The sequence below is a fragment of the Cricetulus griseus genome, chromosome 3, assembly GCF_003668045.3.
Source record: "Cricetulus griseus strain 17A/GY chromosome 3, alternate assembly CriGri-PICRH-1.0, whole genome shotgun sequence".
Classification (NCBI taxonomy): Eukaryota; Metazoa; Chordata; class Mammalia; order Rodentia; family Cricetidae; genus Cricetulus; species Cricetulus griseus.
Window position 1 is genome coordinate 55,271,698 of NC_048596.1, and position 121,896 is coordinate 55,393,593.

General features: G+C 48.3%; 5 protein-coding genes across 15 annotated transcripts; 3 read left to right on the forward strand and 2 right to left on the reverse strand.

Moving 5' to 3' along the window:
- Positions 1–14,581: 14,581 nt before the first annotated feature.
- Unc93b1 (unc-93 homolog B1, TLR signaling regulator) lies at positions 14,582–30,166 on the reverse strand. 4 transcript variants are annotated; one of them, XM_027408752.2, is made up of 11 exons: positions 29,993–30,166; positions 29,472–29,613; positions 28,953–29,106; positions 25,410–25,571; positions 25,074–25,206; positions 24,677–24,770; positions 24,294–24,418; positions 23,367–23,549; positions 22,711–22,984; positions 20,519–20,637; positions 14,582–14,690 (listed from the first exon to the last, which is right to left on the reverse strand). In XM_027408752.2, exons 1-11 carry the CDS (start codon positions 30,086–30,088, stop codon positions 14,643–14,645), a joined length of 1,530 nt encoding a protein of 509 aa, XP_027264553.1. In that variant the 5' UTR covers positions 30,089–30,166; the 3' UTR covers positions 14,582–14,642. The 4 variants fall into 4 exon arrangements, with proteins under 4 accessions (XP_027264553.1, XP_027264551.1, XP_027264552.1 ...); XM_027408750.2 differs by lacking the exon at positions 14,582–14,690 and adding an exon at positions 18,441–19,124 and having other exon boundaries at positions 29,993–30,164; XM_027408751.2 differs by lacking the exons at positions 14,582–14,690; positions 29,472–29,613 and adding an exon at positions 18,441–19,124 and having other exon boundaries at positions 29,993–30,142.
- Positions 30,167–37,229: 7,063 nt separating this feature from the next.
- Positions 37,230–54,599, forward strand: LOC100755596 (aldehyde dehydrogenase family 3 member B1). The gene is made up of 10 exons (XM_027408754.2): positions 37,230–37,420; positions 42,776–42,938; positions 45,107–45,217; positions 45,317–45,437; positions 45,649–45,734; positions 46,674–46,755; positions 48,828–49,214; positions 49,594–49,760; positions 52,685–52,784; positions 54,009–54,599. Exons 2-10 carry the CDS (start codon positions 42,777–42,779, stop codon positions 54,197–54,199), a joined length of 1,407 nt encoding a protein of 468 aa, XP_027264555.1. The 5' UTR covers positions 37,230–37,420; position 42,776; the 3' UTR covers positions 54,200–54,599.
- Positions 54,600–55,463: 864 nt separating this feature from the next.
- Positions 55,464–59,117, forward strand: Ndufs8 (NADH:ubiquinone oxidoreductase core subunit S8). Of its 6 annotated transcripts, none has more exons than XM_035442073.1 (8): positions 55,601–55,816; positions 56,135–56,341; positions 56,472–56,529; positions 56,617–56,667; positions 57,060–57,149; positions 57,239–57,411; positions 58,717–58,845; positions 58,925–59,117. In XM_035442073.1, exons 3-8 carry the CDS (start codon positions 56,472–56,474, stop codon positions 59,054–59,056), a joined length of 633 nt encoding a protein of 210 aa, XP_035297964.1. In that variant the 5' UTR covers positions 55,601–55,816; positions 56,135–56,341; the 3' UTR covers positions 59,057–59,117. The 6 variants fall into 6 exon arrangements, with proteins under 6 accessions (XP_027264556.1, XP_035297964.1, XP_027264557.1 ...); XM_035442074.1 differs by lacking the exon at positions 55,601–55,816 and adding an exon at positions 56,016–56,033; XM_027408755.2 differs by lacking the exons at positions 55,601–55,816; positions 56,135–56,341 and adding an exon at positions 55,464–55,567.
- Positions 59,118–61,046: 1,929 nt separating this feature from the next.
- Tcirg1 (T cell immune regulator 1, ATPase H+ transporting V0 subunit a3) lies at positions 61,047–70,559 on the forward strand. Its single transcript, XM_027408759.2, has 20 exons — positions 61,047–61,142; positions 63,461–63,581; positions 63,847–63,925; positions 64,707–64,927; positions 65,017–65,105; positions 65,244–65,370; positions 65,451–65,533; positions 65,715–65,808; positions 65,879–66,091; positions 66,645–66,789; positions 67,324–67,463; positions 67,546–67,703; positions 67,779–67,869; positions 68,534–68,652; positions 68,731–68,944; positions 69,441–69,569; positions 69,691–69,804; positions 69,886–70,003; positions 70,168–70,345; positions 70,424–70,559. Exons 2-20 carry the CDS (start codon positions 63,465–63,467, stop codon positions 70,500–70,502), a joined length of 2,508 nt encoding a protein of 835 aa, XP_027264560.1. The 5' UTR covers positions 61,047–61,142; positions 63,461–63,464; the 3' UTR covers positions 70,503–70,559.
- Positions 70,560–72,045: 1,486 nt separating this feature from the next.
- Chka (choline kinase alpha) lies at positions 72,046–119,585 on the reverse strand. 3 transcript variants are annotated; one of them, XM_027408760.2, is made up of 13 exons: positions 118,969–119,585; positions 106,369–106,480; positions 95,732–95,761; positions 94,739–94,792; positions 85,504–85,617; positions 81,376–81,509; positions 80,884–80,988; positions 79,611–79,669; positions 77,802–77,889; positions 77,067–77,175; positions 74,406–74,512; positions 73,840–73,921; positions 72,046–73,009 (listed from the first exon to the last, which is right to left on the reverse strand). In XM_027408760.2, exons 1-13 carry the CDS (start codon positions 119,304–119,306, stop codon positions 72,950–72,952), a joined length of 1,392 nt encoding a protein of 463 aa, XP_027264561.1. In that variant the 5' UTR covers positions 119,307–119,585; the 3' UTR covers positions 72,046–72,949. The 3 variants fall into 3 exon arrangements, with proteins under 3 accessions (XP_027264561.1, XP_027264562.1, XP_027264563.1); XM_027408761.2 differs by lacking the exon at positions 95,732–95,761 and having other exon boundaries at positions 118,969–119,584; XM_027408762.2 differs by lacking the exons at positions 94,739–94,792; positions 95,732–95,761.
- Between the last annotated feature and the right edge of the window lie 2,311 nt (positions 119,586–121,896).

A 121,896-nucleotide genomic window follows, 5' to 3' on the forward strand; every position in this document is an offset into this window, starting at 1 on the left:
TTACCCTCCCTAAGCCTAGTGTCATAATTTAATATATATATATATATATATATAATATATATATATTATATATATATGTATATAATTTTCTGTGTATGGATGTTTTGCCTGCATGTATATATGTGCACTATGTTGCATTCCTGGTGCTTGCAGAGGACAGAAGAGGACATCAGATTCCCTGGAACTAGAGTTACAGATGGTGTGAGATGCCATCTAAGTGCTAGGAACTAGACCCAGGTCCTTGGGAAGAACAGCCAGTGCTGATAACCACTGAGCCATCTCTCCAGCCCCTTATTATCATGATTTTTGAGAGACTCTCCTGGAAGTGAGAAGACACAATCACAGCTTCTGACACAGGGCAGTTTGTCTGGGGCTGCCATGTTGGCAGCTCCCAGTGTTCCTGTGCACACTCACCGAGGACATCCTAGGGTCTGAGAAGCAGGAGACTGAGCTCAGGCCCTGCCACTGTCTCTCACTGCTGGCCAGACCCTGTCCCCACCCCTCCCTGGCCTAGACATCCATACAGCCCCAGTCCAGGGTTGCAGAGAGGGTATCTCTGGGCCAGCAGGTGTCTGCCATCACCTTTCCTTGTGGTTGGAGCTGGGCCATGTGGAGCCACAGCACACTACAAACCCTGGCCCCCGAATCTTTGCTGGTTTCAGAGCTAAATGTCCTAAGTGGGCCCAGGAAGGGAGCACAGTGTGAGCCAAGGGGACACAGGATGGTGTCTCAGGGGTGGCCTTGTCTAAGAGCAACAGATGGGTCCCAGAAATGATTTCTCACACCCAGTTGTGAAGCTACACAGTGTGTCAGCTACCCGTCCATATGAATCCTAACTCAGTAGAGCTGCACTAAACCAGAGAGGAACCCACACCGTCTGTGAATAAAATATTCCAGATCCCAACAGCAAGGGGCAGAGTGTGAAATCAAGTCATTAGGGAACTTCCTGTATCCTGCCCTGGAGCTGCTGTGACACATGACCCAAAGTGGTCGAGACAGCAGAGCTGTGTTCTCTCACAACACTGAGGACAGAAATCCACAGTTGAGCCAAGTATGGTGGCTCACACCTGTAGTTTCAGTCCTTGTGCAGCTGAGGCAGGAGGATAGCCATGAATCCCAGGACAGTCAGGACTACATACTGAGACCCTATCTCAGAAAAGAAAATATAAATAAAAATGGGCTGAGGCCCTGATCCCTAAAAGCCTGTGGCGTTGGGTCCTCTTGCCTCTTCCAGCTTCAGGTGACTGCCAAGAATACCTGGTTTGTAGCCACACCACTCCAGTCTCCTCCTATCTTTACATAACCTTTGTCTCAGGACACATCTAATCCTTTGTCCCTGTCTTGTCTCAGGACACATCACCCCCACACATGTTTTTCTTTCAGCACTCCTGGCCTCCTACATGCTTGGCAAATACTCTACCATCCAGTTACCTCCAACCCTTTTATAAGGACCTGAGACTAAAGTTAGCACAGTGTGGATGACCCTCTTGCCAGGATCCTTAACTCCATCAGAAGTTTCAGTAGAATGAACCCTCTAACCATGAGCTACGACAGAATCTTTCTTTTGTTTATTTGTTTTTTCGAGACAGGGTTTCTCTGTGTAGCTTTGGAGTGTGTCCTGGAACTAGATCTTGTAGACCAGGCTGGTCTCAAACTCACAGAAATCTGCCTGCTTCTGCCTCCCGAGTGTTGGGATTAAAAGTGTGTGCCACCACTACCCAGCATGTGACAGAATCTTTCCCCCTTGAATTTTCCTATTTCAGATCATCTGATCAAAGCAACAGAAAGGTAACCAGTGAACACTTCAGGCAGATTCTACCAATTAATCTGATTAGGGTTCAAGATCATGTCACTTCAGATGGGACAAAGCCACCCTCAGATGTGGATGGAGCTGTGAGCCACTGCTCTGTCTTTTGGGACCCTGTCTATGATCTGACAAAGAAAGTCCTCCTCAGTCACCAGAACTGCCCAACCTTGGAGAGGCAGACCGTCAGGAGGCTGCCGAGGGGGCTGTGCTCTGGGAAGGGACTAGACCAGCCACCTGGAGGTCCTGCCTGGCTGCAGGTCTAGTCAGAAAAAGTTCCAGAAGTGGGGTGTTCACAGGCTTTGGGGGTACCACTGGGGATATGGGGGCAGCTGAAAATCTTGGGTAGGTCAGGGTCTGGGCAGCAGGAGGGAGTCAGGGCGGTGCTCATAGGAGAGTGCAGCTCTGGGAGCCCATGGCCCACCTCAGCAGCTTCTGGTTACATGGACTGTAAGGTGGATAACGGACATCATTAAGCTTTTCCATCCCGGGGTTACTCAGCAGACAGGCACGCTGGTTGGAAAAGGTGTCAAAGGAGAACTTGCCATGGTACCTGCCCATCCCACTCGATCCTGTGGACAACATGGAACAAAGGGTCAAGCCTTCAGTGGCCAGCTGAGGAGACATGACACAGCCCTGGCTCTGACAGGGTGTTATCTGAGCCTCTGTTTCCCCATTGATCCAGTGGGCTACAAAGCACTGTGAGTGAAAGGCTGAGCCCTGAGCCTGCCTGGCATCAGCTTCCCAGGCACTGGTGCAGGATAGGCACACAGTGGCCAATGAATTATATCCCCAGGCCAGGTTGCCAGGGTGGAGGTGGATCCCAGCTTTGTCCTGAATAGCTATGCCACCTTGAGGTAAGTGACTTTGTCTCAGTCTCCTCTTCTGGGGCAGTGACACCCTCCTCCTAGGGTGAAGAAATTAAGTGAATCTTCACACCCATAGAGTTCCCAGTGTTTAGGAAGGAGCAGGGACCCAGGGAATGGCCTGTGTGAAATAGAGGTCAAGGAAGCTGGGATTTCTGGAGTGAATGAGGCCAGAGGGTTGTAGAGTCTACCAGATAAATAGTGGGTGAGCCAAAAGGACTCAAGCCTGGGAACAGCTCAGAGAGCCTTAGAGGTGGGTGACATGTTAGGCCCAAGCTGAGTGGCTGCCAGAGCAGACAGAGAAGGGAGTGGGTCCTCTAGACAGACCAGCAGGGGCCAGAGCCATTTGTCACGCATTTCACTCCTGAGACTCACCAGGTGAAGGGACCAGAATACCCTTTCAATAATGAAGTGGTCTCAGAGGCAAAGTGGCTACCAAGGTCATATATGCCTGTGGGGCATGCATCTCCACATCTCAGGCCTCCTGGAAGCTGAGGTGCTCAGGGCCCGGTTCACAGGGACAAGGGAAGGCTGAAGGAGCAAACGCATAGCCTCATAGTTGAGAGAAAACACCCACGGCTATGTGGGGGATGGGTGGCTGAGGACAAGTGTTCATCAAATGTTTCTTGATGAATGTCAAGGAGCTTAATGGCTGGCAGCCTCAGGTTCCTCACTCACACATGTAAGCAGATCTGGAAGGTTCCACCACAGACTGTAGGGGGGCAGGAGGCAGGACAGATGGACACAGTTGTGTCTGCTGCCCTGAAAGTGGGCTGCGTGTTCTGTAGTTAGTGCGCTCCAGCAGCAGGGTGGGGATGCAGCCATGGATCAGCCCAGGAGGGCAGAGCTCTGCTGCCACCTACCCACTCCTCCAAAAGGAAGGCTGGACAGGGTCATGTGCATGAAGCCATCGTTCCCGCAGAAGCTCCCGCTGCTGGTCCGGGCCAGGACCTGTTTAATCACCTGGGAGAGAAACAGGAACCTGTAAAACACCTGGTTATAATTTGTTTCAGCAAGGGTCTGAGGTCCAAGGTGGGTCTGGACAGACTCACAGAGTTCTATGCTGTGGACATGTTCCCCATGTGTCTGCCTGTATGTGGCCCTGACAGGGTGTTGAGACATAATCCCAAGAAGACAGCATGAGGCTAGAGGCAGGCAGAGTGGGGACATAGTGGTCATGGAGGTGTCCCAGTGGAGAGCCATGAGGTGGCTGCAGAGTCTTATGGTGACAGTTATTCAGGAGAGAAGTGAGGGGTTTGTGTGGGGTGAGTTTGGGCCACAAAGGTCAGGTTTGGGCTTATCAGCCTGAGATTGGTCCCTGGAGTTCAAGATTATTCTCAATGACACAGGCAACACAACACCAACCTACAGACACACACACACACACACACACACACACACACACACACACACACACGGCTAAAGAGACAATACCTTCTCCTGGGATGGAGAATATGTCTGCAGTAGCCTAGTGTCAGTCTTCTTTGAAGCTCTGCAGCACCACGCGCCTCCCCATAGGCCAGCTTAGAGGCTTTGCCCCACGTTCTCAGGAAGAGGTATGACAGCTCCCAGCAGAGTCACTCAAGACAGAGCCTTGCCCAAATGACTGCTAATCTCCCCAGCCATGAACAGCCCTTGGGCACTCAGGCAACCTTTGCCGCTATGGCAATCTCTCTGGAAACCCCACAGCTTTGATTGAGTCATGAGGAAACCCAGAAACTGGTGACATTGCAGCAACCTGGCCATACAGGCTGAGACCTCGCTCACAGAGCACTAGATCAGGAACACAGATGACAGGGATGAAGGGACAGGTATGGTGATGCCCCCAGCGCCCCTGGTTCTGCCCTGTGTCAGAGCCCTTCAAGGGGCAATTGGGTGTGGGGTACATGGGAAGTCTCCTGCCTCTGTGACTTTCCCATAAATGTATTCTCAAATCAAAGTGGATTTATAAAACCACTGTTGAGGGCTGGAGGATGGAGCTCAGTTGGCAGTGCTTGCTTAATATGTGTGAAGCCTTCAGTTTGATCCCTAATGCCGCCTAAAACCAGATATAGCGTGGACTCCTGTTATCCCAGCATTATTGATGTACAGGCAGGAGAATCAGGAGTTTGAAGCCATCTCAGATAAATTGTAAGTGTGAGGACAGAGTTACATGAGACCTGTGGAAAAAAAAAACAAAAACAAAAAACTGTTGGTTCAGTCAGATGTGGTGGTGCCAGCAGAATGCTCCTAATATGTGTGTAATCTGGATAGGATGTGGGATGGGACCTCGTTGCCTTCTGGGAAGGAGGGGAGGGACAAAGCCTAAGAAGCCACCATCCCTGAAATTCTGTTACTATCCAGAGAGCCTGTGTGCTCTCTGCTGCCACCTCTCCCAGAGCCCACTTCTGGACACTGCACCCACCTGGCAGCTGTTGGAATAGGCATACAATGCCAGTGGCTTCTCCTGCTTAGTGATGAAGTCAACGGCATCATCCAAGCTCCTCACAGTCACCAGGGGCAGGATGGGTCCAAAGATCTCCTCCTGCATCACAGGCTCTGTCTCCTGCACGTCCACTAACACTGTGGGTGCTGCAGACACAGGGAATAGAGCCTCTCCATAAGTAGGACACTGAGGAACAGAAGCTCTGACAGGGAGAGAGCCTGGTCTCCAGGATGGGGAGTCTCAGGGTCTGACCTCTGAGAATGCCAGGCTGTGTCTGGGACTCTGTCCTTATGGGATTTGGAACAATAGAGGGTAGGACAGGAATTTAAGCGACATTCTGGAAACCTAGAAAGGGGTTGTAGCTCACGGTGGCTGAGCTGTGGGACAGTAGTTTAGCACTGAAGAGTCACAGGCCAAGAACCATAGTGTTGGGGATTCCTAGCAACAGAAATTAGAATTCAGTCTCGGGCTCAGACTTGAGGTCCAGGGTGGGCCCCTCCAGTATGGAAGGGTCTCAGTGCAGGTGGGCTGGGAACCAGTGATGGGTACAAGAGACTCACCAATGTAGCGCTCTGCCTCATTGCTCTGGCCTCCAATGGCCACACGGCCACAGCCCAGCAGTCCCTGGAGCCGCTTGAAATGTTTCTGGTTGATGATTCTGCCCAGGTTAGGGGAGGTCTGTGGGTTGTCTCCATAGAAACGTGTGATGGCATTCTGCAGGGCAGGCACCAGCTGCTCCTGCATCTCCTGGCTACACAGGATGTAATCGGGGGCCACACAGGTCTGGCCAGCATTGAAGTAGCGGAACCAGGCCACACGGTTGGCTACAGTCTGGGGGTCACAGTTGTCATCCACATAGCAGGGGTTCTTTCCCCCTAGCTCCAGGGTGATGGGTGTCAGGTGTTTGGTAGCAGCAGCCATCACGATCTTGCCAACCCGAGGGCTCCCTGAGGACATGGTCAAGAGACACTATCTTCACCTGGCCAACTGGTCTAGGCATGAACTTTGGCCTCCCCTCTCCACAGATATGTTTGTCAGCCCAACTTCTGGGCTGTTCCACCTATCCTGACCACCCAGGAACCAATCTCCAAGATTCTCAGAGGGCGTGGACTGCTACCCTCAGGGACACCTCCATATCTTGATTTGTTCCCTATCCTGGCCTAGGGCCTTGTCCCTCAATGACTTCACACTGTGTTCTATGCTGTCCCCCATCCCAGGATCCTGGCCAGGGCCATCCTCACCTGTGAAGAAGATATAGTCAAATTTGTGTGTCAGCAGCTGCCCGGTCTCCTCGGGCCCACCCAGCACCACAGCAAAACAGCTCTGCAAGGCAGGATGACAGCTCAGAGGGCAGCCTCGAGGACAGCAGGGACTTCCCTACTGGCCTGGACATGGGTGTGGGGATGCTGGGTGCTGACAGACAGAGCCATACACACCTGGTCCAGATACTGGGGCAGCAGCTCAGCCAGCACCTTCTCTGTGTTCTTGCTTATCTCTGATGGCTTTAGAACCACGCAGTTCCCTGCAGGAGTCGGTGGGGAGGTAGGGGGAGAGGCTGGTGTCTGCAGGCTCCAGGGAACTCTGGATGCCCTCTTTGGGAAGGACCAAAACTCCCCCTCACCTGCAGCGATGGCCCCCACTAGGGGCAGGATCATCAAGTTCAAAGGATAATTCCAGGGTGCAATGATGAGCACCAGGCCAAAGGGCTCCTTCCGGATGAAGGCTGAGCTCAGCTTCGTGAGCTAGGATGCAGGATGACAGTCAGGTGCCAAGTGTGTAACAGCCTCCCACACACATGTCCTCACCTCCCTGGGTGATGGGGTCCCCAGTGAGAAGTGGCAAGAAAGGGTCTGGGTCAGGCCCTGCTACCCCACTGCCACCCAGACAACAGGGCTCACCAAGTTGGTGGACACAGGCTCATCCTTCATCCAGGTCTGCAGGTTCTTGAGGGCCAGGTCTACCTCATTCTGGCACAGGATGATCTCACTCATGTCTGACTCAAAGGCTGACTGTGGGGTGGGAAGGGCAGGTTCAAGGCTGAGCTGGGGTCTATCATTTGGAAAGGGTGTAAGGAGGTTTCCTTGAGCATATAAACAGTGTATGCTCCATGGGGACTAATTCTGGACTACCACTGCCTGGCTTTGAGACTTTTGGCAAGTGACTTAACTAGAGTGCCTCAGTTTCCCTATCTGTGACCTGAGAGCAGCCATCCAGATGACCTCTTAGGTGGCCTCTGTGTGTTCCTGAGTTAACATTGTATTCTGCATACAAGGCATAAATATTCAGGATATAGTTTGGGCACACAGCCAATCACATTGCAAGGTAGGACTCTCCTTAGGGACACAAGATCTCAGAAAGGATGTGGCCCAGCCTGGGAAGGACACATCAGCACCTCTGTGTGCCCACCCAATGCCCCAACAGCACCTTGCCCAGGTCTCCAGCCAGAGCGTCATGCAGCTGCTTCTTGTTGTCCTGTAGGAAGCGGCCCAGGCTCCGTAGCTGTTCAGCCCTGAACTTGGCCTGCTTTGTCTTCCCCGTGTTGAAGGCCTCCCTCAGCCTCTGCAGCTTTTCCTCAAAGGGATCCATCCTGCAATATGGGGCCGTTACTGGGTGGTTAACGGGACCGTCTTCATCTTTAAGACACATTCCAATTACCCATGATTTGTGCCATGCCCAGAAGCTTAGGGTCTTCCATGGGTGTCTCAACCCTACAGGCTGGCACTGCGGTGGAGCTAGCACTTCTGAGTCCTGGTGCACTGAGATTGTTTTGTTTTTGTTTTTGTTGCTCTTCATTTGTTGGTTGGTTTTTTTGAGACAAGGTCTCATGTAGTTCCTGATGGCTTCTGAAGTATTATAGAGCTAGAAGTGACCTGTGAATTCCTGATACTCCTGCTTCTTACTTCCCACAGAGCTGAAATTACAGGCATGAGCCAACTCACAAGGCTTATTGTCATTTTATATCTGTTGCTCTGTATCCATGTGCAAATGAGAGCCTGCGTCCATGTGTCTGAACAAACGTCTGTATTCTGAATCTGTGGATAAGTAAGTGTGTGTGTGTGTGTGTGTGTGTGTGTGTGTGTGTGCGCGCGCGCGCGCTCTTGTTTGTTTTTTGTGATGACCTGAATGAATACAGGTGTGTGCTTTGCATCTGCGTGGACAGAAGCTGCCCGTGCTGGGACCGGCTCATAGTCCTTGGAAGATCACCTAATTTCCAACACACCGTTTCAAACAGAGCTCTTGCAACAGCACTCCCTGCAAACAGAGTTCATGCCATAATAGTGCCCCACAGTGGACAGCCCTCAAAACTGCACTCAGGGGCAGACCTCCTATAGGGACAGCATAGGCACTCTTGCCTCTCCAATCATATGTCCTCTCAGAATAACACCCCAGTGGACACAGCTCTCAGGACAGCGCCCCTCCTCAGTGGACACAGCTCTCAGGACAGTGACCCCTTGGATAGAGCTCTTAGGACAAAGGTCCTAGAGCATTTCAGGTCTCTTCTTGACAGCTCCTTCTGGGGTGCCAATGGCACCAGCCCTCACTAGTGCTCCCTTCCTGGCTCTGTGAGCTCCTGGTCACATTGGCCTTGTTCTAACATTGTTCATGGCTTCCTACTGCTTTCATGGGACTGAACCTGGGTTGTCTGAGGCCCCAGGGCTCCTTAATGTGGGACAGCCTACTTCAGTCAGCTCGGTTATAATCTGTAGGATTACTGCTGTACATTCTGACTGTCACTGACTGGCCTGGCAGTAATGTGGCACGAGACTGTAATTATACAGGATCAGCACACACAGTCACTTCCAGAGCGAGGCCAGAGAGTCATCAGTCCAGCTCTAACTGCAGTGAAGACACAAGGACATTGAGCATTGTGGATGTGGGGCAGCAGGTGCAAGGGCCTGTGGGGCAGATTTTGAGCAATGAGATGCAGTGGGCAGTTGTGTTGATGGGACCTGCTGCCCAGGGAGCTGCCATGGAGTCTGTGGACAGCAAATACAACACGGAACAGAGCTGGAAGGAAGAGTAATGTTTAAGCCTGGCGGATACTTGTTACCCCATTGTAAGGATGAGAAAGCTGAGGCTCCAAGAGGCCAGCTGATTTGTCTTCCTCACAGTGGCCACTAAAAATGGGTCTTTTTGAACCCCACAGACCTCTGCTCTCACCAACATTACGATCATGTGCACAAACAGTGTGTGTATGTGTTCAAATATATGTGGGCTCATGTGTAAATCCAGGTGCATGCACAGATGTATGTGTGGAGACTACAGGCTGACAATGGGTGCCGTTTCCTATGGTTCTCCTCATTGTTTGCTATGGACGGGTCTCTCACTGCCCCAGAGCTCAGCTCACTAATTTGGGTGGTCTAGTTAGTTGGCCTGGCTCAGGGGTCCCCTTTCTCTGACTTCTGAGCTCTGGGTTAACACGTGGGCTGCTACACCTATTCAGCTTTTTCTTTCTTTTTTTCTTTTTCTTTTTCTTTTTCTTTTTTTTTGTTTTTTGTTTTTTGTTTTTCTGAGACAGGGTTTCTCTGTACTGTTTTGGAGGTTGTTCTAGAACTCTCTCTGTAGACCAGGCTAGCCTCAAACTCAGAGATCTGCCTGCCTCTGCCTCTCGAGTTCTGGAATTACAGGCATGCACCACCAATGCCCTATTCTATTTAGCTTCTTCTTAAGGCAGGGGATCTGAACTCTGACTTTTATATTTGTGTGGCAAGCTCTTTACCCACTGAGTGATCTCTCCAGCTGTGTGTGTGTGTGTGTGTGTGTGTGTGTGTGTGTGTGTGTGTGTGTTTAGAGACAGGTATCACTATGCAGCCTTAGCTGCCTGGTTCTCTCTATGTAGCCTCAAACTTGTAGCCATCCTCCTGACTCTGCTCTAAGTGTCAGGAGCATATCTTTTATCATCAACACCTTTCTGTAGCTTAAGATTTTTTACAATAAGACTGTAATTCTTCAGATTGGTGAGATGTCTAAGAAAGTAGACATTCACCACCAAGCTTGGTGATCTGGAACCCACATAGTAAAAGGAGAGAATAACTCATGCTAAATATGTTCTTATCTCCACCCTCCACAGTCCTGCGCATTTGCGCATTCTCACTGGTGCATGCACATATGCAGGCTAAATAAATGTAAAAACATTGTAAGATTATAGCAGTTCTAGAAACACAGGAACGCCCTCCACCCCCGGCTCTTCTTTTGAGACAGAATCTTATGTTCCTGGGCTGGCTTCAAGCTTGCTATGCAGCCAAGGATGACCTTGAAACCCACCCACCCCCATCCTCCTGCCTCTGCCCCCTCCCAAGTGCTAGGTTGACTGGCATGTGTCACCAGGATCAGTTTACAAGTGCTAGGGGCTGAAACCGAGGACTTCTTGCACACTAGGAAAGCACTCTGTCTGACTCCTGGCATGCCCGTGCAGAGGAGGCTGACAGTCACACAGAGGAGAGGGGCAGAGAAATCCAGAAGGAAGAAGAGCTGCTTCAAGCCATTAGTAAAACAGAAGAGGGTCAGGCAGGAGGCAGGGGATGGCCAGCAGTGTCTTGTCTGCTTGGTAGAGGGTTAGGATCGGACACAGACCACAATCAGTAGAGACTTCAAACAGGGTCACTATGGGAATTTCAGTGACCTTGGATGGGCTGGTCCTGGGGAACCACAGCCTCCCTCCTTTTCTCCTCTCCTCTCTCTCTCTCTCTCTCTCTCTCTCTCTCTCTCTCTCTCTCTCTCTCATTTAGAATCCTCCTGCCTCAGTCTCTAGAGTGCTGGGATTACAGGCTTGTGCCACTGTGCACTGTGTCCCTCTGGAAATGTGGCTTTTTAAACACAGAACCAGAAACTCAGCTCTGGACTCATTTCCCACAAGCCCCTTCCTTCTTTCCTTCTTTCCTTCCTTCCTTCCTTCCTTCCTTCCTTCCTTCTTTCTTTCTTTCTTCTTTTTGCTTTTTGCTTTTGTTTTTGAAACAGGGTTTTTATGTTTAGCTTTGGAGCCTGTCCTGGACCAGGCTGGCCTTGAACTCACACAGATCCACCTGCCTTTGCCTCCTGAATGCTGGGATTAAAGACATGTGGCACCGTCACCTGGTTTAGCCCCCTCCTTTCTCACAACCTGGTCCCAGCTCTAGTGTCCCCCATCGACTCACACAGCTGCCTTTTGTAGCCTGGAACTCCTCCAGGAAAGATGGATAAACTGTCTATCGTGGGGATATGAGGCTCAGGGACAAGGAAGAACAAGGCCACACATCTGCCATGAGACCCCTGGGTCACCTATCACTCTGCAGTCTTAGGCTCCTTGATTGTGTCAACCCCTGGACTCCCAGTCCTTTCCCTCTTCTGAGACCCTGGCAGCCCGTTTCCATCAGTCACTGGCCCCAGTCTTGGCCCTAGAGTCCTCTGCCAGCGGGTTCACCTACCCCTGCTCCGGCTCCTGGTATTTGCCTTTGGTGGACATCGGGCTCCAGACGAGCAGCTCCTCTCCTATCCTGCTGGCTCCTGCCTCTGCCTCTGCCAATCCCACCAGGTGCCCCTGGACCACACTCCTGCCCCCACACCTGACAGTGCAGTGATTGTATTCTGGTTGGGCAGCTGCCTGTAAACCCCACGCCCTTCCTCTCCCAATTCTTCCCTGGCTCCACTGAGGGGAACTGGAATGACAGGATGTGCAAGCTGTATGGGCTACCAAGTTGTGGAGGGGCAGATGAGAAGCTACCTCAAGGGAGAAAACGCCCCCGGGGGATCCCAGGACCTTTCACCAGAGCTTTACAGGCAAGGCTACCTCTTCCAGGAAGCCCTCACGGATTAATCATCTCCACCCTCACACAAATGCACAACCATAGTGTCCCTGGATAACTGAGGCACCTTCATTTCTACTTTCCTGTGAACAAATGGCACACATGGGACAGAGGAAGGGGCCCTGCCAGCTGTAGAGGAGACTCTGAAGGGGAGGGGAGGGAGCACACCAAGGTGGATGTCACTCGCATCTTTATTTCCCAGTTTCTGTGTGATAGCAGCATGGGTTAGTTAACCGCCCTGAGTATGGTTGTGATTGTTTTGAGAGACTCTCCTGGGAGTGAGAAGACACGATCACAGCTTCTGACACAAGGCAGTGTGTCTGGGGCTGCCATGCTGGCAGCTCCCAGTGTTCCTGTGCACACTCACCGAGGACATCCTAGGGTCTGAGAAGCAGGAGACTGAGCTCAGGCCCTGCCACTGTCTCTCACTGCTGGCCAGACCCTGTCCCCACCCCTCCCTGGCCTAGACATCCATACAGCCCCAGTCCAGGGTTGCAGAGAGGGTATCTCTGGGCCAGCAGGTGTCTGCCATCACCTTTCCTTGTGGTTGGAGCTGGGCCATGTGGAGCCACAGCACACTACAAACCCTGGCCCCCGAATCTTTGCTGGTTTCAGAGCCAAATGTCCTAAGTGGGCCCAGGAAGGGAGCACAGTGTGAGCCAAGGGGACACAGGATGGTGTCTCAGGGGTGGCCTTGTCTAAGAGCAACAGATGGGTCCCAGAAATGACTTCTCACACCCAGTTGTGAAGCTACACAGTGTGTCAGCTACCGTCCATGTGAATCCTAACTCAGTAGAGCTGCATTAAACCAGAGAGGAACCCACACCGTCTGTGAATAAAATATTCCAGATCCCAACAGCAAGGGGCAGAGTGTGAAATCAAGTCATTAGGGAGCTTCCTGTATGCTGCTGTGTATCCTGTATCCTGCCCTGGAGCTGCTGTGACACATGACCCAACGTGGTCGAGACAGCAGAGCTGTGTTCTCTCACAACACTGAGGACAGAAATCCACAGTTGAGCCAAGTATGGTGGCTCACACCTGTAGTTTCAGTCCTTGTGCAGCTGAGGCAGGAGGATAGCCATGGGTTGAGGCCAGCCTGGTTTACACAGAGTTCTAGTTTAGCCAGAGCTACAGAGCAAAACCTTGTCTTAAAATTAAAAAAAAGAAAGAAAGAAGGAAAAGAAAGGAAGAAGAGAAGGGCTGCTAACAGTTGAAATTAGACAGGTGCCAGTTCCCATGGGGGGCTTCTGGAGATCCTCCTCTATCTCTTCTAGCTTCGGGGAACTGTCAGCATCCCTTGTGGTTCATCGTCTCATCACTTCGATCTCTGCTTCTGTCTTTACATGACCTTTGCCTCACCCATCAAAGTGCTGGGAATGGAACCCAGGGCCTCCTGCATGCTCAGCACATGCTCTACCTCTGAGCTACATCCCCAGCCGGCCCGCCTCTCTCTTATGAGGACACCTGTGACTCAAGTTATCACCTGCCAAGATCCGAAACTTCATCAGACCTGGAAAGAGCGTTTTCTCTGCAGCATCACCTTCACAGGTGCCAGGAATTAAGAGGTACTGTTTTCAGGAACTATTATTCACCTAACACAGGGAGCAAATGCCACTGCTTTGTCACCCCTGGGGAATATTGGATCACACCTCTCAGAAAACATACTCAAATGCCCACAGAGTTGATAAGCACCTGCAGAGCCACCTTACCCCTGCCTTGACATGCCCATGCAGAGGAGAGGCTAACAGTCAAACAGGGGAGAGGGGCAGAGAACCCAGAAGAACTGCTCCAGGCAGAGGGTCAGGCTGGAGGCAGGGGACAGCCAGCAATGCCTTGTCTGCTAAGTAGGGGGTTAGAGAAAGGGCAGCCAGGGACTCCGCAAGACAAGTGTGGTTGAGATGGACAGATCTGGACACATCCAAGTCAAAGAGGGCAAATAAACCAGAGATGGAGGTTGCTACTTGGAGCAGGGCAGGGGGACACATGGCTAGTGTAGCCCTGGTGGCAGTCATGCTCTGACCCAGCAGGTTCATGCAGTTGGAAAGCTATGGTTTCAGCAGACTGCAGGGTGTGACCCCTGCTCTGTCATCTGCATGTGCAGGGGTGACAGCTGCATACATAATATCCTCTAGCTATGAAACCAAGACTATATCCACCCATTGCAAGATGTCCCTGGAGGTTACCTCACACCCCGTGGGAACCTCAACCTCCGTGGTTCCTCCCCAGACTTCTGTGGCTAAAGGGATGACAAAAGTGGCTGGTGCCATGCAGGGTGAGGTGGGGTGTCCCTGTCCCCAGGCACTAATGAGACAAACTCAGGAAGACAGTTGTGCAGGGGTGAGCATGAGGATGAAGTGGGCCAAACTTGGAGGGTGGGGAGGTGGGGCAGGTTTGCTCTTCTTTGGGGACTTCTCAATGATGTGACCAACCACCGAGTAGCCTGTTAATACAGATGAACAATCAGTCATGACATTCCAGTGAGCTCTGTCATGTGGCTATGAGCTAAATGGTGTCCCCATTACATATTAAAGCCCTGTGCCCCAGTGTGACAGGATTTGGGGGTGGCCCTTTGTGGAAATGGTTAGATTTGATCACGACAATAGGGCAGGATCTGCTGGATGCATTTATGAGAAGAGGAAGACAGATTCACTGATAAAGTGCCTGACTTGTAAGCTGTCTTGAAAAACCAAACAAACAAAATGGCCATTGTTCTAACCAGGTTTCCTTTCTGCAGATTCAGTGACAGATCTCAGGCTCCTTCTCAGCTACTGATTCAACTCTTCCCAGAAAGCCGGTTGCCTCGATCTCTCCATCTGTATTGGTTAAATATAAAATATCCTCTATAGGTTCATGCTGAGACCAGTCTACACTATCAATTCATACTGTGTAGACTTGCTCATCAGCCATGCTGTGCCTATGTTCTACAAACACTTCCTTACTCCATTTCAAGGGTGGAGGGTGATTGCTCACTAAGGTGGACCCCCAAATACCACCAGCTGTCCAGCACCACCTACACATCACCTAGACTGGAAGTAGGAAGGTATTGCCCCATACATTTATCAGTGTGAATTTAGACTGTGGCGGCACATGGCATGTTAAAATTATATTAATCAAATCAAACACAAGAGCTTACTAGACCAAGGAAAGGGTGGAACTCCCTTGCCTGGACCCCATAAAGTGATAAGACAACACAACAGCATCAATGGGTCTGCCCCGCCAAGCTGTGATCTGACACAGCTCCAGGGCATGGAGCAAGGACAGACCACAGAGAACTACCAACAGGGCTTCTGTTTGGCCCTGTCCTCAGTTGACAAGGCCTACCCAATGGCTGTATGCTGTCCACCTGATCGACCTTTGGAGCTGGGCCTGCCAATGCTGCTCCAGAGCCTTTGTCTCTGCAGCTGGCTATGTCTTCACTCTCAGCTCTGACTCTCTAGTGGTCTGAGTTCACAGCAATAGCTTCTCTCCTCATTATTTTTTAAGGCAGGGTCTCAGTGTATAGCCTTGCCTGGCCAGGAACTCTATGCTAGAGTTATTTGAAAGGAGGGAACCTCAACTAAGAAAAATACCTCCATAAGAGCAGGCTGTAGGAAATCCCGTAAAACATCTCTCTCTCTCTCTCTCTCTCTCTCTCTCTCTCTCTCTCTCTCTCTCTCTCTTTCTTGTCTCTTGTTTTTTTTTTTTTTTGTTTTTTTTTTAAGACAGGGTTTCTCTGTGTAGCTTTGTAGACCAGGCTAACCGTGAACTCACAGAGATCCACCTGCCTCTGCCTCTGCCTCCCGAGTGCTAGGATTAAAGTCATGCACCACCACTGCCTGGCTAAAACATTTTCTTAGTGATTAATGGGGAAGGGCCCAGACCATTGTGGGTGGTACCATCCCTGGGCTGGTGGTCTTGGGTATTATGAGAAAGTAGGTTGAGCAAGCCATGAGGATCAAGCCAGTAAGCAGCTCCCCTCCATGGCTTCTCCATCAGCTCCTGCCTCCAAGTTCCTCCCTGTATGAGTTCCTGTTCTGACTTCCTTCAATGATGAACAATGATATGGAGGTGTAAGCTAAACAAACTCTTCCATTCTAGCAATTGCAACCCTAACTAAGACACTAGGCAAACCAGGCTGTCCTCAAATTCACAGAGATCTCCTGCCTCTGCCTTCTGAGTGCTGGGATCAGAGGTGTGTGTCACTACAGACAGCCTTCTCTCATTTTATCAATACATTAGTTTGCGCTCATTTCAGCCAGCTTTTAAATGCTGCCGTGGCCTCTGTAACTTTTATTAATTCATAAACTCATGTGTATACACATAGTTATGGTGTGCTGTGTGATATGAGTTAATATTAGAAACTAAGACTGGAATAAAAGAACCTGTATTCACCTCAGCCAGGCTACCGAGGTAAGCAGAATTATCTGGCAAGCTGTCAGCATCAAAACCGCCGAACTTTGTGAATTTATTGTTATCCAATCATTTTCCTTTATGCCTTATGCAATATTTAGGTGCTTAAAATATAAAGAATGGAGCTGGGGGTAGAAAAGATGGCTGCATGGTTAAGAGCATTTCCTGTTCTTTTAGAGGACCTGAGTTCAGTTCCCAGCACCCGCACTGGATGATAGCTCACAATTACCTCTTAACTCCAGTTATGCGAAGGTCAAAGGGCCTCAACAGGCATTACACTCAACATGCACAAAACCCCACACAGATTCACTCACACACACACACACATAGTGGCGCACGCCTTTAACCCCAGCATTTGGGAATCAAAGGCAGGTGGAGCTCTGAGTTCGAGGCCAGCCTGGTCTACAGAGAGAGAGTTCTAGGACAGCCAGGGCTACACAGAGAAACCTTGTCTCAAAAAGGAAAAAAAAAAAAAAGAAAGAAAGAAAGAAAAAGAAAAAAAAACATTGTAAAAAATAAGTAAATAGCTGGGCGTTGGTGGCTCACGCCTTTAATATCAGCACTCCGGAGGCAGAGGCAGGCAGGCAGATCTCTGTGAGTTTGAGACCAGCCTGGTCTACAAGAGCTAGTTCCAGGACAGCCTCCAAAGCCACAGAGAAACCCTGTCTCAAAAAACCAAAATAAATAAATAAATATTAAAGATAACTGTGCCCTCCAGCTCTGTCAGGTAGTGACACTAGCCTGAACTAACCTGATCTGAATAGATCTTCTTTTCCTCCCTCCCTCTTTGTTTCTTACATTTTTTAGATAAGTAGCCCAGGCTGACCTCAAAATTACATTCAAAATTACATTCTGCCTCAGCCTCCCAAATACTGTGATTACTGGTGAGTGCAGCCATCATAGCCCCGAGAGTACGACTTGGGTGAGTCTGTATATGTGTGCTCATTACCTAGCTCTAAGTCTGTGAAGTCTGAGTGTTTGCTGTGTGTTCATATGTATGTCTTGAGACAGTGTAGTGGTGTAGCCAAGGTCAGAATCACACTTGTTACATAGATCAGTAGATGAGGCTTTCAGCTTGCTATGTAACTTAGACCGGCTTCAAACTCTCAGCCAAGTGCTGGGAGATGCACACCTGAACTGAATATACAGGCAGACAGAGCTCAGGCTTGTTGCCAAGCTTGCCTGCCTCTCAGTGTGACTGTGTCTGGTCTGCTTGTCACTGAGTGTGTCCAGGGGAGACTGCTTTCTCCCAAACCTTAGAAAGCTTAACAATCTCCTGCTGTGCCTGAGAGATCCCTCTAGGACCTGGACAGTGGAGCATCTGAGGGTCTAATACTTCTCTTGTGCAGACACATTCCACAGAGAAGCAACCTAGGGCTCAGATGGTTGACCCTTTCCAAGACTACAGAGTCTGGTTCAGGCACAGCTGGAGGCTAGAGGAGATGGAGTGGAGGACACATGGGGGCCTGGGGCATGGTAGGCAGACCCATGAGAGCTTGGTGTGGAGCTGTGAGATAGGGACAGGGGTCTGGCCTTCAGCCAGGGGTCAGGGGTCTATAGGAAAAGGAAAGGGCATGGCCCTCCCTAGCAGAGACCGTGCCAGAACACAGCTGGGGCCCCCATAACTCTCTCATGGCTCCTTTGTCTTAACTCGGCCCTCAGGGCTCTTCACAACGGGTCTCAGTGTCCTCTGATGGAGTGAGTGAGTGAGTGAAGAAAGGGTCACGGGCAGGGCCACAGGGGTCTGGGCATCCTGACTGAGGCTGTCAAAGAAACTGACTGTGATCAAGTTTATCCAGGTTCCATAATAAGGCAGCCCCTGAGCACCATGGGTAGACACTGATGGAGGGAAAAGGCCAGGCTTGTGGGCTGGAGTGGGTGGGTGATGGGTGGACTGGAGGGAGAGTGGCCTCTAGCTCCTGTCTGGCTATCTAGGCTCAGGCCCTGCTTCTCTGCTGAGGTCCCTGCAAACTATTTCTGTGACCCCTCGACCCTGGGTGGGTGGGGTGTAGCCTACAGGTGTACTTCTGACAGAAGAGATGGGTCTTGGAGGGGCTTAGAGGGGACACCTCCTCTGTGGGGTGACTGAGCCCTCCCCACAACCAACCAAGAATTCTGTTCTGTGGGGTGAAACCCTGATGGGGTTAACAGGGACTCAACCCAGACCCTTTCCAGAAAATACAAAACTCTTTATTGATCATTTTCTATTAAAAAAAAAAATAGTCCCCCTGTTCTGAGGTGGGGGAACCTGTAGGCAAGAAATGCAAAGCTCCAGTCAAAGGCTGTCAAACCCTGAGGTGTGGCAAGCAGGAAGGGGCTCTTGATCTAGGCTGAAGCCTTCCCTTTAAACGGGGGTGGGGGGGTGGGGGGGGGTGTTCTGAAGGAAGGTCCAGGTGGCCCAGGCTCTGGGAGGGGAAAGAGGGACCTTCTGGCAGATAGAGCAGGGTTCAGGGGGACTCTCAACCTGAGAAACTGTAAACTGAGGCTAGGAAACAGGAAAGCTGAGGCTGAAGCCCAGGGCAGGCCCCCTGGGTCTCTTACTGCTCCTCAGGCCCATCACCACCCAGAGCCTGTTCATAGGGACAGGGCCTGCGGCAGGGACCAGCTAGCTCTGCACCTAGGGCCCCTGCTTGTGGTGCTTCTTCCTCCGCACAGTCCCCCTGGCCCTGCTCGCCGCCCCCATCCACATCACTTTCATCTGAGTTGTCCTCCTCCAGGTAGCGGTAGCCACGCACTTTGTGCTGTGGCTTTGGAATTCGCGGCTGTCTGGGGACCAGGCCTTGCTGCAACTTCTGTTCCATCCATAGGTATGAGGTTGCTGCCACTACCAGGGTCACCAGCAACACTGCCAGCTTGGCCTGGGAGCAAGGGGAAGGAAAGGTGACACCATCCCTTCCTCTGGTGTCTTCCTCCTCCAGCAGGAGCCTCCTGGCTCCCTCCCTCCCCAGATCCCTCACCCAGGATTTCCAAGGCAGCCTTTGAGGACAAGGCTCAAATCCCCACACTGACTTTAAAGTCACCATATGCCAACAAGACTCAGTTTTACAACCAAAACCGGGATCATCTCTTTGCCTCAAAGAAAACATGAAGGTCTGAGAAAGTCTAAAAGCAGGTCTGGCTTCCTTGGACCACAGTTAAATTATTTCCTGGGGCCCTAGACACAGTAGGACATTGGTGTACATAGAGACACAAGCTTATAATATCATCACTTAGGAAGTTGGGGGGTAGTGGGTTCTAAGAGTTCAAGGTCAGTTAGGGCTATGTTCTGAGACTGTCTCAGAAAAAAGAATATATATATATATATGTATATATATGTTATATATAATAAATATGCATAATTATACAATATATATAAAAAATCCACCACAGAAGTGCTTTGCAGCATTTTTTCTTTTTGTCTTCAGTGCTGGGGATGAGCCGTGTATGTTTGTATATGCCAGGAAAGCACTCAACCCTGAGCACACCTACTCTTCCTTTCAGACAGTTTGACTGTAACCCACAGCCAGAAACAAACACACAAATATATTCGTTCCCTGATATTTAAATTCATTTCACTTTCTAAAAAACATTGCACAAAGCTGGGTATATAATCTCAGCTCACCGGAAGCCGAGGCACCATGAGTTCAAGGTCATTCTGGGCTACCTTTGAGACCCTGACTCAAATACACAAGCAAACCGAACAAAAACATGTGCTAAGACCTGCTGAAATGACCTGCTGGGGTTGGGAACAGACTAGGAACTTAAGAATACAGTTGATGGATAACAAGAATGGACCCTGGGTCCCTTCTCTATCACAACCAGAAACAAAGCAAAAGCTGGGCATGGTGGGACCTTTAATCCCAGCACTGGGGAGGTAGAGGCAGGCAGATCTCTGTGAATCTGAGGCCAGCCGAGTCTACAGAGACAGTTCCAGGACAGTCAGAAAGCTATATAGACTCAAAACAAAACAAAAACCAAATCAAAAGAACATAATATAGTGGACATTCCTACAGAATCTGAAATGAGAGACTATGGGAGTCCAGGAGTAAAGAAGCTGATGAGCAGGTCATCTAACCACCCACAGTTCAGCTGGGCATGCCTACAGAGACTGATGCTAGCAGGTGAAGCAGTAAGTAGGGTGCTGGCTTGGGGGATCATGGATTAAGGGGTCCTTGGAGCAGCATCTTTGCAAAGTAGTGCCTTTGAAGAGGCTGTGAAATCAGGGTCTATTTCCCGGTGAGGCATGGACACTCAAACTCCTTCCCATCCTCACCTTCATGGGCAAGCTGGAGCCCAGGTACACAACGAAGATGGCCACAGCCTGCCACCAGTGATAGATGGTGAAGATGAAGTCCTGCCTCTCTTTGTCTTCATATAGGATGCCCAGGAGTGCTGTAGGCAGGAGAGACAAGACAGGTAAGGAACCCTGTACCAGTTCAATCTCATGGCTGGTGTAAGCCAACAAGGGCTGTGCGCTGATCCTTGCCTCCCCCTAGTGGAGACTTTGGTTTACTACACTGTCAAGATGAGGCATGTCTCGCCTTTGACCCCAGCAGGAAGAGTGCCAAGTGCTCAGTTGCTGTTTCTCTCCCTCACCAGGGGCTTGGAGAGAGACCTTTCAGCAATTGGCTTTCCACAAGTCAAATCTGGAACGGAGTGGACTAGTTTCCTGAGGGATCGTCTCGAGGTGGTAGAGAAACAGCACTGGACAGGCAGGCAGTCAAGGAGCTGAGACTCCGGTGCTCAGGAAACGGTAGATGATCAAAAAGCTGACATTACAGCTGACTTAAGGAAAGCTGCTTAAATCTCCAAAGCTGACCTTTCCCAACTGTGACATGAGCGTACACCGGTTGTCTGTTGGGCTAGAAGCTCTGAAGGGAGAAAGTGGCGCAGCCCTGGCTGACTGTGGCTGCTACTTGCTAAGCTCCAGCAGCCTCAGGACATGAACACTGCCATTATTAACAGTGAGGACGACCTACATGATGACTTACATGGCCAGCTGCCTGTCACTGACACGTACCCATCTAAGACCAGATAGCCCCACACAGCTGAACTCTGGCCTACCATAGCTGCTTTTCCCAGGGCCTCATTCCAGCGGCCCAGATTTGAGCATGGATTCTAAGTCTGGACAGGTTGGGTTTGGGCTGTGCTGGGATATCCTCTCTACAGGAAAAAAAAAAAAAAAAAAAAAAAAAAAAAAAAAAAAAAAAAAAAACCCTGCGGGGTGCAGTAAAACACATTCTTAGTCCCAGAGCTAGAGAAATTGAAGCAGGATGAGCTCTATAAGTTGGAAGCCAGCCTGGTCCACGTAGCAAGTTCAAGGCTATACAGCAAGACTATGGAAGAAGAAGGAGAAAGAAGAAGGAAAAGAAAAGCTCTATAGAGATGGGTATAAGGCACCTGCCCTGTTCAATTCCCAGGACTTGTGGTAGAAGGAAGGAACCAACTTCCACAGGTTGTCCTTGGAACTCCACACTCATGGCATGGCACCTGCACTCCCACACATATACACACATGTATTCAAAATAAATATCATACCATAACATAAGTAGATATTTTTAACTATTGGGAGGTAGAGCCAAGTGGCTCTGAGTTCAAGGTCAACCTGGTCTTGTTCCAGGACTGCCAGGGTTAAAGAGAAACCCTGTCTCAGAAAAAAAAAAAAAAAAAAAGTTAAAGAAAAAAGACAGGGAGCCGACAGTAGCTCAGGCTATAATTCCAGTACTCAGGGATCTAAAATAGTACCAAACTGCTACAAGTTTGAAGTCTGACTGAGCTACATAGTGAGCTCTAGGCTAGCCTGGGCTACAGCGTAAGACCTTGTCCCAAAAAACACAATTGAAGAAGGAGGAAAAGGCTGATCTTGGTGGTGCATGCCTTTAAAGCTAGCACTAGGGAGACAGAACCGTGGATCTGTGTGGATTCAAGGCCAGTAGGATCTATATGGTGAATCCCAGGCCAGCCAAAGCTCCATAGTGAGGCCCTGAGAAAAAGACACAGAAAAGCAAGAACCCAGTTCTGTATCTACATCTGGAGTATGGGCACTCTTGCCCTTCCTGGAGCCTGGACTCTAGTATCTACTTCCTGTGCCTTGGAAATTATGCCAACATAATTCTTGACTGCCTGTGTGTTTTTATATACTCTCCCCAGGCCTCTTCATGGAGCTTTCACCCACCCTGTGTACCCACAGTATTTCACATGTATTCCCTCAGTGTGATGTTCACCTGCTCAGCACGGAACTTCTATGTCTTCCCAGAGTGTCCAAGGACTTCCCGATCCATCTCTACAATGTCCACAGAATTCTTTCTACCCCAGACTACACCCAAGCAATCCCTACCCACTTCTAGTATGCCCACAGAGCCCCAGGGCAGATCCCTATGTCCATTGCAACCCATGGAATGTTAATGGTCCCAAACCACAGCCTTCCCCACCCCAGACATGCCAGTCCCTAAAGGTTGTACTCACTGCTAAGTCCGGTTTTGTTGAGGGCACTGCCCACACCCCAGAGGGCAGCCACAAAGTAAAGGATCCAGCTGTGATGGAGGACCCGAGGCAATGGGGCCCAGAAAAAGAGGCTGAGGGTGAGCAGCAGGTGCAGCCCCGCCCCAGCCACTAGGGGCACTGAGCGTGGCAGCCACAGCCCCAGAAGCCCCAGGACCGAGGCTGCTGAGGCACCCAGACTGTAAGCTATGAGCAGGTAGGCCAGCCGCTCTAGTCCCACAGAGCACACACCATAACCCTGAGGAGGAAAACAAGAGGAGGCTAGTTGGTCCTGGCCCTCCCCACGACAGCTGCTGCTTTAGGCCACACCTTGTCTTATCTGGATCTGCTGGTGCTAACTCCCCCTTACGCTGGTAGAAAGGGTGGAAGCAGCACCATTCTAACTACATAAGTAGAAAATTATTTGTTCGGGGTAAAAGGCAATGGAGGCGAGAGAGGGAAGAGAAACTGAGGGAAGAGATCTCCTCTGGCCTTGGAGATCCCAACTCCAGCCTTGGTCTACAGGCATATGTCCTGCAACCAGAACTCAGTTGTGACTAGGAGGGGAATAATCCAGGATATACACCCATGTGCTGTGCATCTGAAATTCAAGTTTAGCCAGATGTCTTGTCTGTACTTACCAGGGCGAAACCAGTGCAGGCAAAGAGGACCTCAAAGCCGCTGTAGATAAAGAAGGGCACCAGGTGGCGTAATCGGAAGTCACGCACGTGTTTGAAGGGCAGCTGGAAGATGTTGCCCCAGCCCACGCTGCGTAGGTCGATCTCTTCCGTGGGCCGGTAAGCGGCTCCACACAGGCCCAGCACCTACAGACAGGAGCTGTGAAGAGACCATCTGCCAGGTCTCAGCCTGACGCTCTGCCCCAGACACGTCCAGGGGTCTGCAAAGGACTGCCACCCTATACCAGGTGTAGTGGCACACTTCTTTAATCCCGACACTTGGGAGGCAGGAGCAGAAGGATCTCAGTGAGTTTGAAGCCAGCCTGGTCTACATAGAAAGTTTCAGGACAGCCAGGACTACAAAGGGCGATCCTATTTCAAAACATCAAAATGAAAGAAGAAAAAGAAAAGGGCTGCAGTCCTAAGGCCCCGCCCCAAAATACACCTATAAGCCTCAGGCAAAGTTGTGGCATACCGGAAAGGCTTCAGCCGAAGGATGAGTCTGGGAACACATCCTTGCTTTTTGCACGCCCCACCTCTGGAGCTAAAGCCATACCTCCCTGCTCGGGTCCCTCAGAGCTTTAGTTCTGCTTTCCAGGAAGGCCCTCGTTCCAGAGCCACACTTGCCAGCCCACGATCCTGGGTGGTGATCCTAGTCCCCTCAAAGGTCACAACAGGCCCTAAGGGACCTGTCCCCTCTTTGTCATTTTTCATCTGGCCTTGAGAATCCCAACTCCAGCCTTGGTCTACAGGCATCTGTCCTGCAACCAGAACCCAGTCCTGATTCTTAGGCTCCTAGCCTGCAACTCCGACCTGACCACAAACAATCGCTAGCAGGGAGAGAGCCCCTTGCTCCCACCACCTCCTCCTCCCCACCAGTCCGAGCCTCACCAGCAGCATGGCCAAGAAGGCTACTGCCATGAGCACACTCTCTACAACAATGAGGTTTCTGCTGCGAGGCAACGTCCGCAGAACCGTCTTGTTGAAGCCGGTCAGGATGCCGTGGCTCTTAGTGCCTGGGAAGGGCGGGTGGAGACACTATTAGGTTATACTGCAACCAGACCACAGTGGAGGTGGGGTGTGGGCGAAGGTAAGGATTCTTCCAGCAAGCTCCTTAAGGCGGGGAGTGGCAGTTTGTGAAAGGGACACCATCCACCTCCCACCTTCATGCACACAGCCCTGAAAGCTGAAAGGGAAGGCCTCATGTCTTCTGAGTGACTGAATGCCAGAAGGAAGTAGGGCTTTGGAGGCCCCGCCTCTACCCCAGGACTGACCGCAGCTCTTCACGTTGAACAGTGTGTGGTTCAAGTCATACAGGTAGTAGTTGAGGAAGTAAATCATGGGCAGCTGGGCACATGCGAAGCTCAACTGTGGGCAGGAGGGCAGTTGGGTCAGAGCCCAGAACAGAACTAGACAGGAGGTGAGATCTAGGAGGAGTCCAGACATGACCCCTGGTGGGGGAGCAGAAGTTCTCCCAACCCCAGGGACAGCCCAGCAGTGGTGATGGCGTGCCCATGGCAGGAAAACTTCCTCCTAGTCACTGTGGACAGGGAGGAGGTCTCCATCACTAGAGGTAAGGTTTGGCTCAGGAGGGCTGAGAAAACTGTAGAATAGGCTGTAGTGTGTGGAATCTAGAATAACCCACCCCTTAGGGTTTCTTGTAGCACTCACATGGAAGAAGCTATAGAAGATGGCCTGGAAAACCAAGAGATAGGGTGCGTGGGAGCCGCGTGGTGGGCGCTGCTGAGGTCCCTGCTCATCCTGCTCTTTATAGTGGGAGTACTCATAGTACTTCTGGGACATCCTGGAACACAGAGAAAGGGCTTTCCCAGCCTGCCATCTGCCATGCTTCTTCCTACAACTACAGCTATAGGCTAGTCAGCTTCAGTGGGGAAACTGAGGCCCAGCAGAGTCACAGGCTTGCCTAGGGTCCCCTAGCTAAAGTCAGCAAAGAAATAAATATTCAACCAGTTCTCCAGCCTCTGCCCCACTGCCCATCAGGCTTACCTGGTGATATAGTTGCCCATGGAGGCCCAGAGAGGCACAATGGCCATGCCCAGAGCCACAGCAGAGGGTACCAGCGTGTAGTAGCGTTCCCAGTAGTTGGTAGAGACAAAGAGGGCGTAGATGCCCACAGCTAAAAACATCATCCACTTGGTACCAAAAAACCTGTACAAAGGGAGGGACATTAGTACCACAGCCTAGAAACTGCTGTAGCCCTAGCCATCAGGGCCTCAGGTCCCAGTTTCCAAGGCTGTGGGAAGTCACAGGAAGCTTTGGTCTGAGAGTCAAACACTCAGAGACACAGTCTCGGGGACACAGACTGGCAGAGTGGCCTGTGCTCACAGCTGTGACTGCAGCACAGGCCATGCCACAGTCATTGCAAAGATATGAAATGAGAGGATGTCATCAACTCAGTAAAGTGCTTGCTGAACAAGCCAGGTGCAGTGATATATATGCACCTATAGCCCCCGTATTGGGAAAGTGATGAAAGGCAGATCCCTGGGGCTCACTGGCCAGCCAGCCTAGTCTGAGTGACAAGCCTTGGGTCCCAGTGAGAGACTCTATATCAAAAAAAAAAAAAAAAAAGATAGACCTCTGGCCTCCACATATGCATGTACACACACACAAAATAGTAATTTAAAAAATAAGGTAGGGGTTGGAGAGATGGCTCCGTGATTAAAAACACTAGAATACTGGCTGTTCTGCCAAAGGGCCCAATTCTGATTTCCAGCACCCACATACTGGCTCACAACTGGCTGTAACTATAGTGTCAAGGGATCAAACACCTCTCCTGGCCTCCAGGGGCACCAAGCATACACTTGGTATGGGCAGGCAAAACACTCTACACATAAAAATAAAATAAGATTAAAAAATGAATCTTGCCGGGTGGTGGTGGTACATGCCTTTAATCCCAGCACACAGGAGGCAGAGGCAGGTGGATCTCTACAAGTTTGAGGCCAGCCTGGTCTACAAAGTGAGTCCCAGGACAGCCAGGGCTATACAGAGAAACCCTGTCTCAATACATAAAAACAAAAGCAAAACTAAAAACAATAACAAACAAACAAAAATCTTCACCAAAATAATGTTAGAAGATCAAGAAAGAGACTCGGTGTTGACCTCTGATCTCCATATAGCTATACACACAAAAAATGCTGTTAATTTTTTTTTTTTTTTTTACTTTTAAGGCAGGGAATCATTATGTAGCCTTGGCTGGTCTGGAGCTTGGTATGTAGAGCAGGCTGGACTCCTAGAGATCTACCTGGCTCATCCTCCATTATTGGGATAAAAACATTTTATCCCAGTGTGTGTGCCACCAGAACCAGCTGAATATTTTTTAATTCTTAAGAAAAGACACACAGGCCTGGGGCTATAACTAGTGGGTAGAATGCTTGAACAGCACACACAAGGCCCTGGATTTGATCTCCAGTATCACATGAATTTTGGCATGGTGTTACATGCTTGCATCCCCAGCACTGGGGAAGTAGAGTCAAGGGAACCAAAAGTTCAAAGTTTCATATATCCCAGGCTGGCCATGTGTATGCTTGGTGCCCCTGGAGGTCAGAAGTGGTGTTGGATCCCTTGAAACTGTAGTTACAACCGGTTGAGAACCATTATGTGGGTGCTGTAGATTGAAATTAGGTTCTTCAAGACCAGCCTGGGATACATAAGACCCTGTCTGTAAGTGAACAGAGTCAATATATAACATACATTAGGACTCGTGTTGCAGCAGAGTGATAAAGTACTTCCCTAGAATGCATAGTGTCCTGGGTCCAGTTACCAACACTTAAAAATGGGGTAGGGGGTGCACATCTGAGGGGGGGGGCATGTGCAGGCTACATGGCCCTTGGGAAAAGTGGCCTGGCAATTTGATAAGAGGAAAGAACGTGGGGTTTCAGCCATACTGCCAGGGCTTAAAATTGCCAGCTACCCACTTCCCCTCTGTGTAGAGACTGCAGGATTGCTTCATGTCTAAAGAAGAGCAGCTACCCTGGCTATGTCATAACACATGCCAGTAGTCCCAGCACCCAGGGGCTGAATCAGTAGAATTCTGAGAGTCAGCTGGGGCTACCAGGTGAGACCCTGTGTGCAGGCTAGTAGTATGTCAACTTGACACAAAAAACAGATCAGCCTATAAGAAAACCTATGGTGCATTTTCTACACTGCTTATCAATGTGCTAGGACCCAAGTCACTGTGGGCAATGCCATCCTGCTGTGGAATCATCCTTCTGTACACTGTGTGAATGAATGTCACTATGATTGGTTTAATAAACCAATAGCTGAACAATAGCTGAACAGGATACAGTGAGGTGGCAAAGCCACACTGAGAATGATAGGACGAGAAAGGGTAGAGTCAGAGGAGTCACCAGCCAGAGAATGAGTCGGACAACAAAGTGGAATAGAAGTAAAAGCCACGAGCCTTGGGGCAGCACAAAGATGAATAGAAATGGGTTAAGTTGTAAGAGCTAGTTTGTAATAAGCCTGAGTTATTGGCCAAGCATTTATAATTTATGTTAAGCCTCTGAGTGATTATTTGAGAGCAGGCTGTGGTTGTTGTAATTTTTTAAAAGTGGCTTGAGAATGACACAATGCAACAGAGTTCAAGCAGAGGATTCTTTGTTTTGTTTCTGTTTTTTGAGACAGGGTTTCTCTGTGTAGTTTTGTAGACCAGACTGGCCTCCAACTCAGAGATCTGCCTGCCTCTGCCTCCCTAGAGCTTGGGATTAAAGGCGTGTGCCACCCTGCCCAGTGAGGAAACAGCTTTTATTTAATTTCAAAAAGAAGGCAGGAAAGCCTGGATGGTGTACACATCTGTAATCTCTGCTCTTGGGAGGCAGAGGCAGAGGCAGAGGCAGAGGCAGAGGCAGAGGCAGAGGAGGCAGAGGCAGAGGCAGAGGCAGAGGCAGAGGCAGAGGCAGAGGCAGAGGCAGAGAGAAGGATACCACAAGCTTGTTACTAGCCTATCTACTAAGTAAGTTCTAGGTCAGCCCCGTTACATAGTAAGACTGTCAAAAAAAAAAAAAAAAAAAAAAAAGCCCATGGTGGCAATTGCTTTTAACCTCAGCACTTGGGTGGCAGAACCCACTCATCCTATCTCTCTATTTGGGAATTTCATCAGGCTATGGGGGGAATTTCTACAGTGTCCAGTAGGTTGGACCATATATGCCTCAGAGCTCAGGAAGACTTCCAACCTGAGCCCCTGCCTAGCTAAGGCCCTTTCTGTGAGAACTGCCTTTCACACAGTCATAGCTCACTGGACCTGGGCTATGCTGGGGACTTCACAGCTTCAGCCCAGGAAGTCACCGTGTGTCTGGTAAAAGAATGCCACCAAGCCAGAGCCTTGAATCTCTTGCACGAAACCAAATGTGCAAGGGGGCGGGGAGGTGGGGACAAGTTCTTGGTTCCTCTTCTAGTAGGGATCTCCCCCTTTCTTTCCCAGACAAGCAAGGCCTCTTTGCAGTTCCCTCCCTCCAAAACACCAGGGCAGCTGGAGGTCTCTTGGTCCAGCAGCCTCTGCACCCGGGAAGTCGGAGGACAGCAGCTTGGCACCTGATAAGCACAGGTGTGTAGAGCAGGGCAGCGATGGGCGTCACGTTGATACCCATCAGCATCTTGCTATCGATGTCCGGCAGCCCCATGTTGCCATACTTCACCTCCCTGTAGGTCTCATCATAGTGCAGGATCAGTTGCATCTGCAGGAGGCCTGGGGACAGGGGGGCAGCGTGAGGGACTCTAAGCAGTATGGCTCAGAGCAACCAAACAGAAACCCATAGCAAGCCTGGCAGAGCGCCCAGTCACCTTAAGAGACCCATGTCTGTCGCTCATCAGGACCCGGACAGGGAGGGCAAGAGCTCATTCCCACCCATCTGCATCCATTCCCGGGCCGGGGTGTGGGCAAACTAGCCTGTAGCACCCCCTCACTGTCCCGTGCGCATGCCGTGGCAACATTAGCTCTGACCCGGGAAGTGAAAGGGGAAGGAGGCCAGCTGGCCGCAAGGTTTCTCTTTCCCAGCTCGGGAGTGGAGGCGGGGTGGCGGAGGGACAGCGGCCCTCGTGCGGCCGCCCTACCCAGGTAGACGCCATAGGTGAGCGTGCCACCCGCGCTGGCCGCCAGCACGTTCTTGACCACGCCGAGGCGCTTGCGGCGGTAGTAGCGGCGCTCCTCCTCCTCCTCGTTGTAGTTGGGGTACGCGCCCACCAGCTCGTCCAGCTGCGAGTGGGATCGCTAATCACACGCTGACTCTCGGGTCCTTGCGCCCGCCTTCCCAGAGTCTGGGTTCCCCATCTAGGGTCCTAGTCCCCATCCTAGGATCCTTGCACCACACTCGGGGTGTCAGTCCACCATTCTGGGGGCCCAGTCCCCCTGAACCAGAGTCCTGGTCCCCTTTCTTAAAATCCGTGCTCCCCATGCTGGGTTCCAGGACCCTACCCAGAGACCCATCCTGGGGCGTGCATTCCCACTCGGAGACTCCGGTCGCCCGTGTGGAGTCCTGCACCCCATCCTAGAGTGCTCAGGTTCCCTTCCCAGGGTCCCGCCCCTTCCCGGGTGCCCCGCCGAGGCAGTTGGCCGGGCTTCCAACCCTGCTCACCGGAGCCTCTGGCCCATCAGGAACTCCGAGCCGGTCCTCATCCCCTTGAGGGCCGGCGGCCCCAGCCACAGGGTAGAGCGGCGGGTCTGCCTCCATGCCCAGACCCAGACCTAGGGTTTGCAGCGCTGCTCGGGTCACCAGCAGCGGGTTGGGACTTCCTTTATCAGAGACCGCCCTGTCCAGTCCGCCCCACCCCAAGACTGCCTCCTCCCAGAAGCGCTGTGCGTGGTGTGTGTGTGTGTGTGTGTGTGTGTGTGTGTGTGTGGTGTGTAGTGTGTATGATATGTAATGTTGTGGTATGTAGTATGTGGTGTATGTGTGGTGTGTGTGTGTGTGTTGCAATCAGTGTGTATCTTGAAACCCAGCCTCAGAGAAATGCTAGTTCCAGTCTCAGTTCAGCCACTGCGTGACTTTGATTTAAGAGACAAATTCCAGGCCCCACGGTGCTGGCGCACGCCTTTAATCCCAGCACTTGGGAGGCAGAGGCAGACAGATCTCTGTGAGTTGGAGACCAGCCTCATCTACAAGAGCTAGTTACAGGACAGCCTCCAAAACCACAGAGAAACCCTGTCTCAAAAAAAACAAACAAAAACAAACAATTACACTGAGCGGTGGTGGGATGCTTTTAATCTCAGCACTTGAGAGGCAGAGGCAGGCAGATCTCTGTAGTTTGAGGCCAGGTTGGTCTACAGAGTGAGTTCCAGTACAGCCAGTGCTACACACAGAGAAACCCTGTCTCAGAAAAACAAAACAACAAAAACCTGATAGCCTGTGGGTCATATATTCATAGACCATACTGTAGAAAAATGGGGACTGGAGAGATGGCTCAGCAGAGCACTGGCTGCTCTTCCAGAGGTTCTGAGTTCAATTCTCAGCAACCATATGATGGCTCACATCTATGGGTAATGAGATCTGGTGCCCTCTTCTGGCCTGCAGGCATGCATGCAGGAGGAACACTATACATAATAAATAAATCTAAAAAAAAAAAAAAAAAAAAAAAATTCCACCTCACTATCTCCCAGTTTACTCATGCATAAAGTAGAGACATTTAACAGGACTCCCTGGGGTTGTGGCAGAAATATAGAGTGGGTGGAGTATTTTCTTGTAGCCCTCACTTTTTAGAAGAAACCATCTGGTAGAGGGTTGTGAATCATCTCGTTTCCCATGGTTTTATTGTTTTCAAAGCTGAGTGCTTGCCACGATGGTATCAATAAGTATACAAATGTAAAAATAACCAGATGAGTGGATGAAAGGAAAGGAGAAAAATACTCCCCCAGAAGGGCCACTGCAGAGTCTAGGGGCTGAGGTATGGGGACAGGTAGAATCTGCAGAGGCTTCAGGCTTTCGGTTGGCAGGACCATCTCCAGGTGGCAGAGGGTGCTGCTGTGGATGAAGCAGACATGGCGGCTCTTGCAGCTTGGTCCCTAGAGGCTCTAAAAAGGAGCAAGAGTCAGGGCAGGGTGGAGCTCAGTTGGTCAGGTGCTTGTCCAGCATGAGCAGAGTCCTGGTTGATCTCCCAGCACTGTGTAACTGACTAAGTCTAACACACGAGTGGAAGAAAGAGGATCCGGGGTTCAAAGTCAGGCTTGGCCACATCTTGAGTTTGAAATCAGAATTTGCTACACAGTGTAGACTTTGTCTTTAAAAAACAAAACAAACAGGCTGAGAGATGGCTCAGAGGTTAAGAGCACTGACTGCTCTTCCAGAGGTCCTAAGTTCCATTCCCAGCAACCACAAGGTGGCGCACAACCATCTGTTATGAGATCTGGTGCCCTCTTCTGGTGTGCTGATATACATGGAAGCAGAATGTTGTATACATAATAAATAAATAAAATCTTTAAAAAAAAACAAAAACAAAAAACAAAACAAACAAAAACAGTAGTGCCAGAGGTCTGGGGGCATGGAGACACAGGACAGTAGGAATATGGTAGGCATTAGGAAACCCGGAAGCCATGTGGCTGCAGTCAGAGTGGACACCAGTATTCACTGTCTCAAGTGATGACAAAGTCCATGTCATGTGGTGGCCGTGGTGAGCCCGAGGGTGAATGATTATAGGGCTGGGAAAGGCAGTGGACTTTTGCACCCCAAGAGAATGCAATCCTATAGAATTGAGGGCAGGTCTGAAGCATGGAGAGATGGCTCAGTGGTTAAGAGCACTGGCTGATCTTCCAGAGGACCAGGCACCCACATGGCAGCTCACAACTGTCTGTAACTCCAGTTCCGGGTATCTGATACCTTCACACCAATGCACATAAAATAAAGTTAAATAAATTATTTTTTTAAAGGTGGTAGCCGCTAGGTGGGTGGTGGTGACATACGCCTCTAATCAGAGGCAGAGGTAGGTTTGAGGCCAGCTTGGTTTACAGAGTATGTTCCAGGACAGCCAGAACTGTACAAAGAAACCCTGTCTTGAAAACACAAAGGAAAAAAAAGAAAGAAAGCAGCTGAGGTGGATGTTCAGGGAGTGGACTCAATGTGTGGTGAGTAGAAAAGGCAGTGGTGTGTGTGTGTGTGTGTGTGTGTGTGTGTGTGTGTGTGTGTGTGTTCACATGCGTGTGTTTATGCATGGTATGTACTGTATGGTTTCTGTGTGTGATATGTGTGGCTTGTGCTATGTGGATGCTCTGAAGAAGGGTGTTAGGGAGCATCCCCAAAAGAAGCCCTATCCCAAATGGTTTCCTTCCAGATGACGATTGAGAAGCTAATTTAAAAAAAAAAAATAATGGTGCCAGGTACCACAAGAGTAACAGAACTGTGCTGTTTTTCTGGGATTTTGTTTTTTTACTTTTTTTCTTTTCTTTTTTTTTTAAATGGAGAGTGCTGGATGTCTCTACAATTTTGTTCAAATGACTGCAGAACCTGGAAAAGCTGTTGCTGCTATTGATGCATAACATACTGCCATTATAGGTATTTTTATATAAATATAAATATATATATATATATATATACATATAAAATTTGAATTTTTGGAAACTTTAGCTGTGCTGTCAACTTTGGAAAAAAAGTATCCCAGTTTACCATGTTGAGTTGGCATTGTACAAAAATTAACAGCCATATTAGTCTAGAAATGTTGAACTTAATTTTTCCCCATTTGTACAGAGGTAACACACTGTATTAAATATGTAAGGTCTTAAAAAAGAAAAAGGGATTTTGAGAGCCCATCCCTTGTGAAGGGATGCTCTCTTGGCCTGGACACATGGGGAAGGGCCTAGGCCTGGCCCAGGATGATGTGGTAGACTTTGGGGAGCCCCTTTTGAGGACCTTACCCTGCCTGGGGAGTGGAGGGGGGATGGCTAGGGGCAGGTGGGATGTTGGGGGGAGGGGAGGAAGAGAGGGAAGGGATTGACATGTGAAGCAAGCTTGTTCCTAATTTGAACTAATAAAATAAAATAAAAAAGAAGCCCTATCCCTTCTAGTAGTGCACCCCTTAAATCATACCAGCAGAGGCCAGTATCATGTTCCTAAAGCCTGTGGCCTCCTCTCAGGCAGCCACTGATTTAAGGACAGAAACAAAGGCCCAAGACATGCCTCAGCCAGGGAAGGTGCTTCCTACCAAATGATAACCAGAGCTCAATCCTGGAGCACCAAATAGTGGAAGAAGAGGACGACGGCTGTGGGCTGTCCTCTGACCTCCATGGGCACGATGTGGCATGAGTACACACACACACACACACACACACACACACACACACACACACACACACACAGAGAGAGAGAGAGAGAGAGAGAGAGAGAGAGAGAGAGAGAGAGAGGGAGGGAGGAGAGGGAGGGAGGGAGGGAGGGAGGGAGGGAGGGAGAGAGAGAGAGAGAGAGAGAGAGAGAGAGAGAGAGAGAGATTGTGAAACACTGTCAGAGAGCTTTAGGCTAATAGATGTCACCTAGGCAGACACCCAGTTCAATCTGCAGAATAAAAAACTTGGCAAGGCTTCTGTCCCTGCCACCTCTAGTTAGACCATGACAGTTTGAGGTGGCAGCCCAGTACTGAGCAGCTAGCTATAACCCAAATGTTTTCCAGAACCTCCTCTACAATAACATTCCATGTTTTTAAACTACCCTTATGACAGTAATCGATGTCCGTCCCAGGAAGAAAAGGAGGAAGTGGATTGTAGTGGCTCACAACTGTAAGTCTAGGCTCAGCAGGCTAAGTCAGAGGAATCTGCTCCAAATGTGAGTCCAACCTGGGATACAAAATAAGACCTTATATCAAAGACCCCAAAATCAAAACCAGTGGTGCAGATCTTAGCAGCTGAAAGGGTCTCAAGCCTGCATGACCCAAGGACCCTGCCCAGTTCCTGGTGAGAAAACATGGCTGCTGCCTTCTGAGACATATGGTCCTGGAAAGAGGACCTCACTGAGGGATGACGACTCCAAGCATTCATAAAATGCTGTGGGTGGGGATAACCCTAGCTAGCGTCACTGTCCATGTGACCTCTCTGTGCAGCCATGGCTGAGTGACCACCCCTCTCTCAACCCACAGTCTCTGATGGATGCCTGGGAACGACTGTGTGGCCCAAAGGCACAACAGGTGCTCCACAAGCTTTGCTGACAGCATGAAGAAATGGGTGACTAGCAACCCCTGTGCACACTAAGTGCAAGAGCACTTCTTTGCAATTCTTTCTTTTTACTTGGTGTTGAGGACAAAGCTCAAGGCACCATTTCCTCAGGAGGACAGGGAAAGAGGCCAGATGCTCATATTGATCTCCTGCTCTGTCCAGGTGTCTTCTCCCCACCCCACCCTTGGTTTCTTGAGACAGGGTTTCTCTGTGTAGCCCTGGATGTCCTGGAACTCACTCTGAGATATGACTGCCTCTACTTCCTGAGCGCTGAGATTAAAGGCATGCACTACCACTGCTGGGATTGTTCCAGTTTGTTTGTTTTGTTTTCTGGGACAGGGTTTCTCTGTAGCTTTGGAGGCTGTCCTAGAACTTGCTCAGTAGACCAGGCTGGCCTCAAACTCACAGAGACCCACCTGCCTCTGCCTCCTAACTGCTAGGATTAAAGGTGTGCACCACCACTGCCCAGCGGCTGTTCCAGGTATATTATCAGGCATTTTCCCTATGGTTTTTTGCACTATCCTTACTGAGCCCTGTAACACAAGTAGAGTCAACGCCATTTTACAGGTAAGAACAGAGACTCCATGAGGGTTATGCGGGTGGGTCAGGTCTTGTTTGCAGGTGAGGGGCAAGCACGTTCAGGCTCAGACTACAGTTTGCACCCCATCTATACCTGTCCCCCAAGGGGACTGAGGTAAAAACAATGAGGGCTTTTGATTTGGTCCCAAGCTTTGGGATTCCCCACAGTACACATGGCCCTTATATCACTACTTACTCTTGGATCCCCTTGGCAAGGCCATGAATGCCAGGCCCCACTCCCAGGAGCCTCAAGGAAGAGGAGAAAGGGGAAAGGACAGTGGAGTACACTGTCCCAGATTCCCATCCTGGGTCGGGGTTGTTCTATTTTCTTTTCTGTTGTCATCAAAAAGCTTAGAGGAGGTCAGGGGTCCTTCAGTTTATAATCCAGATCCAGTCCATCACTGAGGGAAGTCAGGGCAGGATCAGGACTTGAAGGCAGTGCTTCTCATTACATCGCATGGGCATCACCTCTGATCAAGGGACACACTTCACAACCAAAGTAGTACAGTTGGAACCACGCAGAATGCTTCCTGGCTCACTTAACCACAGGCTCATGGTCAGCTAACTTCCTTAGATAGCCTAGGCCCACCTGCCCAGAGAACAAATGCATCCCACTATGGGCAAGGTATCCTATACCAATTAACAAGAAAATCCTCCACAGACATGGCCACAGGCGAGTCTGATCTAGACGTTTCTTAGTTGAGGCCCTCCTCTCAAGTGATTCTAGGCTATATTATGCTGACAGTGATTTAGCTGTGTCCCACGCCCCTGGACAGGGACTACCACCTCAGGTACCTTGTCCTAGAAATTTGGACTTCTGTGGGCCTCATCTGAGGGTGTTCTTAAATTGAGACAAATTTAACCCCTAAACTCACAGGGGAGTTCCTGACTGCCTTCTGGCTGAGAAGGAGGCTTTCAGAATCCAACAACCCTCCTGCTTACTAGGATCTTTCCCAGATGAGCCCCTCATTTGCTGTGTGGCCTCAGACCAGTGACTGACCCTCTCTGGGCCTAGTTACCAACTGAGAGCTACGGGCTCAGTCTCAGCTCAACCCTACATGACACCCGCTCTGCCTGTGCGTCTGTCTGGCTCAGTTCCAGACAGTAGCACAGCAGGGCTGTCACATGCTGATCCACGTGACAAGCAGCGGCTGGGGGCTCCATCCCATGCAGAAGACAGGGCACTCAGTGGTCCCTCGGCCCTACACCTATCCCAGCTAGCCGAATCCTGCCGGGCTGGCAGAGGGGCGTGGGCCTGCAGGCCTCTCTTGCCCTCCCAGGTAGGTTGGGGAGCTGGGTGAGGCGGTGAGGAGCATCTCCTAGGTGCAAGGTCGGCACAGAGGCCCTGGCCAGCAGCCTCCAGGCTGGCCCAGGGCACCTGCGGGAAAGACTGCATGGTGACCCGGGGTAGAGGGACAAAGGATGTCTCTTTCTCACACACACAGGTACATGTAACCCAATCGCCAAACTGTCTGCCCCCAGCAGCTGCTCAGGATCATCCCCCGTTGTGCCGGCTCCCACAGGTGTCCCTGGGGTGGAGCCAGGCACAGCTCTGCACCTGCACAGGAGCAGGACCCCAGAGGCCACCTCAGTAATACATAGTGTCATGATGGTTGTCCTGAGGGTGGCAGTCGGAGGAGATGTCTTTGGGGAGAGACACATCTCCAGCTCTACAGTTGTAGCTCTGCCATACACATCCTATGTGACCAAGTCCCGTCCCCTTACAGGGCCCCATTTTCTCATTGTTTGTGAGTGGGCTGCAGCTGGAGCTGAGGGTCATGGGTAGGCAGAAGCCTGAGACACAGCTGGCAGAGGGCTAGTCCTGAGACTGTATTTCTGGACTCTGGGTTTGACCTCTTCTTTTAGCAGATGGGGAAACAGACTCAGAGTAGACAAGGCTGGGTTCAGCCTCTCTTAATATTCCAGGTCACTGGGTCCCCCTTCACACTGCATTTCCCAGGCTCTTCTCCTAGGGCTTAGAACACGCCCACCTCAGCCTTCCTTCCCACCAACCACTCCCTACCCACTATCCCACTCAACGCTCAGAAATGCTGTGTGAGCCTGAATTAAAGCCACCCTTCTCTGGGCCCTGCCTCCTTGTCTGTGATCTGAGAGAGTTTCTTGGCCTCTATGAGATAGATGTCAACCAGCAGCTTTTACCAGGCCTGCAGCCAAGGTCAGGCACTAGGCCAGGATGGCCCCGCCCCAGGGGCAGGCATTGTTGGACCTTGCATAAAGGCGGGGTGCCAGGCAGGGCTGGACAGCCAGGAAGAAAGGCAGCTTGGCGAGGCCTCAGGTACTGTATCCCGGGGAGATGGGAGTGGAACTGTTATTTATCTGTCCTGGCTGGGATCTAGCCCAGCTATTCTGGGGTGCCGGGCTCCCTATCTTGTCTGGCAACTGGCAGCTTCACACACAGGCAGCCTGTGTCTTCCAGGCCTCACTGCTTGCAGCCTGGGGAAAAAAGGGAAGGAAGAGACTGGGGGTGGGGGAGAACTGAGGTGCTCCAAGTACAGGGCCCCAGAGTCTGCACTGCGCTCCCCAGCCCTTCTCCTCTTGGGGGACCTGACAGCCTGTGGGGGGAGGTGAGGGACAGGGCTGCTATAGGAGAGAACACCGTCTCCAACCCCTGAAGGTCCATTCAGGTACCCTTTCCAAGGCACTAACTACCATGCAGGTCCAGCTTGTTGGAGACACTCCAAGCCAGCTTGTTGGAGACACTCCAAGGATCTTAGGAAAGACTCCCCAGCAATACTTTATCAGAGCTTAGAGAAAGAGGCAGGCACCTGCTGTGCCTGGGAAGGGATCTTGTGGTTCCCAGACTTCATCTTATCTATTGGAGGGCAGGCTTAGTCTCCAGGCCCAGGAGTATCTTGGTCCCAGCTTCCCAGGGACCATGGACAGAAGCTGCTGCCCAGAGCTCTGGGCAGTCTTCCTAGTACCCAGGGCAAAAGCCACACATAGGCTACAGAGGCCAAACATAGGAGATTAGAGCAAGAGGCCCTCTGGTTTTAGGACCTGGGGGTCTTTGAGCCTGACATAGCACTTCGGCTGCTGGCAGTCCTGATGGAGGTCTCTGAGCCCTGAGGCCATACCTTCATTCACTGTCACTAAGATCCACAGCCTTCCTGAATACCACACTGGGCCCTTATCCTAGAGTCCTCCTCTCCCAGTCCCTCTGGTGCCATCTACCTCTTATTGGAGCCATCATGGCTAAGTGCTTCTGGGGGACAGGCCTGGACCAAGCCTTTCTCAACCTCTGCCTTTGAGTTTCCCCAGCAACAAGCATAGAGGTGACACCAAGAACTGGCTCATTTTACTAATGAAAAAAAGTGAGCCAAAGAGCCCAAAGGCCAGGCCCTCTAGCCAGTAGACAAGCTGCTAGGATTTGTGCCCAGGTCTTTGAGCCCCTTGACCATGAAGGCCTATGGAGTAGTTGAGGAAACTGAGGCAGGAAGGATGAGGGATTGTACTGAGCTTTTATGCACAGGAGCCCAGAGGGGTAGTAGAGCAGGCATGTGCCAGAGGGCAGGTCCATCAGTTGGATCCTTCCAAGGGCACAGGGCCTTTGCATGGCAGCTCATCCCCTAGGCTACGGAGTGCAGGCCTAAGTGCTCACTCCTTCCCCGTTTTCTCTAGTTTATAGGCTCACTCTGCAGCCCGGGACATCCACAGCAAGTGACCATGCTGGCCCTGCCTACCATAGTCAGCACCAGTTTGTTTGTGGGGACAGAGTCTCAAGTAGCCTAGGCTGGTCTCAAGCTTACTGTGTAGCCAAGAATGACCCTGAACTCTTTGACCTTTAGTCCCTCTTGCATGCTAGACAAGCATGCTACCAACAGAGCTACATCTCCACCTCCTATTTAGTGGTTTTTGTTTGTTTTAGAGAGAGGGTTTCACTGAATAGCTTTGGCTGTCTTGGAATTCACTCTGTCGGCCAGGCCAGCCTCGAATTCAGAGATCCACCTACCTCTGCCTCTCCAGTGCTGGAATTAAAGGTTGTCCAGCTAGCATAGAAAGCTCCTTTACCCTCTAAGCCATCTTGCCAGCCCATAACTTGGGGAGTTTTTCTGATACAAGGTTTCGTATAGCTGTGGTTCACATGGAATTTGCTAAAACTCATAGTAATCCTCTTGCCTCTGCCTTTCTATTGCTGGGACTAGAGGCATGGCCCACCATACCAGGCTGATCATTGCTTTAGAGGAAGCCCCAGGCCCATGTCCTACTCAGGCCCCAGGAAATGCACATGACAAAGACACTCCCACTCCACCCTCAGGGAGACCACCCCCCTCAGGCTCACCAGCTGTGGATCTAAGCAGCTGAGGTCTGGGCTTGGACAGACAGCCTTGGGGGGGGGCGGTCAGTAAGAATGATGGGATTGAGGGATAGAGACCCCAACAGATTGGATTTTCATGCGTAAGGGGCTCTTCTCTTTCTGTGGTGGACAAGTTTTTGTTGTCCTTCTGGTCCTGAATCTGCAGCTCACAAGGGTTGCTTCCTCCCAAGAACTGCCTGTTCCTCTCCCCATACTCAGGCCACTCGGTTCTCGTGTACCAGGAATGGGGAGACTGAAGCAGGCACCCTCTGTGCCTTTGGGCTAAAGGTTTCCAGTGTGAAGGAGCTGGGTGTCCTCAGCTCTGTGGCCTGGTCTTCGTCTCCTGTCTCCTTCAGTGGTGTGAAGGACAGTCCCCTTGCGGCTGTAGTGTTTACATGGGTCAGTGCAGACATCCTTACAAACTTAATCCAGGATGGGGTATACCTGGGGAGGGAGGATGGGGTACAGCCCCATGAAGTTACACAGGAATCTCCTGGTGTGTGTCCACTGTGGCTTCCCAGTTCCCTTGCGATGTCTGAATCTAAGACTCCTGATCCCAGGTGGCAGATGGCCTTGGCTCCTCTGCTTATTCAGGGCCAGCCTGGCCTCCTAGGCCCTGGTGGGCACACTCTCAGGTTTCAATTCCCGGTGACCAACCCTGAGAGGGCATTGTGGGCCAGGTGGGCAGTCCTGCAGGAGAGGTGTGTGTCCTGTTGCCATAGTGAGTTGGCATCAGCGTTGCTAGGAACGCTTCTAGAATGTTCTGTACAGAACCCACCCACAGAGTTCCCTTGCCCATGGGCCAGTGTTTGGTAGCAGCATGCTTTACATTTTTGTGGGCTCTGAAGAGACTCCAGTGAGCAAGGCAGTGGGGAGAGAGAGACTTTCAGTGGTGTCATTTTTTTCTTTTCTCATGGGCATGTGTGTTCACATGTGTGTGTTCACGTGTGTGTGTGTTCACTGTGTGGGGATTGAACATGCATTTGTATGCATGTATAAGGAGACCTGAGGTTGATGTTTGGAACCTTTCCCCATAGCTCCCCACTTTTATTCTCTTGGAGACAGGGTCTCTCAGTCAAACCCAGAGCTTGCCAATATGAGTCTCATTAGCCAGCTTGCTCCGGGGAGTCCTGTCTCTGCTTTCTGAAGCTGGGATTGTGGGGAGCTCACATGCCCACTAGCATTTACTTGGGCCTGGGAATCTGAACTCTGGTCCTCTTGCTTACATAGCAAGAGCTTAAACACAGAATGTCTCCAGCTCTGCTGGTGACTCATGGACTGCTGGCCTCCCTGTGCCTTCTGGGAACAATGACAAACGCTTTGTGCAGTAGTCTGCTCCAATCTTCCAGCAAACCGGGGCTTCATCTTCTGCAATGGCAAGGAAACTGAGGCAGGGCAGACGAGACTTTGCCCAAGCCCTGAGAGCACTGATTACACTCTGGGGGTGAGGGCGGGGACAATGCTGTCTCCCGAAAGTTTCCAGCTTGTCTTGTTGGAGCAGGAGGCCTGGAGGGTCAACACTGAACCCTTGGCACAGCCTCTGGGGTGGCTTATTGCTCCAGATGGCTGCTCTCCACACACCAGTCCCAAAGGCCTCCAGCACTCGTGCTCACCTGGGCTCGGAAGCAGACAGCAAGTTTTCATCTTCGCAAAACCTGTCAGCTAAGCCAGACATGGTGTTATGTGTCTATAATCCCAGCACTGAGAAGATATAAACAGGAAGACCCAAAATTCAAGGCTATCACAGCTACATATGTGTTTAAGGCAGCCTGTCTCACAACCAAGAAAAAAACCAAAACACCCGGGTCTGGAGAGATGACTCAGCTCATGAAGCCCTTGTCACTCGAGCATGGGTACCAGTGTTCAGATTCCAGCACCTACACAGTGCTGGCGGGTGTGACAGCTGTCTGGAATTCCATAGCCCAAAGGTGGAGAGAGCAGATCCCCAGAGCGAACTGTCTGGCTACACTAGTTTCCCTTTAGCACCTTTTATTTTATTATGTGTGTGTGAGTGAGGTTGCTGGCAGAGGCCAGAGGTGTCAGATTCTCTGGAGCTAAAGTCACAGGCGGTTATGGGCCACCTGATGTGGGTGCTGGGATTTGAACTAAGGTCCCCTCTTAACTGCTGCATTCTCATCTCCAACCCTAGATTGGTCTTATCTGTGAACTTGGGGTTCAGTTGAGAGACTCTGACTTAACAATAATGAGGAGAATATTTGAGGACCCATCATTAGCCTTGGGCCTGTGTGGACATGGGAACACATAGACAGACAGACATGTACATCACACACAGAGGCACATGCAAAATTTTTTTTTCTGAAACACAAACCAACAACAAACCCCTACAACTCCAACAATTATCTTTTTTTTGCCACTGGGAAGTTTGGGATACTGAGCCCCAAGAAATGAGTTAAATAGGCAAAGTGAACTGACCTCCTGGTCCCGTGGAAGGGGACAATAAGTAAGAGGGGGTAAGCAGAGGGTTACTAGGCATCCTGTGATGTCACTCAGTACAGAGCCGGGCAGAGGGGACACCGTGAGAGTAAATGGAGAAGCACTGGAGTGGGCTTCGGTTATACTGAGACCTGAAGCCAGAGAGGGAATGAGGACAGGGTCCCCAACCGGTCCTTGGTACCAGGCCAAGGAGTAAATGCGTCACAGGGCTCCTCTGATGAGCCTCGTGTAAACAGGAATGGGCCCAAGGGAATATCAGGCCCCTTCCCTGTCTGCCAGTCCCTGCTGGTGGTTTCCCATCATCCCACCCGACTCTCCTCCCCAGCTGTCACCTTCTCTTGTGGTCCAGCTGGTTATAGCTGTGGTGGACAGGAGGGCCTCTGAGAAGCCCAAGCCATTCTTCCCTTTGTGCTAAGTGGGCTGAGGGTCTGCCCAAGGTCACCCCAGGTCTCTGAGCTGCTACCGGCCAGCCTGGCTCCTCTTGTGTAGGAGCCCTGAGCTGTGGTGGCTGCAGTGGTGGCACTATATCCCATTCCTGTCTACTCTACTCAGGCCGGGCAGGGTGAAGTGTAGCCCCTGGCAGAGCTCTAAAGCAGGAGGGCCTTGGGTCAGAGATAACTTCACTGAAGCAGCAGAGCCCTGGCTCGCCTGCCCAGCCTTGCCATGTCCATACCCTGCCCCGTGGCCTCCTATTGTCCACCTGGCAGAAGGAGGCATGCCTTTTGTGTCGGGCTGTGTCCCATAAGGACAGAGTCTCAAAGGCCTCTCTTGTCACCAATGGAGTTATCCAAGGGAGGCCCTGGGAAGAGTCAGCGGACTACCGGTGATGGGCAGGGGCCAGGAAGTATCACAAAGGTGGATTCAAACGGCACTGTCCTGCAGGATGGACTCATTTGAGGACACACTGCGGCAGCTGCGGGAGGCCTTCAACACCGGGCGGACACGGCCAGCTGAGTTCCGGGCTGCACAGCTGCAAGGCCTGGGCCGATTCCTTCGAGACAACAAACAGCAGCTGCAGGAGGCACTGGCCCAAGACCTACACAAGGTAGCATGGACAGTGGGGCAAGGGTGTGTGTACCCCTGGGTCAGCAAGGGTGGTACACCTGGGACAAGGAACACAGCTCAGCCACATCTTCAAGGAAGAGGTGTTGAAAGCCCATGGGACCCCTTTCATGAGCCACAGCTGACTGCTGGCCCCCATCCATTCCCTGCCACAACTACTGTGCAGCTATTTATGGAAAACTTGGTATGTGCTTGGTACTGGTACCAGGATAGGCTCTGGGGACACAAGGAGAGCAAAGCAAAGTCTCTGGTCTACAGAGCTGACCTCTGCTCTGCATGGGAAGACCTGGTAACAATATGACAGTAAATCCAAGCTGTGCATGTGGCCTGGTAGCATGTGAGGTGCAGACATTCCAGTGTTAAGTCAGGGGCCAGACAGTGATGCTGGTTTGTATGTGGTGGGTTCAACAAAGGTTATTCCCGAAAAGGGGGGCTCGGAATAGAGACAGGAAGTTGGGGGATGGGGGAAGAGCTGCATGGAAATTAGAGTAAGTGGCCCAGCAGCATATGGAAAGGTCCTGATGCAGGAGAGCTTGGTGTGTCTGTAATTGAGGAACTGCAGAGGCCAGAGGAGCTGGAGAGACTGAGAGACAGAGATATAGGAGAAAGGCCTGAGGAAGTGGACCACACCCAGGAGGAATTGGGTCTCACTTGGCACTGTGGACATCATAGCCTCTGTACCCTGGAGGGTTCTGGATTTCCCTCTCAGTTCCAGCAGCAGTTATACAGGGTCCCCCAGTCCTGTCCCAGGGAGTTCCTCTTCTCTTTATCCCCTGCTGATCTCTAGAGAGAATCCCCCAGGCTGATGGACTGTCCCAGGACTGACTCCTGCAGCTTCTCACCAGCCTTGCCCAGCACCCAGGAGACCTGACCTTTCCCCCTTCAGCTCAGGTTCCACCTCTGTGTTCTCATCGGACTCCAGAAACCTGGACCTTACAAAGGAGGCAGCGGCCCAGAAAATTCAACCTGGTGCCTCCCCCTGATCCAGTCAGACTACTCACTGTCTCCAGTCGATCTCTCATCTGACCCCTAGCACTCCTCCTGCTAGAGTTATCCCAGATAACTCCAGAGTAAGGCTCAGAGAAGGCAATTTCTTGCCCAGAGACACACAGCCAGGAAAAGCAAGGCCTGAGGGAGAACCTCATTCAAAGTGCCCTGCTCTCCTGAGGTCACCGTGCCCACTGTGTGCAGACTGATTTCTAGCCGCCGCCACCACCACCACCACCACCACCCCCACCACCCCCCAAAAAAACTCAATAGGGTCCTTAGGAGCTGCCAGGCTTCCTGTGAGCTTTGTGTGACTGAAAGTTACCTGAATCAGGCTCAGTTACTCGGAAGCACAGTGGGTTTGGGTGGCACAGAACACTTACCTGGCTTTGCATGGCGTATCCCCTTGTGTGGTCTTCCTGGCACTCTAAACCACCTCTGCAGGCCTCCATCTTCTGCTGTTACCCAAGGGAGCCTGCATTTCAATGGCCACAATTCAGCCTGGCTCTGGCATCCCTGACCCTGAAGCCTGGGTCCCTCCTAGAATTCCGGGCAGAGCACATAGCTTGCAGAATTCAGTATGGTCCTGTTTTTTTTTTTTTGTTTGTTTGTTTTGTTTTGTTTGAGACAGAATCTCAAGCTTCTTATGAAGCTAAGAATGACCTTGAACTCTTGATCTTCCTGCTTTTGCCTCCTCGGTGCTAGATATATGCCATCGTGCCCAGGTGATACATTCTGGGTATGGGACCCAGGGTTTTGTGTATGCTAGGCACATCCCCAGTCCCAGGTCCTACTGTTGCTTGTCTTCTTACCTTTCCCCTGGGCACATGGTACTTTCCCCATGGGCTGTGGGAAATGAGACCATTGACTGAGGAGACTTGTGCCTTGTGCCCTTCTCTCTGTGCTCCCTGCTAAGCAGAAGCAGAGCAAGCCCCAGCCAACCACAGGGCCTTTGCATCTGCTAGGATCTCTTCCAACCATATTCTGCCTCCAGTTGCCCAGGGCTCCCTGGAGTGGGTGAATGAATGAATGAATGAATGAGTGAGTGAAAGGATAAAGAGATGCAGGACCTTTGGGGAGGAAGCTGTACCTTCCCCACACTCCAGCTGTTTGCTGTTTCAGAGTTCCCTGGGGCTTAGCCTTGACCCTCATTCCCTCCTGTAGTCAACCTTTGAGTCAGAAGTATCTGAGATTGCCATAAGCCAGGCAGAGGTGGACCTGGCCCTCAGGAACCTGCGGTCTTGGATGAAGGATGAGAAAGTGTCCAAGAATCTGGTAAGTTGGAGGAGGGGGTCAGCGTGGCAGTTGGGCTTTGGGAACTGTTTGCTCCCACAGTGTGACTCTACAGAGCCTCACTGCTCACCCCTGACCCAGGCCACACAGCTGGACTCAGCCTTCATCCGGAAGGAGCCCTTTGGCCTGGTGCTCATCATTGTGCCCTGGAATTATCCCTTGAACCTGACGCTCGTGCCACTGGTGGGGGCCATTGCTGCAGGTGAGACCTCCACCTTCCCACAGCCCTACTCACTGGAGAACACAGGGCTACCTAGGGAACCAGGAAAGGAAGACAGGGGACCTGGCACTCTGCTCCCAGGCAGCCCCCTGGCCAGGGTCTGTCCATCACTTCTGATTCTTCATTTGAGAGTTAGTGTGGCCAGCACATACACGGATACCCTCTCCTAGCATTTCTTCTGTGCTGACTGCAGGGAACTGTGTGGTACTCAAGCCCTCAGAGACCAGCAAGGCCATTGAGAAGATCCTGGCTGAGGTCCTCCCCCGCTATCTGGACCAGGTAATTGGAGATAATCCAGTCCTAGGACTGAGTAGCTCCTCATGGGTGTAAGGCAGGGGACACAGCCCAATCTCAGGAGGGCCTTCAGTGTATGGGAGTCTATTTGAGGGAGTGTGTGCTTGTTTGTCTGTATGTGTGTTCATGTGTGTTTATGTGTAAGTGGAGGCCAGAGCTCAACCTCTGTTTCTTGGAAATGTTCACCCTGTGTTTTTGTTGTTATTGTTTTTTCCTTTGGTTTTTTGAGACAGGTTTTCTCTGTAGCTTTGAAGCCTGTCTTGGAACTATCTCTGTAGACCAGGCTGGCCTCAAACTCACAGAGATCTACCTGCCTCTGCCTCCTGAGTGTTGGGATTAAATGTGTGTGTGGCAGGGCAGTTCACCCTGTGTTTTGAGACAGGATCTCTCACTGGTTTCTGGGACTGGAGAATTTGGCTAGACTAGCTGACCAGTGAGTCTCTGGGATCTATCTTTCTGTACTGGCCCAGAGCCGGAATTACAGGTGCCTGCCATCACACAAGCTTTCCAGTGGGCATTCAGGATCACACTGAGCCATCTCTCCAGTCTTTGTTTCTTCTATTTTTTGACAGGGCCTCACTCTGTAGCCAAGGCTAGCCTCAAACTCATAGTGATCCTCCTGCCTCAGCTTCCTGAGAGCTGAATTACAGGAACGAGTTTCTAGTTGGCTAGGGGTATCTATTCTGGGTTGTACAGTCTTGGCTACATCACTATTCCTCACCCTCAGTTTCCCTTCTAGGACTTAGCCAGGGCAGTCTGGGGTACAACAGCTGGCACTAGCTTCATTCCTGCTCTAGGTCTACAGTGTTCAACCCCCAGGATGTTCTCAGGAAGGATCATCCAGGCCTGGGTGAAGCAAGGTGGGCAGGCTGGACCACCCTGGACTCAGAAGCTGAGTCTGAGAACCTTTGTCTTTTCCCACAGAGCTGCTTTGCTGTGGTGCTGGGTGGGCCTCAGGAGACCGGGCAGCTGCTGGAACACAGGTTTGACTACATCTTCTACACAGGTAAGGTTCGGGGGGTGGCGCCTCCAGACCTTTAGGGAAGACAGACTCCCATGTCCACAATTACTAACCACCTCCCCAACCTCAACCCTGAGTCAAAAGTCGGCCCATGCCAAGCTCCTACTGTACCAGACCCTGACAGCAGCCCTGTGACCTCCTTTCAGCCCTGACAGGTGAGAGGCTGTTTCAGGGTGCTGAAAGGCAGCAGCAGTACCTGACCCAGGGTTACCTAGCTGGCCAGGATAGGATTTGCACCCAAGCTCTTAGGGAGGCTACCTCCCAGAGGTCACCTGCCATTATGCTAGCATGTCCCAGGTCCTGGACATCTGCTTCAGAGGCCCAGGATGAAATTTCTGGAAGATAAAAAGGTGGAGGAAGCAGTGGGCTGTGCTTCCTAAGACAGCTGGTCTCTGACTTATAGGTGGTTACAGCAGGGGAGAAGTGGGATTTGGACCTTCCTCTAGACCTTGCCTCAAGCCTAGGAACAGCCCAGCTAGGAGCCGGACCTTGGTGGTGCATGCCTTTAATCCCAGCACTCAGGAGGCAGAGACAGGCAGATCTCTGTGAGTTCAAGGCCAGCCTGATTTACAGAGCCAGTTCCAGGATAGGCTCCAAAGCAATACAGAGAAACCCTGTCTCAAAAAAACAAAACAAGCCCAGCTGGGTTATTGAAGGCTGCTGAAGCAAAGGTAGATTGGTCTCCATTAGTACAGTCTCATAGTAGGCAAGGCAGGAGGCAGGGGAGTGTTGTCAAAATCATCTCTACACCCTCAGCCCTGGTGGCCCTTATGTTAGGTTCTCAGGGCCAGATGCAGAGGCAAAGCAAAGCCCAAGGCCAGCTTTCAAGCCAGGTTCCAACAGACTAACCCAGCCCATTGTTATCTGTAAAGCTGGGGCAATCCAAAGCACAGGTCCACACAGAGGACAAAGGCCACTATCACAGCATGCAATCTATAGGAAGTGCTATTCAGCCTCTCCTCCCAAAACCAGCGCATCTTGGTTGAGAACACAGACTGTATGTCAGAGGCTATATGTTCTGGATTATTAATTAATTCATTGGTTTATTTAATTTAATTTTTGTTTCTTTTGAATCAGGGTTTCTCTGTGTAACCCCAGATACCCTAGTATTCTCTCTATAGACCAGCCTGGTCTCAGACTTACAGACACCTGCCTGCCTCTGCCTCCTGATTGCTGGGATTCTGGTCTTTTATCTGTGTTTGAGGTGCCAGGCAAGTGCTCTACCACTGAGCCGTACTCTCAACCCTTGGGCTGTTGCTCTTGCGTGGGTTCTCTCTCTCTCTCTCTCTCTCTCTCTCTCTCTCTCTCTCTCTCTCTCTTTTCTCAAACGAGATGTCATGTAACCCAGGCTGGCCTCAGACTCACTATGTAGCTGAGGGTGACCTTCAACTCCTGACACTTTTGCCTCTAGCTCCTGAGTGCAAGGATTACATGAGTGCACCACCCTGGCTGAATCAGCCACTGTTTGAGATAGGATCTCACAGTGTAGCCCGGACTGGCATTGAACTTGAGGTAATCTGCCTCAGCTTTCTTAGCACTGAGACCACAGGCAAGTGTCCCTGTTGTCAAAGTGCTGAGGTGTTTGAACTGAGGAGAGCAGAGAGCAAACAAGGATTGGAAGGATTATGGTGTGGCAGGCAAGAGCTGGGACAGCTTGGAGAATGTGCGGATGGGGGCAGAAGGAGAGGGGCACTTTGGGAAGAGCCTGTAGACCAGGAACTCCGGGAAGGAAGATGTGAGACAGAGAAGTGGGACTGAGCATCTGTCAGGCTGAACTGGACTATGGCCTTGGAGGACAAGGCAGAGGACATCAGAGGTTTTAGGAGATGGAGAGGTGGCTAGTGCTATGGCGGGTTGGAGAATAAGCTGCAAGATGGGCCAGGGACAGAAGTGGATACAGGTAGGAGCTGAGGGGCTCCACATGGGAGGGGGTCATGGAGTCTGACTCACTGCTGGGAATGCAGGATAAATTCTTTCTCTGGAGCCTCCATGCAGGTGAGGCCACCCTCTTAGCCAACTGACTGATGAGTCACTCTAGGCCCTTTCCATGTACCCAGGGAATGCTTATGTAGGAAAGATCGTGATGGCCGCTGCTGCCAAACACCTGACACCCATCACCCTGGAGCTGGGGGGTAAGAACCCCTGCTATGTGGATGACAACTGCAACGCCCAGATTGTGGCCAACCGTGTGGCCTGGTTCCGCTACTTCAATGCTGGCCAGACCTGTGTGGCCCCCGATTACATCCTGTGTAGCCAGGAGATGCAGGAGCAGCTGGTGCCTGCCCTGCAGAATGCCATCACACGTTTCTATGGAGACAACCCACAGACCTCCCCTAACCTGGGCAGAATCATCAACCAGAAACATTTCAAGCGGCTCCAGGGACTGCTGGGCTGTGGCCGTGTGGCCATTGGCGGCCAGAGCGATGAGAGCGACCTCTACATTGGTGAGTCTCCCTCTTCCCAACCTGGGCTGAGACCTTTCCACGCTGGACTGCAAGTCTCAGCCTATGTCTGAATTCTCTGCCCTACCTCTGGAGGCTGCCTGAGTACACAGGTTCCACGGCACCCCATCACTGTGACTCTGAGCCCGTGACTCCTCAAACTCAGGAACCACTGAGCTATGACTCTAGAGGTTCAGAGTATGGCTTAAATGTCTGTTCTAGCTTTTGTTGTCCTGTGAGACTCCAGACCCCAAGCCTGAGGTCCTAGAAAGTCCCACCCTGGGAATGCCCTGTGTGGAGCACAGACTCTGTCCTTATTGGAGGCCCTCACTCGGGACAGGTCTTGCCTCTGGGTGAGGCTGAGTTGCCCATTGTGTTGCAGCACCCACAGTGTTAGTGGACGTGCAGGAGACAGAGCCTGTGATGCAGGAGGAGATCTTTGGACCCATCTTGCCTGTGGTGACTGTGAAGAACTTGGATGAGGCCATTGATTTCATTAACCGTCGGGAGAAGCCACTCTCGCTGTATGCCTTCTCTAAGAGAAGTCAGGTGTGATGGGGTTACCAGTAGTGTGTGTGGGAGGGGTGGCAACAGAGGGAGCACACACAGCCCCTCTGGGTAGTGACAGGACTTCAGATATGGTGGCCTCTTGGCTTAGCCCCTTCCTATCCTCCCAGAAGTCAAACTCTACCTGAACCAAACTCTCCTGGATGACATCACACCTGATCAAACAATTTTTTTTGAGATGAAGGTCTTGTGTAGCCTAGGCTAGTCTCAAACTATGTCCAGGATTGACCCTGATCCTTCTGACTCCACCTCCTGAGTGTTAGGATTGTAAATGTGTGCATTTGCACCTGGTTATAGTTGACCTTGGGGAATCAAACCCAAAGCTTCCAGTACACTAGACAAAACCTACCAAATTAGGTTGGAGAGATGGTTCAGTGGTTAAGAGCACTTGCAGGAGACTCAGGTTTGGTTCCCAGCACCAACTTCTGGTTCACAAGGATGCATAACTCCAATTCCAGGGGATCTAATGCCCTCTTCTGATTTCCTCAAGCACCAAGCACTTACACGGTACATACACATACATGCATGCAGGCAAAACAAACACATAAAATAAATAAATCTTTTTTTTTGAGACAGGGTCTCTCTGTGTAGCTTTGGAGCTTATCCTGGCACTTGCTCTGTAGACCAGGCTGGCCTCGAACTCACAGAGATCTGCCTGTCTCTGCCTTCCTATTAAAGGCGTGTGCCACCAACGCCCGGCAAAATAAATACATCTTACAGGGTGGTGGTGGCACACACCTTAAATCCCAGCACTTAGGAGGCAGAGGTAAGAGGGTCTCTGTGAGTTCAAGACCAGCCTGGTCTACAGCGCTAGTTCCAGGACAGCCAGAGCTGTTACGCAGAGAAAGCCTGTCTTGTAAAAAAAAAAAAAAATACCTTTAAAGATTCAAACAAACAAACAACAATTTGACCAAATAAGGGAACTGGTGAGAGAGCTCAGTCAGTAAAGATGTATGACCTCTAAGAATCTTGTGCTAGAAGAACAGACTCCCACAAGTTTTTCTCTCATAAAATTTTCACACGAGCTGAGACTAGTACACATAAATACACAATAATCAAAATGTAATAGTTAAAACCCTACCAAATAAGTTACATACCCAGCTATCACATTTTTTAATTAAAACACACTTTTTATTCTAGAACAACTTTAAATACACAAAAAGCCACAAAGGCAGTAGACTTCCTGTGCACACCACAAGCAGCTCCCCGTGAAGGACACTGACCATGCCAGAACCAGGAAAGTACAGCAGGCATCTCCGTGACTACCCTCCATCCATGCTGTCTGTGCGCCCCATCTCACCATGCATGCCTTGGTCTCAGCTCGGAGTCCAGCCAGGTCTCTGCAATGTCTCCCATTTTCTTGGTTCTTCACTACTCCATAACAGGGAATGGGATTTCTAGAGAGAATGTCTCTGGGTGCCTCAGAGCCCTTGTATCCAGGAAGTTAAAGGTCATTTTGGCAAAACTGTGTCTGTTAGAAGGCTCTGCTGAGAGCTGTTCTGTCCTGTCTTGAGTATCTGAGCAAACCTCCGTGCTGGCCCCAAAGGGAGGCAATGTACTAGAGCCCTCTCTATGGAGGAGTGGCTACCATGTAACGGCAGAGATGTTCTAGATCCAGGGGAAAGATTTATCTCCTGAGCCATTTATTCAGTTAGAACAACTCTTATGGATAATTTTGACTTAACAATTTTTATTACATTCTTATGTATCTGTGTATATACGTAGAGGTCTGAGGACACCTTGCAGGAGTCACTTCTCTCCTCCACCTCCACTGGTGTAGTCACAGGCAACACTACCATACCTGACACTGTTTCAACTACCCAAGTCACCATTCTGTCCTGGACCTGCTCTGTGACCACTTCCTCTGTTGTTCTGCATGAGTAAGGGCTCTGCTGGGACCATCTCAGACTCACATTTGAATTCAGCTATTCCTCTATGGAACCTTAGAAAACACAACGCGACGCCTTTAATCCCAGCACTTAACAGGCAGAGGCAGGTGGATCTCTGAATTCAAGGCCAGCCTGGTCTACAGAGGGAGTTCCAGGACAGCCAGGGCTACACGGAGAAACTGTGTCTTGAAAAACAAAACAAACAAACAAAAAATACTCAATACAGCCCTTTTGGCAGTGAGGCCAACTGCCCCTCAAGTCTCCAGAGCCCAACACTGGTCCTATGCCAGGCTGTCTTCCAGCTGCTCATCCTCTGGTGTGAACACTGTTCTTAGCAGCCTCAGGCTGAGGCAATATTGCACCCTGGTGGGATCCACTTCTCCAGACAAGGCCCAATTTAGAGCTTTAAACACCCAACAGTCGACCGGGCGTTGGTGGCGCATGCCTTTAATCCCAGCACTCGGGAGGCAGAGGCAGGCGGATCTCTGTTAGTTCGAGGCCAGCCGGGTCTCCAGAGGGAGTGTCAGGATAGGCTTCAAAACTACACAGAGAAACCCTGTCTCGAAAAACAAAACAAAAACAACCAATAGCATTAAATGAAGTAAGGTAAACCCATCTCCTTTCCCTCCAGCTTTCTCAGACCTGCAGATTGCAGGAAAACCCTTCAGGCAGTCAGGCAAGGCCAATCTCAGGCTGCTGAGTCCAAACCTGGCTTAGCACCAAACTCATCCCCCAAAGCCCCTTACTTCTTTCTCCTTACTCTCTGAAAACCCCTTTCTTCTCTCTCAAAACTGTCACCAGAAGACTCAGTAGCCACATCATGTCCCCACTCTGCCTTTCCCCAGGTGATGTTTCCTTGGGTTTGTGTCACTCTGCCAAGGCAGCACACAGGCAGACTCACAGAGAGTGTGTCCCTAGGTAGAGTTGGTGAATCTGTCCAGACCCACCTTGGACCTCAGACCCTTGCTGAAACAAGGTACAACCAGATGTACTTTACAGGTTCTCTTTCTCTCCCAGGTGATTAAACAAGTCCTGGCCCGGACCAGCAGTGGGGGCTTCTGTGGGAACGATGGCTTCATGCACATGACCCTGTCCAGCCTTCCTTTTGGAGGAGTGGGTAGGTGGCAGCAGAGCTCTGCCCTCCTGGGCTGATCCATGGCTGCATCCCCACCCTGCTGCTGGAGCGCACTAACTGCAGAACACGCAGCCCACTTTCAGGGCAGCAGACACAACTGTGTCCATCTCTCCTGCTTCCCCCTACCCCCACAGTCTGTGGTGGAACCTTCCTGGTGTGCTTGCACATAAACATGTGGGTGAGAACCCACAGAGAGATCATTTTGTTGGGTTTTGTAGAAAAAAAAAAAAAAAAAAACAAAAAAAACAGTTGCCTGTGAAACCAGCCAGTGAACTCCTTGACTTTTCCCCAGTCTTTAGCCACCGATCCACACTCAGAGTCCTGGTGCCTTCAATACCATGGTAGGGCCAGATGATGCTCCTTCAGCCTTTCCAGGTCCTGAGAACACAGCTCTGGGCATCTCTGCTTCTAGGAGGCCTGGGATGTGGAGATGTCCCGCCCCTCACACTCACACCTGCAAACTTCACAGCTGTATCCCAGCAAGGCCCACAGGCATGTGACAAAGGCAGCCACTTCTTTGAGCCTACTTCCTCATTGAAAGCATCCTGTTCCTTCCACCTGGTCATACTCAGTATTTGAGTGACAGCATGGTCTGGCCCATCCTGGTCTTGCCCTGGAGTCCTGTACCTGTCACCCTCTCTTAATCTGTTGTGGCCCTTACTGAGCCTGGCTCTGACTTGTTACCCACCTTCAAGGCTAAGTTGTCCCCAAGTCTGACCCCTACCTTTTTTTTCTCCACCCACACTCTATCCGGCCGATTCCCCACTTCTCTGACATCACTCGTTTCATCAAGCCAGCTTCATTTGGGCTGTGTCCCCTGGACTCTCGGGGCTGAGTCCTCCCTTCACAGACACTAGGAACTACAACCCTACGAGGAGGGTGCCACTGTCACAGGAGGAACTTGAGACAGTCATTTGCCCAAAGTGACATACGTATTTAGGACAGGGCTGGGATTCAACTTGGGGCATCCTGGCTTGAGAATTCATGTCCTTGACCTCAGTTTGCCTGTCCCACACCAAAACCTGGCATACTGGTCTGGGGACAGGCTCAGGGATCAGCCTTCTATCCATAATGTCTTGTGACTAACCCACTGAACAGATGGGGAAAGAGAGGCTCAGTGAGCCCACCTGTTAAGAGTAAAGTCTATGTGATGCCTCCTTATCTGGCCACTAAGAACCTAAACCCTATGTTCCATGCTGTCCACAGGATCGAGCGGAATGGGCAGGTACCACGGCAAGTTCTCCTTCGACACCTTTTCCAACCAGCGTGCCTGTCTGCTGCGCAGCCCCGGGATGGAGAAAATCAATGACCTCCGTTACCCGCCCTACTCCAGGAGAAACCTCAGATTGCTCCTGGTGGCCATGGAGGAGAGAAGCTGCAGCTGCACGCTGCTGTGAGGGGTGCTGGGGCCACAGGAGCCCTCCCTGGGACACAGATGCTGGGGAAGTAGCCTGCTAGGGCCCAGGCCACAGAGCAGTTTGCTCAGCTCTCCTCCTGGGGCTTCCCTTTTTGGGCTTTGACTATTCTGATTGGTTATAGGCTGAGGGTGGGATTATGAGAAGAGGCACTGTGACCTGTCTCCCCAAGTGCTAGCCATGGAGTCAGGGAGAAAACAGGCACTTCCACTTCTGTGGATGTTGTTGCAAGTAAGCAGTGGTATCTGGCACAGGCCATATCCTGTGACCAGGCATGTCTGGGTCCTCCGAGCCTTGCTTTCCTATCTGTTCAATGTGGATAAATTAACAGCCTGTGGTCGCTGGGAGTATTAATATAGGAGGGCTGACCCCAAGATACAGGTGTCTTGCCTCTTTTTATTTTTTGTTTGTTTTTTGAGACAGGGTTTCCCCGTGGCTTTGGAGCCTATCCTGGAACTAGCTCTTGTAGACCAGGCTGGTTTTGAACTCAGAGATCCGCCTGCCTCTGCCTCCCGAGTGCTGAGATTAAAGGCGTGCGCCACCAACGCCTTTTGTCTCTTTTTGGAGTGAGGTGTTACCTGCATGTTAAGGCTGATCCCTCCCTCAGCGACTCCTCTCCCCTCAGTTCTGCACATGGAATGTATGTCCATTCTACTCAGGGGTGAAACATTCTACCAGTCTCAGCCCCGTGCTCCATGGGATAGATTCCAGCCACCAACTGCTAAAACCCGGAATTTTGACATCCTGTCTCCTCTCCCCGAGCGGTGTTTGACCAAGTCAACAGGTCCTTCCTGGCCTGCCAGACTCCTGCAACTTAGGCACCACTTCCTAAAGAGGTCTTCCGTGACCACTCCAAACAAGACATGCAGATGGCCTCATGGCTCTCTAGTCACAGGGCCCGACTTAGGAAAGTCCCGCTATCCGCCGCTGTTACGAGGACCAGATGAAGCCTTGTGACTAAAGCGCCGCAGCTGTCCTACGGTTACAGTATTCAAATGAGCCACACCGCCATGCCACGCCCACCGGGAACGGTACCAAAGCCCCAAACCACACCCAGGAAGTCCCGCCTTCAGCAGTTCGGAAGTCTCGCGTGCTAATTTCTCCAATACAATATGGCTGCTCCCTGCAAAACTTCAAACGCCTGCTTCCATCAGCCAATCAGAAAAATCCTCATTCTGGCCCCGCCTCCTACAGCAGCACCACAGGCCAATCAGGCCACAGTAGGAAAGGGCACCAGGGAAAAAAAAAAAAAAGGCGTGGGTAGCCCGCCCAATGGTAGCATCCCGAAGTTAGGCTCCGCCTCCCGGCTGAACCGCACCTGCGCCAGGGAAGGAGCCGGCGCGCTTCAAGGTGGGTGCTCAGGGCAAGCCGGCGAACACAGGGCCTGGGTGGCGTGACGACGGGGTCGAACGTGGTGTCGCCGCTCACTCCGTCAAGTCCGGGACCCCGCGGGTCGGCTCGGTACCCGTGGCCTCTGCGTCCTTCTGCGAGCCGCAGGGTTGGGAGGCCTGCACCCTCTGGCGCATGCGCTGCCTTGCCGGATGCCTACTGCGTTCGTTCGTAGGGTCAGAGGTCAAGGGGAAGGTCTGAGAGAAAGTGGTAGGTTGGGCTCCAGGATTGCCTGGGGTCACGGGTCAAGAATTGGCCGACCCGCTAGAGGCCAAAGGTCACAGGAGGGGCTCTTTGGAGCGTTCGTAAAGTGCCAGGTTCTGGGCCAACATCACCTTGGTTGCATATAGCCCTGGTTTTGCCCCACCCCACCCCCGCCTATATCGAAGGCGAGAAGCCTGAGGCTAGGGGACATCTCTTGCCCAAGGTCACTCGGCAAGCTGGGGAGAGTTCCAGCAGGTCCTTGGGTTGGGGAGAGGAACTTGACCCTGAGGTTTATTTAAACCGTTAAAGGTTTTTTTTCTGCAGGCGACTTCTGCGTTCCAGTGCCACTAACTTTGGGGCAGTCACTTAACATGTGAGGATGACAGCTTGTGACATCTGTCATGAAGCCTTGCTCAGAGCTAACTCAGTACACTGGTGATGGTCAGGGTGTTTTGGTGTGAACTGCAGATGAGAAGTAGAAAGGGGAGGTGCATTAAGTAAGTTGAGGGGCTGCGATACGTGAGGTGCCAGGTGAGTCTTAGCAGAGTGAGGTCAGCTTGAGGGTTGGGTTGCTGCTCTCACCTGGGATGGTGAGTGAGTAGGTCCTGAGGAGGGCAGATTTAGATCCTTCACCTCCCTTCTTTTCCATGCTCCACGCCAGATGTATCGTCTGACTTCATTCATGCTGCCACGGGCCTTGGTTCAGGCCATACGCACAGGTAGGACCAGAGAACCTTTCCTGGGGTTGGGGGACAAGTTTTCTGGTATGAAGTCACAGCAGCAGAGTGTCACCCTTCTCCTTGCAGGACATCTCAGTGGCCGAAGTCTCCATAGCAGTGCAGTGGCAGCAACTTATAGTGAGTACCAGATGGTGTCTTCTGACTTAAGCTTTCCTCATCACGGTCACATCTGAGGCCAGGGAGACGGCCTTGCCAGGGACCCTCTGCAAGCTTTAATTTCCACTCCGAAAATTAAGGTGGTGATCAAGAGAGAATGTGACTCTTGGGCATAGTGATGGCATTGAAGGAGGGAAACCCAGAAGCCTTATACCCTGAACTTGAAAAGCTATACTTGGGGGCTCTTTGGGTTACCTGGGCAGAAAGAGGACTGGCAAAGCTTCCCAGGGCTGCAGACTGACTTCCCTGGGCCCTCACTAAGAGCCCACCACCCACCTGCTGCACCTAATGCTGAGAGTTGAGCCTCATCTTCCAGAGCCAGCTTCCTTAACCTCCTGTCATGATTTCTACAGAGTATGTGAATGTACGGGAGCTTGAGATGGACATGAAGTCCGTGACTGACCGCGCAGCTCGGACTCTGTTGTGGACAGAACTTATCCGAGGTAGGTGCTCGTGGGGAAAGGTGGGAGTCAGGCATGGATGTGCTGGGGAGGAGAGAGCCCCTAGACAGACAGCTCTGTGCTACTCACAGGACTGGGCATGACCCTGAGCTACCTCTTTCGGGAGCCTGCCACCATCAACTACCCATTTGAGAAGGGACCACTGAGTCCACGCTTCCGTGGGGAACACGCATTGCGCCGCTACCCATCTGGGGAAGAACGCTGCATCGCCTGCAAACTCTGTGAGGCTGTCTGTCCTGCACAGGTAAGCTCTACCTTGATACACATCTCTGGGAAAGTCCCTTTCTTTTTTTTTTTTTTTTTTGAGACAGAGTCTCACTAGCTAGTCTTAGCTGGCCTAGAACTCACTGTGTAGACCAGGCTGGTCTTGAGCTCACAGAGATCTGCTTGCTTCTGCCTTTGGAGTACTAAGATAAAGGCCTGCTCTGGCAAAAGTCAACCCTGATCCAGTGAGTGGGACAAAGAATCCTTGATGTGTAGGTGCTGAGTCAGGAAGCGGTGGTGGCCTCCATCCCAAGCACGCTCTGTGGTATACCCATATCCCACTCTAGGAGTCAGTAGATCGTGTAACATTTGAGATCAGGAGCCATGGGGTGGTTCAGGAGTCCTGTCTGTATGCCCATCCTGGCTTTGAGCCAAGGACATGCAGCCAAGGCTCCCATCCCTGGCAGCTGCTCCTTAGGGCCCTGGCCTTTGACTGTGCTCATGGGGGCTATGTGGACCATCTGCAGTTGGGGATGTTTGTGGAAACAGAAAGGTGCAGAGGTGGCTTTAGTGTGCCCAGCAGGAGCCCCAGCAGGTACAGCCTTAAGACCTGCCATGCCTAGCTCTAGCTCCTGGGTATGCCCCTGGGAGTTCCCTCACAGCAGCAGTGGTGACAGGCATGGCTTCTAGGTAGCATGCACTCTATAAAACAGGCTCATTCCTTGTGTCTGTCCTGTAACTGCAACAGTAGCCAGGGGCGATTTTATTCCCACTCTTACTAACACAAAAAGATGTGCCTCCTGAGGCCTCACTGTGAGTAGTGAGCATGCCACTAGGGAGTGTCAAGTTCCTTAACGGTTCTCCTGGCCTGTGGGTTCAAGGCTGTCCCTTCTTACTCTTGGCTGGCATATAGCTGTCCCCAGAAACCAACAGTTAAAAGATACACCAGTTTTCTTTTGTTGTTGTTGTTTTGGTTTTTTGAAACAGGGTTTCTCTGACTGTCCTGGAACTCTTTGTAGACCAGACTAGACCTTGAACTCACCAAAATCCTCCTGCCTTTGCTTCCCAAGTGCTGGGATTAAAGGTGTGCTCCACCACTCCCTAGCCTCAGGTTTCCAAGGAGAAAAGCAGATCATAGCCTTTTCCTTGTGAGACAAGAGGGTCACCTGGGCAAGTGCTGAGCAAAAACCTGGCAGAGGCTAATGGGGCCATGTGAAGGGTGGCCCCTCTGGAAGGTTGAGAATGTGGGATATCCATGCAGATCCCCAGGGGCCAGGTTGGGCTGTGAGGGGCAGACTCAGGGCCAATAGGTGTCTGCCAGTGTGACCTTTGGCCACTCCCTCAGGCCATCACCATTGAGGCTGAGCCAAGAGCTGATGGCAGCCGCCGGACTACACGCTATGACATTGACATGACCAAGTGTATCTACTGTGGTTTCTGCCAGGAGGCCTGCCCTGTTGACGCAATCGTGGAGGTGAGTGGATCTGGGTGAGGTGGCTAGCACAGAGGCTCCTGAGAGAGAGTTGCCTTGCTGACTGTCCACCCTCTTGCAGGGCCCCAACTTTGAGTTCTCCACTGAGACACATGAGGAGTTGCTGTACAACAAGGAGAAGCTGCTCAACAATGGGGACAAATGGGAGGCTGAGATTTCCGCCAACATCCAGGCTGACTACCTGTACCGGTGACCTGGCCACTTGGCTCAGGCCTCTGGCCCCTGCTGCCCATAAAGAAGCTATGATCCCACAACTGCCTGTTGTGTTGTATCTATTTGCTAGGGCAAAACCCACTCCACACAGCCAAGGGCCTGTGGCTTCCTCTGGCTAGACCAGGTGTGCATGGACCTTTGGCCTTGTTCTCTCAATGGGTTCCAGCAGCTCACATGCCCACAAGAGTGCTGGCCTAACAGAGCCAGCACTCAGTCATCTTCTGTGATTCCCAGGCCCAACAGGCCTTTTTGTGGTTGGCCACAGGACCCAGAACCATATCACACATCTTCTGGGCTTCTCTCCCCAGGGCCTGGCAATGCAGGTCATCATGGGCCTGTTATCCCCATGGTGTTGGGCCTCCTCTGAGAGGTGGGCCCCAGGTGTTCTGTCTTCTCAGACATCCATTAGTATAATTGTTTGGACTTGGGGCCTTCCCAGGCTTTAGGCCAGAGTCCATCAAGAGCCTTGGGGAGGAGGCTGGGTAGAAGGCTCAGTGAGTAAAGTGTTCCTATCCTGAGACTGCACATAAAAAGCAAATGTGGTCACATGTCTGCCACCCACTGCTGGGGTGGAGTCAGGTGGATCCCAGGGCTCACTGGCTAGCCAGCCTCATCAAAACAGCAAGCTTCAGCTTCAACGAGAGACCCCGTCTTAAAAGTGACTAAGGTGGTGGGCAACTGAGGTAGACATCCTGCTGCCAAGCTGAGCCTTCTACATGTGCTTGCACAGGGAGTGTACGTGCACACACTTACACACAAAGAGCCTCAAGAAGGCCAGGGTGAAGCTGGTGGTGGTAGTGCACACCTTTAATCCCAGAACTCAGGAGGCATAGGCAGGTGGATCTCTGTGAATTCGAGGCCAGCCTGGTCTACAAAGTGAGTTCCAGGACAGCCAGGGCTGTTACACAGAAAAACCCTGTCTCAGGGGAAAAAAGTCCAGGGTCTCTGTTGGGGAACAGGAAGCTTGCTGTAGGGTGACAGTCACAAGGGAAGGAATGACACAGGTCCTGCTGCCTCTGAGCTGGCCTTGCCTCTTGCTACATCCCCTTTCCCCACTAAGTTCCCTACTCAGGCTGCTGTGTGGCTTCAGCTTCCCAGTTTGTAGTTCAGCCAAGCTGTGTGGCTCCACACCTGAATGGGTCTTCCATGGTTGCGTACACACTGGAAGGCTGGCTGCTGGCTTGGTTTTCATGGTTGAAGGTACACTTCTACCTCAGAATAACCATGACAGCTCTGTGGCCCTGCCGCTCCCTCCACACTGAAGAGCACTGAACCTGTGACCCCTGGTATTCTTGTATGAGGGTCCTTCTCATCAAGTCAGGTCAGACCTGTGAAACACCTATTTTCTGATGGTGCCCACCTTGACTGACTCAGTTTCCAGGTAGCCCTAGGCTTCTACTCTACACTACACACACACACACACACACACACACACCAATGTCCTTGTTTACTTTGGGATCCAAGGATCACTAGCGCTGAGGGGCCCCTTGTCCCTCTGGTCCCCAGTGGGTACAGTCCAGCCTGTTCGAAGTGCAGGCAGCTGAATGGTCCTGAATCCCAGGTTCCAGACACTGGGACCTCAAGGCCAGAAGCTCCTGGAGAGTCTCCTGGCCTCCTGGGTGCAAGTTCCTCAGTAGAGACTGGCCTGACAAACGCCCTGCTGCCAGTAAGGAGGTATCCAAAGAGTGGGACAGCCATCCTGGCACACTTAGACTGGGCCCAGTGAGGTGGGGTAGCAACAGAATTTGGACACCAGCCTGTGTATACTAGGACCTATCAGGACGTAGATCTTAAGAGGGAAGGGAAGGTAGCCTGTCCCTAAGATCCTATCCCGCACCCCTGTTGTCGGTTATCTCCCAGTCCAGGACACCTAAAAATCAATCATTGCTGAGGCTGCCTTCCTCCCAGCCCCTCCTCCCAGAACTCAGCGGGGGCGGGACAGGACGGATAGGGGGCGGTGCATCACAGACCACGCCCACTCCCTGCCTTTCGGAGCTGGAGTGAGCTGCTCCCTCCGGCTGGCGGGCTCAGATCCTAAGCCGGAGCCTAGCGACGTGCCCACCAGGGTGAGTGTCCTGAATCCGCAAGGCTGCGGAGCTTTAACCCTTCCCGCCACCCGCTTCCTTGCCCGGACAGGGGTTCAAGCACCCCGCCCGATTCCGGGTGGAGGAAGCTCAGAGGCCACGCGCCCGTTTCAGGCCGTATGGGGTTTGGGGTGCAGGCAGGCCGCAAGGAGGATGGGTTGCTAGCTCTGGTAAGTTCGGAGCCAACGTTACCAGGCCTGAGCTCAGGGAGCCCCCTGCTGCGTTCGGATCGAAGTGAGGGACCCATTCTACAGATGAGGAAACAGAGACCGCCCAAGTAGGAAGTGGCGGGGCTCGAGGCGGATTCCAGTTCCTCTCCTCGTGCTATCTTCCTCCGAAAGGCAGGGAGTGGGACAAGGGGTGTGGGACCGAAGGAAGGACCAAGAAAGGGGTGTGAGAGTGAAGCAGAACTTCAGGGCATCCGGGGAAGGCCGGAGCACCAGCGGTGTGTGGGTCTAGCCCACAGATGCCCTGCTGGATGCAGGAGGCAGGAGCTATTAAATCACAGTGCTTGGTGTGGACTGCAGGGGGCAGGGAGGTGCTTTCATTTGTCTCTTATCTAGATGGTTGGGTTCCATGGCTGGGGCAGCCCTGTGGTGTTGGTTATGGTGCTGGGACTGATCAGAGCAGCTTCCTCAGGTCTGGGTCAGACCTCTCTCTGGTTTGATCCTAGCTGACTTCACCTTACTCAACCTGGATTAATCCACCTATAAGATAAGGCTGGGGTGGGCCTGTGTGGTGGTGGCGGATGAGGTGGTGACACACAGCTTTAATACAAGCATTCAGAAGGCAGAGGCAGGTGGCTCTCTGAGCATGAGACCAGCCTGATCTACATAGTAAGTTCTAGGACGGCCAGGGCTATACATAGAAACCCTGTCTTGAAACCCCCAAAAGAAAAAAAAAAGGAAGGAAAAAAAAGATAAGGCCAGATAACCAGTCAGTGGTTAGCATGGTGGTGTTTATAGAAGACATGGGGGTTCTAGTCTTTTGTTCATCTCCCCACTCACATCTTACCTTTCCTACCAGGGTGGCCAAGGCTTTTTCTGAGGTGGGGGGTTCGAGGTAGGATTTCTCTGTGTATGGGCCCTGATGTCCTGAAACTCTCTTTGTAGACCAGGGTGGCCTTGAACTCACAGAGGTCCCCTGCCTCTACCTCCCGAGTGCTGAGATTAAAGGTATGCGCCACCACTGCCCTGCTTGGCCAAATCTTATTCAACGAAGAGGAAATATAGGCCCAGAGAGGGCAAGTGACTTACTTAGTGTCACACAGTTGATCACAATCTGGGCAAGACCCTAGAGACTGGCCCTCTGTTCTGTGGCCAGAGCCATGCTCTTGGGTGATGGCACCCAGTCCTTCCTGCCCACCCTTGCCTGGCTCTTCTGAAGTCCTTGACCACCCTCTGAATTCTTTCTGTTCCCAGGCTAGGGATAGGACTGTGGTTTCCTCTTAAGTTAAGAAAACCAGGCCTTGGGAAGGAAGTGGCCTGTGGGCAGGCCCAGACAGCAAGCTGGGACCATTAGCATCTAAAGTTCCCCTCGATGGCATGCTGAGGAAACTGTCCTACTAGGACGCTGAGCCTGAGAGCATAGCTACAGAGCAGGCAGGGGGCTGGGCAGAGTGTCGGCTTTGGGGGCATCTGCAGGGCCCACTGGAGTCCACTTGGAGGCAGGAAGTGTCTGCCTGCTGGGGTTGGAGCAAGGCTACCAGGCCTTCCTGTTCATTGTTCATTGTTTCACAGTTTCACTTTCATGGTTTCAACACCATGACTGTCCCCAGCCCCACAGGCAATGCTGGCAAGCCAGCCCATCAAAGCAACCCCCACCCCTACCCCCAGCGACCTTCCTCTTCAGGTTTTTAGACCCAGGGGACCTAGAGGACACTCCACTCCCACCCCACTGCATGTGTAGGGAGGCAGCCTGGACAGTTCAGCTGCACTGGGTGTCACTTGTCACAGCCTCGGGCCTGGAGCCTAGGATCCCAGGGATAAGCTGGGTCTAGAGTGAGGACAGGCAGAGAGGTGGTTCAGTGCTGCAGAATGGTGGGCAGAGCCGGTGTGTCTGGCAGCTGCTGGCCTGGACTGGGGAAGGAGGCCATGGAAAGCTAGCTTAGGGACAGCCTAAGTGGTAGCTGTGGGGCCATTGCCTGCTCCATGCTTCGTTATGCTGTTGACTTGCTGTCGACTTCAGTACCCATTATCTCTTGCTGGGCCTCAGTTTCCCTATCTGTCCCGTGATTGGGAACAGGTGTATAGATGCCTGCCTGGAGCAAGCTCCTGACCAACTTTTTTGCCTGTCCTAAGGATCATGGGTTCCATGTTCCGGAGTGAAGAAGTGGCCTTGGTCCAGCTCCTGCTGCCCACAGCGGCTGCTTACACCTGTGTAAGCCAGCTGGGCGAGCTGGGCCTTGTGGAGTTCAGAGACGTGAGTAGAGACAGAGTCCTGGGCAGGTGACACACATCCAGAAGGGCCCTGGCCCCTTGCTGGAGCATCCCAGCCCCTCCCAACACAGGAGCTCTTCCCATGCCTACTGATACCCTCCCTGGCCTGGGGTTAAGTGTGCTCCAGTTCATCTTCAGACTAATTGGGCACCCAGCAATGTTTTCAAGGGTTGCCTCAGGCCTGGACCCCAGAGCAGCTACCTCCTGGTCCCTCCCTGAGACTCTGAGTCCTCTTGTACCCTTCACAGCTCAACGCATCTGTGAGCGCCTTCCAGAGGCGCTTCGTGGTAGATGTCCGGCGCTGCGAGGAGCTGGAGAAGACCTTCAGTAAGTTGGGCCCAGGCCCACATTCCAGGCTAGCTTCTCGGAAGGAATACTGGTCAAGCTTGGTCTGAAGGGAAATGCCTCGGTTACCCAGGTGAAAGGCAGAGAAGGGAGATGTAGGCAAGAACTGCTGGGATTTGCAAGATGCCCTTGGCTCTGGATGGGTAGAGCCAAGGACCTAAGACAGTGTGGCTTGGAGTAGGTCCACATCCCAGAACTTGTCCTGTGGATGGTAGGAAACAAGAGGCACAGACTGAACTTTCTCCTCTAGATGGACTGGTATGGGCAGAGGCTGGGGTTGATGGCTGGGCAGCTTCTTCTTCTTCTTCTTCTTCTTCTTCTTCTTCTTCTTCTTCTTCTTCTTCTTCTTCTTCTTCTTCTTCTGATTTTATTTATTATGTATACAACATTCTGCTTCCATGTATATCTGCACACCAGAAGAGGACACCAGATCTCATAACGGATGGTTGTGAGCCATCATTTGGTTGCTGGGAATTGAACTCAGGACCTCTGGAAGAGCAGTCAGTGCTCTTAACCTCTGAGCCATCTCTCCAGCCCCAAGGGCAGCTTCTTCTTAGGCCAGAGATGAGGCCGGAGCAGCGGAGCAGAGCTTCCGGGACAATAGTATGGCCTGGGGTTTTTCTGGAGCTCTGACTCAGTGGATTAGTAATAGCATTTGACAAGTGTTCGGGATCTCTCTATATGTCTGTAGTCGTTGGCTAACAGTAGATATTAGCTGGCATAACCGTGTGTGGCTTCCCCTGACCCTCCTTTCTGTGTCTAGCCTTCTTGAAGGAAGAAGTACAGCGGGCTGGTCTAACACTGCCCCCACCTGAGGGGGCACTGCCAGCACCACCTCCCCGAGAGCTGCTTCGCATCCAGGAGGAGACAGACCGCCTGGCCCAGGAGCTTCGGGATGTTCGAGGCAACCAACAGGCACTGCGGGCCCAGCTGCACCAGCTGCAGCTCCATTCAGCCGTGCTGGACCAGAGCCACGGACCCCCGGTCAGCCCCAGCCAAAGCAGGGATGGGGCAGGAGACAGATATGCCAGGCCCAACCTGGGCTGGGGCTCACAGTGTCTCTTGGTGCCCAGATGGCGGCTGCCCACACGGAGGGACCCTCCTCTGAGAGAACACCCCTGCTTCCAACCGCTCGGGGGCCACATGCAGACCTGAAGGTCAAGTGAGTGGGGTGATTTGTCTTTTCCTCTCAGCCAGACAGGATGTCCCCTGAGTCTCTGCCTTGGGAACTTCCCCAGGGGTGCTTCCTGCTGAGGTGGGTGGGATGGGAGGCTGCAGCCACACTCCAGCCCTGTCGCAGCTTTGTGGCAGGTGCTGTGGAGCCCTACAAGGCTGCTGCCCTTGAGCGCCTGCTCTGGAGAGCCTGCCGCGGCTTCCTCATTGCCAGCTTTAGGGAGACGGAGGGGCAGCTGGAGGACCCTGTGACAGTGAGCTGGCAGGGGGCAGGATGGGGGCGGTTTGGGAGGAGCCAAGGGCTCCAGGGATCAACTAAGTCTGACTCCCTCAGGGTGAGCCTGCAACTTGGATGACCTTTGTCATCTCCTACTGGGGTGAGCAGATTGGACAGAAGATTCGAAAGATCACCGACTGGTAAGCCACATGTGTATTGTCACTTGGCCTTTGCAGGGGTCCAGGCCCTAGCGGCTACATTAGGCTCCCAGATATATGTTGCTGGCCCTGTGTATCCCAGGCCCCTGTCGTCACCTTCACCAAATTTGTCCTGACCCCAGCTCTGCCTGGTGGCTCCCTCAAAACCCCATTATCCCTCCAGCTTCCACTGTCATGTCTTCCCTTACCTGGAGCAAGAAGAAGCCCGGCGCGGGGTCTTGCAGCAGCTGCAGCAGCAGAGCCAGGAGCTTCAGGAGGTGAGCACCCACATGGCTTGATCCCTGTGGGCTCCCTCACTGCCCCTCTGATTACCTTTTTTGGCCCTAGGTTCTGGGAGAAACGGAACGATTCCTGAGCCAGGTGTTGGGCCGGGTGCAGCAGCTGCTCCCACCAGGGCAGGTGCAGATCCGCAAGATGAAGGCCGTGTACTTGGCCCTCAATCAGTGCAGTGTGAGCACCACACACAAGTGCCTCATTGCAGAGGTCTGGTGTGCCACGCGGGACCTGCCCACCCTCCAGCAGGCGCTACAGGATGGCTCAGTGAGTACACAGGCTGTCAGAGGCTCGCTCTCTTCCTGCCTTTCCTCCTTCTGCTTCCATTCCTTCCTCAAGCTTCCAGTACCTCACCTTTGCCCTGGCTTTGGGAGAGGGGGGTCCCTTTCCTAGATGCCTTTTTCCCCAGGGCATTACCCAGATGGCCCTGGTCCCATAACCTCCCTCCTCTGATTTCCCAGAGACTCTGTAAGCTACACAGATAATTATAAAGTTGCACTTCCAAGGCAGTGGTTATGTGGCTTGAGCCTGTTAGGAGCCTCAGGCCCCTTACCAAGTGCAACGGTGATGCACATGGGGACATTGTAGCACGCACTTGATGGTGCAGAGTTAGATCTCTGGGTTGGGGATGGTTGGGGATGAGAAAAGGCACACTTTCCTTTTGCAAATGCCCCAGATTTGGACAGGGTGAGGCTGACCAACCTCCTCCATGCCATCCCATCCCATCCTCAAAAATTGCCATGTATGATCTCATGGGTGGGGGCTCCAGGATTTCTGATGCCTCCATCATCAGCGTCTGTCTCTCCACTGGGCACTCCAGAGCGAGGAAGGAGTGAGTGCTGTTGCTCATCGCATACCCTGCCGGGACATGCCTCCAACACTTGTGCGGACCAACCGCTTCACCGCTAGCTTCCAGGGCATCGTGGATGCCTATGGTGTGGGCCGCTACCGAGAAGTCAACCCTGGTGAGAGCCACTGCACCCTCTGTCTGGTCTCAGAAAAGCCCTTTTGCCTTTGGGACACAAACCTTGAGAGGGGTAGCAGCTGGGCATGCAGAGCCAGGCAGGTATGCATAGAGAATTCCAGGATAGCCAGGACAACACAGAGAAAACCTGTCTGGAAAAAAAAAAAAAAAAAACCAAGCCAAAACAACACACACAAACAGAAAACAATAGCAGTCAGGAGGGTCACTTCAGGAGTTCAAGACCATCCTGGACCACTCAGCAGCTGTTCTAGCTTTAAATAACTGACTGCAGGTGGAACTGCTACACCGATGTCCACAGCCTGTTACCTGCAGGCCTGCCGTGACCCTGCCAGATGGCACTGAGAGCTCCATTGGGGAGCTGAAATGGCAAGCAAGACGGTGCAGATGACACTGTGGGCTCTGCCTGTTGGCAAGTGTCCTTGCCTCACAAACGCTGTCTTGACAGATCGGGGGGGGGGCACTCTGTGTCAAGGCCCCATGGGAACCTGCCTGACTGTATCCTGTCTACCTACAGCTCCCTACACCATCATCACCTTCCCCTTTCTCTTTGCTGTGATGTTTGGTGATGTGGGTCACGGACTGCTCATGTTTCTCTTTGCCCTGGCCATGGTCCTCACTGAGAACCGGCCATCTGTGAAAGCTGCACAAAATGAGGTATGTGCCATCCATACCTGGCAGGGACGGCATAGGACACAGAATTGAGCAGCCTCTCATCACCTCGCCCCCTCCCCCCCAGATCTGGCAGACCTTCTTTGGAGGTCGCTACTTACTCCTGCTCATGGGTCTGTTCTCTGTCTACACTGGCTTCATCTACAATGAGTGCTTCAGCCGTGCCACTACCATCTTCCCCTCGGGCTGGAGTGTGGCTGCCATGGCTAACCAGTCAGGCTGGAGGTAGGACCTATATCCTCACCCACCCAGGGCCCCTGGCCCACTGTGCAGCCCTGACATCATCTGTTATCACTGCAGTGACAAGTATCTGTCCCAGCACCCCATGCTCACCCTGAACCCCAACATCACCGGTGTCTTCCTGGGACCTTATCCCTTTGGCATTGACCCGGTAAGTAGGGCCACACTGGTACATGTAAGTATTGGAGGCAGTTGGGAGGCTGGCCAGGGCTCCATAGCTCCATCGGTTCACTGACCCCTTTGACAGTTGGCACTGAGCACTCCCTGTGTGTCAGGCCCCATGCTAGGCCTGGCTCACAGGCAGAGAGGCCTGTAAAAATAGTATCCAAACTGAGTATAATGGTGCACAAGTTAATTCAAACACTTGGGAGGTGGGAGGCAGGAAGATTCAGATTCAAGAGCATCCTTGGCTTCATAGAAGTGTTCAAGGCCTGCCTGGGTTACATAAAACCCTGTCTCCAAACAAACAAAACCCCAGAACAGAACAGCAGCCCAGTACTTGTGAACAACTGGTCCAACTGACAGTCCTACAGACATCCATTAGCATTATCCCACTACACAGATGAGAGTGAGGCGGAGGCCTGGGTGCCTGAGGCACTCAGCTGGGAGGAACCGAGCTTGAGCCCTGGTCACCTGAAACTGACCTGTGAGAGCAACTGTTCACTTCCTTCTGTTGCCCCTTAGAACTAGTGACTAGAGTGCTGTGATTAGGTTTGTCAGGGAGCAAGAAGTTGATGAGAGAACAATGGGTGTTGTCCTGGCAAAACTAACCATGGTGTCCCTGGGTTGAGTGCCTACCTGTCCCACTACCCCAGATCTGGAGCCTGGCCACCAACCACCTGAGCTTCCTCAACTCCTTCAAGATGAAGATGTCTGTCATCCTCGGAGTCACCCACATGGCCTTTGGGGTGTTCCTCGGTATCTTCAACCACATGTGAGCCCAGAGCTGCCAATGGGTATGGGCAGTGTCCTTGTGAGGCCAGAGTGCTCTGTGACCTGTCTGTTCCCACAGGCACTTTGGCCAGGCACACCGGCTCCTGCTGGAGACCCTACCTGAACTCATCTTCCTGCTGGGCCTCTTTGGCTACCTTGTGTTCCTCATTGTCTACAAGTGGCTGAGGGAATCAGCTGCCAGTGCCTCCACAGCTCCCAGTATCCTCATCCACTTTATCAATATGTTCCTGTTCGCCCAGAGCCCCACCAATCAGCCACTCTTCCATGGGCAGGTAGGCCAGGGAAAGAGTACAGAGCTCAGACCCTTTACTGGGGACTCCCACTTCAGTCACTGGGCCACCTGGAACTCCAGAGCCATCTGAGAAATAGGTTGTGGGCCAGAATCCCTGCACACAGTGATGTTAGAAGGCGTTGGTGGCGCACGCCTTTAATTCCAGCACTCGGGAGGCAGAGGCAGGTGGATCTCTGAGTTCGAGACCAGCCTGGTCTACAAGAGCTAGTTCCAGGACAGCCTCCAAAGCCACAGAGAAACCCTGTCTCGAAAAACAAAAAAAAAAACAACAAACAAACAAAAAAGAAGTGATGGACTAAAGCTTGGCGCATAGATTGGTCATACAGGGGGTGTTAGGAACCTGAAGCCTCTTCACCGGTCCTTGATAGTAAAGGGCCTTGGGGAGGGACTGCAGTTCCCTGGGTTCAATGTGACCATACCATGTGTCTCATTGCATGCAAACACTTGTGTGGTTGCCTTGCCCTCCTTGCCCGCAGGAAGTGGTACAGTATGTGCTGGTGGTCCTGGCTTTGGCAACAGTTCCTATCCTGCTGCTGGGCACACCCTTGTACCTGCTGCGGCAGCACCGCCGCAGAAATACTCAGAGAAGGCCAGCGGGCAGAGAGGTAGAAGTACAGGGAAGGAGGGCCGCATGGGAGGTGCTCCTTGCTTCCCTATAGGTTTCATGCTGCTGGGGTGGCATGGGCTGCCTCTGGGACTGGAGCTTTTGGTGCTACCTACTCTCAGGACAAGGACAGTGACAAGCTTCTGGCCTCCTCTGATGCTTCTTCCACCTCGGTGAATAGCTGGAATGCTGATGAAGAGAAGGCTGGGATCCCAGGGGATGAGGAGGAAGCTGAGGTGGGTCGGTCTGTGCCGTACTTCCTCGTGGGGGGAGGGCTGCCAGTCTTAGCTATTGTCTCATGGCCTCTTACCACACAGTTTGTCCCATCTGAGGTCTTCATGCACCAGGCCATTCACACCATTGAGTTCTGCCTGGGCTGCATCTCCAACACAGCCTCCTACTTGCGTCTCTGGGCCCTGAGCCTAGCCCATGCCCGTGAGTAACCTTTCTCTTGGGCCTCATGCCTCACCCTGTCAAATTGGGTTCCCCATAGAGGTACCTCACCAGCTCCAGGAAAGGTTGAAGGATGCTACTGAGGGTGGGGATGCTGACAGGCATTCCCCCACCTTTGGTCCCACTGTCCCCTTGTTTGTATGCAGAGCTCTCTGAGGTCCTGTGGGCCATGGTCATGCGCATAGGCCTGGGCATGGGTCGAGAGATGGGTATGGCAGCTGTGGTGCTGGTCCCTGTGTTTGCTGCCTTTGCTGTTCTGACTGTGGCCATCTTGCTAGTGATGGAGGGGCTCTCAGCCTTCCTACATGCTCTGCGGTTGCATTGGTGAGCACACCTGTACTGAGCCTGGGCATGGAGGGAACGGGTGGTAATTCCCCTCACTGGTCCCTTCCTCACACCCAGGGTGGAGTTCCAGAACAAGTTCTACTCAGGTACCGGCTACAAGCTCAGCCCCTTCACCTTCACTGTGGACAATGAGTAGCATCTACTATGATTCCTGCCTCCCCAGATCAAGAAAGAAATAAAGAACTGGCTGGCCCAGGAACTTTGCCTTGGTCCTCTCTGGGATACAGGACTGGGCTGACACTACAACAGTCAGGGCTCCGGGCTCCGAATATGCTATATACTTAGACCATCCTTCAGCTGAGGTAGAGGGTGGGAAGCACTGGTCTAGGACCTAAGCCTTTTAGAAGTTGCTGTGAGAACCCATGAACACATCAGCAGACTTTTGGAAAGAGTTAACGCTAGGATCAAGAAGGGACTTTCTAGTTTGGTGGGAGTGGATTCCAGCCAGGTAGGATGAAGTGTACAAACTGGCTTTGACTTTAGGCCCTGCCTCTTTGAAATCCTTAAGGAGTGGCCTTTCATTCCCTCTAGCTGGGAGGCAGATACAGCCAGTGCATGTCAGAGACCAGAGACCCTGTTTTCCAGCCAAGTTACAAAGTTGTTAGTGCAGCTGAAGACACCAGCAACAAAGGCTGCTTTGAGGCCAGAGATGCTCCCTGGGCACAGCTAGTCACAATGGCCCTGGCCAAGCTTCATGGAGGGGTGTGGACTGTTTGAAGATCTCTGAATGCAGGGAGGGAATAGCAGGGTCTTTCAGATAGTTTCACATGCTTCGCATATTAAGCTAAGAGAAATGTAAGAGCTGGGCAGGAGTTGTGGAGGGTCCCCAGGAGACACCAGTAGGTCTAGTGACACTTGCCTGCCTGGACTGGCAATTCCAGTTGCCATGGGAACAGTATGCCATGGTACCTGGCAAGCACTGTCCTAGCAATCATCCCCACTAAAGGATGAGATCAGGCCAGGATGGATCTCATCCCTGCTCATTTGGACAGGAAACAACTAAGTAAGCCAGTCAGATGTTCTGGAAAGGCTCATCACATGAAGAACAGGAAACACCTGGCAGGGAGGGTACAGGGCTACAAAGGTGATTTGAGAAAGGCACTGTGGCAAATGGGAAGATTTAGGAAAACATGAGGGTGGTTAAGAACCTGTACTGCTCTTGCAGAGAACCTGGGTTTGGTTCCCAGTACTCACATTGGGAGGCTCATAGTTACCTATGACATCCTACTCCTCTGACCTCTTGAGACACTTGCACTCTTATGCATGTAACCCTCCCCCACCATATAATTAAAGATAAGAAAATCATGAGGGGTAATCAAGCAGATGGTGAAGGAGCCTGTTATTTGTGGATCACCAGGCAAACAGAGTCAACTGGCATCAAGCCACTATGAGACTGAGGACAAGCAACCACAGTCACTTTCATTCTATGCTTCAGCAGAGAGTTCCAAGAGATGCTAGTGTTCTTGCTGAAATTTTGGTCAGAGCAACAGGAACAACTGCAGCTTCCTCTGCTGCTGCCTAGGCCTTAACTCCTGGTGAAGCTCTTAGGGTTACAGATCCTAGGGACCTTTGCTATCTGGGGCCATACTATCTGGTGGCACAGAGAATGAGGTGTGAGGAGGAAGATACCCACTAGTCACATGGAAGGCGCTGACACATGCAGGGTAACAGCCCGAGGATGGTTTTCAAGTTGTTTATTTTTCTGTATAATACAGTCTTGGTGGTAGCAGAAATATGTGCACAAAACAATTCAGAGTAAAAAAAAAATTCTAAGTTTATCCCATTGGGCATTTAATGTACATGGATTTCACAGCTCTAGTCCACCTGCACCCCTATGTCCCACAAACAGCTGCTGTCTCCCAGTGACACCAGATGGGAAGCAGCTTTGGAGAGTCCTGGGCAGATGCCCAAGTTCCAGGCCAGGCAGAGGGAAGGCAAGAAAGGCTGAGGAAGCTGGCTCCACTGCTCCTCTCCAGTTAGGACCCTGACGTTGTGCAGCCAGTGACACTGGTCCAAGTAGCCATACGCACACGGGCACAGGAGGGCTACAGCTACTTTCTGCAGATGTACACCACAGCTCAAGTGTACCCTGCTTCTCCAGGAAGTCTGCCCATACACAGACCCCATGACTCAGGCTCATCCCGCTGAGCCACTTGACAGTATGTCTGCTCACTTGCCCTTCAGAAGCATCTCCTACACTGTCACAAATGTGTTGCAGCACATTAATATCCTAAGACAGCGCTTGGAGTATCCAAATGGCACTGCTCTGATGGCTGGGGCCCTATGTGGCTGAAAGCTGGAGCCATGCAGCCAAAAGGCCTCCAGGTTAGGTGGGTTCTGAGCTATTGCACTATTGTACTATATTTCTGCTTCCAATCATGGTTCAGAGTCCTAGTGAGAGCGTAAACAAAGATGAAAGAAATGTTACTCCACTTTAATATAGTCTGTAGTATCATACACATCGGTGCTCAGTAGTGAGACGTCCAGGCCTTCTGCCCAGGGCAGTGGTCACAGCAACACTCTACCGAGGGCCTGGCGCAGCCGCCTCCTGCAGTTCAGTGGTGAAGAGTGGAGTCATCTCATTCACACCCCAAGCTTCCTCTTCTGGTCAAAGTAGGCATCAAACCTGGCTTGGGCATATTCCTGGGAGACAGCAAAAACAGCAGCTCACTATGTAGCCAGGCGGACCTGACCTTGAGACTTGTGCCTCCACCTCTAAGTGCCTAGACTGCTGCTGTGGACCACCATGCTGGCTGAAGTCTGTCTATCTAATAGTATCAACTGATCAAACCAGATGTTTAAAATTAATTTCATTTGTCAGGGAACTCACGCCACTTGGAACAGTCAATTCTCGTCCCACAACATGGGTACTATATACTAGATTTCAGGAGGATTGGTGGCAGTTACCTTTGCCTGCTGAGCCATCTTGCTGAGTCCCAAATCTGCTTTAAATATTCAAATTTCTCCTGTCTTTGCTTGATGGCATCATTACCAAACCTCCCACCTAAAGTAGAGTCACACTCTAGTACAGGTGTCACCTGTCCCAAGAAAGAGTCCATGTCAAGAACAGATAGTTCTAATATTAGAGCAGATGATGGCCTGACTTACAACAATGGTGCCAGCCTCTAACCTGAAGCTGGGTATTACAGGCTGGAGTATGGAGTACTGACAAGAATATAGCCTAATCATGGGAGGTATCACCTTCCTTCACTTAGTGTTCCTTGTGTCAAAAGGGGCTGCAGTTTAGTGGACAGACCAGTCCAGATTTCTCTCTGCAGACTGCAGACCCAGCTGGCACTCAGCTGAAGCTGGCAAGCAGTACTATGGTCCTAGAGTGAGGCAACGGTAACATCAGCAAGAAGGGCTTTCAGGGTTACACTAACCCAGCGCTGCCAGGTCACCAATTCCCCCTCCATGCATTCACACACAACAGCTCTGCCTTGAAGCTGAAAAAAATGGCTCCTGAAACATACCATGTACCCAAATTCAATGGATGAAATCTTGGCCTGTACAATGGACCAAAGTCCCCAGAGGAAATGGGAGGCGAGGGCAAATCTGTAATCACAAAAGTGAGAAGCACATAAGCCATCTGAGATCAGTTATAAGAAGTCATGCCATACCAATGGCCATGCTACTAGGCATCTCTCTTATGCACTAAGTGCTGTGCGGGCCCTTTTGTGGGACTGTATGTGAAGGGACTGGATGGACCCTTCCCACCTGACATGGGAATGCTTACTGGTGTGAATACACCCAGCTGCCTGGCCAGAGCACACAGAACCCTGGAGTGGCCATGTTCTGCTACAAGAGAGTATACAGAACCACAAGCTGACAGCAGCTCCTGAAACCCTTCCCTATGCACTCGGCAGGAAGCTGCTCCCTATGCAGGAGGCTTCTCCAACTCACACCTTCCTCTCCTGTTAGGACAATAACAGATGAGTAGAGCCACGTCACCGTCTCCAGTCTCAGTAGAAAACCACATGCCAAACCCCACTGACTGGGAGCAGCTTTACTTACCACCACCCAACAAGGAAAAGCTTACCTGTTGACCTCAAGCAGCATGTCTTCTTTTGTAGCGGACTGCTCTTCACTACTGAGGCTTGCAAAATCATTCTGGAATGCAGCCAAGTAACTGGAAATAAAATGAAGCTAGAAAAGAACTGACTATGTTAGGATGGATGATGGTTAAAGCAAACACTAACAGCTACTACAAACATGCCTATCACACAGCTGCCACACTGCCTTTATGCTGCCAGAGTGAGAACAGCAAGGCCATAGTGACTTCTGACCCTGACCCAGGGGATCCAATGCCCTCTTCTGGCCTCTGTAGGCACTGTATACACATAGTGAACTGATATTCATGCAGGAAAAAAAAAACACCCTTACACATAAAAAATTCAAAACAAGAATTCCAGAAGGTCACACATTTATCTATAACAGATTAAAGAAAAAAAAAAAAGCACTATTATTACCTCAACATACACAGAGCTAATTCTGACAGGGCCCCACACTCACACCATCTTTTTATTTATTTATTCATTTATTTATTTATTTATTTGTGTGGTGCTGGGGATCAAATCCATATTTATTTATTTATTTATTTATTTATTTATTTATTTGTGTGGTGCTGGGGATCAAATCCAGGGCTCTGCACAGTTGGTCAAGCCCTCTCTTACTGAGAGACATCCCCTGCGTCATCTCAAAAGCTCAGAAATTGTAACTAGAAAGCAACTTCTTTAAGTTTGCACACTGTTCTACAGTTTTAGCATTGTCTTTTGTTGTTGTTTTTCAAGACAGGGTTTCTCTGTCTTGCTTTGGAGCTTGTCCTGGAACTTGCTCTGTAGAACAGGCTGGACTCGAACTCACAATCCCTAGTGCTCGGATTAAAGGCATGCGCCACCAACACCTGGCTAATTTTAGCACTATCTTTGACCACCACAATCTGTCCCTAGCTGGCACTTCCTCCCAGCTGTTCTGACAGCTCTGAACTCTGGAGCTATCCACTCTATGGGTCCAATTTCTCTTTCACCAAGCCTAGACCCAATGCTGTCACCTGTGCTCTGCTCCCCAACTCCAAGCAGACCCACTATCCCCTATTCCTTCCTGCTACTCACAGAAGCTTGGCTTCCTGCCTGGCTTTGGACATATTCAGGTTTATCCCCAACAGCCTTAAAATGTGACCAGGAGAGTAATGACACTTTCTGACATCTTAGCAGGCCCCCATTTGAAGGTCCAGCCCTGGACCTTAACTCCTGAAGACTCTTCACGGGGCTCTTGTTCCACAGGGGCTCAAGATGCTCCTGGACTGATCTGTAACAGTGGTGTTCACATCTGTCCTCACAGGAAGCATTCAAGCCACCATCCTGCAGCTGTGAAATTCTAGGTAAGTCTCACTCCCTGCTCACTCCCTGCCCTGCCTACTTTCAGAACCAAACCCCATCAAGCTTCCACCCAGGCTTCAGAGATGGGCTGATAAATGATACTCCCAGGAAGAAATTCCTACAAGAAATGATTCTCCACATAACCAGTAGCCCTCCTGAGATTCAGGATGAGAAAGGAACCATTCACAGCAAAGCTTTTCCTCCAGCAACACAGGTTCATGAAATTAGCAGGATGCTCAGCCTACCCACACACCAAGGAAGTGGGGCTTTTGGCAAACATGGAGGAACCACAGGAGGCCTGACACCTCTCTGACTGAACTAGGTGTCTACAGCACAGGGAGTTACCAAAAAATGTCCAGTATGTACCCCAACATCAACAGAACAAAACTTAATTATTGCCTGGTGGTGGCAGTGCACACCTTTAATCCCAGCATTCAGGAGACAGAAGAGGCAGATCTCTATGAGTTCAAGACCAACCTGATCTACAGAATGAGTTACAGGATAGCCAGAACAGAAAAACCCTATTTCAAAAAACCAAAAACTTACTATTATTTTTATTATTAGAGATTGAACCAGGGCTTCTTACATGCTACCAAATGCTTCCGCTGATCTACATCTCTCTTTTTCTGTGATGCATGGTATCACAATCCTCTTTCACATCTTCCTAAGCAGCATTTTTAACATAAACAAAAGGGTGTTCCTAGCCCTTTTTTTGCCATAATTTAAGCAGACTTATCATGGTGTTGGGATGTGGCTGAGTAGTAGAATACTCATCTAGGACCAGTTTAGTCCTAGCAACACACACACACATTTTCCCTCTTAAATGAATATATAGAATATTTTTAATGAGTATGTGCAAACATTGGTGGTATATGCCTTTAATCCTAGCACTCAGGAGTCAGAGACCAGTAGATTTCTAAGGGCAGCCTAGTCTACATAGTGAACTCAGGATAGCCAGTGCTACAGTGAGACCCTGTCTCACAAATTAAATAAATAAATAAATAAATAAATAAATAAATAAAAGTAAAATAAAAAATGAGCATGTAATCCTAACTGCATAAAGCTAGCTCACACGGGCTGGAGAGATGGCTCAGGGGTTAAGAGCACTGCCCGTTCTTCCAGAGGTCCCGAGTTCAATTCCCAGCAACCACATGGTGGCTCCCAACCATCTGTAATGTAGTCTGATGCCCGCTTCTGGCCTGCAGGGATACATGCAGACAGAACACTGTATACATGATAAATAAATAAACCTATCTTAAAAAAAAAAAAAAGCTAGCTCACACATAAAGCTAATTTATCAATACAAATGACGACTCTCCTACCTGTTGTTTTCGGGTAGGATACTTCTGAATGTTTGCTCTGAAGAAAGGATACTTTTCATAGGTATAATCATACATCCATTCACAGAAATGATTTCCAATGTCAAATCCCCTGAAAGAGAGGACAATACAGGCAAGATGTGAGGCATGCTGCAGGAGCTGCAGGCTGCCTGAGCAGAGAGGAAGAATGCTGAACGGGGCTGAGGAGACAGCTCAGTGCTGACGAGCACTCACTGCTTTTGCAGAGGACCCATGACAGGTAGCTCAGTCCCAGGCAATCTGATGGCCTCTTCTGGTCTCCACAGACCTCTGGCACTAAACACACACATCATGTATATACATACACGTAAAACATATGTTAGAAAGCTGAATGAACCATAGTGGGATCTCTGGTTCCCAAGGTAGGCTTCTGGAGCAGACAAGAGTGTAGCAGGTTTATTGCACAGAAAGACAATTAGGTGAGCATCAGAACCAAAGGTGCTACCTGAATGCTACTTCGGCACCCGCACACAATGCTTCCTTGGCTATGAGTACTCATGTCAAAAGAACCATCCTGTCAGTCCAGAGAAAGAGGCAAACTGCTTGTGAGTGCCTGCTTCAACTGCATGGCCAGGTCTCTGCTGACAGGCCTCATGGGCAAGCATCTTCCTTTCTGCTCTGTATGCGGTTTGTGCCTCTAGTTGCTTTGTATCAATAATGAAACTGTACTGAAATCAGCATCTGACTGTAGCACATTACCTGTAATTGTAACTGCTGTATTCAAAGTCAATGAGCATCAGCTTCTGCTTTTCAGAATTCTCTTGGCCATCCAACAATAAAATATTACCTGCAAAAGTTTGGATGAGAAGACATTTTTTAACACAAGGTTCAAATCGTTGGGCAGCAGAGCCGAGAGTGCTTCTAGCCCTGAATGATTTCAATTTTGGTCCTAAAGATATCACAGGGGCAGACAGAGTACACCGTTTTGTCATGATGGTCTAAGCAGGGAGGCTCCAGGACCACCTGTTCCCAGACCCTGTCCTTCTGGGCATTATGCTTACTGAACACAGCCAGATCCCTCACCACAGACTGGAGCAGTTCTTTCCCAGAACCTCACACAGTGGGTGTTAAGAGTGCATCTGGTCTCCTTACCTCAATCTCCTAGAGCCTTGGGGCTGGGTTGCTGTTATCTGCAGGCCAACTGAGGCTCAGCTGATTTGTCCCTGCATGCTGCTCCAACCCAAGAAGACCACAGACCATGGCCATGGAGTTTACTCTAGCAATGAATCTAGGCATGTGGGTGACTGCCAGATTGGTTGTGCTAGCCCATTTTCCCTAGATCCACTAATATGTTCAGCAGCTCAGGAGTGGGTGAGTGGGCCTAGAGTTCCATCTTTTGCTAACTTTGGCCACTCTCCCTCTCCCAGGGTTTCTAGTGAAGGTAGTTTCTAGGCTTTGTAGAATACTGTTGCTTCAAACAGCAAGGAAGATGACAATGGGGCAGATACCCAAGTAACAAAATAAATGCAAGCTGTTATTTCTATTCTTTCTATACTTGGCCATTACTCAGACAATTCCTCTCTCTGGTGATGATTGTCTGTACATCCACCATCAGGACCAGATGGGTGTGGCTAAGGCACAAAGCTGGTGCTGAAATTTCTATACCCTGCTCTATCCTACTAGTGGGCAGGCAATGATCAACTAATCAGAAAAGTACTTAGGCTCAAATTAATGGCTTACTGGTAGAGTCTTAAGAAACTGATCTAGAATTAAAACACTAGAGGTACGATTACCTAATCTCAAGAATTGGGGGCCAGCCTGGGCAATGTGGCAAGATGCTGTGTTGAAAACACAAAATAGCTGAGCAGTGGTGGAACATAGGGGAGGCAGAGTTGAGGATTTTTGTGGTTGAGGTCTACATAGTGAGTTCCAGGACAGCCAGAGCTACACAGTAAAATCCTATCTCAAAACCCCACAAAAACAAAAACACACAGAATAAAGCTGCTGAGCTGGATTGCAGCCACCTGTGACAGGAACCATCAAAGCCAGGCAGGCAGACAGTATGGGCAAAAGGAGCTGGGCAGCTGGGTGTTTTTTCAAACTATACCAGTAAAACTCTGTGACAGCAGTGTACTTCACTGTAATGTTTTTCAAGTAGAGCAGTCTGAGTCTTTAATAGTGCGTGTGCATGTTTCATGGGAAGGTGATTTGAGAGTTACATAGAGCTCACATGCTCTGGGTCTTCTGCTTTGCAGACTAAAGAAGTAGGAAGATTTACTATAAGGAGTTACACATCAACAGGTACATGTAGTTTCATTCCAGGTTTTTCTACGACAATATATATTTTAATATTGTAAATACAATTAATACACACTTTTTGTGAATTTGACAATTCAGAGGGTTTTCTTGGTATAAAGTTCTAGTTCGATTTTATACTTATACTTCACTGGTTGGCTGTACTTTGTTCCAACATACTAGTACACCATCTTGCATGCTTCATACACATACATCAGTGGTCTTCTAAGTATAACTCAAGCCTTATCTTTAGTATACCATGGCAATTCTTACCTTCTTGACAGTCGTTATGACAAAATACAACTGGAGATCTAGTATACTGCAGCAATGACCTAAAAAAAGAAAGCCTTACTGTTACTTATCTAACTCACTAAGGTGTACATATACTTTCATGTGCCAGCATTCTAACATAGTACACAGATTCATATTCTGAAAACCACGTGTCTCAGCAGAGAATCCATTCAGTCTCTCTGTACAGCAAACTATTCCCCACTGCTCCTGCACACTCTGCTCACACTATCCTGGCACACACAACTGTTCCACATAAGCCGTCCACTGACTTAGAGTAGATGCCCCCAGAGTAGTTTCCTTCCTAGCATGTATCAGAACTAGACAATTGCTTTCTGTCCAAATAAAGTCTGAGCTCTTTAAAGGTCTTGGAACCATTTACACCTGGCACAGAACACAAGCCTGTACCTAGGCTCACCAAGAAGACACAACAGGGGTTTCCATTCAGAAAATCTTTTTTTTTTTTTTTTGAATATGGGGTTTCTCTGTGTTGCCTTGGCTGCACTGGGACTCTCTGTGTAGACCAGGGTGGCCTAGAACTCACAGAGCTGGTGCCTCTGCCTCAAAAGCACTGGTATGTGCCACCTCCACCCCAGCTTAATCTCTTTCTCTCTTTATTTATTTATCTATCTATTTATTTATTTTTATTACATATACAGTGTTCTGTCTGCATATTTCCCTGCACACCAGAAGAGGGCACCAGATCTCATCATAGATGGTTGTGAGCCACCATGTGGTTGCTGGGAATTGTACTCAGGACCTTTGGAAGAGCAATCCAGTGATCTTAACCTCTGAGCCACCTCTCCAGTCCCCAGCTTAACCTCTTAATATCTTTCAGTACTCAGGTTTTGTCTCCCATCTTCCTCCCTACTACCTCCACCCATCATTCCTGCCCTAGGCAAAACCTCACTTGACCATCTACATTCAGGGCTAATGGCTCAATGATTAAGAACAAATACTTGAGTTCAGATTTGAAAATAAAAATAAAATCTTAAAAAGACAAACTCACAGCCCCACCCACCCACCCAAACCTTTAATCCCAGCAGGGAGGTAGAGGCAGGCTGTTTTCTGATTTCTGAGTTTGAGGCCAGCATAGTCTATAGAATGAGTTCCAGGACAGCCAAGGCTACATAGAAAAACCTCCCCTGTCTGGGGGGGAGGAGGCAGATTCTAATTCACCAGGACTTACCAGGAGGACATTTACTCTGTAGATGAGGAGCTTACCACCCCAGGGCAGAGGACAAAAGGCTACACTCACCTCAGATTCTCAAGCTCCAGAGGCAGGTTGTAAGCAAGGATCTTGTGCAGTTGCTGAACTCTGGCCTCCCCGCTGAATTTAAGTCTTAGCACTTGATTCAGGTATCTGTCACAGGAAAGACAAGACCAGAACTAAGCTGAGCAAGTGCATTCTCAGGTCTCATTCAAGCACCCAACTCCAGCCAGTCCCAGTCCCAAAGAAGCTATATGGTCTCCAGGAAAGAGGGAGGGGATGATTGGATCTACAGTTCTCAGGGAACCTGGCTTCCCACCCACCCAACAGCAATTTTGCAAACAAGCCCTCCCCCCCAACTTGGTCCAGGAATTGACTGATTCATGCAAGAAACACTTATCATGAGACACACATCACAAGTGATGGCATGCACACCAATGATCCAAAGGGGGCCTCTGACCACCCTGGCAGATGGAAGGTAAGTTTCTGCAAAAGACAGCAGGGTAAAAGAGATGAGGACCAAATAATCTGAACACTTACTTTTCCATTGTTCCAAAAAGCCATTTTGGCTCCTTATTGAATGGCATTTTCATTCCATGAAATGTGGCCATTTTCTCAGCTATTTCTGCAGAAATATCTGGTAAACATAATTCTTCAGTGTCCAATCGCCGGCTCTGGAATGGAAAAGGGATTCAGGAACTGCCATTTACCCATGTCATCTAACAATTGTATTGAGACCCCATCATGTTAAAACCAAGAACCAGCTTGGGTAAGTTACTGAAATTTCACCCAGGGCACAAAATTCTTTCTTCATTTCCTTTTTAATAAGTATTTTTCTAATTTATTTAAATATTGTGTATGCAGTGTTCTGACTGCATGTAAGCCTGAGTGTCAGAAGAGGGCGCCAGATCTCATTGTAGATGGTTGTGAGCCACCATGTGGTTACTGGGAATTGAACTCTGAGCCATCTCTCCAGCCCCACACAAACTTTTCTTACGAATGGGCATATAGCCAGGCATAGTGGTCTATGCCTTTAATACCAGTAACTCAAGAGCCAATGGCAGGCAGATATGTGAGTTTAAGGCCAGTCTGGTTTTACAGTGGGACCCTGTCTTCCAAAAAAAGAAAGACACACAGCATCCTCACAGGTGATGACCCAGTAAGTTCCATAGCACTTCCACAGAGAGGAGTAGGGTATACAGACAGCAGGTCTATTTCATTAAGAACCTGAGGAAGTACCTCCTTCAATGAACTGGAATACCATTCCTGTGACTTGTGCTGTGTTCTTAGGGCTGACATGGAGTAGGCATGTGCCACACCAGGTAGACATGAAGGTCAAATCCTATTCTGTAGATTTTTATGCTGTTGCTGATATAGCCTGAAGCCTGGCTCATCCTGACAGCCGTTCCACAGGTGTTTAAGGAATCCTATGGTCCAGGAAATCCTTTGGCTTCTTCACAAGCTGTATCCCTGCAGGGCTCAAGACGGAGTCCCTGAAGGTACAAAGCAGCAGGTACAAGGCAGGGACTGCTGCCCAGTTAGAGAAATCCTGCTCAAATTTTTGCTTCAAAGATATGAGATAGATGTGTGACTTCATTCCTCAGTGCCTTGCTTCCTGTTGCAATGAATAGGAATAATACTCAACTCTCTCACAGAGAGTTGCTTTCATAGTGAAGGAGATTCTACCAGATCGGTGTAAATACAGTTGAAGGTATTTGACATCTAGAACTAAGAACCATGCATGAAACTCAGTCTCCTCGATTCTGGAATCTTCTCCACAAGCATCCTATTATACGAATGGGGAATCCACTTCTACTAATCAGATACACAGGACTTCTGAAGGTAGCTTACTCAGTTTTCAAAAATGCCACTAAAGCTGGTTGTGGTGGCACACACCTTTAATCCTAGCACTCAGGAGGCAGAAGTAGGTGGATCTCTGTTAGTTCGAGGCCAGCCTACCTACAAGGAGTTCCAGGATAGCCAGGGCTATACAGAGAAACCCTGTCCTGAATAACACAGCAAACAAAAGCCATATAACACTTAGCAAAAGGAACACAATCCCAGAAATGTATTTTTTAGGCTACTGTGACCATACAATGTATTTAACAAAAGTAGGTAGTTTAAGCCTTTCACACACTTAAACTGTGTTTTAACCTATTGCTCCTATGGTCACAAGGAACAAAACAGTACAAGATTAAATCAAGCACAAGAGAAATGATGCAACCAAGAGATTCAGGGCCACTCCCATGCAGCTGCTGCCAGACTTACACAGAACATTAACGTTAACCCTAACCCACTATCTAGCCTGGGATTCACTATATAGACCAGACTGGCCTCCAAGCAGAGATCATCTTACCTTTGCTTCCTATGTGCTGGGATTAAAGACATGTTTCACCATGCCTAGCCTCCTTGCTTATTTTACAGACAGGGTCTCAACTGTGTAGCTCAGGCTGGTAACAAAATTGGGGGTGACCCCTTTGCCTCAGTCTGCTGGGATTACAAGTGTGAGACACAAGTCTGGCTTAACATTTTCTTCAGGGTTTCTCTGTGTTGCTCCGGCTCTCCTGGAACTCATTATGTAGACCAGGCTGGCCTCAGAGATCCGCCTACCTCTGTCTTTCAGGTGCTGGGGATTAAAGGTGTATACCACCACACCTGGAAACATTTTTCTTTTCTATGTAGAAGGAATATTAATAACATGACAATAAAAAGCACAGCATATAAATACATAAGCAAGGAAGCCAGTCATTTATTATCAAGCATTATGTACTGTATATACTCATATGTACTATATATTTTTTTTTTTCTGTTTTTGGTGAGACTCCAATTTTTTTATTTGGATGACTATGCCATATACAGGAAAGAAAGAGGCTAAAATACTACTAAAAAAGACAAAAGAACAAAAAACAGTAAAACAGGGTTTCACATAGCCCAGGCTACCTTCAACCTTCCTATGTAGCAGAGAATAAAGATGTCTGTCTTCACTTCCCAAGTGCTGATTTAGAGGTGTGCTCCATGATCCTAATGGATCGATCTAGTCTTGATGTTGCCAGGTTCAGTGCAACGGCTTCACTCTAACGTAATGCTTTGGGTCTCAAGAGTTCTCTGCATCCATTTCTGTCTATGAGTGACTTTGGCCATTTGAACCCACTTATATGGTTATCTAAGCTGATCCATAGCCCATTTGGGGACTCAATTAAAGATCCCCATCTTGAGCCAGGTAATGGCGGCACACACCTTTAATCCCCAGCAGTTGGGAGGCAGAGGCAAGTGGATCTCTGAGTTTGAGGCCAGCCTGGTGTATAGAGTGAGTTCCAGGACACAGAGAAACACTGTCTTGAAAAAAGAAAAAAAAAAAAAAAAAAAGGTTTTCCCATCTGGTTCAGAGTATATTCTGTGAAAAGAAGGGTCACAGTGGCTCTTTCCTGTCATGACTCATGATGCTGTCTGTGAAAATAAGTTTATACAGGGATGTCTGACCCTGTTTGCCACAGCTCAATATATAACCACCCAAAAGATGCTACAGGGAGTATATACCAGGAGTTCCAGAATATCCTAATCTATATAGGAAGACCTTATATAAAACCAAACAAAAACAAAAAACAAAACCCAAAACACATAAGCCTCAGGATAAGGTGAAGACAGATAATACTGACTTATTAGAAATAGAAGAATTAGCCCAGAGTAGCAGGATAAGATGAAGGAGACCTTGAACAGAGGGAAAGCAGAAACAAAGGAAGGACAAGAGACAAGAATAAAGGGCTGGAGCATGAACGCTGTTCCATTTCATAAAGAAGGCTCCAGAAACTGAGAATAAGGTTAAGGTAAAAAGGAAGAAGCTTAAGTGTCAGCAGAATGGTAAAAAGTGTGTGTGTGTGTGTGTGTGTGTGTGTGTGTGTGTGTGTGTGTGTGTGTGTGCGTGTGCGTGCGCGCGCGCGTGCTTTTAAAATTTTGTTAAAGACTTATTTTTGCGTATTCAGTTGTTTTGCCTACATGTGTGTCTGTACCTCATGCACACTTGGGACCCAAAGAGGTCAGAAGAGAATGCTGGATCCTTTGGAACTGGATTACAGATTCTAGTTGCTTGCTGGGAATTAAACTGGGGTCCTCTGCAAGAATGGCCAGTGATTATAACTGTTGGGCCATCTCTCCAGTCTCTCACATATAATTTTAATTTGCATGACTATGTCTATGTATAAAAGAAAGGCTAATACATAATTTAAATACTAGGCATGCTAGGTAATCATTCTACCATCTCAGCTACATCCCCAATTTATTTTCCTTTGTCTTTCTTTACTTATGATCCAGTTTATTTACAGAGGTCATGCTGAATTCTTTTTAAGACTTTATTTGCTTTATTTTCTGTGACTGAGTGGCTTTTTGGTTTTTCAAGACAATGACTGAGTGTTTTATCTGCATTTGTATCTGTGGGCCATGTGCATGTCCTGGTACCCAAAGAGGTCAAAAGAGAGTGTTGGACCCTCTGGAACTGAAGATACGGATAGTTGTAAGCCAGTACTGAGAACTGAACCTGGATCCTCGGAAATGGAACAAGAGTTCATTGCTGCTGAGCTATCTCCCATTTACTATTTCAAATGACAGGATTTCAGGCTTTTTCTGCTAGGAGGAACAGAATCCACCTCTTGCCTGTGGTTTATATAACCTTACCGGGATAAACTGCTCCAGTCGGCCTTGGGGAAAGATGCCATAGAGTTTTGGCCCAAGTGACCTCTCTGCAAGAATGGCAAACATAACACTCTCCAGAACCATCGCCTCGGCCCCCTAGAACAGATGTGAACAGAGCAGGTGTTAGTGTTTTTCTAGGCAGGAAGTGCTTTCTCAGGAGCAGGTTCCTCCAGGCCTCTAGGCCACTCTTTGGCGTGGACAATGATTCTTCCCCCCCTCCCCTCCTTTCCCCTCCCCTCCACTCACACACACACACACACACACACACATACACACACACATTCAATTTAGGTCACTAAATACAATAATTTTCCCTATAAGTAAAGAAAATTTGTTTTGTTTTTTGTTTTTGTTTTTGTTTTTTTCAAGACAGGGTTTCTCTGTGTAGCTTTGGAGCCTATCCTGGCACTCGCTCTGGAGACCAGGCCGGCCTCGAACTCACAGAGATCCGCCTGCCTCTGCCTCCCGAGTGCTGGGATTAAAGGCGTGCGCCACCAACGCCCGGCAAGAAAAAGTTTTATAACTCAATATTACATATTAATAGTTTGTAAAAAAAAAAATACTTTAAGAGAAATAAAAAAAATGGTATCCTACTAAAAAAAAGTTGGGGTAACATTTTTTGTTTGCTTGTTCTGAGAAAGTCTCATAGTCCAGGCTGACCATGAACTATTTATGCAGCAGATGATTCTCCTGCCTCTGCTGGAATTACAGGCATATGCTACCAGGCTCACTTTATTTGGGACAGGGGACCCATCCCAGGACTTCTTACATGCTATGTAAGATCTCTACCAAATGGAACTATACCCCAGCCCCAACTTGTGCACAGTCCTAAATGCCTGTGGTTATTCCTATGTTGTTACCATGTGAACTGTATCTTCACGAGACAGTGGGTTATCTGCTAATAGAAGTCCTTTCACATGCTAAACAATGCTTCCCAAAGCAAGTCACTTTGCAGTTATAAACTGGCTTAAGGGCCACTTTTATTGTTAAAGGCCACTGCTTTTACTGTATTTATTTACTTTACAACCTAACTGTTTGAGTCTCACCCTTGACCTCTCAAAAACAACACCATCCATTTTGATGAAGATGACTTGATTTTCCACTGAGTGCCTAGTGGGCTCGAATGCCCCAAAGGTTTCCTACCTAGTCTGTGGGTTCCAGGTTTTTAGTTTTAATTCTTGTCTCTGCTAAATTCTCTGTAAAGCTGCTATGCTATTCAGTTATTTACTTTGTGTGTATGAGTGTTTCTCTGCATAAATAAATGTGCACAGCATGCGTGGCCTGCTCCCTGAGGAAGTCAGAAGGAATTGGATTCCTTTAGAGTGAGGTTTTGGATGGTTGTGAGCCACCAAATAGATACTAGGACTCGAACCTGGGTACTCTGAAAGAGAAACAAATGTTCTTAACCACTGAGATATCTCTCCAGTCTCCTCCCTCCATTTTCTATATTTAGTCCTAGTAACTCATGACTATAATGATTATGATTTTAAAACCTATCCTTTTTTCCCAGTTCACATTCATTCCTCAGTCACTTCCAAAATAGTAAATTAGGAGATGTAAGTTATTGTCTGTTAGAGTGGCAGGGTGAAAGGGGCCATTTATTTATAACATTACCTATTTATTGTCTTAGATCCTAGCTCAGACTCCATTAAATTTCAAAAACTTTTATTTGCTATGTGCAGGCACTTACATGTCATGGAATTGGTTCTTTCTTACTACCTTATAGTGTCTGGAGGCAGACCTGTGTGCTAGCGCCTCTACCCATTGAGCATCTCACTTGGCCTCAATCCCATACCAATAGGGGTATCGCTCATTCTAAAAACACAACTCTTCCCCTCCTTCCCAGATTTCAGGTGATTTTGATACCCTTTGTTAAGAAATGTGCTGTGGGGGAATGATCCCAGAGAAACATGCTTAGAGTGTTGACATTACAAAACTCAGGAGTGTTGGGGATTTAGCTCAGTGGTAGAGTACTTGCCTAGCAGGTAAGTACAAGGTCCTAGGTTCAGTCCTCAGTTCCAAAGGTTTAAGGAAAAAAAAAAAAAAGACAAAAATTGAACTCAGAAACTGAGGACAAGCTCATTAGGCAATGTTAAGTAGAATACTATAGCTAATAAGACAAAAGAAAGAAAAGCTGTTTCCAAAGGTATCAAAGTACACAAAATCAGAAGTCAGTCACTTCACTGGTGTGTGGACAAATGCTCATTCCTAATCCCCCACAATTACAGCTTAACTATAATTTGTATAATCCCTATATTAGTTTAATCATACCGCTCAAAGTTCAATGTATATTTACTAATTGCAAGTGTCTGTATTTGACAATATACATATATTATTTTGATCAGATAAGGAATTGGGTATCACATGGATTTATATCTTTTTTTGATAACACCAAATACCTCTGTTTAGCAGATGAAATGTTTTCATTGCTCATCTGACCCTCTTAACACATTGGCTTAGGAGGCATAGTCACTGCAGCCCTGTCTGACCTGAAGCCCGATACTGCAGAGACTCTCAGGGGAGCTCAAGCGAAGGCCCTCAAGGTGTCCTCTGCTGTAGTCCTCTCCCCTGTGGGCTGGGAGCAGTCTCCTCGGCGCCTCCTACAGTGGAAACTGCAAAAGCAAGCAGAGCCTGACCATAACTGAACAAGAGGATCCTGGGGTCAGTTCTAGAGCAGGCAAACTACCAGGTATAGCTCCTTGTAGCTATATATGCCATCTGTAGAACTCCCCCCAACACCTCCACTTTCTAACTTCCAATCTAATCTTTTGTCTAAAAATCCAGAATTTATAAGATTAAAGTTTGTTTTCCAACCTTCCACACTTCAGAGATACTAAAATGATTGAGGGGTAGAACTGTGTAACATACACATCCAATCCTATTTCTTCCTTAAGTTTGAAATGTTAAATTTTGTTCCTTTTTTTCTTGAGAAAGTCTTCTTTTACAGACTGATCTTGAACTAACCTGAACCTCTCCTGATATTCCTTCCTCTATTTCCTTAATCCCAAGATTAAAAGTGTGAACCACCATGCCCAGTTTATGCAATGCTTGCAGATGGAATCCAGAGCTTTGTACATGCTGGGCAAGCACTCTGTCAACTTTTTTTAAAAGAGAGACAGACAGAGAAAGAGACAGAGACAGAGAAAGACAGACAGAGACAGAGAAAGAAAAAGAGAAAGAGAGAGAGAATGTATGCTTGCACATATGTGGCTGCCCATATGCCACAATATGGAGGTCAGAAGCCAACTTCCAGGAGTTAGTTTTCTCTTTCCACTTGGGCACTGGAGACTGAACTCAGATCATTAGGCTTAGTGGTAAATTACCTTCACCCACTGAGCAATCTTGCCAGCCTTTCCTGGTTGGTTTATGAGACAAAATCTTTCCATGATACTTCAGGCTACTCTTAAACTCCCAGTGCTGACTGCAGGCAGTACCACAATATAAATTTAAAGTTCACTGAGCTTAGCACCTATCTATGTGTGTGATAACACTGTCACTGGGACATGGATTAAAATTCTGTCTACATTCCTGCAGAACTCATCAACCTAAACAGAGACAGGTGCTAAAATAGAGATATAAGCACTCTAAGCCCCCAGTGGTCTTCTTGGCAGCTACTTAAAGCAAGTGAGCAGCAGGCTGAACCAGGGTTTGATCCATAGCCCAAGCCTCCACAACACCATCTGGATCAGCCACAGGCTAGTGATACTTTTTGGAGAAATCAATACCTCAACTATTTACTTTGGTTTCAGAAATAATTTTTTTTAATTCACTCATTCAAAACACAAAAAGTGGCCAGGCAGTGACAGACAATACACACTTTTAATCTCAGCACTTGGGAGACAGAGGCAAGCAGATCTGAGATTCGAGGCCAGCCTGGTCTACAAAGTGGATGCCAGAGCAGTCAGAGCTGTTACACAGAGAAACCTTGTCTTGAAAAACCATACACAAAACAAAACAAATAAACAAACAAAAACAGAAAATATTTGGTATATTAGTACTAAATATCAGAGAACCAAAGAATAGGCCCCATCAGGCCCCATCTGTACAAAACTTACATAGAGAAACAGGAAATGAATAAAGTCAAGGCACAGAAGGCTGGAAACACAGGTTATGAAAGGGCATGGATTTCCAAAGAGGCAAGACTAAACTGACCCAGGATCCAAGAGTATAGGGTACAAATGAGCTATGAGCTGTCCTGAAGGAGGAAATCTGGAGCAATGAAGGAATTGTGAGGCAGTGTGACTGTAGCTAGATTAGGGCAACCAGGGCAGACACGGCCATGATAAGCAATGTACACCGAAAGCTCATGCACTGAGCAAATCCGAGAGCAAAAGAAAAACTGGCCTGTTCCAGAGAACTCCCACACTATAGCAATGACCTTGCAACAATCAGATCAGTAAGAGCCCCTAAGGCTCAGGAAACATAAGCGAGAGGAGTCTGGAAGAATAGAACACTAGCTGGTAAGCAGGAATGCTGTAAAAAGCTGTGTTCATGACATAACATGGCTGTTGGACTCATGAGTTCACAGCAGCTGTGCTCACCTACAAAAGACCCACACAAGCTCAAGCCAGTCAACATTCCATCACAGGGGTAGGGCTTTACAAGATCCCACTCTCAGCTGAGGGGTTGTTAGCAGTTATTGGGGAAGGGAGAGTCAATTTTCTCCAAGTATGCAGCCCTGCCTGGTTACCCATGCTCTAACAGATGGCCCACATCCAAGTGCATGCAGGTAGTACTAACTGGACTCAAGAGGAGACAAGAAGGTGGGAAGAGGACATGGGTGGGATCTGGAGGAGTGCAAAGGGAATAAGGGGTTAACATGATCGAGATACATTATGTACGAAATGGAGAAATGGCTCCAAGGTTAAGAGAACTTACTGTTCTTCTAGAAGACCTTGGTTTGATTCCCAGCACCCACACAATGGCTCACAATCATTTTTAACTCTAGTTCCAGGGGACTCAAAACCCTTTTGACCTGAGGGCACCAGGCATGCCCAGGGGCACATGTACATACACATATATAAGCAAATCACCCATAGACACAAATTTTAAAAATTTAAGATATATTACATACATACATGAAATTATAAAGGAATGAAAAATATTTTTTTAAAATTAGCATTTACAGGAGTCAGAGACCAGCCTTCTCTACAGAGGGAACCAGATAGTCAGAGTTGTTAAACAGAAACCCAATCTCAAAAAACAAAAAAAAAAAGAACCCCTCCTTCAAAAATAGCATTAACCTAGCAACACACACAACCAAACATTATTTATACCCATTAACACTCATTCTTACAACTGTACAATGCTCACTTATATTTTCTACTCCATCTCATTTAAAAAGCAAGCTGGGTGCAACATGCTAGACTAAATAAAGAGTCTAGACAACATACCAAAACGTTGTCTTCTAAAAAGGCCAAAGAACCAAAAGCTCTAACATTTCATATTACCTACCAATTACAAACAACCAATTCAGATCTGGGCAGTAGAAGGAAAAAAATGGGAAAGAGGTGGTAAAATGCTGCCTGTGTGGAAGAAGGAGCCACTGGTACTACTGAGGGTTAAACAGGAGGAATGCAAACTGGCCACTGGACTTCACAATGCAGTTGCTGATGATAAAAACAAGAGCTTCAGAAGAATGATGGGAACAAGTTTTAGATAGGAAAGAGTGAACAGAAAGAAAAGAGAAAGACACCTAGATGGGGGATGGAAACAAATTTAGCCTTTCCATTTTATCTATAAAATATCACTTCTGTAGGGTAACATGCTTGCCATGCATGTTAAGGGGTCCTCTTAGGTTGGTCCCCAGAACTTATAGGCTGGGTACATGTGCTTTTTTCTACCATAATGTTGGGCAAGCATTCCACCACTAGGAATACCCCAGCCTGCTTTTTCCTTTTTTTTTTTTTTTTTTTTTCCAAGACAGGGTTTCTCTGTGGCTTTGGAGGCTGTCCTGGACCTAGCTCTTGTAGACCAGGCTGGCCTTGAACTCACAGAGATCCACCTGTTTCTGCCTCCTGAGTGCTGGGACTAAAGGCATGCGCCACCACCGACCAGCTAAAAACTTTATTTATTAATACGTAGGCATTATGCCTGTGTATGCCTGTGCATATGTACGCCTGCTGCCTGCCGAGGCCAGAAAAAAGGTGTCAGATCCTCTGGAACTCTGGAACTGAAGTTACAGCTGGTTGTGAGCTACCACATGGGTGATGGGAACCAAACTTATGTCCTCTGTACAGCAGCCAGCACTCCTAAGCCACTCACTCCTCCAGCATTCTGCTTTTCACCTTTTATTGTGAAGTAGGATCTCACTAAATTGCCCAGTCTGGCAATTAAATTAAATTAAATTAAATTAAATTGCCCAGTCTGTAGGCCAACTTGTAATTTTCCTGCCTCAGCCTTCCAAGTAGCTGAGACTACAGACAGGCCTACACTACCAGAGTCATCTTTTGTTTGATTGAAATGGGGTCTATGTAACCCTGGCCTTGAACTCATTATCTTCCTGCTTGAGCCCCTCAAGTGCTGGTGTTGCAGTCATGTGCTGCTACTCCCATCTAGAGACAGGGAGGTCCTGGGTTCAAACTCCAGCACAAACAAACTGAGCTGGGGGAAGTTTTAGGATTTTTAGATAAAATCTCACTACACAGCCCAGGTTGACCTCAAACTCATAGTACTCTTTGTGCTTCAGCTTCCACATACTAAAATTACAGGAATGAATCAGTTTTAAAACAAACAAAAACTCTAAAACTTAAGACTTAGAAAAGACTAAAATAAAAAATTTCATTTTTAAAAGAAAACTAGAAATGTTATCAGGAACAGGAGAAGAAATTGCATTGAGGTAGACATCCACCAGAACACATAGCTCCTTGGATGGATGGAGAATGATGACAATGGACATGCTGGATGCAAAAGAAAGATTCCCTCTTCAGGGATAGCCAGTGGAAAAGATGACACAGAAGAATAGGGCTTGGAGCAGGGCATTGGTGGTGCATGCCTTTAATCCCAGCACTTCGGGGCAGAGGCAGGCGGATCTCTGTGAGTTCGAGACCAGCTTGGTCTAAAAGATGTCAGATAAGGGATGAGCAGTAAGAATGAGCTTCATACTACATGTCTAGGAAGGGGACAGGAAAGCTGGAAGAGAAAACAAGCACCTTAAACAGCCCTTAGAATCCAAAGGCAAACCTAAGGATGAAGCTCAGCAAGCTTCCATGCAGCAAGCACTCCAGAGGGGGAGTACCAGCTCTCCTAACTGTGATTCTCTAGAGTTCAACAGCTCAGAGGTTGTGGGTACAGTGCAATGAAAGCAAGCACTGAGGTGTTTAGGTTTACATGGCAGGTATTAAAGTTAAGCATAGAAGAGACAAGTGGAAGAAAGAAGTGAGGATATATTGAGAAGGCCTTAAAAGCATAGTTGGGGGGGGGCAGGAGCTGGAGCAATGGCTCAGAGGTTACGAGCACCGGCTGTTCTTCCAGAGGTCCTGAGTTCAATTCCTAGCAACCACATGGTGGCTCACAGCCATCTATAATGTGTTTGGATGCCCTCTTCTGGTGTGCAGTGCAAGCACACATGCAGGGAGAACACTATATACAGAATGAATAGCTGAATCATTAAAAGGAGGGCTGATGGAGTAAGAAGGCAGCAATGTCTGGACTATACAGATCTCCAAGAAGTCAAAGTAAGCTGGTAGGTTAGCAGAGGTGGAGTACTGAAGTCCTACATGACAAAGAGGGCTCCTACCACCTTCTGGAGACAGTCAGGATACACTTATTGGAGAGGATACCAGACGGAAAAGACTGGAAAAGTTCAGGAGGGATGCAGTGGAGAACAGACTATCTGGGCCACAGAATGATGACAGGAGAAGGAATGGACTCCAACAGGTTGTTGTAGAACCTTGATATAATGAAGGCAATAAGCAGACAATCCAGAGACCAGGGTGAAGGGGAGAGGAGCAACATGTGAGCTCTAAAGAGCTGAGGTTTCCGTTGGTAAATGTTTGGATATAAGACGGAAGAAGCAGACAGAGCAGCCCCGCATGTGAGTGGCTGGATAGAAAGCAACCTCCTCCATAGAGGGTGTGAGGAAAGTCCTGTGGGACCTGGAACAATAGTCAGGACAATTATTTTTGCATTTATGTATGCATGTGTTTCTATGTGTATGCGTGCACATGTGGAGGTCAGAGGACAATTTGTGGGAGTTGGTTCTCTCCTTCTATCATGTGGGTTCTGGGGATAGAACACACGTGGCAAGACTTGACAACAAGCACCTTTACCTCCTAACTCATTTCACCAAGGAGGTGCAATATTAAAGGGTCTCAATGAGGAATGGAAATCAACTCCTCTATACTCAGTAACCAACTGCACGTACACCAACCCCTAAGATCTACATGTCCTGAGAAGGAAGGGGGATGCAGCTGTAATTGTTTTTAAGGGTGGCATCTGAAACCAAAGGGAGGAACAAACAAGAATGTGGAGCCAGCAGGCAAAGCAGTGTCCTGCTGGGATGGAGGCTTTGCTACCGGGTTGCTACTGCAGCTGTAACCGCAGCTGTAACGTAACAGGGGAAGCAGGAAGCACAATCTCCCAGTTCAATAGCTCCCAGGGGTGGCCTGCTAAGATAGTCACATTAACTATCTTACACACACAAGCACTCCTTCCTTATAAGCCTAAACACACGAGAGATGCCCACTCTCCACTTCTCACTACACACCTAGTCTCAAACGTCCCTTCAATGCACACTTTTCAGTGTTGTTATCTATTGTAGAGTCTGGGAAGAAGCCTTTCTAACCTGGCCACCATACCCAGGACAAGCACTGCCACTTCCACAAGAGGAGAGTGCCAGTGAGACAACTAGGCAGTGACCTGCTTCCTAATGAGTATAGGAATATCCTAAAGTGGTAAGATGCTGCTAGAGAAGCCAGGTGCCTCCACATCAGAGTAGCAGAGATTATTTCCTAAGCTTACATCTCTCAGCATCTCAAACACTGCTTAGAAATTGCCACCACAGACAATTTGACTCCCTACCCTCAGGAGTCTGGAAGCCCCTTATGGCTCAGCCTCAGTGAGCTGGCTCCAACTGGTCCAGAGCCCTTTTGAGAAAGATCAAAGATTAGAAGTTTCCAATGACAGAGACCAGGCCCGCCAAGCTACAATTTGGTGAGGCTGGACACAACCAGTTTATAGCTCATGCAGATGAGAATGGACTCAATCAATTACTTACTTGAAATTCATTTTCATTCTGAGCTTGTTCGGATCCCTCTTTATTACAGGACCTCTATGAATGAGAAAAAGCAAACACTTCCGGTGAGATGGAGCACACTGAGCAGACACTAACTTGCAACCACAGAACAGGTGTTCACAAACACCTCAGCTCTTTAACAAGGGCTTTTTGCCCCCCAGGTGACCGGCGTAGTCTAAAGGCACAGGCAGTCTCTAGCACTTGTGCCAACACCTTCAAAGTGCTTCATCTTTTCACAAGGAAAGGGATGTGCTGCTGGTGACTGTCCCCATGTGCCTTTCACAATGTCATTGTTAGAAGAAAGTCACTAAAGTGCTCTCTTCTAATTGGGCCTTCTAAAGCTCTGCCTGAATTATGTGGTTCTCTCAAGGGAACCTGCAAACAGAACTGTTAACACGCTTGTGGAGGACTGCAGGCAGCAGAAAATGGTGGGCAGAGGAAAGCACTAAGCAGGTGGTAAAGTTAGTGTGAGCTCTGCACACCTGCCACTTGCTCAGACTAGCCCTTCGCTCCAACCAGTCCAAGTTCAATCTCAACTGTTCCTCTAGCAAACAGAGGACTGTGCATTTAACAAAGCCTTAGGGTTATCTGATAACTAATACATTAGGGGCTATTTTTACAACACTTTCCTCATGAAACTGAAAACTGGTGGCAACCAAGCTAACAATAGCTAAATATTGGACCACTGACTGGCAAAGAGCTTTGACTACTTCTTACAGGCCACACATTTCCAAACCACCCCCCACCACCCGAGTACTTTCAAACCAAAACACTGTCTTTCAGTAAGGGGAAGGGAAAAAATCAAATCAGAAATTTAAAGGTTTGTATCAAAATGTATACTCAGCTGCCTTCAAAATTGTTGTTAAAATTATATCAGGTTTACTTGAGCCAAACTCAAAAGGAATCCTGTAAGGAAACCTCTGTAACAGAATTTTATGCTAACAGATTCTTGAACATCCCATAAAAAAAACATACCTTGCCATTCCACAGCTTTATCAAAAACACCTGTACCAAGGGTGGAAAGTGTGGATAGGAAAAAAAAATGCCACGTTAAGCAACACTGGCTACTCTAGCAGCATTCAAAACACCCTGTGATTTAAAGCAACCGCTCTCACCATCATACACCAAATAACATTCCACAAGTGTCTTAATGTGTTTGGTATAAAAAGTAGATTTCTTACTTCTTTATAAAAGCAGACAAAATAAACATCCATGTTCATAAAGCTATCTGCAAAAGGATCCTAACACTTGTATTTACACATATGCAATAGTAAACATAGCATGCGGGTGAGTGCATTTGAAACAGGGCAGTCAGTACAAACAGGGTGTGATATTTTCACTTGTGTAATCTGCATTTCTCTGATGAAAATCTAGATGTTACAGGTTAAATCCCGTTACAATAAAAGACACAAAATCCAAAATGTAACAATAACCTCTAAGCTCTTTGCTGATAGTGTCAACTTCAGGAGAGAGTGACTCAGTGTCAGAAAGCTTTACTGCTCCTCATATTATACTCAGAGCACTCTGGCAGTGGCACCGTTGCTTGACTCTTAAACAGCAGTCTATCTCAAGGAATCTATGGGTTCCTAATGAATGAGGGGCTCCACTTTTTATTGTTAGCGTCCCCCAAAGCACAAAGAAAATCCTAATTGTGACTGGTGTGTGCAAGCAAGCACTATTGCTATGCTGTGCTGTGCTGTGCTGCACATGGAAAACATGCTCAGGAAGTCATCTAGTGCCTGAGAGCTGACTAGCTAGCTGCCCATGCCCCAGAATGGGGGAACTGGCTGCTTGGAATCAGGAGATCAAATGGGGCTAAATGTCTCTTTAAGGGTCTTTGTGCTTTTTTTCCCTTCAGGGAACATTAAGAATAAAACAAGTTCCTTGGTCTGATAATTACATACTAATAACTCTGTAGAAAGTCGGGACAAATAAGGAATTTTCATATCCTATGAAATTTGATGTAACGGGATTTGACCTGTACAAAGCCCTAAATGACTATGGTTATTCCTATGCTGTTACTGTTCTAATTGGATCTTAGGGAGACAGTTAACAGGTTGTTAGCTAACAGAAGTCCTTTCCCTGTCTAATGGTGCTCTCCAAAATAAGTCACTTTACCTAATACAAACCAGCCTGTACCAGGACTCTCTTTTTTAGTAGTATGTTACAAGAAGTGGACATAAATTCCATTGCTACTTTCCCCACTCACCCACTCCATCCCGTTCCAAATGAACCTATGATTTAACATAAGAGCACCATCGCAAAGGCAAGATGGACTTCTGCAGTCCCATGTTCTGTTTCCTCAGTACAGAATGAGCTGGAACCCAGGAGAAGGGAAAAGAATCTCAAAGCAGAAAAACAGATGGGCATGAACTCATGAATACTAAAGGCAGACACCTCTTTTTTTTTTAAGATATATTTATTTATTTTATGTACAATATTCTGCCTGCATGTATGCCTGCAGGCGGGAAGAGGGTACCAGATCTCATTATAGATGGTTATGAGCCACCATGTGGGTGCTGGGAATTGAACTGAGGACCTCTGGAAGAGCAGTCAGTGCTCTTAACCTCCGAGCCAACTCTCCAGCCCAGGCAGACACCTCTTAAGGTATAACAAGTAGATCTATTCTGTGTGAGACACCTACTCTGTGAGAGTCCCAAAGACTGACCAGGAAGCAAATTAAGCTTTGGAATCCATAGTAATTTACATTAGTGGGATATGTTATTTAAGGCAAGGATTAAAATACACAGTATAAACATTTAACACAACTTTACATTTTCCTCCAACTAACTTGAAAATTGAAATTATCTTTCAAGTTATAAAACTTAAATTTTAACATTAGTTATTTTATTATCTATGTGTGTTGGAGCATGGCAAATGCTTACACACTGAGCCTCCTCCTGGACCTATTTAATATCTACTTATTTTGTGGTTTTGAGTTTTTTATTCTATGTTTTATTTTTAATTATACACACACACACACACACACACACACACACACACACACACACACACACACACACGTGTTTGAGTGTAGATTTGAACATGTGTATGAAATGCCTGTTGAGACCAGAAGGTGTTGGGTGCCCTGGAACTGGAGTTACACTTGACTGTGAGCCATCTTCTAGGTGCAAGGAACTGAGCCCAGGCCCTCTGCAAGTACAATAAGTAGTCTTAACCACTAAGCTGTCTCTCCTGTCCCTGCAAAGATTTTTTATTGATCCTGTTTAAATTTAAAATATAAATTCTGCCAGCTAAAGTGAGAGAATAGAGGACTTCCATTTTCACTTCATGCCTGTCTACTACTTAGAAGCTACTTGAAGGTAAGCATTACACTTGGAGCCAGGTTTCAAATGTTGCTTTTATCTGACACAAATCACACTTAAGGCTTTATGGTTTTGGTTGCTTGTTTTTTCCTTTTGCTGTTATTTTTCTTTCTTTTTTAATAAAGCAAATAGATTAATTAAGAAAAAGTACCAAAAAAAGAAAAAGAAAAAACTGATGAAGAACTCTGGAGAGTGAGAGGGTTTCTAAGGAGAAACACCTTTGATTTTGTAGCGTAAGTGGATTTTTGTTTGTATGCTTGCTTCTTTTTTTCCCAAGGCGTGCAAATTCTCTTCCACTGAGCAAAACCTGAGCTTGGTTTTATATTTTAAATCAGACTATGAAAGTAGTAAATGTTCCTGCTACAGAATATTGATCTTCAGACATTCTATCCCAGGGCCTTGCTAAAAAAAAATGGAAATGTGTGCAGTAGTTCCTGCCTCTACTGCCAGCACTCAGGTGGATCTGAGTTCAAGACCAGACTGGTCTACATAGTGAATTCCAGGTCAGCCAGGGCCTGTGTACAGTGAGCTGTATCCAAACATACAAAAAGAAGCTGGAACAGGTAATGTTGAAGCATAGCATGACAGGCCACTTGGTTTTAAGTTTGCTACTTTTTAACTTTAGCTACTTTTTAGGGCCAGCTCAGTAGCAGAACCCTTATGCAGCACAGGGAAGGAAAGCCTTGGGTTCAACCCCAGCACTCACATGCATATACAGTATATATTTTTAGCAATTGTTTCATACTAGAACAAGTTTCTGTCTCTAAGGTCACTGAAACAATCACATAAAACAAACTGAATTTAATAAATTTTATTTTGGCCAGTTCTTAATAAAAGACTCTACAAGTCTCTCTTTTAAAAAGAACCTATAGGGGCTTAAAAGAATAACCTAAGTAATCTGTTTAGTCTGGAAAAACACCAAATACCCAATGCAGGACTAAGTAGAATCTGAGCAATCCTTCTCTGTGGTCTACTAGGATCCCAAGAGAGAAGGGAGGACCTGCCTCTCTGAGTGCCAGAAGCCCTCATAGTGCCTTAGGCTTCATTACTGTACAGCCCAGGCCTGGCTTTGAAGACTTGTAGTCTCTAACCCAGCTAGCCAACCACATTCTAGTTCACGTACTTTTTTTTTTTATTGTTATTACTTTTTTTTGCAAGAGGATCTTACTATGTTCCTAGCTGGCCTGGAACTCAGAGATCTGCCTGCCTCCAGAGATTAAAGGCCTTGCACCATCATGCCTGGCAAGAGGCATCTTAACATGGAAGGCAGTATCTATTGTGATCCCTAGCCACCACAGTCCTGCTCTGTCCCTGCTACTAATTAATGCTATTGTTCCATCTCAAGGGAGGCTAGGAAAAACAACAAACAAACAAACAAAAACTAACAACACAGGAGTTGGGGTCCTCACAAAGCCATGTGACTAAACTAACATGTTTTTACTTTTTACTACTATGTGTATACACGTGTGTGTGTGTGTGTGTGTGTGTGTGTGTGTGTGTGTGTGTGTGTGTGTCTGAATGAAGAAGCTCACAATCCATGGTGTCCCTGTGGCAGTCAGAAAACAATTTTCAGGAATCACTTCTCTCCTTCCTCCATGGGTTCTGGGGATCAAATTCATTTCATTAAACTTGAGGAGTGCTTTTACTCACTGATCCACTTGCTGGCATGTGTACTTCTCTGTATTATCATAGGTCACAGACTTTCTCCTCCTTGCTTTCAATGGAGAAATTAAAAAAAAAAAATTTGTTGTTTAATACTTTATAGAACAGCTTCTTAAAGCAGTGGTTTAAAGTGCAGCTTATATAATTACCTCTTGGAATCTAAACAAGTCATTTCTATGACCGTATCTTCTTATTATCTAGCCTACCTTCCTGGACATTAGTTATCTTTAATATAGGTGACTTAATGAATGTGGATGGCAGATTAGAGCCGCTAAGAGGCCTTGGGAACATACGCCAATGCTGGCAAATGGAAGCCAAGGGCTGAATCCTCCTTTCAGGACTCTCAGGGTTCAGGTCTTTTTCCAGTCAACCTTATAACTGACTTAAAACTTCTTGAATTTTCAAAGGTTTGCAAGCAACTTTTTTCCCAGGAGTCTCCTCTCTCCAGTCCAGCATACTTCCAGGTTGAGTCAGCACTGCTAGACTTCATACAGGAACTGGTACCATGAGGTAAAGTGCTGGTGGTGAAGAAGAATGTCCCCACTCCCTATAGATACACGTGCACAGTATGCAGCAGCTCAAGGAATAACCTGAGTACTTCACCTGCATTTCAAATTGAAGCCATGAATTTTGAAGATTACTAAATGTTTGTCATTTTCTACTGAGGAAACAGAAGATATGGGTCTGGTTTGCCTTGGACAAAAAAAGCAAAAAGAAAGGTGATATTTCAATATATAACATTCTGAAATCTTAAATCACTACACCTCTTTAAGCACAGCACAAACTGTAGCTGGTGCTACTTAACAAGCATTACAATTTTCTTTTTAAAAAGCATTTCTTGAATCCAAAACTAAAGAAAGAAATGAAAGCTGTAGAGAATGCTCCAACTTCAGAGATCTCATACTATACCGTGAATCGTGTCTGTCACCTGGAAACCAGAGTGCTCCAGGCACGATCGCATGGACAAGCCTGCAGCAGAGAACACATGCACACAGCTAAAGTGGTACATTACCCCCCCACACCCTTCACTCCCCCAACATATTCTTTCCCAGAGAGGGGTAGGCTGTGGTCAAGTCATTATTCTAGAGACCGGATCTGCATTGGCTTTGTGCTATAATCCCAAACATTTACAACCAACAAGACAAAAACACTTTGAATAGGCCAAAATTAGACACGTCAGTCTGTGGTTTATTTAGTTACCAAAAGGCACCAAAGCAGGTATTGAAGGACAATAGGCAATGATTTAGCAACTGTATCTGGAGAGCCTTAGCTAAGAAATGCTAGTCAGGCCAAACGGGTGTCCATAATAGGACTGTGTTTCACTTCTGCCTCAGAAACAGATATAATTATACTGTTCTCAAAGCACAGGGGATTTTTTTGTAAGCAAAGTTACCCAAACAACTTGAACTCATAATGACATTAATGTAACAAGGAAAAGAAGGTAGTTCCCAGGCCTCAATGCCAGGGCCTGGCTCTCCACCAGGCGCCTCAGTGCTTAAGTCACTACACAAAGTATGACCTCAATTCTGCACAGAAATATTCATGGGCAACTGATTTTTCAGTAGCCAATAGTTCTGTACTGATTATCTACAAGCTATTCTTCATTTTACTGCAGTTTAATTTTTAAACTCTAGCTAAGAGAAAATAAGAAGACATTTTGTTTTCTTCTAAATTCAAAAGGGACAATCCCAAATTGTAATCTTTTGATCACTGATACATATCTGCGTTGTGCCTTGATACCTTTAATTATATTATAGTTAGTATTCAAACAAGCAGTAATATTAGCCTTCTGTTATTCAAAAACCAAAGGAAAACATTTTTGCAGACAGTACTTGAAGGATCTCTTTGATGTGTTACACTCATGCCCAGACTTTCCACAGTGGCGAGGCCACTCATGCAGAGGATCTGGTCTAATAGTTCCTGTTCTGACAGAGGGGGAACAAGGCACTCCTCTGAGCCAACTGAAACAACTTATACCGCATGGACAATACATACTGACATTTGTGTCTTCCATAATTTATGATAAATAAATAAACTGTTTATTAATCAGCTAAACTTGCTTCTTTGCTAAAGGATTCAGTAGAGCTCGTGATCCTCTCCAGTACCCGTGAAGAAAAACCGCAAGTTACACTGAAAGCTGGCTTTAGAGGTCTAAGTTCTCTTCTAATAATTACATCACCATCCAAAGTGGAAAAGGATGAACTATTTACTTTTCAATTTTTCTATTAAACTATTTTAGTTCACAATAATTCTATACTTGAGTTCCATTTTCATTACCTGTCCAACTAACAAAAACAGCCTCTTATTTAAATGGAAGATAGGCCATGTAAAAGCCACTACACATTGTGCTGCCATGTTAAGAACAGCATTAAACATTTGTGTTTAACAATTTCCTATAAATACTGTATAATGTGCACCCTATCTCATCTTGTGCTTATATTTTCAAAAGAAACTATTCTCACCTTTCTTAAACACAGGACTTTTACATAATCTCCTAAAACATACAGATCCTAAACAGAACCTGCAGGACACAGTTGGGAAGTTTGCTTATGACTCATCTAATAGAGAATGAGGGGAATAGAAAGAGAAATGTTTGGGAGGACACACTGTGGGCTTTAACCCAGTCAGAAGGTGTTACCTTGGCTTTCTGGTACTAACCCTTAGATCTGCACCAAAGAGCAGCCACTTCACTGCCACTATAGAAATAAAGGACATTAGAATCTCGAAATGGCTAACAAGCAGCCAGTTATTTTAAACCAAAACATTTTTCAAACAGTTACTGATCAAAGGATGAACTTAAGAAATATTTCCACTTAGTATCTGATTCTTGGAGGGAACAAGCTCAAAATGCTTAAAACAAGAAGGAGGAAAGGGAAAGAAAGAACATGCTAAATTAAATCAGTCCTACAATTAAGCAAAAGATCAAAAAGAAAATCTGAAAAATAGTTAATTCTATCATGTGCAGTACTCTTCAACTAACATTCTTTGTGGAAAGAGTAGAGTGAAACCCCTAAAGGCTACCATGGCATTTACAAGCTGGCTGGGGAGACTCTTTGAGTCTGGACAAACACAACAAAAGACATTGGCTTCCACGAGGTAGAGAAAAAAAAGGGAGGAAAACAGAAAATTTGAATCCTATTAAAATTGTCCTTTAGTGAAGAGGTTTACTAAAGCAATGGGATTTACTAAAGTAATGACGCTCCTATATTCTCAGCTACATGTGTGAATGCAAACCCTGACAATTTACTATGAATTTTGGCAATGTTGTTATTGTGGTAACAACAAAGCCCTCACTGTGGACCTTAAGTACTTCCTTCAATGATAGCTCAACTCATTCTAAAAAGCCATAATTTGAAAGCTCCAGAAGAGAAAAAAATAAAACAAAACAAAACAAAAAAATCTTAATTGTGATGAAATGTCTGCCAAGAATTAAAATTCGTAGTAGAGCCCTGGCACAGGGCTGTGGAAGCTCAAGTTTTCTGGGTTTGGCTCTCATCTTGTATTCCTTAGCCTCCTTTCTTCTCTCTCTCCTACTACAGCCATTTTACAGCACCCCTGAAATTGATTCTTCTCATTATGTTCTCATAGTATCCAATGGTCAACAGCTATTAACATCCAAAACTCCAGATGGGCAGCAAGTGTCCCTGCTAGACCCTGCAGAGTTTGAGACAAGACTGCTCACCCCAAAAAAGTTGCAATCTGAAGCTGTAGGTTCATGGCTTTACTATTTAAACTTCAATGGCAAAACTACACTTACATTAATTATATGAAAATAAAGATTCTCATCTATGAAACAAAAATTAGTAACTTTCTTCATTGAAAAATTGTTTTAGTGTCTATAATATCAAATGTGAGACTATTTGGTATGTGCTTTTTGTTTGTTTTTTGAGACAGGGTTTCTCTGTATAACAGCCCTAGCTGTCCTGGAACTCACTATGTAGACCACACTGGCCTCAAACTCAGAGATCTGCCTGCCTCTACCCTGCCCTCCCACTCCCACCCCAAGTGCCCAGTGAGTGCTTCTTACTTGCTAAGAAACCGTATGTACTTTTCTGCTCAGAGGTTGGGCAAGCATGGTCTCCACCTCTTATATGGCTTCAGGAATGGAAGATTTAACATTCTGTTATTAATTTTTTTTTCTTACATTCAATTTAGTATGTGGTTGTTGCTGCTCATGTGCCAAAACACACATGGAGGTCAGAGAACAATTTTCAGGACTTGGTTCTCTACTTCTACCGTGTAGGTCCTAGGGACTGAGCTCAGGTCACCAGGTTTGGTGGCAGGCACCTTTACCTGCTGAGCCATTTTGCTAACCCACATTCTGTTATTTATTTTTAAGTTACCTAACAGTCTGGTTTCCTCAAAAAATAAACCGAGGCATAGAATTCTGATTGAAAAATTGTGTTTCCAGACACTTGCATTATCTATCTACCTCCAGACTGTTGCAATTACAAAAGAGGACAGACGACTAAGAACTAACAGTAAAGTCAAAAAGGGAAAGGTGGCAGCTGGCTTCTGCAAAGTCACTCAGTTCAATACCCAGCATTTTCTAGAGTTCAGCTAACCAGTAGACTAACCTCCAACTACATGGGACGGTATCCACTTGAATAGAATGTAAATCAAGTCATCAGCTACATTTGAAGTGCCTGACATTCACATGTACTTGGGTGGTGACAATCTTACTAGACAAACTGTCAAGCACAATTGCAGAGCATTACATAGTTCTCATCACTGCAGCATGGGCTGGGCATGGTAGCTCTGGCATATAATCCCAGCATTTAGGAGGCCAAGATAACAACACTGCTGTGAGTTTGAAATCAGCTACTTGGGCAATGGTGTGGAGATCCTGTCTCAAAAAAGAAAATGAAAGATCTAGTGTGACACATGGAAGAACATTCTGTGAGCATTTAAAATGGTTCTACTGGGGCTGGAGTGATAGCTCAGTGGTTAAGGGAACTAGCCACTCTCCCAGAGGACATGGATTTAACTCCTAGCATCCACATGGCAGATCACAACATGCCTGTAACTCCAGGTTCAGGGGATCCACCATGCTCTTTGGTCTCCTTGGGCACTAGGCACACACATACATGCAGGCAAAATGCTCATACACATAAAATTGTTTTGTTATGTTTTGTTTTTTAAAGAAAATGCTTTCGCTTAAGCAGATTCAATAATCAAATTAGATTTAACACAGTGATTTCAGCAGCTATTTATTAAAATATTCAAAAAGTACTGCTGAAATAGAAAATGTTAACAAACATCAAGAATGCAACATCAGACTCTGATACTCAAAGGGAAAAAAAATTAAGACTGATTCATTAAATGTGCCTAAAGGACATCAGTAATTTCAAAACTATGCTTTAAAATGGTAGCCTGGGGCACATGCCTTTAATCCCAGCACTTGGGAGGCAGAGGCAGGAAGATCTCTGTGAGTTCCAGGACAACTTGGTCTACAAAGTAAGTTTCAGGACAGTCAGGGCTACACAGAGAAACCCTGTCTTGAAAAAAAACAAAATAATTAGATAAACAGACAAACAGATAGAAAGAATGAAGGGATGAATGAATAATGAAGAAAGAAAAGTAGTTTGGGGCCATAGAGATAACACAGTGGTTGAGAGTGCTGGTAATCTTTTAGAGGATCAGAGTTCGATTCCCAGCACCTACATGGCAGCTCACAAAATTCTGTAACTCCAGATGCAGGGAATCTGGTGCCTTCTTCTGGCCTTCAAGGGAAACGGGCACATATATGGTATACAGACATGCAGAGCACCAATACACATAAAAATAGATTTTAAAAATAAACAAACAAAACCCCCTGCAGTTTGGCAGCCGGACTGGGGGTACAGGTCTGTAATCACAGAACTCAGGAGGAACTTAAGTTTGGACTAATATAGTAAGTTCCAGGCCATCATGGGCTAAAGTGAAAGCCTGCCTCAAAAAAAAAAAAAAAATTATGAACTTAGCAAATCAAACCTTTATATAACTCTCAGAAGTGTTAATAAATCCAACCATCCACCTGCACTGAGGTTACACTTTGTTAGCTATAACGTTCTCTAAAACTCTGAAACAATTTAAACAGCATGTTAATAATCATAAAGACTTGTCTTAAGAGCGGATGCTCTTGCGGAGAACCTGAGTTAAATTCCCAGCACCTACACAGTAGCTCACAACCATTTGAAACTTCAGTCCTAGTGGATCTGGTACCCACTTCTGGCCTTCACAGACACTGCATGCACCTGGTGCAAAGACACATGCAGGCAAACACTCATATACATAAAGAATTTTTTTACAAATTGTACATACAGGATAAAATATTGCTGATTAGTCTAAAATACCTTCATGTTAGAATTTATCATCTAAGTCTGAGCTGAAAAGTTCAATGCAGAAATCAAAGTCAGGCCAACCTTATGACTTCTCTAGAGTCCTAGTTTACTAATTAATATTAGATTAAAAAATAACAAGTAATAGACTGCAAACAGTAAGACACATGTGCAGCCCAATTAAAATAAAAGCAGTAAGTATCTTTAGTACATGTGTACAGCATTTAGGATCTCTTTGCAAGTATCTTAAGAAAGAGTGAAAGTGTCAGTGAACCACCCCCTCCCAGATGACCCCTGAACTCACCATCTTTAAAATTGCCCCATACAATCGCAAGAGCACTTTCCGAGGTTCATCACCAACACTGGCTATGGAGTCTGGCAAGGAGCACTGGAACAGCATGTTACTGAGACCGCCCCTGTGAGAGAAGACACAGAAGTAAAAGCTCAGCCTTTTTTTCTGGTGAGCACAAGACAAGCTGTCAGTTGATACAACTGTGCTCATCTGACTCTTGGTGTATTCACTCAGGATATTTGAAAACACTAATGATGAACTCCCATTTTCAAACAAATTCCACAAGTCCAATTACAGACAAATCCTCAATCTGTTTTTTTCTAGCATAGAGACCATTCATTCAATTGCTCTTATATATCTTAAAAGTGATAAGGACCAAGGAGGAGACTCCTCAGCACTAAGAATGGGAATGCTGACACCTCCCTGAAAGCCAGGATTTTTCTACCTACTATTTTCATTATATTGTCCTGATCAATTAGGGGACAACCTGGCAAAACCCAGTTTTCTCTTTCCATGATGTGGGTGGTCTCAGGATCATTCATGTCCTCATGTCAGCTGACTTGGAGGTAAGTGACCTGGACGACTGAGTGTTCATTGCCCTCTTGGGACAATCCTAAAACTTCTCCAGGGCTGCTCATTTGGTGTGTGATTCTAAGACCTATCTCTTTCATGCTAAGGTTAGTAGTTTTAACTAAGTCTTTAAAAAAAAAAAGAAAAGAAAAGAAACCACTACACCATGAACTTGTTTAGGGGCTTCAAGAGATGGCAATGACCTACTGCCACACTCAGCTCTCACTGCTAAACCAAACGCACATTACTGGTTCCTTTAAACAGCCTGGGGGCAAATCAACAGCCTGGGCTGGAGAAAACTAGAGATGGAAGAGTTCTTAAAATGAACAGATGACACAAAATTCTGTACAAAATGAACCACAGATAAGAGGGACTTCAATTGTAGTGGACCTTCAGAGTCCTAAATCCTATTCTGACTCCTAGGAAGCCCAAGCTGCCTCCAGGTACATAACCGCCATACCCAGTTTGACCTTTTTTTTCCTTTAATTAGTTAAGAACTTCTAAGTACCCCTATACAACTGTACTCGGTTTGGATTTTTGTCTGTTTTAGTTAGGTTTCTGAAGACAGGGCCTCATTTATTCCAGGCTGGTCTCAAATTCATTTTACTATGTAGCCAAGGCTGGCTTTGAACTCCTGATCCTCCTACTAAGATAACTCCCACTTCTCAAAGCCCCTGGAATTATAGGCAGTGGAAGGCCAGCTGGCTGAAGTTTTTCAGGAGGCTGCTAAAAATATGTTGAAGAAGGACAGATAGAGTATGGGCCTATTCCCAGAAGACAAGGCAGGTGTCACTCTCATTAAAAGCTCAGCAAGAAGTCAGCAGGGAGAGGAGGAACAAGCAGCTTTCCATTCCTAAGCTAACTGGGTAGTACCCTCCTCTGCAGGGCTTACCACAATTCCCCCACCATGTGCAGTCAGCCAACAGGGGCTTCTGACTACCAAGCAACAGGACAAGCCCTCAATTTTCTTCCTGTCACGTGTTCTCCAAAGCTTGGTCAAATGAAAACAGATGAACTACTGTTCTAAACTGTGTGACTTGACTGCAAGTTTGCCCCGTATTCCCACATTAGGCAGGCAGGCTAGCATGGCCAGAAACAAACTCAAACTCAGACATCTTTGGTCTATTGTGTCAACTGTGGTCTTGGTTGTGCAATAGGCTGTAATGAATAAGCTGTCTGTTACAGTTTGATGTCAGTCTAAATGAGTGAAACAGGGTCATTAAACCAGTAGCCTAAGAACTATGAGAAACTAATCAGGAAAAAAAAACAACACAGTGGCCAATGAGTCAAATCCTATGACTGGTAACAAGATCTGCTGCCAACAAAGGCCATAGAAATGCAGGTTAAAATTTAACTACCCACTTTACCATAAAGTCACTAAAACATCAGCATAGGTACCAGGCACTCTCTCTCAAAATACTTCAGAGATTTGAAGCCACAAACAGTATCACCTTGTATATGGCATTTTACAATAAACATGAATGAATCACAATTCAGCACAGCAAGCACAAGATATTCATGCTAAAAACAAACAAAAACCCACCAGCATAACCAGTAGAAAACAGCAAAGAATAGCAGAGGCAGGGGGAATCTCTCAATTCTAGGCCAGCCTGGTCTACAGAGATAGTTATAGGACAACCAAGACGACACCAAGAAACCCTGTCTCAAAAAACAAAACAAAAAGAAAGAAAAATAATTCTTGGGCTAAATTTGTAGCTATTGGGTTTTTTGTTTGTTTTGGTTTGTTGGAAGTTCCATCCCCAGGACCAAAAGAATTTAATTTTAAAACTTTGAAAATATTCATGCTGATTCAGGACTTTACTGGCCTGGAGTCATCATTATGAACATAAAATATCACTGTAGCTACAGGAGGGGTGAGAAGGTAAAAAAAACTCATATTTGAATGGATTCCAGACATATTACATAACACGTTTAGTTCTTATAATAATCTTGTTTTCTTACTTCATACTTTCTCTTTGAAAATATTATAGGGTATGGTGGCAGTGGCCTTTAATCCCAGTGTTAGATCTCAGGCAGTACAAAGATCCAGAAATGAGCTCATGTTGGACTACAGAAGGATTTCTATGGTTAGATAAAAGAAAGCATTCCTCTAGAACTTGTGAAACATGTTCATGTCCCCCAAAAGGAGTCATTTCCCTTGCCTCTGGCAGAACCCATGTAAAAGCTAGAAAGTTAATCTGTAATCCCATTGTGCCTTTCTCAAAATGAGAAGCAGAGACAGGAGAATTCTAAGAAACTCATGGGCCAGCCAGCCTGGTATATATATGCAATGAATAACAAACAAACCTTGCCTCAAACAAAAGCAAATGTTGACTGCTGAGGACCAACCAGAGGTTGCCCATGTATGTGCTATGGAATGTAACACACACACACACACACACACACAGAGAGAGAGAGGGGGGGTGGGAGGAGACACAACACGACCCCATTGACATAGACCCCATTGACATATACCGATGGTTGCATATCAAAACCCATGCTGGCCTCCATACTCACAAGTACCTGTTACACATTTCAAAGTTGAAGCCAGCAACCTGGTCCTTCTCGCCTCCCTCCATCTCAGGGCTTCCCTCCCCAGCTACTTATCCTTTTATAATTCATAGGATTTGTTCATTCCCTCGCTTCTCTTAAAGATGACCCTGGCCATATCTAGTCTGCTTTCTTTTCTCTCTGAGTTGGACTCTCCAGAAGCCTCTGGGTATTTTCTTTTATCTACAATAAAAACCTTTCCCCTAATTATAGACTGGCCATTTTGGCAGTCTATTACTTTACTGTGCCCCCCTTGCATATCCTCAGCACTCAGGAGGTTGAAGTTGGCAGATCTCTGAGTTCCAGACCAACCAGGTCAGAGAGAAAGAGACTGCAAACTAGGATCTCATCTAAACTTTTCTGCAAATATCCCTCCTCCAGGCACACAGTACTTTGTTGTGTGATATTTTGTTTGTATTTTGACAAATAAATCTTAAGTGGATATCAGAGGGCAGAGCTAGCCATTAGTTAACCATAGAGACCAAGCAGTGGTGTCTCGTGCCTTTAATCCCAGCACCCGGGAGGCAGGGAGAGGAAGTGATAAAATGGGACAGGACCTCACCCTTTTGGATGGAGGATTTGGACAAGTAGGAAGCAACTGGTGGCTGCTCCATGTTCTCTGATCTCTCAGGTTTTCTCCCAATATTTAACTCCCAATTCTTTATTGATTAAAATTATATTAACATTTCAGTACTTGATATAACAAGAACTCTTTAAAACCAGAGCTGCTAGCCATGGGGCCCTGATTTTAGTCCCAACACTCAAAGAGGGCCAGCCCTCAGGAGGCAGAGACAAGATTTGTAGCCAGCCTAGTCCACATGTGACCTACAAGACAGCCTGGGTGACAGAGTGGGTCTCTGGTTTTTCACTTCCTAAGTCTATAAGGACTCACAGACTCTTGCACTCTCTCTCATGTCTTCTCCCATCCTTCCACTTTAAAGAACCAGAGTTGCTGAGTTTGTGGCTAGCCTATTCTACAGAGCAAGTTCCAGGACAACCAGAAAACCTATCCCAAAAACAAATCAAAAAACTGTGTCTTTCTCCCCACTTGTCCTTCAAGACTATAGGAGAGGAAGAGGGGAAAGAGCCTGTCCCCTGTGTGAGGTAGAGACCTGACTTCTGACTTCAAAGGCAGTCAGCTTACCAAGAAGGCCTCAAATATCAATCACCTAGAAGACCTAGAGTGGAGACTCCAATCCCCAGCCCTGCATAATACAGCAAAACCCCAGCTGGAACATGAGAAGAAATCAAGATGGCCATGCCCTTGGCAGTGTAAATAAATGTCCTTCTCTCTCACCAGTTTCGAAGCCCTTCAGGATAAGACACAACAGCACTGCTCTTAAATTGTTGTTCCCGCTGCAGCAAGCAATCTGCAGAACAGGCATCTGTCACCTTGGTGCCAAAGCACAGGGAAGTCAAACACAGGCAGCATCTCAAACCTTGGCAGCCTATTCACCCCCCTTACCACCCACTGGACATTCTCAAATTAGGTTGGCCATGAAAACTGCTTTTTAAGTTTGGCTGCTCTGAAAAGTTCTCATAGACCATATATATCTTCCACATATAAAAGGAAGTCAGATTTGAGTTAATAATGGCATCAAACTTTCACAATCCTAAAAGTAAACCCAAATGAATAACGATGACTTATTAAATCTATATCATATGAGCTATATTAAAATTCCCTTGAGCTCATGGAAGCTGACATGCATGTAGTGATAATTATGGGCACTTACTAATATTTCATTTCTTGGACAGGAGGTGCACTCCTTTAATCCCAACACTTGGGAGGCAGAGGCAAGTGAATCTCTGTAATTCAAGACTGGCCTGGTCTACAAAGTGAGTTCTAGGACAGCCAGGGCTACACAGAAAAGCCCTGTCTATACGAAGTTTCAAAACAAAATTGCTAAGTGTGGTGGCACACCCCTTTTATCCCAGCACTCTGAGGCATAGGAGGTTGATCTGTGTTTAAGGCCAGTCTGGTCTATATAGTAAGTTCTAGGCCAGTCAAGGCTAAAACACAGAGAAACCCTGTCTAAAAAAATTCATAAAGCTGGGCATGGTAGCACATGCTTTTGATCCCAGCACTCGGGAGGCAGAAGCAGGTAGACCTCTGTGAGTTCTAAGACAGCCTTGGCTGTTACACTGCCTGGAGAGAAACTGTCACCAAAAACAAAACAAAACAAAACAAAAAAAAAAAAAAACAAAACAAATCACGGAAATGGTTATATGGATAAATCTCCCTCTCTTTGAAGTTTTTATATATTTTTCCTTCTCCCAAACTGGAACAGCAATCTACTCTCTAGCCTAACTTTTTTAATTCTCAACTTTTTTCTACCTTTATTCAGAATAAAGAACTTCTCTCCTAACTCACATACTTCAGCTGACAGTAGTGCCTGGCTTTGACTACTTTTCGGCCTTTCAGGATTCAGGAGTACTCCCCCTCATTTCACAAAGTACTTCCACAGGCATCGCATTTAGCCCAACTCCAGAGCTGACCTCCCAGTCCTTATTAAATGAATAAGATTTATTACTTTTAATCTGTGTGTACAGGTGTTTTATCTGTATGTATTTTACCATGTGTGTGCCATGTCTGGAGCCCAAAGAGGCCAGAAGAGGGTATCAGATTCCCTGGAACTGGGGTTACAGATGGTTATAAGCACCCATGCAGATACAGGGACTAACCCTGAGTCCTCCTGCCAGTGCAATCCGTATTCCTAACCATTGAGCCATCTCTCTTGTTCCTGCCTGCCCCCACCCAGTCCTTACTTTGTAGTTGTTTTGCCATCAGCCCCAGGGCTAGTGCAATACTAATAAACACAATAAGAAAGTGTATTATGAAAGACAGATTACAATCTCTTTGTGGAAAACTAAAAATAAGGGCCTCCCTGACTTACATAGAAGGTGGTGAATCCTGGAGAGAAGCTGGCTGACAGGCCCCAGTAGATAGGAGATCAGATAAAATAAAAGCACTGCAGGTATGGTGGTGCATGTTCTCTCTCTCTCTCTCTCTCTCTCTCTCTCTCTCTCTCTCTCTCTCTCTCTCTCTTTCTCTCTCTCTCAAGGAAAGACAGACTTTTGTGAGTTTGAGGCTAGCCTGGTCTACAAAGCAAAGTCTAGGCCAGGCAGAAGTACACAGTAAGACTCTGTCACAAAAGTAAATATTTCAAAAAAAGAACAACAGAACAAAGGCATCAGTGTAGAAATGGACAAACCAAGAGATATGGCTAAAAGCAAGGGCAGAGGGCAGAAGGAAAGGAAACACATATACACTATTCCAACCAACAGTACTGAAATACCACTCATCTTAGAGGTATAGTTCAGTATGTGTAAACCATGTGTTCAGAACACCCACCCAAAATTAAAAATAACATTCAGATTTACAGTTTCCAGTATGGCACACAGAAAGAGCCACTCAATCTAAAACAAAAACAAACTCTTAGCTTTATCAATGAAGACTTGCAGGTTCCCCAAAAAGTAGACAGGCTGGCAAAAGCAGAGTAGAAACCCATACAGCACCTAGAAAAGGACAGGAAGTCCTCACAACTGACAAATTGTTGGGAGCTCAGTGTAACTAACTCACAGTTTAAAGCTTCAGGGATCGAGGGGTAGGCAAGCATGTACCTATAATCCCAGCACTTGGGAGCCTGGGCTACACAGGAAGCACTTGTCTCAAAAAAAATAAAATAAAATAAAAAAAGGAAGAAAGAAGCCTCAGGCAGTACTCCAGTTACTGCTTAGCCTGAAGACTTCTTACAGTATACTCAAAACTATTTTTAAAGAGGGGTCTTGAGAAAGTGATTGGTCACATTAACAGCACCTACCTACTTTTGCAGAGAATCCCAATTCAGTTCCCAGAACTCACATTACTGCCTATAATTCTAACACCAGAGAAACTAACACCCCCTTCGAGACTCTGTGGGCTTCTGCAAGCACATCTGTGTATGCATATGCACACACACACACACACACACACACACACACACACACACACACACACACACACACACACTCATGCATGCACATGCATGACACTAAAATAAAACCTTCTGCTGGACAGTGGTGGCACATACCTCTTGGGAAGCGGAAGCAGAGGCAGGCAGATCACCAAGTTTGAGGCCAGCCTGGTCTACAGAGTGAGTCCAAGACAGCCAGGAATACATAGTGAAGCCCTGTCTTGCAAAAATAAACAAACCTTTAATGGAGAAGGGGAGGGGAGATGGGCTTGTTGTGATCCTATCCAATCACTGGCCTCTTGACTCCCATGTCTGAATTTGATGAGAGGAGAATGACCCTACTAGAAGTCCCCAAGCAAGGCATCTCTGCTAAGAGTCCAAACATTTGTAGAACCTAACTTAAATATTTATTTAAAACAAAAGAATGACAGGCATGTGGTGTACATACATCCATTCAGGCAGAACGCATAAAAAAATTTAATTAACCCCCCCAAAAAAGCCAGGTGGTCCTGGTGCATGCCTTTAATCCCAGCACTTGGGAGGCAGAGACGGGCAGAAGGATCTCTGTGAGTTCAAGGCCAGCCTGGTTTACAGAGAGAATTCCAGGATAGGCTCCAAACCTACAGAGAAACCCTGTCTTGAAAAACAAATAAATAAATAAATAAATAAATAAATAAAATTATCCTAACTCAAATGCAAGCTCCTCTTATGCACTGTTGAAGAGTCTACAGTAAAATCAAATAGGATACAGGAAAAAAAAAAATCCCAGTTATTTCATGAATTATAAAATTTACAAGAAGTGGCAAAAGAAACAGATAAGCCAACACAATTTTGAAAGTGAAGAAAATAATCAGAGGGCTAACACTATCCACCTCTAAAACCACAATAATTAGGGCTGGACAGATGGCTCAGCAGCTGAGAGAGCACAGAAGACCAGGCTCTGTTGCCATACCCTCATGGCAGCTCTTCTGGCCTCCATAGGCAGTCCATGTACATGCACATAAGCAGGCAAATTACTCATACACATAAAATAAAAATAAATATAAGCCAGGTGTTTTGAAGCACATCTTTAATTCCAGCACTTGAGACTATGATCTCTGTGAGTTCAAGGCCAGTCTGGTCTACATAGTGAGTTCTCTAGGCTACACAGCAAGATTGTGTTTCAAAACAAACAAAAAGTGTTAATGAAAACAAACTGTGGGAAAAGACCGAAATAATCAATACAAGTATAGAACTTGTAAGTACAGAACTGAAAGCCCATAAATAGAAGTAATCTTTGACAAGAGCAAAGGCAGTACCATAGAGTAAAAACGGTACTTTTGATAACTAGTACTGAAACTGCACACACATAAAAGAATCTAGACAGACTTACACCTCCAATAAAATAAACCTCAAAGAAATCACAAACCTAAATGTAAAATGCAAAAAAAGTAAAATTTCGCCAGACGTTGGTGGCGCAAGCCTTTAGTCCCAGCACTGGGGAGGCAGAGGCAGATGGATCTCTGTGAGTTCGAGACCAGCCTGGTCTACAAGAGCTAGTTCCAGGACAGCCTCCAATGCCACAGAGAAACCCTGTCTCGAAAAAAAAAAAAAAAAAAAAAAAGTAAAATTTCTGCTAAAATTTTATGAAATCTAGATGATGAAAGGTCTGATATTTTTTAGATAACACAATGAAGGCAAGATTCAGGGCTAGGCACGGAAAGCATTCTCAGGCCTAAATTCAATCCCTGAAACTGAAAAAAATAAAGACAAACAAGAAAAGCCAGGCTCAGAAGTTCTACCTGTAATGCCATGCTTTGGAGGCTGAGACAGAGAATTACTAAGAGTCTGAGGTCAGCCTGAGCTACCGAGTCAGACTTTGCCCACTCCCTCGAGACTGAAAAGAAAGTCAAACTGAGCAGAAGGGTTGCTGCAGCAAGTTAGAGGTCATCCTTCAGTACATGGTGAACATGAAATGCTCTCTAGGAATCAGTCTTATATAAAAGCAGGAAAATACCCACAACCAAGCATGTCAAGACCTGTGGCTCTTAAGTCCTGGGGAGAAAACATAGATGGGGGAGGGGTTCCTTCTTTTTGGTTCTTCCAGAGTAAGGCCTTGAAGGGGGAATCTTAAAAGCAGTCATCAGGGGAAGGACTGCTAAGCAGAGGGTAGGAGCAAAGAAAGGCCTGGTACTGAAACACAAAGCTCATTCAGAAGCACTGGGACCAATGGAAAGAGCTCAGTCAGTCACTGCAGTTGGGGGAAGGGGCAATTTTAAAAGAATAACTAACAAAACAGTCCTTCTCAAAGGTAGACTGGAGCTGAAGTTTAGACCTTACAAACAAGTTTAGGTTTTATTTCCTAGCTACAAAAGCCATGGAAGCAACTGGTGACATTTGAGAAACACCTGGCAACAGGCTACAGAATGAGCTAGATAGAGGTTAGAACACAAAATGCTTAGAACCCCTGAGGCCTCCTGCTACCATATGTGTTGAAGCAAGGGCTGGTAGTTCTGGGCTGTCCCTCTGCCTCAGAGACCAGAATAGAGGAGAGACTTCTGGGGAATAGAGTAAAAAAGATGGGAGGAACTGGAGCTAGGCCTGCTGTTAAGGCAAAGACAGAAAGAAGTACATTCTGAGGTGGGGAGGAGCCAAAGGGTTAAACCTGGGACAGTCTGAATAAACTGAATTGAAGCAATATGATGAATAAACTGGGCGGATGTACTGTTCTGAACCCAGCAAAAAGCTACATCCAGGCCACTAAGTTTGTTTTAAAGGGAGTGACCACCTACTTCCCCACATCTTACATCCCTTTTTCTCCTTTTCAATATATTCTATAACTACATTTCACACAGCACAGACCTGAGAGGCAGTTTACAGCATGTCTCATTTGTTTCGTTTTGGTTTTTGGAGACAGGGTTTCTCTGTGTAATAACTCTGGCTGTCCTGAAACTCACAGAGATCTGCCTGGGATTAAAGACTTGAGCCACCATGCCCGGCAGCATGCCACATTTTAACAGGTACTGACATCCAAATGAAAGCCTTATTTTTTTTTGTTTGTTTTTTTTCTGGCAGACCAGGCTGGTCTTGAACTCACAGAGATCCACCTGCCTCAGCCTCCCGAGTGCTGAGATTAAAGGCCTGGCAGGAAAGCCCTATCTCTAAGACTAATTCCTGAGCCAGGGAATGGTAGCGCACACCTTAGATCCCAGCACTGGGGAGGCAGGGGCAGGTGGATCTTTGAGGTCGAGGTCTGCCAGGTCTACAGAGTGGCAAGTTCCAGGACAGCCAGGGATACAGAGAGAAACCCCCACCCCCCCAAAAAAGGACTAACTACTGTAGAGAAAAAGAAAAACAAAAACAAGAGAGTCTCAGTGCTTTGCAATGACTACTTTGAGCAAAGCAGATTTAACTGAGGAGTGAAACACTCCCTGGAGAGACCCACAGGCTTAAGGCTGGGTACAGAGCTGTCCAAACAGACTCCAGGCCAATTTAGAAGAAGGAAACACTGAGCTGGAGAGATGGATCAGAGATTAAGAGCACTGGCTGCTCTTCCAAAGATCCTGAGTTCAATTCCCAGCACCCACATGGTGGCTCACAACCATCTATAATGGAATCTGATGCCCACTTGTGGCCTGCAGGCATACATACAAAGCATTCACACAATACAGTAAATAGATAACTAAAAATTAAAAAATAAAAAAGGGATGCCAGGCAGTAGTGTTGCATGCCTTTAATCCAGCACTCGGGAGGCAGAGGCAGGGAGCCAGCCTGGTCTATAGAGCAAGTTCCAGGAAAGGCTCCAAAGCTACAGAGAAACCCTGTCTGGGAAAAAAGAAAAAGAAAGAAAAACAGACAGACAGACCAGAGAACTATCAACAGATGTCAGGCAAGTCACTCATCTAAAGTTTTGGGTTTGGTTTTGATGAAACAGGGTCTCATGTAGCCCAGGCTAGCCTTTGTAACTCCTGATACACCTACCTCCCCCTTCCAAGTGGTAGGGCAAGCACATACCATCAGGCCCAGCTTTACTTCTCTAGGAAGAGAATGTGCCACAGTAATCTCTACCATCCATCCGGGTGAGAACTGTCAGGCATGCCAGAGTTTTAAGTTTGGGGACAAGTTTTTCTAGGACACTCAACAATGATTTGAACATCTGTGGTCTTCCTTTTTCTTCTTCCTACCAAACTGCCTTTTTAACTATCTGCTCATAGACACATTACCTATCCACGAGGGGCCTGAAACACAAAGAGACCATCCAAAGAGTTAATTTTGCTGCATTCATGACTCTCGTGAAAGACTGGGCACAGAAAAGGAATCAAATGACCAGAACTGGATTTGAGGATTATCGATGGCAGCCAGCCAGCCAGCCAGTTTCTAGACACTTGGCACTCAACCGGGTCAACCAAACAGAAACTAGTAGAAAACGACGAAATGGGTTTTCAAAGGTCAAACAAAAAAACCCGTACTCAATACTGAATGCCAAGCACTTGTGCAATAAGCAAGGGGATTGCTACATTTCTCTAGTAAGTCTGAATACATAAAAAAACTATGTAATTTTTAATCAAAGGTGAAATATTTAAACTTAAAAGGTGTAAGGAATGCCAGGCAGAGTGGCAGATGCCTTTAATCCCAGCACTCAGGAGGCGGAGGCAGCAGATATCTGTGAGTCTGAGACCAGACTGATCTACGTAGTGAGTTCAGCCAGAGCTCCACAGTGGGGGGAGGGTCTGACAGGGAGTGAGGAACCAAGCATAGTGGGGCACATTTATAATCCTGGACTTTGGGAGGTAGAGACAGGATCGGTGATTCATGGCCAGTATCCAATACCAGGAAGTTCGAGACCACTTTGCCTACAAAAGACCCTATCTTTCAAAAGAGGAAGATTTCTTTCTACTTCACGCTTATTTTTGGAGCCACGCCTCCAAACACCGGCCAGTAACACAGGTACACGAAGACTTAAGAACCTCAGTAGGAGATGCATGAATGACTACTACCTTCCATCAACACACACCAACTACCCATCTCTACCACTCCCCTTCCCCTCTTTTTTTTTTTTTAATTGGAGACAGTGTCTCACTATGTAGCTCTATAGCTGGCCTGAAAGCCTGAAAGTCGGTATGTAGGCCAAACTGGCCTCGAGCTCACAGATCAGAGATCAGCCTGCCCCAGCCTCCCAAGCGCCAAAGGAGCGTTTCTGGTGATCAAATAACAGACTAGAGGCAGGACAAGGGAAAGTTACCCGATGAGTCTTCCCCCCTTTTCTAAAGCCCAGGCACAACATCCCTTTTTCATTCAAGGCCTTCTTCATAAGCAAACGGCTTCCTAGACATAGCTATTTTGAGCTTCGGTACAGAATGTACTTGTGTGACTGCATAGTATTGTTCTCCCGCAAGGGACCGGAGGCATCCCAGCACACATTTTCCCGCAGCTCTGCCGAAGGCGGCCTGCCGCTCTCCGGGACGTGCTCCGGAGCTGGGGCGCGGCGCTCACCGCGATCCCAGCCGCCGCCCCGCCCCGCCCCCCCCTCCGCGCCCCGCGCGGCGCCGCAGCCACGGACCTGATGACACTGATGTGAAATTGGTCCTCGCGAAGGCCCCGCCAGGCACCGGGCAGGAACTCCTTGCACCACAGGTAGGCCCTGCGCCGCGTCCGGGACTCAGGTTGTTCATCCGCTAGCGGCGGCGATGGCGGCGGGGGCAGGGGCAGGGGAGGCGGCGGCGGCGGCAGCAGCGCGAGAGGCTGGGACCGGCCACCAAGCTGCTTGGGCTCCAGCTCGCCTGAGGCGTCGCGCTGCTGCCCCACGCCGGGCGCCGGGGCAGCTCCGCCACCGCAACTCAGCAGCAGCCCGAGCGGAGACGGCTCCGCCTCACCCCCGGTGCAGAATTTAGTTTTCATGCCGGACAGACGGCCGAGAAGGCGCGGGCAGCCGCAGCGCGAGAGGGCAACACTCAGGGTCCGGCTGGATGCCCGCCTCTGGAGGCCGGGCGCGGGAAATGGCTCTGCGGCTTCACTGACTGGCCGGGCGGCGGTTATGGGAGCGCGCTGGGAGGCGACGGCGGGGAGAGGCAGCAATGGATGGCGGGCAGCGGTGACGAGAGACGAGCGGGAAAAGCTGACCGCGGGCGACTGCTGTAGTGGGCCGCGGCGCTGGCTCCTTTACAGCGCCGCACGCGGAGCGCCCAGCGTCACCGCCCGCCCCCGCGCTCACCGCTGATTGGACGCTGCGGCGCATCACAACCGCCGCCGCCCTCGCCACGACGCTTTCCCATTGGCTGCGGCACAGCCCCTCCTCTCCTCAGGCGGTGAACCCACGGTGAAGGAGGGGCCGGCGCACGGGGGGCGGGGCCTTGTGCGGGGGTCGCGGGGGTCCCGGAAAGACCAGCCATCTCCTTTGGCGGCGCTCACAGGGCGGCGCCTTTGCGGGCCAGGGCCTCTCAAGGCAGAAAAGGAGAAGCCTCTGCAGCTTCAGCAAACTCTAGAGTGGGCCTTGAGAGGGACACGTTTCCTTAGACGCCCCCACGTCTGAAAGCGGTGACTTCAAAGGATTCGGGGGCTTTACAGGGGCTGGCAGGAAGTTGGTGTCTGGAGGCCAGTCTACTCTTTCCGCGTGACCTTGGGGGCAAGGCTGCTCCTGAAGGAGCTCCGTGGGTGTGTTTTTATAACATTTCCCAGGCTCTGTGCGGGATGCATCCATGCCCGATCCAGCTCAAGGCCGGAGGCATTACTATATGCTATACGCGGTTCAGATATCAAAAGGGCCACATACACCACTTGCCCGCAGTATGCCTCCCTACACGCCTGCAGCCTCAGTTTCCCTGTCCGTGGTGCTGAGGAGGTCGGCTAGATCTCAGTTCATCTTCCCAACAGCCTGGCCTCAGCAGCCGCCAGGGTTGATAGCCAAAGGTTCTTGCTTTGCGATTCCTGGCTTTGTGGACGCTGTCATCTGCCCCACTCCTTTCCCGGATGTCCAGTCCCGTGACATGACTAACGTACCTTTGCCGTAAGGCATTGGGGGGGGGGGGCGCAAGGCACCTTCTGTATGCACACACATTGCTTGATTCTTTGGCCTCATCATTCAGTCCTTCCAGGAAGTAATTTGAGGTGTAGAGAATATAAAACTACAAGTCTGTGTGGTGGAACATAACTGGGAAGAAAGATTTCCCCAACTGCCAGAGGCCTAGGAAATCCAGAGCCCAGCATTTGGAAATGGTTTCTTTGAGAGATTTCACAGTCTGCCACAACCTCTTCAAAAGGAGTGGGTACTTATCTGAACGTGCTCCCCAAAATATGATCTTATTGAACAAAAGAGTGCAAATGATCTGGGTATGGTGGCACACATAGTTAATCCTAGCACTTGAGAGGCAGAAGCAGATAGATCTCTGTGAGTTCCAAGACAGCCAGAGTTACATAGCCATAACCTGTCTTTAAAAAAAAAAAAAAAAAAAAAAAAGGCAAATGAAAGAAGACCTTGGCAGGCCTAGAGTTGAACTCCCACTGGATGCTAGAAAGGCTAAGAAACCAAGGTCTTCCTTCAGGAAGGCATTTAGATAAGGAAGCCAAGGACTTTGAAAACACCAGCCCATGTGGATGGAGGTGGAGCCTTGTCACTGGCCAGCTCAGGTGACTGGCCCTTTGTCCTCAGACCAATCCCCATAATCTCAGAGGAATGTTGGAAAGCTGGCTGAGGAGAAGCTGCTCCAAGAGCCAAAGGAGAGCTCTATAATTTGAAGTAACTCTCTGACCTCTGCTGGTTTAGACTATGAGAACCTGCCGGCGCCTTCCTGTGGCAGTGAGAGGGTTGGAAAGGTTCCAGCACCCAAACTTGGAAAGCACATGAACTTGGAGTGTGGGATAAATGGGAAGGCTATGGGATTCATGGGGCTGAGATGGCAATGTGAGACTACTGCAAACTTTTGCTTTCCTTCTCTAGAAACCTAAGTCCTTGGTGCTAATTAATGAAAACCAGTGGACAGTCCTTGATAGTCAAAGTATAACATGTCTGTAAGGTCCATTTTGGTGGCACAGGCATGGAATCCCAGCACATGGGTGGCAGAAGCATTGGAATCAAGAGGTCAAGGCCATCTTCAGCTACATAATGAATTTGAGGCCAGCCTAGGCAAAATGAAACTATGTGTCAAAACAAAAGAATGGCTGTATAATTTACATGTAGTGTGGCTGGGAGTCGGGGCATACATAGGCATGGAACTCTAAAGCTTGGTAGAATAATTCTCTCTTCTTTGAGGCCAGTCTGGGCCACCTACAAATTCCAGCCAGAGTAATACTCTGGAATACACACATACACACACACACACAAAAGGGGAGAGAAACTCTAAAGACACATGTATGAAATTGCCATAATGGAAACTGTCACTTTGATATTAGCTTTCAAAATTAAGAAAAAGAGGCTGGAGAGATGGCTCAGTGGCTAAGAGCACTACCTGCTCTTTCAGAGGTCCTGAGTTCAATTCTTAGCCACCCATGTTTT

What these genes read in the sequence shown, in the direction of transcription:
- Unc93b1 (XM_027408750.2), bottom strand. Translation starts at nt 30,088, where the DNA reads ATGGAGGCAGACCCGCCGCTCTACCCTGTGGCTGGGGCCGCCGGCCCT. An exon ending in ATGGGCAACTATATCACCAG is followed by an intron (nt 25,207 to 25,409) that starts GTAAGCCTGATG and finishes TCTGTGTTCCAG; the next exon opens with GATGTCCCAGAAGTACTATG. An exon ending in CCTGCACTGGTTTCGCCCTG is followed by an intron (nt 22,985 to 23,366) that starts GTAAGTACAGAC and finishes TTTCCTCCTCAG; the next exon opens with GGTTATGGTGTGTGCTCTGT.
- LOC100755596 (XM_027408754.2), top strand. Translation starts at nt 42,777, where the DNA reads ATGGACTCATTTGAGGACACACTGCGGCAGCTGCGGGAGGCCTTCAAC. An exon ending in CCTTCTCTAAGAGAAGTCAG is followed by an intron (nt 49,761 to 52,684) that starts GTGTGATGGGGT and finishes TTTCTCTCCCAG; the next exon opens with GTGATTAAACAAGTCCTGGC. An exon ending in CCTTCCTTTTGGAGGAGTGG is followed by an intron (nt 52,785 to 54,008) that starts GTAGGTGGCAGC and finishes TGCTGTCCACAG; the next exon opens with GATCGAGCGGAATGGGCAGG.
- Ndufs8 (XM_027408755.2), top strand. Translation starts at nt 56,472, where the DNA reads ATGTATCGTCTGACTTCATTCATGCTGCCACGGGCCTTGGTTCAGGCC. An exon ending in GTGGACAGAACTTATCCGAG is followed by an intron (nt 57,150 to 57,238) that starts GTAGGTGCTCGT and finishes TGCTACTCACAG; the next exon opens with GACTGGGCATGACCCTGAGC. An exon ending in CTGTTGACGCAATCGTGGAG is followed by an intron (nt 58,846 to 58,924) that starts GTGAGTGGATCT and finishes ACCCTCTTGCAG; the next exon opens with GGCCCCAACTTTGAGTTCTC.
- Tcirg1 (XM_027408759.2), top strand. Translation starts at nt 63,465, where the DNA reads ATGGGTTCCATGTTCCGGAGTGAAGAAGTGGCCTTGGTCCAGCTCCTG. An exon ending in ATTCGAAAGATCACCGACTG is followed by an intron (nt 65,534 to 65,714) that starts GTAAGCCACATG and finishes TTATCCCTCCAG; the next exon opens with CTTCCACTGTCATGTCTTCC. An exon ending in AGCCACTCTTCCATGGGCAG is followed by an intron (nt 68,945 to 69,440) that starts GTAGGCCAGGGA and finishes CCTTGCCCGCAG; the next exon opens with GAAGTGGTACAGTATGTGCT.
- Chka (XM_027408760.2), bottom strand. Translation starts at nt 119,306, where the DNA reads ATGAAAACTAAATTCTGCACCGGGGGTGAGGCGGAGCCGTCTCCGCTC. An exon ending in CTTTTTGGAACAATGGAAAA is followed by an intron (nt 80,989 to 81,375) that starts GTAAGTGTTCAG and finishes TTCCTGTGACAG; the next exon opens with ATACCTGAATCAAGTGCTAA. An exon ending in CCATTGAATTTGGGTACATG is followed by an intron (nt 73,010 to 73,839) that starts GTATGTTTCAGG and finishes GCTGTCTCCCAG; the next exon opens with GAATATGCCCAAGCCAGGTT.